Genomic DNA, 144,179 nt, shown 5'->3' with positions numbered 1-144,179 from the left:
AAGTTTCATACATAACATACAAATCTTATTTTCGATGAGGCCCTCTAACAAACACAAAACCATTTACTCATACAAATGAAAATATCATTCATTCCATAGAGCAGACTTGTAAAGAAGAAAAAACACATGTTAACAGTCACATAACATAACTCTACACTGTATTGATTAAAAGAAAGTGTCTAAGTAAATATTTAAATGAATTTACTGAGCTAGCATTTCTTATTGAGTAAGGTATATCTTTCCAAATTTCTACAGCCATAAAAGAAAACGAACGTTTAAGAAAATTTGTTTTAGGTCGAAGGTGCTGTAGATCAAATTTCGTATTAGAAAGAAGGCTATAGTATGTATTGTCGCAAATTCCAATAGTGTCACAAATATAAGATGGTGCAAGTTTATTTAATGCTTTATAAACCAAAATACCAATATTGTTTTTAAATCCTGTTTGGAAAAGTTAACATTTAAGTTCACAAAAGAGAGTACGGGATGATGTCTGGAAGGGTACTTTCAATATAAGTCGAGCTGCCCTCTTTTGAATTTTAAAGATTTTTTCTATATTTCCCTTAGAGCAGTTTCCCCATATAGTGGATGCATAATCAAAAATCGGTAAAATGTACGAGTTATAAAACATATTCTTCATGCCCAGCATTTAGATATTTAGATATTCTGTAAAAAAGATACAGTTTAGAGTGCAATTTTTCACACACCTTTTTTACATGTTGATCCCAATTAAATTTTTATCAATATAACACCTAACAATTTTTGACATGATACATTTTGATACAGTTATCATTTAGAGTTAGATTTATGTTTCTTACTTTATTTAATTTCTTGTTGGTACCAATTAACATACTGGTTGTCTTATTTGGATGGAAAACCATATTGTTAGACGTGCCCCAATTATTAACTTTGATAATATCAATTTGCAATTTTCTTTCGATATCAGATACGTTATGGTCGCTCACATGCATTGTAGAATCATCGGCATACATGTCAATGTTGGAATTTTCAACAACCAATGGAAGATCGTTTATATATATCAAAAAGAGCAAGGGGCCATGTATAGATCCTTGAGGAACGCCAGTTTTTATATACGATAAAGAAGATTTAATATCATTCATTTGGACATATTGTGTTCGATTTTTCAGGTACGACTCAAACCAGCACAATGAAAGTTCACTAAAATGATACAGTTTCATTTTGTACAGGAGAATGTTATGATCCACTAGGTCAAAAGCCTTACGGAGGTCTAGGAACACACTACCGACTATTTTTCCTGAGTCAATGTCTTTAGCCCATTTATCAATTAATACAGTAAGGGCCGTTTGGCAAGAATGCATTTTTCTGAAGCCAGACTGGGTGGTGTGTAGTATGTCCGTTCTATTGAAGAAACTATGCAGCTGAGTAGCAATATGTCTTTCAACTACCTTGGAAATGGTTGATAATATGGATATGGGTCTATAATTGTTCATTTCCTCCTTAGAACCAGATTTAAAAATTGGAAATACTTTAGCTTCTTTAAGTTTGTCTGGGAAAACTCCATACTGAATGCTTCTATTTATGATGTTAGCTATTGCAACAGTTACAGTGTCAGAGCAAAGTTTGAGAATCCTGGGACCAATACCATCTGAGCAGGTAGCTTTGTTACTGTTCAGAGAATCGATTGTCTTTTTCACTTCAAATGGCGTAATGTAATCAATAGTAAATTGAGAATCTTTTAATTTGTTATTTAACATAGTTTCCAACGGCTTAAAAAACTGATGGTTTAGAGGTACTTTAGAAACAATATTTGCAATGTTTATGAAATGATCATTCAAAGCATTTACTATCTCTAGTTGATTATTTAATGTGATGCCAACTTTGTCTTTATCATTCATCGAAATATCTTTTATTTGCTTCCATAAAGTGTTTGAGTTTGTTCCAACTGAAATAGCGTTGTTATAGAAATTTAATTTAGCATGGTGAATAAGTGAATTTACCTTATTGCGCCAGAGCTTATAATTTGTGAAGTCGTTAGAAGATTTATATTTATCCCTTAATATCCTAGCTTCTTTTATGTCATCATTATACCACTGCGGTTGAATTTGTCTTTTTATACGTTTAGTCTTGTGAGGCGCATGGTTTGCAAGAATATGATTTAGAGTATTATAGAATATATCAAGGGTACTGATTGGGTCGAGATTGCTGGTAAAAAAAGTCCAGTCTGCAACTGATTAAGTCCATTTTAAAAGCTTCCTCATCAAAATGTTTGAAAGACCTATATCTGATTGAAGTGTGACCTGATGAAACTTTTAAAGTATCAGATTTAGAAGTTCTAGAGATACAAACCGTAAAGCGATAGCTTACACAAATGGTCGGTACACTTACTGCATTTATTTTATCTGGACAAGTTGTGTAAATATGATCAATTAGGGAATTACTTGACTTCGTGATTCTTGTTGGGGTTTTAACCATTTGTTTTAAACCTAAGAAATCAATTACAGCCGACCATTTGCATTATTAAACCTGCATCTGGAGAAAAATCAAAGTTAAAATCACCAAGAGAATGTATCGGTAACATAAGCATGTTTATTTGTATCAACAGTACTATGCTTTAGATTTAAAACATTAACAGTAGTAAATGTATCATAACTAATTCTAACATGATCCGATTCATTTACCTTTTAAACAAAGGAGGCTGAAAACAGTGAATTATTATGCAACAATTTCATTGTTTTGACGTCACAATTATTACGTCATATCGTCTAGCGGCATAGCGGTGCGCTGGAAAAGAAACCGATTGAAAACTGGCAAATATTTAATGAATGCCGTCAAGGATGTACTTTCGAGTCCTTGTTAACGTGTTAGAATCGAAATGATATATCTCATGATTACTGATTTGCTCTTGAATAAAATCATTGTTTATCATTCAGATGCGTAATTATTATATCACTCGGACTGCGCCCTCGTGATATTTAATTCCTTCGCGTCTGAACTCCAAACAATGATTTATTCAGCGACAAATCACTAAATGAGATATATCATTTCTTAAACATACAAATGTTTACAACCATAAAAAAAGACCGGAAGCATTTCAGCAATCATGTTAACATCCATAATCATTTTAAAATTATTAATGTATAGCTTTACTAGCACAATTAATCTATTAATATATTAGCAAAGTTAAATACATTCCATGAGGAGTTTCTTAATTTGAAGTATATATCTAAAAACAGAATCTTTTGTAAAAATTTTACATTATCTTTCTTTAAAGACATAGCAGTAAATGGTGGTATCATATCATGACGATTGCAAAAGAATTACACTGTTAAATTGTTTTGCATCATATTGACTGGTTATTAGCCTTTCTGATACATTGTTTTTCGTTAAGAAAAAGTGTATTAAAATAGAAATGCAAAATATACACTTAAAGTTTTAAGTCGCAAGGGAATAGGATCAAGGTGCGCACGAATCTAACAAAAGCGCGCCTGCGGTTGCCATCGCTCATCTCCGTGTGTCCGAGACCTCGCTTGGTGCGCAGACTTTTTCATGGGAGGAAGTCATCCAGCCGGCTTGCTGGGACGCCAGTGTATCGCACAGGTGCCGCCCATGCCTGGAATGATGTCCAGTTGTGGGTGTGATGCGATACAATACAATGTAGTACAACATGAAATAAAATACTACAAAACTATTCTTTCAGAAACGTACAAACAAAATATAGGAATGGAATGCATATTATAAGAGTAGTATAATAGCAACGATGCATGACTGAAGATTTCAGACTTAAAAACTTGAGTAAATTTGGGCTCTTCTGAGCATTATTTTATACATGTGTAGCCATCAGAGAACCACAGACCATCAGCAAACCAACGTGCTTGCTTTCTCACGCGAAAGTTAATCATATGCAGTTATGCTTTTCAATATCCAATGTTTCCAAGCAATTAAATCCTATCCTACTGTAGACGTGGCAAGGTCGAGTTTATCGAAACACTATAAGAGCATATGAACTTCTACTAACCTTCGGCCACATAACCTTGTATTTTGAGCAAATAATCTGAATATACAATGTAAATAGAACAGGAGGTTATAATTTGGTTTCTCATGTACTGGCAGCGGAGACGAAGGTTGTAATTTGGTTTCTCATGCACTGGCAGCCGAGACGATAGTTGTAATTTGGGTTTCTCATGCACTGGCAGCCGAGACGATGGTTATAATTTGGTTTCTCATGCACTGGCAGACGAGACGATGGTTGTAATTTGGTTTCTCATGCACTGGCAGCCGAGACGATGGCTATAATTTGGTTTCTCATGCACTGGCAGACAAGACGATGGTTATAATTTGGTTTCTCATGTACTGGCAGCCGAGACGATGGTTATAATTTGGTTTCTCATGCACTGGCAGACAAGACGATGCTTATAATTTGGTTTCTCATGTACTGGCAGCCGAGACGATGGTTACAATTTGTTTCTCATGCACTGGCAGACGAGACGATGGTTATAATTTGGTCTCGCATGCACTGGCAGACGAGATGATGGTTATAATTTGGTTTCTCATGCACTAGCATACAAGTCGATGGTTATAATTTGGTTTCTCGTGCACTGGCAGACGAGACGATTCTGAGTTTGATATGAAATTACTTTTAGGCGAACATTTTCTTTTTCTTCATTTCTTCAGTGATATATCACTTGGTTAGCTGCATGAGATTCACGTGTCAGTACATAGAAAGACTTATCTTTTTACAGATTTATAGGTGATAGACAACTAAGCAATACAGAGAATAAGTAATCTGTGATTGTTGTCACCGGTTCACTATATATACACTAATACCACAGTCACACATACGGCGCGGATAGCTACGTTTAGCTACGGATAGAAACGTAGTAATCCGTATCGACCCGTACCTGAGCCGTACGGATTGGTACGGATTGATACGTGTTACTACTTTAAGGTACGGCTCAAGTACGGATCGATACGGATTACTACGTTTCTAGACGTAGCTATCCGTGCCGTAGGTGTGACCGGGGTATACGATCAATTACTAGTATAGCTTTCAAACTTAATTATATGTTCTACAAATATTCTTAAACTTATCCAGGAAATACAGTATCATGTTAATGTAATGTCAACACTTGGTTCGCGCGTTTCTATTTTTTCGGCGCTAAATAAATAAAAACGTGGTCTTTTTTTTCGGTATTTTATTAACAGGGATTTTAGCAGGCTCTTAATTGTGTTTCTTCTCAAGTTATTTTGTCATTCTTAAATGTCAGCAGGCCATGAAAATGGTCTAAGTTCGGTTTTATTCGACATTAAAAACCATGCACATGATTAGAAACATTTTGAAAAAAAGCAAATTCCATTAAAAACAGTATTTACATTATAAAGGTAAATAAAGTAAGTACAAAGGAAATGTTTTGTCTGAAATATCAATACCAACACAAACTTTGACTGCCGACCATTAACAAGTCTGTACTTGCTACAGAAAACAAACGGCTCTTGAGTTTTGACAAGATTTTGAAATATTTATCTTTTTTTTCCAGAGGTCAAGAAACCCATGAGGAATTATCGAACACATACATGTACTAATATTATACACCTACAACTTCCTGTCAATGCTCATGGTTTTATGATTCTTTGTGAAAGAATATTTATCATAAATGCATTAAGATGATGTATAATAATGATGTCATTCTCCGCCGCATCCCCCCCCCCCCCCACCCCCCCCCCCCCCCCCCCCCCCCCCCCCCCCCCCCCCCCCCCCCAACACACATACACTTTATTCATGTTGCGAAGTTCCGTACTTGCGGTGAAATGTGTTTTTGCTTAAGCCATGGATACTGGCTAGGTGAATTACGGACTTTAAGTAACAAATGTTTTACAACAAACAAAATTTTAAGCTGGTACTACGGCATTGTATTTTCAGGATCATGAGTAAATTTTTTTATGGTTTGATGCAGAGTAAAATATAATGAATTTCGGTTACGTTTTAAGATAAAATCATAGTTTTCAAAAATATTTGCCTTTTCCTTCACATAATTTTTAATGTCTAGATTAAGTTAGGAAATACAGTGCATAAATATCATTTATTATTAAGGTATCTGTTTGCCAGGCTTAGATAATTGAAGGGTGCCGTTACCTAACGTAATACTATTATACCATACCTGCGTTTGCGTGTCTGCATAAGTGTGTTTAAGAAAGCGTATTTCAAAATTAAAAAGAATAACAGTAACATGCAACTAAATTCCAATTTGTTCTTTTTTGGACAATTTAAAAATTAAAAATTACCCATTACATGTTTTTCTCATATTGCTATTATAAACATTACATTTCGTAAAAAAAATCAAGTAGCAAAAACTCAGTTAAATGGTTCTCGACATTATGTACATTTATATGGAAAGAATAAGCAGAAAACAATGAAAGATTGATGAAAATATGGATAAGAAATAATTTTAAGTTGTTGGTTCTTTATAGAACTACAAGTTAGCTCTTAACGGTATATTATTCTAAAAAGTACGTGTTTCAAAACCTTGAAAATATCCTTTTTATGAAATTAATTTGGTACGTTGCTGAAGTATTCTTTGCCTGCCGTGTTTTCCCAGTTATGGAAATGGTTTAACACCCGGGTAAAGATTACTATAATATAAATAATAAAATAAGAAATAAAAAAATATTCCCGATCCATTTTTAATGCCAGGCCCAAGCAGATAGGCATCGGTAACCATTTTAACGCGGGTGGCACCCCACCGGGCCCGTCTCAGTAACAAGACCCGCCTCTGCGGTGCTCGAACCTTCGACCACCCCATTCGGGGCAGGGCCCATCCTTTGGCATCGCAGCTCTGCAAAATGACAAATAGCGCGCCGAGATGAAAATAGGCTACTTTGCATTTCAAAGCGCCAACACACCGGTATAAAGGGCAAAAATCAGCCCATGTTCCCTGATTATACAAATGTTCATATATTTAGAAAACACTATTTCAACTCACGAATGAAACCGTTTTAAATGATTCTGTATTAGTAGCATGAAAGCATTTGAGATTATAAAAGTCGTGCCTGCTAGAATTACAGGTATTCAATGTTTCTTAAACTGGTAAATTCGCTTGGGACCCTCCAAACAACAATCGTCATTAACTAAAATTTTACAGTCAAATCAGAAAGTGACTATGATCTTTTGCCTTTAACCCTTAGCCGTTGGCGGCAAGTATTTGCCTTTGCGACCTGCAACCAGATCCTGCCACGTGAGTTGATCATGGTTGCATGTTGCCTTCAGTCAGTACTTTTGGAAGCACCATTTAACAGTAATGGCACGACCAAATGAAAGATGGAAAGTTCATATAGAAATTAGCGGGTAAGGGGAAATGATGTTGAACATGCTGTTAAAAGCAGCTGTGGGATAAATTGGGGCCCAAAACTAAACAATTTAAACTTACTCGTTAGAATTGATTTAAACCTAGGTCGCTCACATGAAGAAAGAAGAAGACTGACATTTGACCCGATTAAACCTGTTCGCCCATGAAGAAAGAAAAGACCTTGCCTCTGACTTGATTAAACCAGGTCGCCCACATGAAGAAAGAAGGCCCTTTGACCATCGACCTGATTAACCTAGTCGCCCCATGAAGAAAGAAGAAGACCTTGACCATCGCCTGAAAACCTGTGCGCCCACAGAAAAAGAAGGGCCCTTTGACCACTGACCTTTTTTAACCGGCGCCCACATGAAGAAAGAAGAAGCCTTGACCATCTGACCTTGATTTATACCTAGGTCGCCCACAGAAGAAAGAAGAAGACTGACCACGACCTGATTAAACCTATGTCGCCACATGAAGAAAGAAAGACCTGCCACTGACCTTGATTAAACCTATGTCGCCCACATGAAAAAAAAAGACCTTGACCACTGACCTTGATTAAACCTGTGTCGCCACATGAAAAGAAAGAAGAGCCCTTGCCCATCTGACCTTGATTTAACCTTTCGCCCACAGAAGAAAGAAGAAGACCTGACCATCTGACCTTGTTTAAAAACCAGGTCGCCCACAGAAAAAGAAGAAGACCTTGACCATCTGACCTTGATTTAAAACCTGGGTCGCCCACATGAAAAAGAGAACCTTACCATCTGACCTTGTTTAACCTATCGCCCACATGAAGAAAGAAGAAGCCCTTTTGACCATCTGACCTTGTTTTAAACCTGGGTCGCCCACATGAAGAAAGAAGAAGACCTTGACCATCTGACCTTGATTTAAACCTATGTCGCCCACATGAAGAAAGAAGAAGACCTTGACCATCTGACCTTGATTTAAACCTGTGTCGCCCACATGAAGAAAGAAGAAGACCTTGACCATCTGACCTTGATTTAAACCTAGGTCGCCCACATGAAGAAAGAAGAAGACCTTGACCATCTGACCTTGATTTAAACCTATGTCGCCCACATGAAGAAAGAAGAAGACCTTGACCATCTGACCTTGATTTAAACCTATGTCGCCCACATGAAAAAAGAAGAAGACCTTGACCATCTGACCTTGATTTAAACCTGTGTCGCCCACATGAAGAAAGAAGAAGACCTTGACCATCTGACCTTGATTTAAACCTGTGTCGCCCACATGAAGAAAGAAGAAGACCTTGACCATCTGACCTTGATTTAAACCTAGGTCGCCCACATGAAAAAGAAAAGACCTTACCATCTGACCTTGATTAAACCTAGGCGCCCCACAGAAGAAAAAAAGACCTTGCCCAAACTGACCTTGTTTTAAAACCCTAGGTCGCCCACATGAAGAAAGAAGAAGACTTAACCAGCTCTGTTGAAAGTCCTTTAAGCAGTTGATGAGAATAAAAGTTATCTAAGCATATATTTCTACATTTTTCTGTGACGCCCTAAAATGCGTACCCGTTGGAACAAACTTCATGGTACTAACTTGTTTAGTATTTTCCCCAATTTAAGCTCCGGTGATCAATAAAAAGGACAAGCGTTCCAATTTTAACAATTTTTTGAAAGAAACTTATGAGATACCTCACACCAAATTTGATGAAGGTCGATTAAGCAGTTTATGAGAAGTAGTTGTTTAAAAGTAGTTTCGCTTTTCGCCCGAGTATCTCCTAAATGCGGCCAATTGAACACAGGTGGTAAATGACCTTATATTAACGTTACTAATCAAGTTTCATGAAGGTCGATCAAATGGTTCATTAGAAGTCATTTAAAAGCATTTCTGTTTTTAGCTCTAGCGACCCAAAGAAGTGGTCAAACGTCCATCGTTTGAGCAAGCTTGGGCGAAAACCTAATAATGAGACTAAAGACCAAGTTTGATGAAGTTGCTTCCTGCGATTAATTAGAAGAAGCCGTGTGGACGGATAGCTCAGTGGTTTGCACACTGGCCTTCCAATCCTGAGGTCGGAGGTTCGATCCCTGGCAGCTACTCGGGAATTTTCAGAAACGCTTTTCAGTGTTTCCCACCCAACTAGAGGTGTACGGTCATGAACCCGGGCAATCCTTGCGTGAAACAGTGCAATACACGGGGCACGTTAAAGAACCAGGCTGTCTATTCGCAACGAGCTAGGCAAAAGTTAGCCGGACAAGCCTGTACTGATTTCTGATCTCTCGTCAGGGGGGCTTTGCTCACTCTGCCCTCTGGTCAGATCGGTCTTTGTCTGTACTAGTAGAGGATGAATTATGCGCCCTGTGTGGCTGCATTTGAACTATGTAAACGCCTTTGAAACGTGAAATTTATCATGAAAAGGGCGCTATATAAATCTGGTATAATAATAATAATAATAATATGTTTTTCTTATGTCCCTGATGTGAATAAATGGTGGAGAGGACCTTATAGTACTGCTACAAACCAAAATTGATAGTGATCCGTTGAGCTGTTCATGAGAAGAAATTGTTAAAATCTATTTTATTTGTAGCCCTGGTGGACCCTTAAAGGGGCCTACTACACCTATCCAACAAATCTGAGAGTGCTACAGACCAAGTTTGATGAAGATCCATTGAGTGGTTCATCAGAAGAAGTTTTAAAACGTTTTTCTCTTAATAAATTTAAGTTATGGCAAATCATTTAACAATTTTGATAGCGGTCCATGCTAGGATGCTACTGACCAATTTGACGTAATTCTTATCAGTATAACAGAAAGATGTTTAAGTACATCTGTACACAAAGGCTGTGACTAAATACAGAGTTGGTGCGCCCGTGATATATTACAGACTCCGGTATATACCGGATTAACTAAATTTGAACAAAATACCTTAAATGTATATATTTTGTAACCATGGTGATTTAAAACCCCTAACCTTTAGTCAGTATATTATGCACATTATACACTAAATGGCGTGCGGACATGCAAAAAAATGAGTATTTTTGCCGTGCGTTCCATTTGATAATAATTTCACGCATGCGCAGAACGGCTGCACCAACTCTGCAATGAGAAACATTCGTACACAAATGACACAGCATGATGGACGATGAATTCCGGACCAATCCACCTAAACTAACAGTTCATCCTGGACAAAGTTCAGGTGAAGCATATAACAGGTTCAGTGAACCAATTTGAACAAGTCTGGGAAGGGACCTTGCAAAAATGCTACAGACCAAGTTTAATGAAGCTCCACCAAGCAATTCAATGAGAAAATTGTGAAAGGTTTTTCAATGACTTGATCTAGTGACATAATTCTTGACCCAGATGTACCAAAATTTCATAAAAGGAAATATTCTGACAAGGGTTCATATAAACATAGTAGACAATATGCCCCCCGTTGTGATAATGGGGTTTTACTATCATATGTTTTAGTGACCTAATTTTTAAACCCAGATGATCCGGTGTTTGAAATGTGCTCGGGTTTAGCCTCTTTTCAACAATCTTCCGTCATATAAACGACAGTGTCTACTTGTAGCAGTAAGCGCAATGCCCAACTGTATTGTTCTGCATCACTGGAATATCACGCCGTAGACGTGTGACACGATAACCCACCCCATCATATAACACTACTGGGCTGATAAGTCCTAGAACTATATATCGTTTTAATGCTAAAGGCCAAGCGAATAAACTACCTAGTAACAGTTTTCACTTCTTCGGTATGACGAGGCCCGGGAGTGAACCCACGATCTCCCGTATTAAAAACACTTTACCTCTAAGCTACCGAGGCAGTCCAGATGTTCTTAATGTATGACCAGACATACGCTGATATAAACAACACAAACTAGTATGAGATGCTGAGTAATTTTATTAAATTTATGATCTTATATCAAAGAGACAGTTGTTGTTATTATACCTCTCTTTTGAGGTAACAAGGATAAAATCCCATTATCCAGGAAAGAGATATTTTGACTATTTGACTATCAAAAACATTTTTAATCTTTTTGACACTTGACCAAGCAAAAGTGACTGTCAGGTCATGTGACCGCGCTGATATTTTTGAATGTCATATAAGGGCAATTAACTGCTTCAATCTTTTGGCCAAATGATTGCCTCCCTTGTACACATATAGTAGTGACGACACTATTCATTGTGTACACAGGCGATTACCGTGCAAAAGATGAAACTGTTAAATTAAATGAATTAAACACATTTTTAAACATTTTTTATATACTAAATTTTGTTCGGTATAATAAAATAAATATCATATGGCAGCGTGTGTGACATTGATATTGTCAACCCTCGAAACAGAATGTCACCACTCGGCTTTCCCCTCGGGTTGAAAATATCAATGCCATATACGCTGCCATATGATATTTATATAATGTCTCTTGGAGTAAGATTGAAATATATATTAGATAGTCATAGCAAGAAGTCTGTAATTCCGATCGTTTTCGTAGAAGTCTTTGACATGTTAACATTATTTAAGTGGCCATATTGGTGTGTCGGTGCAGCAATATCCTTCAGGTGTACAACGGTCACTCCCTTTCGTGCACTGGTCGTCAGAACTGCATCTAATGAATTCACCCATTGGTCCCTTCCTTGGTCGTTGAGGGACGGCGAAATCAAACCAATTTCAGCATGGCCAGATTACAAAATGCAATGACAGTATGTTTCTTAAATTAATGACTGAAAGCAATATTTTATATTTGAGCTGATTTCTCTCATATCATTAGTAATACCTGTAGATCATAACTAAATTCTGAATATATATGCGAACCTAATGTGGAAAACTGTTATTACTGCGAATAATTACGACATTTTTACGCCGCCGTTTTTCAACAATGCATATGTATTTCAGTTATGTAACGGCGGGCAGTTAACCTAACCACTGTTCCTGGATTCTGTACCAGTACAAACCTGTTCTCTGCAAGTACCTGCCAACTTCCCCACACGAAAAGAAGGTTGAGGCAGGCCCGTACCTACACTGAGGCACATAATTGCACTACATAGCATAGTTTTCGTATAAGATATTCGCCCATTAGTTTAACTTAACTGGGGAAGGACCGAAGCGTTACGATTAAAACATCACAACAACAATGGTTGACCATGCCACCGAATTTTAAATTTACAATATCGGGCTCATTCTCTCACGCCAGTCGGTTCATGCTCTTGCGAAAGAAGTTTTAGCGCATTGCGTAGACTCAAAACATGGTCCAAATCTTCCATTGAGAAATACCGTCTAAATGGCATTGGGCTTATGATTGTGCATGGCTCAGATGTTAAAGGGGACATCTTGAATTTCTAAAATTAGGGAAATTCAACTGGGCATAGAATAATTTCATTAGCGTTTGATTTAATTAAGTTTTCCTTTAATAAAAAGTCCAATAACTCTGACATTAGTTTGACATGCAAGGTACTATCTCCAAAACTAATGCAGATATTGAATTAAAACTTCACTTGTGCCCTTAGGGGTTATAAAACTAGTTGATAGCATCAAAGTCCCATAACTCTGGCCTGCAGTTTAGCCAATTACGTCCCCTTTTCAACTTAAGCATATAGATATGGAACTTACTTTTTTATTTTTCTACATCAATTACAAACCTCACATGGTAAATTTCCCCATAACACTGACGTATTTTAGGCAAAGTATGTCCCCTTTTGAACTTAGAAAATTGCGTGCTAGTCACAATTTGCAGAATTAAACTGAAACTTCACATATGCCTTAAGGGTTATAAAATAGTTGACTGCATTAAGTCCCATAACTCTGACATGGATTTTGTTCTCATTATGCCCCTTTTGAACTCAAATCTTCTGGTTAAAGTTTTGCATCAGGGTTACATCTCCAAAACTAATGCAGATACTGGATTGAAACTTTTTAGATTTTTTAACATTTGGGGTAATATTTTTCGCTTCTGGGAAAAATAATTTGAATAGTCGAGCATTGGCTGTCTTACGGACAGCTCTTTTTTTCTAAACTGATTCATTTTGGACATTACAGCAGAATGGATTCTTGGAATCATGCGGCTTTGTTCTCCGTACGACTTTGAAACATATCATTTCTTATACGTACGGAATTTCAAAACTTCATTTTAAAGTTTTCTCTCAAGAAAATATTATGGTAACTTAGTATAAACTAAATCAATAGTTAATTAAAAAACTTATAACAGACCAGACACACTTATTTCAATTTTCGTATTACCGGTATGCAATCTTACGTGTATAGATCTACTTTTCATAAAAATTTGTGACTTTTTAGATTTGATTACCTAATTAGTATAATAACTTTATGACAACATTTGAACATTATGCTGCTTTACACTTACCACGATGTCCATGATTTTAAAGAGAAGCGTGGGGAGCGTCGGGGCCCGTGGATCGAATCGTGGTGATCGTGAGAGGACTTGATGGAAACGTGTTGAAACGTAAGGATCGTGACAAAAATTTTTTACAGTCAAAAATTTTTCCCCCGATTACCCGATTATCTTAAATCTTGAGAGAGCGTGATAGAACGTGGAATCGTTCCCGAGCGTAACGCAGCTTAACAGACCTGAATGTAGCGCATCAGACCTTGATGGCCCATCGTATGGGCTCTTGGTGAACTTGGAATCACGATCCTAAGTACTAGATCTGGAGGCATCCCTACATAGTTGACGTTGGAGTCAACATTTTCACGCCTGATTTTTGTGTTGAAATTGTCCCAGCTGGTGCCTTTTGGGCTCCACTTAACCAGGTCTCACCCCGCAGGTCTTAGGCCTTCTATTTCTTCTCTCCTTCCTCTCCTTCGTCCTGCCTTGTTACGTCCATTGTTGCTGCTGCCGACGAGTAACTATTATAGGCATACACAAAATTGAAAATTCAGAATCTTTCAGCTCTTTGATGCATTATAGCTCTTCCTCTTTGGAATCTCTGGAGAGAATGAGAAATGGCCCATTCTCCTATTTATACTTTAATCGTGCTCAGAACGTGACAACTTGATCAAATCGTTGCCATATATCGTAGGGGAGCTTATCAAAACCTTGATAACGTAAAGGAAACTAAACAGAACGTGACAAAACGTGATAGCATTCGTGGTAATCGTAAGAGAACTTAAGGGAACGTGATGAAAATCGTGGCAGATCTCGACCAGAAGCGTGTTGAAATTCGTAATAAGACGCTGCAGGTAGTAACAAAACATTGAAAACGTAAGAAAGCGTCGGGAAGCGTAGTAATACAAAATTCGTGCAATAAATCGTGGAGCCCCGAGCTTTTCTTTTAAAACGTGGCTAAATGTAAACACGCAGCATAATACCTATCACACGCGCTATTTAACCAAGTATTAACCTTTTTAATGTAGATCTTATAAAAACATCTTTAAGAAGATTGACAAATATTATGTATTAAGTATATTTGTAGTACATATCTGTATTTTATTTGTATATGAATAAACCATATTGCTTTCTTTCAAATTTTTTTTTCAAAGTCAGCCATGCTAAAACGTTTATAAATGAATAAATATACTCAGTTCCAAAAGGGAAATGTGCACTTTTTAAAAAAAATTTACCACGTTTTTGTTTCATTTTTTCTTTAAATAACTCCAGGTATAACTCAAAATCAAAAAAGCACACCAATTGTTTACGAACTGATTTAAATTCTGGTAAACCCAAACATTATAACAGAAAAAATAAGTGCACACTTTTTTTTGGAACTGAGTGTAACATTTAATTTAACAGAAGATATAAGAACCAAGCAGGCATGACCACATGCATTTACATTAGCGTTTACGGATGACAATAAAACACAAAAAACGCTGGCTATTTCGAAATTCTTAATTCTAGCGCATGTAACTTAAATGTGCGCGAATCTTTTTTACGTCATTTATTTTTTTCCGAAATCGGTATCTTAGAAGTAACAAAAACATGTTTGAAATGCAGGAAAACGCACGAATGACCCCCCTACAAAGTGCCTCCCTATTTTTGTAGCTCTGGCTACGGGCCTGGTTGAGGACGAATGTCTTTTATCAAATCGCCAGAGAGAACATACGCCCCTCCCCCCCCCCCCCCCCCCCCCCCCGGGAATTGAACTCACGACACAGCTATCCAAAGATTTACGCTTTCCCTATTGAGCTAAGCGTTACTTTTTGGTAAGCACCACTTTTAACAGTTAATGGTACTGACCAAATTGAAAGATGGACAAGTTCATTATAGAAATTTAGCAGGGTAAGGGGTAAAATGAATGTTGAACATTGCTTGTTAATAGCAGCTGTGGGAGATACTTTGACGCAAAACTAAACAAAATAAAAACATACTCGTTAGACCTTTAGCACTAATTTAGGCAGTGGTTTATATTAAAGTAAAATTCAGTCTGCTCAATCTTCCCAAAAGACCACAAAATATAACAACAATGAAGTCAATGCAAATTCGCGCATACATTAGGGCGGGTCTGATCACAGTAACTGTTTCTATATAAATTTGATCAAATTTTGGGTTCGGAGAGTAAACCTGTACCAAGAGACCCTATGTCTCTCACCTGACTTTGACGTTTTATTTTGAACTTGAATATATGGGTGATTCACTGAATCATATAAGCTGCCAAAATGGGCCTAGGTCGCTCACATGAAGAAAGAAGAAGACCTTGACCATCTGACCTTGCTTTAAACCAGCTTTGTTGAAAGTCCTTTAAGCAGTTGGTGAGAATAAAAGTTATCTAAGCATTTATTCTACATTTTTCTGTGACGCCCTAAAATGTGTACCCGTTGGAACAAACGTCATGATACTAACTTGTTTAGTATTTTTCCCAATTTAAGCTCCGGTGATCAATAAAAAGGACAAGCGCTCCCATTTTAACAAATTTTGGAAAGAAACTTATGAGATACCTCAAACCAAATTTGATGAAGGTCGATTATAAGCAGTTTATGAGAAGTAGTTGTTTAAAAGTAGTTTCGCTTTTCGCCCTAGTATCTCCTAAAAGCGGCCAAGTGACTCCAACTCAACAAAGGTGGTAAATGACCTTATATTAACGCTACTAAACAAGTTTGATGAAGGTCGATCAAATGGTTCATTAGAAGTCATTTAAAAGCATTTCTGTGTTTAGCTTTAGCGGCCCAAAGAAGTGGCTAAACGTCCATCATCTGAACAAGCTTGGGCGAGAACCTAATAATGAGACTATAGACCAAGTTTGATGAAGTTGCTTCCTGCGATTAATTAGAAGAAGCCGTTTATATGTATTTCTGTTTAAAGCTCCAATAACGCATAAAAAGGCCAATGTCCCTGACGTGAATAAATGTTGGAGAGGACCTTATAGTACTGCTACAAACCAAGATTGATAGTGATCCGTTGAGCTGTTCATGAGAAGAAATTGGTAAAATCTATTTTATTTGTAGCCCTGGTGGACCCTGAAAGGGGCCTACTTCTCCTATCCAACACATCTGAGAGTGTTACAGACCAAGTTTGATGAAGATCCATCGAGTGGTTCATCAGAAGAAGTTTTTAAACTTTTTTGTCTTAATAAGTTTAAGTTATGGCAGCCCCTAAAAGGGGCTAAGGTAAATCATTTGAACAATTTTGATAGCCGTCCATGCTAGGATGCTACTAACCAAGTTTGACGTAATTCTGATCAGTATATTAATAGAAGATGTTTAAGTACATCTGTACACGAAGGACACAGCATGATGGACGTCACGATGAATTCCGGAACAATCCACCTAAGCTAATAGTTCATCCTGGACAAAGTTCAGGTGAAGCATATAACAGGTTCAGTGAACCAATTTGAACAAGTCTGGGAAGGGATCTTGCAAAAATGCTTTAGACCAAGTTTAAGTTCCACCAAGCAATTCAATGGGAAAATTGTAAATGGTTTTTCAATGACTTATCTAGTGACATAATTCTTGACCCAGATGACCGTTTCGAATTTTACCAAAATTTCATAAAAGCAAATATTCTGACAAGGGTTCATATAGACACGGTAGACAATATGCCCTCCGTTGTGTTAATGGGGTTTTATTATCATTTGTTTTAGTGACCTAATTTTTAAACCCAGATGATCCAGTGTTTGAATTGTGTTCGGGTTTAGTGTCTTTTCAACAATCTTCTGTCATATAAACGACAGTGTCTACTTGTAGCCGTAAGCGCAATGCCCAACTTTATAGTGCTGCATCACTGGAATATCACGCCGTAGACGTGTGACACAATAACCTACCCCGTCATATAACACTACTGGCTGATCAGTCCTAGAACTATATGAGCCGCGCCATGAGAAAACCAACATAGTGGGTTTGCGACCAGCATGGATCCAGACCAGCCTGCGCATTCGCGCAGTCTGTTCAGGATCCATTTGTTCGCTTTCCCGATCCATTGCAATTAGAGAAACGTTAGCGAACAGCATGGATCCTGACCAGAACTGCCGATGCGCAGGCTGGTCTGGGGTCCATGCTGGTCGCAAACCCACTATGTTGGTTTTTTTCATGGCACGGCTCATATATCTCTTAGTGCTGAAGGCCTAGCGAGTAGACTACTAGTAATATTGTTCACGTTTTCATTATGACGAGACCAGGGAGTGATCCCACGATCTCCCGTACTAAAAGCAGGTGCATTATCACTAAGCCCTAGAGGCAGTCCAGATGTTCATAATGTATGACCTGACATACGCTGATATAAACAACACAAACTAATACGAGATGCTGAGTAATTTTATTAAATCTATGATCTTAATATATCAAAGAGAATGTTTTGATGTCTCATAGAGTAAGATTGAAATATATAGGAGAGATCGCCATTACGTCACGCATAAATACCTGTTTATCTGGTGGTGGGTAAAACAAATGTTTTTACACCGTTTGTGTATGGGATCTGAATTTTTAATTTTTAATAACTTTTTCGCTCATTTATGGATTTTAAAAATTAAAAAAGTTTGGAATGCTTAGAATTTTTATATTTTCCCCTTAAATATCTTTTAAAATAATATTCCGTTTTAAAATGACAAAGATTTTAATAGCGGCGTAGCGACCTCCAAACATTTTGAAAAACACTGTAAGTTAAGCCTTCATAATTAATCCATTTAATTTTGAATTTATAATCAAAAGTAATCAATAAATTGCTTGTTTTTTACACTTTCCATTGATCAAAAAAATTATTGATATTATTGTGTTTTAAGAAAGTTTAAGCCGCTAGAAAACATCACGTTTTACAAAAACATGGACGCTCGGCGCGGCCCACCCGGTCTTTGTCTTTTCAGTTTTTTCTAAAATAGAAAATACAATGGATTTGTTTACAAACACGATCACTCCTATATAAGTCATAGCAAGAAGTTTGTAATTCCGATCGTCTCCGTTGAAAGCTTTGACAACTAACATTATTTAGGTGGGCCTAAAATTGGTGTGTCGGTGCAGCAATATCCGTCAGGTTACAACGGTACTTCCCTTATCGTACATTGGTCGTCAGAACTGCATCTAATGAATTCACCCTTTGGTCCCTTCCTTGGTCGTTGAGGGACGCCGAAATCAAAATAATTCCAGCATGGCCAGACTATAAAATGCAATGAGAGCATGTTTCTTGAATTAAAGACTTAAGCAATATTTTATATCATTATTTTGAGATGATTTCTCTCATATCATTAGTAACATCTGTAGATCATAACTATATTCTGATAATATGTGCGAACCGAATGTGGGAAACTGTTAATTACCGCTAATAATTAATCAATTAAGAGTGACCCAGAAGTGGAAAACGTGCTTGTTAACTATTGGTATTGCGCTAAAACTGAGCATTACTAAATGTTCCAATGCAATATACAGTTTAACATCTATTTATGGCACCTAAGAAGTGCAAATACCCCTAAAAAAAGCTGGAATGAAACTCCTCTTACTCCAGCATCCTTGACTCCGGTACCAGGGCTCACTCAAACAATTCATATGGGCCACAGCCGATTTCCTTACAATTTCAATGTTAAGTTTGTTTCTTTCTTTGTTTTGAGTTACATTGGGCGGACAAGAACACTCCACTGTTTATAAAATTAACGTTTTGTTATATTGTAATGAATATCATGCTAGTGCACGTAAGTTACAACTTCTTTACATGTCATGTAAATTATATTTCATGCAATACATGGAGCACATGTGTTTGCTTCCTTCCTCCTTACTACATTTTATCATACAATCACTTATCAGATAACTTCATGAACTACTTACATCTGCATACCATCTGACCTTTGTCACATGCTTTCAGTGGATTATTTGTCAAATCTACTGCTATAAGTAAGCTCGGACAAATACACCATTTATTCTCATCGCATACCTGAAAATAAATATACTTTGAGCCTTAAATCCAATTTTCAAAGGCTTATATTCAAACACAATTCGATTCACACTTTTCCGTGACAAGATTTTTTGCCCAAAGTTTCCTTAAAATATAAAACAGTACAATGCATATCGTAATAAAGAACTACATGGGTACTAATAACGTCTTTTCAAAATATCCTTTAAGTTTTGAGTTTATAGTTAGGAAGCGTTGATTATTTTTCATATAATTTCTTTTTAAAGAAAGCTCAAATTTTACTTTATTTTTGGTTAGATTTGTTTTTCATTATACTAATATAGTATGTAGCATGAAAAGTTAATTTCATAGATAAATCAAACATATACATTTTGAAGATCGATTTCATATGTCACCATAATTACTTACATCAAAATAATTTTTTCCTTCGCATCTGTTATCCTTCGCCGAAACAGCTTGAAGGATTGCCTGAAATACAGGAGTGTATGTAGAATATGAAAACTCATGAAACGCAAAAACAAGAACTATCACAGGAGACAGCGCGCTCAACTAGTTCAGTGCTGGTTAGTGAAACTGGGCACACGCGAGGAAGCTTGAGTTGTCATTTGAGTATTGGACAATAGCCAAAATCTGTGTTATTTGTATTTAGTAATAACAGAGATAGATATAAAGTTTATCAAAACATTAAATAAGTATAAAAAGGACATAATTCATCGACGATTTCTGCAAAAGTAATGCACCATGTGTCAGATGATGAGGCTAATAATGTTAAACAACTATTTTAAGTTTGAATCAAATCTATATAGTAATAAATGAGAGACAAATGTGCAACATGACTCTAACTTTTTTTCTGCACGAATTATGTATTTTGTTTGTAGACATCTCTAATAAATTAAAATTTATTAAGATGAATAATAACTTAACGTTTCATTATCTAAAATCAGTCTCAATTTACCGCGCCCGCTTCAATGATTCGCAACTAGGATATTCCACTAAATTCTGACTTTCTTTTGCGCATTACATGATAAACAATACAAATTACTTCTAAATAACTTAGTTATTCGAACCCTTAAATAAATAAGGGCTGATTGGAAATGAGGGATCACTGAGTACACATCTTTTAAATATTTACGATTAATTTAAAATCGAGCGTAAAATAATCAAGGCAACCGAAATTTATAAGGGGCACTTTCAAACGGCGAGTAAAATTCTTCTATAGTCAATCCACTTGCGCAAATGTTACTTACACAATAAAGTAATGATACTTGGACAAAATCTAGTGGGAAAATGTTAAGTGTAGCCCCAGATTCCTTTGATAAAATAGGTTTTATATTCTACACAAAGGGTGGCCAACCCACGGGACTTTTAGATATCGTGCACACGAGGAAAACATACCGATTCTGGATATTTTCATTATTAATTTACCGATTTTCCTAAGATAAAAAAGCGTCAAAGACAGCAAAATGAACGCTTTCCTCTGCACCAAGTGTCTGCTATTAGTTCTCACTATAATTCTCAAATACTTCGCCAAAAGCGAAAGTGTGCACATTTTTTTTTATTGTTTTTTTTTTTTTTTGTTTCTTTTTCTTCTTTTTTTTCTCTTTTTTTTTCCTTAACAAAATACCTGTAATGCTTATTTAATCACCCAACAAAACGGTGACATACTACGTTTATTCATTCATTCCTAATTATCTTTTAATTTAGAATACAAGTAAGGAGTACTTTATTCTTTACACATTTCAACTTTTTAATACTTAATTTGCAAGATTATAATAAAAACATATTTAAAACCCGTATACATTAAAAACATGCAACTGGAAATAAAAACGCGCCTACACATGCCTCACTTAGACGCTAAACAAAAGAAATTTGGATAAAAACTGGCCGATATTTACAAGACAGATTGACAGATTGAAAAGTTTTACCTTTATTTAAGATACATAAATATTTTGATTCCTTAATAGAGCTACCAAGGTAATAGATGTTCCCAGCAAACAGTTCTTAAAAAACGCATGTTAGCTACGTTATAAAATAAAATAAATACAAACTAGAATTTTTAGTGTGACATTCAGTATAACTGGTCAATGTGTCTTAAAAGATTAATTTCAATTTCATTACTAAATGTAAGAAATCTTTGCCAGATTCTTTAAGGAGCAGGCTTCAAAGCAAAATACGTAGATTGTATCTAGCCTGTTCGACTAGCTGTGTTAGCTCACTGGCTGGTGAAGTTGATGGCTCGGACTCGAGAGTTGTAGTCTACCAATAAGCAAACCAACTAAAACTCGAAAAAGTGATAACTCCGTGCGGCTTTATTCCAGTTCAGATAATAGTACAGTAAAATGGTGTAAAAATACTTCAGAAAATGGGAAAAGCATGAAACTTGGTACATAACTACTTTAGGGCAAAATACTAAAAATGAGCATGAGACCCACTCCGAAAAATCCAATATGGCCGAAAAATCCAAGATGGCCGCCATATATGTATATATTTTCAAAATTACATAATATTATATATAAAATTTCTATTGAAACTTACAGTCATCAGTATAATAAGCTAAAACCACCTGCCTGAATAAATCCAAACATATTATATTGACAAGAATACCGCTCTTCCAACAAAAATGAAAAAGTTGTCTCCCTTGGATAAAATGTACTATTAAGCAGAAGAAAAGTCATAATGCATTTATATGAATCAAAATTAAGTATATAATGGTAACTGGCATATCAAGAATGTTTAAAATGGCAACAGCCATGTGCAGAACTTTACAACAAATGTAAATTAATTAATTATAAATACATTCGAACTTCAGTAACTGGAACCCATCAGGACCGACTAAATTTATTCGAATTATCGGTAGTATGAGTGATCGAAAAATATATTATAAAGGAATTTGTTTGGGACCTGACGATAGATTAATTGAAGAATGGTGTTCGAATTATCAGAGTTTGAGCAAACGAAGTTTTAGTCTGTAATGTGTATTAGTGAATAAATGACATGTGTTTCACTTTGTCATTAGTTTTCGTGACTCAGAATTTGTAAGTGTTGCTGTATTCATTTCAATTTATTTACACTAAGAGAACTAATGACACTTAATAAAACTATATAATTCATTAATTATGTTAGTGTGATAGACCATGTGAACATCCCTGGCCTGTCAGATCATCATGATTTCTTTGGGGAAAAGCCATTGCTGGTTGATCAGCGTAATCAAATTTACATTTTCATATTCCTGTAATTTTCTGTTTTAGTCAAATTGTAGCAATTCCTGATGATGTTCGATACCCATTGCTGATTGAAAACGAAGTGATTGGGAATTGGATCCAGTATTCATACTCAGTTTTCAGAATCTGAACCAATCATGGTGAGAACCTGCTGCAAACGTGACATAGATGTGTTAAGAACCGAAAGAACGTTTTAATAACCTTATGCGGTATACTACAATGTGGCATGCACGTAGCATGGTCATAGCACACAAGCGTAGATAAGTTGTAGTAAGAACTCCATTGACGTAGCAAGAACTCAATGATAACCCAATGACAGCGCAGTGAGCACGCCATGTAGCCTTTCCCGTCCGCACCACGCTTGTACTATGTCCTACTAGATTTTAGTTACATCATTACTACGTCCTTCCTGCTTCCTGATTAGACCGCGTTCTCACTATATTTGTTTTGAACATGTCCAAAATTCGACCGCGTTCTCTACACTCATGGAGACCATAATTATCATGTTCTTATCGGAGTCTACTGTATTTCTTCTACATTGTACATGTTCTTACTGCGTCCTGCTAGTTTTTACGACGTAGTGGGAACGTGGCTGAGTGTAACGGGGGTATAAATTAAGAGCAGAATCTATCATTTCTACAAGAAAAATGTGCTCTATCTATTTCTGGACATTTTACTGAAATTAAAATTAAATTAAATGTGAGTACTTGAGGAGTTTTCTAATGAGCACAGGTACATTCGAAACACAATTTTAATACCAATTTAAATTACTAGTTTTAAGACGACAAATATTATCTATTTACCATTTGTACTTCCAGCTAAGCAGTCCAATGTAAGAATAACACTGTCTTGTCAAACAAAACTAACCAGTACAGCTCGTGCTTACCGGTGAATCAAGCTTTTAAATGCATTTTCTACATCTTCCTACAAACAAACTGTTTGTATTATATTTCTGGGGTATAAATGGAGGCTTTCGATACTCTTCTTTACAGCAAAACATGTCAAGTAGCTTGATCAACCATCTGTTCACATATAGATTAAGGCTATAATGTGCATTCCTGCATCGTCTGCTACACCTCTTGAACATACTAAAAAAGGTTGCCCATTAGGTCGGGCACATATAGGTGTCAGGTGTTGCATCACTTTCCTAAAATTCCTAGTCAAGATAAATAAGGCTGACCTGAGAGATCTTTGATATATTGGAACCTTTCCAATAGTTTTTGTCTCAAGTACCCGAGTCTCGTACCAATAGCTCCTCAAGTGCATTTGCAACCTCGATAAAGGCTGTGGAGGAAAACGTAATTTGTCAAACGTGCTGAAATGCTCTGCACTGCCTTGTGCAAGTTAACTAAAGTTGTCGACAATCTCGTGCTTGTGTGTACTGACAAAAGTATCTGACATGTACCTTATTTCAGATTTCAGCTCACTGTTAAGAGTAATATATTTCACAGAATAGTTATTAAGTGTTGTCCATGAAAGCAACTTTTATATTTTCAGCCTTACTCTTCTTTGTTACACAGTTAGCAATTTATTACGCAGACATTGTGACTGCGGGTGCATGATAAGGAACATTGTTTCATTTGATCCTACTAGCCCGTTGCTATAATCTATTCTTGCATTTCGAAGTCCCAAACTGAAAGGGGTATTTGTCGTACTTGGTGTCAAAGAAACTACAATTTTATATAGCAAATAAGTTAATTGACCTTCACATTCTCCATATTACTTACCATCTATAAACAAGGTTTCATAAAGAAGTCTTTAGAATTTGCAATTTTGAAGTTATTTTTAGAATCCGCCATTTGCAAATGATGGACCGACATACAGACGGACAAAATGATGTACAAGAGGAGAAAATAAGATAACAAGCATGTTCTCAATTTGTCCCTCTGTCTATGTAAAATTTCTCAAGAAACAATCTCTCCTTGTTTTGAAGAAATGCAGGATGACACTTTGTGTCATATTCGTGCACTATTTGTTGCCATAGCAACAACAATTGTTGCCATAGGAACAAATTTAAATGACATTGGCATTCTCTGCATTGCCATCTACCCATGTACCACGTATCATGAAAAATTCTGCTGTAGTTTCAAAGTTATTGCAGTATCCCACTCTGCATGGCTGACGTATTGACATGCATACAGGGGCAACCCATAAGCCCCATCTGGCTAAATACTGGTAAGGGAATAACAACAATGTTTCAATATGGTGCTGTGGAGGTAATTCAAGTGAAATGATATAAATTACATATATTAAAACAAAATATTCTTTAAAATATGAAAACTACACAATGATAATATTAAACTAAGTTTTAAAGGTTAGATTTTTGCCGTTACCATGGAAACAGAAAGAAACTAACATCATTTGAATTGTTATTTTTATATTTGATGCAAATTTAGGATTTATTTTATTATATACATTTATATTCAGTGCATTTTGGGGATGAATGTAAATATAATGACCTTTCATTAGAATCTTTTAAGGTAGATATTGAGTTTTGGCGGCCATTTTGGAAAATGGCCGCCATATCGGCCATCTTGACAGATATCAAATGGGTCCCATGAAAAAAATGTTTTTAATGCTTTAATAAATAGCTGTGCCAATTTTGGTGCTTTTCCCATTTTCTGAAGTATTTTGGCATTTTCTGTTACGAATTGATCGCACTATAATGCTGTTCGCTTTCAAAGCCTATTGCAATTAGAGAAACTGTTAGCGAACAGCTTGGATTCTGACCAGACTGCGCGGATGCGCAGGCTGGTCTGGATCCATGCTGGTCGCAAATGCACTTATATTGCCACTTTTAAGAAAATATACAGTTGGTTTTCTCATGGTGCGGCTCATATTTACTTTTCAGACAAAGTAAGCGTCTGAATGAAAAAGGGCGGCTCAGAAATTTTATAAAATTGTATGACTTAAAAAAAGTGTAAAATCAACATGCGTGCATAACAGGATGAAGGAACTTCAGTGAGCTAGATAACTTTTTTATTCGATATTTGCAACCGTATTGTTGTGTTTTATGCAAAACAAAGCGAAAGCATATCTTACTTAAACGGAGGAAAATTCATTATAACCGTACAGAAATGAAACATTTCAATATAAAGTTAACACATACCAGTGACAGAATAAGCACTCCAACTACACGTTCCATCATAAGTTGCAGGCAATAACCACTAGAAATAGACAGTGTCGATCCTGTTGAAAAAAAAAAATTAATCAGTTTTTTTTGGGTTTTGTTTTTTCTGTTCTTATCCTATTTTAGAAAATTCTACTAGTATTCAATTCACCAGTGAAAAATAAAACAAAGTATATTTCAGAAAAAAAAAATATCAAAAGACTGCCACTTTTAAGAAAATATACAAAGAGTAAATTACAATAAAAATTAGTCTAAAATGTCCGATTCCTATATGATATTAAACTAAAACGTACTGTACTCTGTAAAGATTCGCCACGTATTGAAATTCTGATCACTGAATACAGATTAAATATTTTCTTTTTCTTTTCAAAAGTGTTGTAACCCCTTAATATTGCCAGTCCCAGCAAAAGCTGAACATTTTCTCTTTTTTTTCTTTTCCAATGTTTTCTAAGATATGTACACAGTCCTATGATTTGTCGTAAATCGTACTGGAATTTAAATGTAACTTTTGAATAAATTTGTATTTAATTAATCAAGCTAAATGAATAAACTTACTGCGCATGTAGATTCTAATGTCACGTGTTAAATAGGTACCATTTTCTCAATTGTTATTACAAATTCGCACTGCATTTTTTCTTTTGCATATGTTAGGTTTAGAGTCCCACCGATACCATTTAGTAAATAAAATCTGTAAAAAGGTCATTTAGCGACTTTTCCAGCTCATGCTGGCGGAAGAAGACCGCAAGTGCTCTCCAAGCATTTATCCACGCACGCGCGGGCACATGGGCAGGACAACCAATCTTCTTTAAGCAACCTATTTATAGGTCGTTTCCTGACATCCTCAAGTAAGGCTTCGAACTCGAAGACGGACAAAATATATATAAACACTCGGAAAGATCACGATTGAAAATGCTTCTATTCTAATTTCCAGAACAAGATATTCTACCGGGCGCTGTAATTATTGTCGTCAGTGTTGAAGTAACATTAAATATGAAGACAAGACTAGTGTGGAATGTAGCATATCAAATCACATCTCAATAAATTGACACAAATGCAAAAACAAGACAAAAAAAACCCTTTTTTAACTTCTATGGCTTTTTCACATTAAACAATGTTCAAAATATACGGCGTTATGTAAATACCAGAATGTGACATTTTCGGGATACTTTCAGTTTTACTAAGCATATACTTATTAGGATATTTACCGTGCTTTTCGTCAAATACAGGTACAAATATACCAATTATATAAAAAAAAATTCCTTTCTCTTTTATAAAAAATACAGTTGTGTCTATAAAGCAGGTACTTCCTTAGCGATCGCCTTATAAAGCTGCCACTTGCCTTAAACACCCAGTCGACAACCTTCCCAAATTGAATTCTCTTTAATTTTAACCAGTCTTAAGCAGTCATTTGCCTTAAACAACCAATCTGTGTCCCTCTCTTGGTTGGATGCCTAATACAGGTTTGACTGTATATGCATTCACTTTAAGTGTCCCGAATACAATAAGGTTAAAAGCCATGATTGTGGGAATACACGATCCCCAGACTAGGAGAGTATCATTAAAGGTCGCAACAGACGGAAAATTGTCGGGAATCATCATATTGTCATCTCTAAACTTATGTAAGGAACTTGTCCATTGCTTGCATACTGTCGTCTCAAACATATGTAAGGAACTTGTCCATTACTTGTATACTATTGTCTCTAACTTATGTAAGGAACTTGCCAATTACTTGCATACTGTCATCTGTAACTTATGTAAGGAACTTGCCAATTACTTGCATATTGTCATCTGTAACTTTTGTAAGGAACTTGCCAATTACTTGCATACTGCCATCTGTAACTTATGTAAGGAACTTGCCAATTACTTGCATACTGTCATCTGTAACTTATGTAAGGAACTTGCCAATTACTTGCATACTGTCATCTGTAACTTATGTAAGGAACTTGCCAATTACTTGCATACTGTCATCTGTAACTTATGTAAGGAACTTGTCAATTACTTGCATACTGTCATCTGTAACTTGTATAAGGAACTTGTCCATTGAATGCATACTGTCGTCTCTAACTTATGTAAGGAACTTGTCCATTACTTGCATACTGTCGTCTCTTAACTTATGTAAGGAACTTGTCCATTACATGTATACTGTTGTCTCTTACTTATGTAAGAAACTTGTCCATTACTTGCATACCGTCATCTGTAACTTATGTAAGGAACTTGCCAATTACTTGCATACTGTCATCTGTAACTTATGTAAGGAACTTGCCAATTACTTGCATACTGTCATCTGTAACTTATGTAAGGAACTTGCCAATTACTTGCATACTGTCATCTGTAACTTATGTAAGGAACTTGTCAATTACTTGCATACTGTCATCTGTAACTTGTATAAGGAACTTGTCCATTGAATGCATACTGTCGTCTCTAACTTATGTAAGGAACTTGTCCATTACTTGCATACTGTCGTCTCTTAACTTATGTAAGGAACTTGTCCATTACATGTATACTGTTGTCTCTTACTTATGTAAGAAACTTGTCCATTACTTGCATACCGTCATCTGTAACTTATGTAAGGAACTTGCCAATTACTTGCATACTGTCATCTGTAACTTATGTAAGGAACTTGCCAATTACTTGCATACTGTCATCTGTAACTTATGTAAAGAACTTGTCAATTACTTGCATACTGTCATCTGTAACTTATATAAGGAACTTGTCCATTGAATGCATACTGTCGTCTCTAACTTATGTAAGGAACTTGTCCATTGAATGTATACTGTCGTCTCTAACTTATGTAAGGAACTACTTGCAGAGAAAGGCACATTTCTTGCCCTGAATCTTGGAACAATATAAATATAAGATAGCCGCCGTTACATCACTTAAACTACAAACATCCCAAATTAAATATAAAGCGACCTTTATGACAATTATCGAAAATCAAGAAACAGTACCATAACCAGAAGCGTGCCATACATTTTGCAAAATTAAGTAGCAACCTTAGTTTCGATAAATACAAAAAAAATACAAAATTTATATCTATAAAACCAATAGAAACCTTTATTAAAGTGTCAAAATCATATGTTCACTTCTGATAAAAAATAGAGATAAGATGATATTTGAATAAATCATCCATTGTTTTTCATTAATCAACATCTGCTTATCATCTGAAATCGTAATTAAACCTTAATTAACCACGGGATGTTGGAGAGGGTGATGTTGATATTGATATATCAAAAAAGTTAATCAGCCAATTTGAGATAAAGAAATAGCTTATTGATGTGTTATCATTAACCTGAATATTTAGTATTTTAGTATTTTTTATTTTTTTTTTTGACGTCTTGAAATTAATAATCAGCTCAAGAATTGCCAAGTCTAACAGGAAAAGAACACTTAAACCACTTAAACCTTATATAGATTCCGCAATTCTGTTTTTTTTTTCAAACTGCTATTAATTAATTGAAAATTGATTTCAGCAATTTTCAGCGACATATGTTGAACAAAATAAATATTTTCTTTGATAAAAGGAACAGAAAAAAACTTTGAAGAAAAAACAATATACACAATTTTCAGTTATTTAATAGCAGTTTTAAGTAGTCGGCACGATTTATTCTGCCTTTGCGACCAGTGCAGTCTCACCATGATCTGCATCCCTTTAACAGGTAATGATACTCTCCAAATTGAAATATGGATACGTTCATTACAGAAATTTAGCAGAGTAAGGTTTAACATATTTGTGGTCATCATCATCGTTGTCATCGTCGTCATTATAGTGCTAGCAGCAGCAGCAGTAGCAAAAGTAGTAGCAGATGTAGGAGTTGTAGGAGCAGTAGTAGTAGCAGTAGTAGCAGCAGTAGTAGCATGAGCAGCAGTAGTAGTAGTAGCAGCAGTAGTAGTAGTAGCAGCAGTAGTAGTTGCAGTAACAGCATTTGTAGTAGAAGTAGTAGAAGTAGTAGTAGTAGTAGTAGTAGTAGTAGTAGTAGTAGTAGCAGCAGTAGTAGCAGTAGCAGTAATAGAAGTAGTAGCAGCAGTAGTAGTTGCAGCTGCAGCAGTAGTAGCAGTAGCAGCAGCAGCTGCAGTATTAGCATTAGCCACAGTAGTAGTAGCAGCAGTAGTGGTAGTGGCAGCAGGAGCAGTGGTTGCAGTAACAGCATTAGTAGTAGAAGTAGTAGCAGTAGTAGTAGTAGTAGTAGCAGTAGTGGTAGTAGCAGTAGCAGCAGCAGCTTTAGTAGGTAGTAGTAGTAGCAGCAGCAACAACAGTAGTAGTAGTAGTAGCAGCAGCAGCAGTAGTTTCAGTAACAGCATTTGTAGTAGAAGTAGTAGCAGTAGTAGCAGTAGTTTCAGTAACAGCATTTGTAGTAGAAGTAGTAGCAGTAGTAGTAGTAGTAGTAGCAGTAGTGGTAGTAGCAGTAGCAGCAGCAGCTTTAGTAGGTAGTAGTAGTAGCAGCAGCAACAACAGTAGTAGTAGTAGTAGCAGCAGCAGCAGTAGTTTCAGTAACAGCATTTGTAGTAGCAGTAGTAGTAGTAGCAGTAGTAGTAGTAGCAGTAGCAGTAGCAGTAGCAGTAGCAGTAGCAGCAGCAGCAGCAGCAGCAGTAGTAGCAGTAGTAAGAGCAGTAGTAGTAGCTGTAGAAGCAACAGAAGTAGTAGTAGTAGAGAAGTTTAGCAGTAGTAGCAGTAGCATAAGTAACAGCAGCAGAAGAAGAAGGAGCAGTTGCAGCAGTAGTAGGAGCAGCGTCAGCATAACGATGATTATGGTGGTGGTTGTGGATGTTGTAGTGGTGCTGGTGATCATGCTGCGGCTGCTACTGTTGTTGCTCTGCTGATTGTTGTAATGTCGACGAATATAATAATGATGATTATGATAATGATGTTGTTGACGACGGTGGTGATAAAGTAGTGTTCAATAATGATATTGTTGATTCTTAATTAAAACCAATCAAAAATTGCATAAATCTCCCATGCGAATAACTCTGGGAATTTTATGTGTGTCGTAGCATTGAAGAACGCTCTCATCCGAGTAACGCTCTCTGGGAGCTATATATATATAACGTATATATACTTAATCCATATACAGCACCCAACTTGAATCACAGCTTGAATAAGACCAAGACATAACAAAAACAAGAGCTGTCTCCATAGGATGACACATGCCCCCGATGGCACTTTAAATGAATAGTTATGGCCGATGTTAGAGTTTAGGACCTTTGACCTACGGAGCTGGGTCTTGCGCGCGACACGTCGTCTTACTGTGTCACACATTCATGCGTAGTTATTTTAAAATCCATGCATGAATGGCAAAAATATGGACCGGACACGCCCATCAATGCATTATCATGAAAAATGACCTTTAACGTCTAAGTGTGACCTTGACCTTTGAGCTACGGACCTGGGTCTTGCGCGCGACACGTCGTCTTACTGTGGTACACATTCATGCCAAGTTATTTGAAAATCCATCTATCGATGACAAAGATATGGACCGGACACGCCCATTAATGCACTAGCCTTTAATGTCTAAGTGTGACCTTGACCTTTGAGCTATGGACCTGGGTCTTACGCACGACACGTCGTCTTACTGTGGTACACATTCATGCCAAGTTATTTGAAAATCCATCCATCGATGACAAAGATATGGACCGGACACGCCCATCAACGCACTATCCTTTAATGTCTAAGTGTGACCTTGACCTTTGAGCTACGGACCTGGGTCTTGCGCACGACACGTCGTCTTACTGTGGTACACATTCATGCCAAGTTATTTGAAAATCCATCCATCGATGACAAAGATATGGACCGGACACGAAAAATGCGGATAGACCGACAGACTGACAGACCGACAGACAGACAGACGGTTCAAAAACTATATGCCTCCCTTCGGGGGCATAATAATAATCATTACCATTATCAACATATTATCACCATCGTCTTCTTCTTCGTAATTTTCTACACCTACATGTCAAAGTTTAATATTGGTATATGACCGGCCGTAGGGGCTCGAACCAGGTCAAACATTTTCGAGATTTGGGTTCGACTCTTACTGTCGCGCGCCGCACATGGCAAACACTATATTTCGAAGACCCTAACAGGGTTCTGTACATATTCTAATTATTCTAATTTGCGAGACCAGTTCAACGTGCGGCGCCGAAGACGACAACGATACCGATGAAACATATTTTAATCCATTGAAAAGTGAACTACGTACAGATTTGGTACCTGTACACATATTATAAAGTAAATTACAAAATATGAAAAGTTATTTCTGGGATTAATATTAAAGTTTACAGTTAATTCAACAATGCGGTATCGTTTTCTATCGTCCCAAATCAATTTCTATAAATGAAAGGACTACTTTTGATATTTACGGAACACATCAAACCGTTGATTCAAATTGACTAAATGCAACATGACATTTTGCTAAATCGAGGGCAATATTATTCTGCTGTTTCTAGCCCGATCTAGCCCATAATAGATATTCACTGAGATCATACAGTATTCCATAATTTGTCTGAATATTGTTACGACTGGTACTACAGTAAAACCTTTAGGGTTTTACAATATCAAAATACGGAGTCCTGATTGTGCCATTTTAAACTGTCGCGCGTAGTCCTCGGTTTCTTGCTAAGAAAGTGACCGGGGTTACTAGACCAATATGTCCAAAAATCGAACTTGATCTGTTTTCACAAGTAAGCACATTCTTATTAGTACAAGTATGATTCTTCAAACTCAGTGGTCATTGATTCAGGGCCCTACCCCATACATTGATTTGTGTTGCATAACTTGAACGGTGTTCTATGTTTACCTATTAAGGAATATGCATTACGTAATATTCCAGTTGTCACTGTTCTAAACATAGTAAACGGATATATAATATTCCGTCTTTACAAATCGGGAATTCTCTTTTTTTCCTTTGATACATGTATTTGATTTTAAGTGCAGAGCAATGATAACATGAGCTGTCTCATCCCAGCGAAGGCTTGTCAGTAATATAGATTTTCTTGCTAAAATTAGATATATTATCCTGCTTCATATAAGAGTTATTTCACTTAATGCCTTGATCAATTGCACCCAACATCTGTGTGAAGTTTCAGCCAAGTACATGCATTACTTTTGGAGATAGTAATTTCCCATGCAAAACTTCAACTTGCATTATCCAAGTCCAAAAATGGACAAAACTTTGCCAAAGTACAAACGTTTTGGGACATGCACATTTTGCCATGTTTCATCCATGTATATTACATGTATAAAGTTTCAATGATTGCATTGACTTTAGAGAGAGCAACTTGTATGCAAAACTTCAAACTGGATTTCCTGAGTCCAAGAAGAAGGGTAATTTTGTTAAAATTCATGTAAGAGTTATAGGACTTGATAACACAACTTTGTGTTCTTACCTGAAAGATGAGTGTCAAAATGATAACACAACATCTGCAATGGTTTAAACACGGTATGGTGCATTTAATTTTTTTTACAAAACTTTCTAAGTTAAAAAGGGGCCTATTTTTTCTGGTTAATCAAGTCATAATTGTCACTAAGAGCATGTGCAATAAGATTCAATGGAATGTATAAGTAATAGGGAATATATTGAACTTAATAAAAACATTAACCTATGTTTACCTATTAAGGAATGTTTAAGTTAAAAAGGGACGCAACTCTAGAAAATACTGAAAGTAAAGATATGCATCTTGTGACACTTTTGTACATTGGCACTCTGAGCAAGTTCATCAAGTGTGTGTTAAAACTCGACAAACTCCTTATTTCTCAAATTGTCGTGTCTTTGTGTTGTCGTGTTGGCGGGGCGAAAATACGACACATTCTACGATGAAACTCGACGTTTAGAGGGCTCAGACACGACAATTTATCTGGCGAGTTTTCATATTGGCGGATATAAATATGTCGTGTGGGCGCCCAAATCGGGACGCCGGCGCCAATGTACGGTTGAGTCCAATAGCTCTACTATTCTTTGAATAGTCGAGCTAAAACTTAACCAAATTGGGACTTGGACGCCAACGCAGGGGTGAGTCCAAACGTTCTTTGAATAGTGTAGCTAAAATCTGCGCTTAGTACGAGTATAAAACTGCCATCAGAAATATAACTCCTTATGAATCGTCGATCAATAGTTAGTGCAATATGACTCTAATGTCATGTGACAAAGCACTTGTTGAACGGCTTGGCTATTAAAATCAAGACTATAGTCATTCCGTCATCAGACTGTAGTCCTTCAGACCTCGGACAATAGCTTCGACTGTTAAAGCGACTGGCCTCCAGATCGTTCGACAACAAAAAAAATTATTTTTTTAGATATTTTGAAATAAATGCTATATTTCTTAAGAAAGCTTTAAAACTTAATTACTGACAAACATTATGTTACGGAAACACATCAGAATTTGCTGTTTTTACTACTTTTTACGATGAAAATCGAAAAGTGTTTGTCACGCTTTTACTCCAGGTAAACTGTCTCGATTATAAATATCTTTATTATTAAATCTATATTTATAATCCTTTCCATTGGTCTAGATGTAGTCACATGATCAATGATAACAAGTCATACTGACTCGTAGGCGGAGCCAAAAACACATACTGACCGCCAGCTGTGACGTCATCACGGGTTGAAGTCAAAACAATGAAACGTCGTACACAATTTACCACGAAAAATGACCAAAGGCTGCAGATATTTGTATTTAATGTTTATACTTATGAGTAGGCTGGATTTAATAATAAAACAATTGTTGCCTTTTAAGTTCGGTCGATATGTGGATTTATCGACCTCACCAAAAGGCAATAATTGTATAATATTTTGAAGTCATTATTCACTACTTCAGCTGTAGCGCTATTGGTTACGACGACGGGAAAATGTCCTTATTGCCGCGGCGGTCCGGGGTTCGATTCCCGACGCGGTCATCTTTTTTCTTGATTTGGAATTATTAAAATATTTTAGAAACAAAAATTCATATAATTCTAATGTTCATAATATGACCAAACTTCAAATTGAAAGAAAGATTATTTTTTAGCCAAACCTGGAGGCCAGTGCCTTTAAGTGTGTATAAGAATAAAAGTTATCTGTAAGTCTGCGCGACAAATTCTAATCGGAAAAATGGCCAAAACTCATCTGAGTTTAATAATGATAAATAATACATCACTTCTTCACATGTCTATCACAAGTAGTTCAAATATAAGTAGTCCTATTTTTTCTTCCTTTCCTCGTGTATTTTCTCAAATGCATCGTGTTTTCATCAAATCTACTGTGCTTTAGCACATATTTATAGCATTGTATTAAAATCTGCATACTCCTATCTTGATTATAGGCTGAACACCACTAAATCCAGCTGTTCTTTATTTCATATAAAATCCACTTACTTCATAACGGTGTTTCGATATTTTCTAGCATATCAGATTTTCAGAGACTTATATTCGCATAAAGAACTAGATCGCTACTTTACAAAAACAAAAAGAAAAGGGGGTGTTAACTTTTATATAAGAAAACTACAGTTCGTTGAATACAACCCGCTGAATTTACTACTTTTCGCTTCTTTCAATTTCTCTTTTCGAGACATTAAATTCTTACGCCGCCATTTTTACCCAGCATGCTATAAGAACATGCCGATTTCAATAGAATGCAAAGTGATACATACTGAAACGTGGTAGGGTAAAAATAAGCACGTTGCAGTCACTAGGGAACGAAAAAAGATTAGTACTATTTATATTTGGACTACTTGTGACTAGATCTGCGGAGGCTTACATTCTATTTGGGAGTGATCAGCCTTAAACTGGGAAAAGAATTTTAAGTCTCGAAAGGTGACACCGATAAAGGTGACAATGAGTCAGTTTAGTGGGTTTCTGTTAATGCAGCGTATCTCTTTAAAATACAAATGTATAAGCTAACAACACCTTTTTCAATTTCTGTAGTAGAGTATTTTTCTTGACAGGAATATAAGTCTTTGAAAATCTGATATTCTAGAAAATGCCTAAATAATATTATCAAGTAACGCACTTCATATGAAATATACATTTAATAACTGTTACCGTTATTGCAATGTGCATTTAGTAACAGTTTGGCCGAGTCCCAGTATTTATATTTGATTTGTTTTATCGACCATTAATTTTTAGCCTAGAATGACACGAAAACCTACTGACCCTCCGAAGAAATATAGGGGGTCACCACGTGACCAACTTTTATCCCATGAAAATGCTCGAATCCTATGAGTCTAAGAGGTAAAACTAAATTATATAATTATCACACACACACACACACACACACAAACAAACAAAACAACAACAACAACAACAAAAAACAGACAATTTTTTAACAAAACAATTACAGTACATTATCTTTTTACAACAATTACATCAATAGGATTTTTTTTAATGGCTGGCTATCAGTCCAGGTAAGGGAGACAATTTAACATAGTGTTTCATCTTGAAATGGTAAGGTATAGCTTCCCCTTACATGTACCTATAATCAATTTTCATCAGTTGAACTATGTATACAGCAAATTGAGTTATTCCATATTTGCTATCTGCATTTTGTTTTTTAAAAAAAAATCACTTTTTTAAAGGACAGCATGCTTCTAGTTTTGGAAATTCAACTTCCGCCATTACACGTATAACCTTAAGTGTTGGGAAGTCTTTTTTTCAAAGTCGAATATTGGTTATTTTAATATTTCCTAATCAAAAGTTAATATTAAAGTAAACCTGTGCACTGAATCACCGTTAATGCACTTTTCTATTCAAATAAGTAATAAAGCCAATTCAAAAACTTTAAGGTGAGATCACATTTCCATGAAGGTGATATCATCTACTGAAAATTAAAACGTGATAACATAAATTCCAGTTTGTAGGTTGTGTGGACTAATTTAAATTGACTTAGTTGTTTCGTTAATCCATGAAAGTATACCCAAAACAAACAAATAAAATTCCCATTTTTTATTTATTTATTTATTTATTTATTTATCTTCAATGTTGAAATCCAAGAATTTTTATCTCCATGAAAGGAAGGCAACAGAAGCATCAGAAAACACGGTCATTTAGGGTAATGGCGGACAGGTTATATTTTTTTTTACTTTGTGTGGCCATTGTTGTGTTTGGAAGTATTTGGTTAAGGTCTTGTTTGTTTGAATATACTCGCCTCTCTAGACTGGTGATAAAGAATCTATGAATAAATTTCAGATTGTTTTAATCTTTCATTTTTTAATGTTACAGTGAAAAATGCCAGTCTATTTTAGAGATATTCTCTGAGAAATGATTATATCATATTCTAGTAGCTTGTCTAGTTTTGTTTTCTTTCTTTCAGTTCAAATTTCATTGTGGATTTATTTTTGACATTTGATAGAACAGAAATTAGAAACAAATTATTTGGTGAGGAATATCCCAGTTTTACTGTGAGTATTAATACTAGGGCACTGCAAAGTAATTCTGATGTTTTGCAGTAAGTAATTGTGACAGAAAAAATATCTTGTAGAAATTACAATACCACTACATTTCTCTTTATTTTATGCCAGCGTTAAGATAATTGTTCGAAATGAGAGGAGATTTTTATTCTAAGATGGACCTAGTTACATTTATGACAACACTGTGAACATTGTACATATATTTAAATAAAAGATACCGCATGATTTCCACAGCTGTACAAATAAAGGGGGATATTAAAAGACGAGCAAAATCATGCCTATTTTAGAAACGAAATCCAAGCTTGAAAACAAAACAATAAAAGAAACGTTTTCCCATGAGTTTGTACGGTAGCTAGGATTATCCCGACTTTAGTACGACCTATATTTTAGTCACAGTTTTATTCGTAGAAAGCATGTAAGACAGTCACCTTCACAGCTTAAGTAACTTTAGTTTACACTGGTAAATTTGATTTCGTGATTGAATTGTATATATTAGTATTTTTGACAGAATTTATGTAGGTATATAATAAAATGTTATATGTTTGTAAAGTGCTTTGTGAAAGTGTATTATAACTCATTACTGTAGCTATGAGAACAATGTTTAAAAACTGAATAAGGATTAAAGCATCTGATTGGTTGATTTTGAGAAATACCGAAAAGTTTATCAATGCTGCGTCGTTTTTTTTTTTTCTTTTTTTTTTTTTTTTTTTTTTTTTTTTTATTTATTTTTTGTTGTTGTTGTTTCAAATAGACTGGTCTCCAAAATTAGTTTTACTGCCTTAAATTAATTTCGTCATCAATAGTAGAGAACGAAAACAATCGTCAACAGTTCTTACATTACCGGCAAAGCTAAAACTTAAAAGCAAAACTTGTCATCTTTCTTGGCGTTTCGATAGTGAACATGAAAGCCTATCGGGAAGTCATTGCGCGATGAAAAAAGAATGCAGAAACATGAAACGAAACATATGGGAAAATTAGACCAATCGTGAAAGTCAACACAAAAGCCGAGAATAAGTTTGGCTAGGTAAATCTGCTGCCGGGACTGTTCAGTAGTGTTCGGCCTACTCCGTATTTTAGGCCGATGTCTAACAAGTTAAGTAATCCCTTGTTAGTACCGTTACTTAATATTGCCAAGTCTAATTGATAGTAATCACACAGAAATTGACGAGTGTTTTACTGGTCTACAATCATAAGTAAACAAATTATTAAATTTTATGATAGTCGATCCGTAATAACAATCGGCGAATTTCGTTGTTTTTCGGAACCTTTCGGTTTTAATGAAAGGCCACATTGTGTGTGGTGCTTTATTTATGTCCTAAGTATCCGAAATTGCCTAGTAACGTGAGTACGAAAGTAAACGGAAATAAACGGAAATTACCAAGTTTCATTATGTGTCCGTCACCTTAAGCTTATTTATATATATGTATATATGCTTAACTGTTTTGTTGTGTATAACTTCGCATAGACACAATTGTAGGTCATATGGTGACTTTCCAACTTTGATGGTAGAGGAAGACCCCAGGTGCACCTCTGTGCGTTATTTCATAACGGGCGGGCACCTGGGTAGAACCACCAACCTTCCGTAAGACAACGGCTGGATGGCTTTCTAACATGAAGAATTCAGCGCTCCGAGTGAGGCTCGAACCCACATCTCTGCCTTCTTTTGAACTTAGAAAACTACTGATTATATACGATAAATGTAACAGTGTCAGTACTCAAAAGCTCTTTCACTGTTAAGTTTGGCTAAAAGACATTTAAATCAATTGGAAATATGTTAATTTTTTTTTAAACTACCTTTCTAGAGCCTCCGTGGTCGGGCTACGAGTCACTTGACCTTCACCTCTGTGTCAATTGCGGACCTATTTATTATTTTATAATAATAATTAAAATAAATATATCAGTCATTTTCTTATAATGATTATAAAAAATATATCACAACTTTGGTTAAATATTCAGTTAATATAATTAAACAGGTTGAAATCATTGTCAATGGCTGTATACTGTCCAATACATAAAACTTCAAAGTTCACCCCTGCCGACATAATTCGTTTGACTTCGGAACTCTCCGTATGCGACTTCGGCATTCTCCGTAAACGACTTCGGCATTCTCCGGTTGCAAAGATATAGTGTTTTCTCTTAAGGCTGAAATATGTCTAATCAGTATACGAGTTAGGTCATATACCTTAATATTTGCTTGTAACTTCAACCTCTCTAATGCTTCATTGTGCGTCCCCTGTATGTCATACAAGTAATTTGATACGACATCAGAGCTTTCCAAGTTTGATACATTAAGTGGGGCGTCATTCTATGTTGTGCCAAGCGTTGATTCTTTGCAAATCCACAGGGACTTGGTAAACCGTCTCCCCATTTTGATGTTTTATTTAATTTGACTAATTCGGCTTTGTGTATTTTTCCCGCAACAATCCCCGTAATAAAAACATCTTCTATATGTAAGTAAGGAAAATTCTGAGCTGAATGAATTATTTTTCGCACAAGGTTTTTAGACATAGTGTATGACGTTCCTTGAGCATATGGTGGATAGTTCTCAAGAGGATATTCCTCATGGGTCACCGCCCATCGTCCATCTCTTAGAACTCCAAGGTGATTAGGTGTATCAAATATGTGTCCGTAAATACTGCCTTTCTCGGATGGAATGTAGCGTTTGAGCTGTTCTACTAGAATGCCGATATTAACAAATACATCCTCATCTGCTTTAAGAATATAAGTGACATGTTTGCAATATAAATCAATCCACTTCAATGCATGGAGCATTTTATCAGTTAGGTTGTAATAAGTATCAGCTATATCTACTTGTAAAATATCTCTATATTTCATATTTTCAAAGAAAACACTTTTCTCGGTCGTTCCGTTATCATTTGTACCAATTACATATAACGTCCTTACCACAACGTCAATTTTTTGTCCAAAGACTTCAGAAACTCTGTCACGTGATAATGACGCATAAGTTTCCCGGATGACCTCGCGCACTTTGAAACTCTCTATTCTAGAAGGTACAATAACTAAGAGATACGGAGTGTGAATTTGACAGAAATACTCGTTCGGAATAAGAAACTTTTTATCGATGGAAATCTTTATTTTATGCGATGAACTATTATAATACACCTCGCTTTCACTTTCATAGCCAGCATGTACGGATAAAGATACAAGTAACCAAAAGAGAATTGCGACTAGAATAATTGTCTTCAGAGTAAACTTGCTTTTTCTGTTTACAGTATCCGGTTTAAAGTCTAACAACACTAAAAATACATTTCCGACTGTACTAAAATCCGACCTCAGAACTTTTGAAGGAATAAGATTTGAATTGATATCCGATTCCATTTTGACAGCCATATTCGAATTATGCTGAAATTATATAAAATGAAGATGAACATGTAACTGCCTTTCCTTGATTTCAGTGCATCTACCTCACACAAAAGTATTAAGTAGTGTAAATCAAACTATTGTGTAAATAGAACTACATAGAATGTCATATTTCCTCTTGCAAATATGTACCTGTGAAAACAGTGTTTACTGAAGCCGTATTTTAATTCTTTTTCAACTAAATTAAGATAGTGGACCGAACTGACAATCGGCAAATTGTGTCTTCTCCGCGTTCGACTTCAACTCTCTCCGCTCTACGGAAAGCTATGTGCACCCTGAGATATATGACGTCCGATAATTTCCTAACGGGAATATATAATCACACGGATATTGCCGAGTGCACTACCTACAAGGTTTATCGTTGCACTTCTGGGCAATGTGGACAACCTAGTCCTAACGTCACATTTTTTTCCCAAAAAAATTCCATATTCGTACTGATCTGTTATTCTAATCGTTTATTCATTTTTCAAAGCTTCTTGTTAGAGTTGTTTTATTTCCTTTTAGTAAACAAAAGCTTGTGATAATGTTTTAGCAAAAAAGCTTATACAGACATGTTACTTATTTGCGTAAAGAAGTTTTGATTGACAAAGTAACACCTCCTTGAAATGACAAATCTCTGAAGAAACACTTATTTGTTCTTAGATCTAGACGACTCTCTTGATGAATACAATTCAAACAGTCATCGACGCTTTTCCAGTATTAGTGGCTTTTGCGACATAGTCTCGTTGTGACTGTGAACTGCGCGCATCTCCTAAACCATCAGGTCACGTGACAGCTTTACGTAGAGGTTAAAGTTTAAGACCTTAAAGAGATAAAATACTGTGTTCGTCAAGCAAAAGGTAAGTTCTATTTTAAGAGCAAATGCTATATTTTATTAATATTATTTGTTAATTTCTGATATAACACGCTATGTATAAATCTACTGTAATTTATATACTAGTTCCCTGTCTTAAGCGACTGCATAGTAAATAAGTATCAAAATAAAAATAATTGATGTTAATTAAAGCTTTTGTAAAGAAATGCTTTAGACTTAAATTTTCATAGATATACAATTTAATGTCGAAGCGCCAAGCTTAAGACATTGCCGCCAGTTTTAGTCTTCAAATGGAATATACAACGTCAAATTATTTCGAATAAAACAGCAAATTTACAAATGCCCTTTGTGGAATGATCCTCTTCAACATTTTGCAGTAAAATATAAATGAACAAATGCATTTTTTTGTAAATCATGTTTATCTAATTCAAGAAAAAAACACACAAGAACACAAGAACAAACAAACGAATGAACAAAATAGATAAATAAATGAAAACAGTGAAAAATGTTCAGAATGATGTAGTCTTGTAAAAATATAATTCTTACTTACTATTTTTACTTACTTGTTTGTGCATTGTGACTATTTTGATCGAACTAGTACAATACAATATTTAAACTCGTACGGGCCATAAACGAGAATCGCTGACAAAAAGTGTATAATCTAAATTTGGGTTCAAAATTTATGTCACTGTATTCTGTTTGTATCCCACTTTTAGAATATAAGGGAATGGCGTATTTTTTCTTTGGCGCAAAAATAACATCTAATTATCAAGTATCTACTTCAGAGCTCGTGAACTTTTCAAAAATAGGCCTTATTTTTTCAATAAGTATTTGATTATGCAATTCATTCATCTGTTAAACGGTTCACAATGATTTAAGAAGTCCTTCACTTACAGTTTTACATAATGTAATATACACCAATACACGGAGATAATCTTTCCTCGGGTTTTTAACATTTTATTTGATATCTAGTCAAATTATTTATAAAAATAATCAAATATTTACATGCTAAGAGTGTTTATAAAGTCAGCAGAATCTAACACGTGTTATAAGCTTAAAAGATTGTAAAGTTTATATTGGAAACAGTGTGACCGTAATGCCACTATCAAACACTTAGTGAATGACTTGACGGTCAATGGTAAAAAATATTGATAGTTGTAACCACTGACCGTCAAATCATGCAATAAGCGTTTTCTAAAAAGACATCAGAAATAAGTTTATTTACCTTTTTAAGTTTGCATCTTAGCCAATTAAAATAAATATACAATCTAAAAACGCATGTAAGTCGCAGATTTGGCATTTTTTCTTCGGTAGATATTTCTAAAGCTGTCAACATTGGGTCGCCAAAATCAGATCCGACCTTATATTAACAGGGTTACATAATTACAATTTTATGTTCAATAATGGTCATTTAAATGCAGATTTTAATTCATTTTTCAGCGGAAGAATATTGCACGCGCGTAACTGTTTTGGCGATAACGAGGCTTATACATATAGCTATCATTTAAAAGTATATTATTTTTTTCTTTTTCTAGGTCAGTTACCAACCTAACAGGGTTGGCTAAATTATATCTCCTTTTGGACTTTGAAAATCCTGGTTAGTTTTATGTGCATGTTACTATCTCTAAAACTAATGCAAATATTGATGTGTCTTTGGGGTTATAAAAGTAGGTGAAAGCATCACGCCCCATAACTCTGACATGCATTTTGGTTAAACTGTAAATCCTGATTAAAGTTTTGCTTACAAGTACATGTATCTTTTAATTAAAGGTATATAGCTTTTAATTTTTTTCTTCTTGTTCTACTAGGCAAATTTCCAATCTCACTTGGTCAAGTCAAATAACTCTGACTTGCATTTTAGCAAATTTTGCCCCCTTTTACTGCCCTTGTTTGAAAACAAAGTTAAGTTTTGCATACAAATAGTTACTATTAACGTAATAAAACTTCACTTTGTAATAAATTGTAGTAAAATAACTTATGTAACCATCTTATGGCACTTGTTTGGTTTAGGAGATACCATATAGTTGAGCAGCTTTGATGTCCACCGACAAGCCCTTGTTTAAAGTCTTGAATGCTAGATTATTTGTAGTTACTTAAAAATTTAATTTTGTAAAGTGCGTTTTTTTTTTTGTTTTTTTTTTTAAGCCGTGAAAAAAAAACTAAATATGTTAGGGATAGTTAAATTTTAAAGTAAATATTTAAAAATTTGATGAGGCTTTACTTTAGTTATATTTATTTTGACACCGTGCTGCCTGAAGAGATTTATTCAGAATGATAAATGAACACTTGATGTTACGGTCAACCAAAGTGACATTCCGTGACTTTTGCCTTTACAATATTTATATTTGATGCTTCCCAGTCACCAGTCCTATTGAAACAACCAATCATGCTTGAATTTAATTCAAATTATGGCATTTTTTACTACTGAGAATTTCGGTCTAAATTTTGCTTCCAATTTGCAATAAAGCTTTATCTAGCAACTTAAACGTTACAAAATGGTTCCAAGGCATTTGACGTACTTAAATCATCAAGCCGGATAACCCTTTGTTTGATTTTATGTAAATGATGCCACCTTTTACTTTTTGAACATTTGGGTATGGTATTCAGTTCATTAACCACGCTGTGTCTCAATAACAGCTACATTTGAGCCGCGCCATGAGAAAACCAACATAGTGGGTTTGCGACCAGCATGGATCCAGACCAGCCAGCTGGTCAGGATCCATGCTGTTCGCTTTCAAAGCCTATTTCAAAGCCTATTGTTAGCGAACAGTATGGATCCTGACCAGACTGCGCGGATGCGCAGGCTGGTCTGGATCCATGCTGGTCGCAAACCCACTATGTTGGTTTTCTCATGGCGCGGCTCATATATTGGATTGACACATTGCATAAAAACATCCTTCTCATCAAACGTTCTTGCACACATCAAGTATATATAGTTATTTAATCTTTATTCTCATCGTAATACATACAACAAATAAACAGTTACATATATTTACAATTATAAATGTACTACGCAGTTCCATGTTGGAACTGTTTACGAGATTATTGCACAATTAGATCTACCTCAATGCTTTTACAAAACTATAAAACAATACAACCGAACTATAGTTTTGCTAATCCATAAGTATCTTTAATAATTAAAATAATGGTTGTAGTATGAGAACTCTTGAACTCTTGTTAGAAATTAATTTAAATCTTTGCCCTTGTTTGACTTAAAATAGTTGTTTAAAGTGTTACCATTACCTTAATATATCTTCAATTTTTAATAAATTGTAATAAAATAACTTAGTTTTGACATGACATCTTATGCCCCTTGATCGGCTAAGAAAATACCGAATAGTTGAAAGGAGTTGCTGTCCACCGACAGCTCTTGTTTAACGTTATGAATGCTAGATTATTTGTGATAACATAAAAGTTTAATTTTGTTAAGTGTTTCTTTAACAACTTTTTGATTTGTGATTTTCGTTTAACAACATGTTTAATATACTCTTTACAAGTGTAAGTATTAGAATAAACAAATAAAACCAAATAAGTCGTGTAAAAATATTTACTAATATATGTTAGGGATAGTTAATTTCTAACTTAAATATTTAAAAGTTTTATGAGGCTTTACTTTAGATCAATTTATTTTGACACCTTACCGCCTGGACAGATTTATTCATTATGAAACATGCAGCCAATCAAAGTGACCTTCCGTGTCTTTTGCCCATACAATATTCTATCAAAGGGTGGCATAATTCTGCATACGATAATCATAAAATTTTCATGAAAACTTTATGAACTTTCGCGAAAAAAAAAAACAACACTTTTTGCGAAAATTGAATAAACTTTCGTGAAATAAGGAGAACGTTTTCGTAAAAATATTATCTGGTTATCAAAATTATATGTCAAAATAGTGCCCAAGTGTGTTATATTCACCTCAATCCCAGACCATCACCCCTAAGAATGTCTTAACTTATATATGTAACAATATATTTAATTATAACATTCAGATGGGTTGATAAATCAACGTATTTTTAACTCCCTTTATTATTTCTGTTCATTCCGTATCTGTTATCGAATGCATTAGTTGTCACTATCGAGCTTTTTCGGCGACGCCGTCTAAATTCCTTTTCGTTACCTATCCTACGAGACTTCAGTTTGCAAATCAAACTACTTGATAACGCATTATAGATAATTTATCAAAACGGAAGATTTATGCAACACTCTGCCTGATTGGACGAGAGTGTCAATTTCTTTCACTCTGTTGATTGTGCTACGCTGAGTGAATTGTAGACAAAGCGTTTATCCTAAACGACGCTGTTCACAGTTTTAAAGCTAACTTTGGCTCAGTATATTTAGCAAGAATATTGATATATCTCAAAATGATAAGTAAGTTTAATAAATATGATAAAAACCTGTTCAAATACCAACATGTATTAAATTAAAGAAAGAGCTGAATACGGTCTGCGTATCACATGAATAAGGGTTTGATAAGAGTCTTTTATGTAGAGAAGTACTTTTTAAAAGATTTTTCTTGTTATAATTGTCGTCCGTATATGAAAAGGTTTCTTGCTTTTGTGACTTATTCAGATTGCATATTAAAATGAGTACTTGTTTGCTTTGACATATTTGTTATAAATTGTTTAACTGATTTATTATATATGAATATTTTTCTTTAGTATGGTATGCAAATATTGAACTCAGTTGAAATCTGTTTCATTATATATATATATATATATGTGCTATATAATGACTGAATCTCATTACACTGAAATGAAGGTACACTGCATACAGTTTATCTATGTGATATGACTACGGTCAAACTTTGCTTATGAAACAGAAATATTGAAATAATTACAATTGTATGTTTTGCTTGACCTTCACTTTTTTATAGGTGTGACGTCATTGTCCAAAGATTCATGAATAGCGAATATGCATTTGTTAAAGCGGGATCAGTTGGCCTATTTTAGAAATAAATAAAAATAATAAATAAAAAATCCTTTAATTGATTTTTTTCTCATGTATTCTAACCAAACTTGATTTTTAGCATCTTTATTAGCATCTTTATTAGGCCCGCAGCCAACTTTGTTCATCTGGGACATTTGACCCCTTTTAGGGGCTGCTAGAGCTAAAACTAGAAATGCCTTTATACAGCGTCTCATGAACAGCTTGGTGGATCTTTGTCATACTTGGTCTGGAGCATCATTATAAGCTCCTCTTCCAAATTTATTTATATAGGAACTTGGGCCCTATTAGGGACCACTATAGCTAAAAGTAGATCTGCCTTTCTTCGCATTAACCACTAAAATGTAATGGATTTTTATCAAACTCGATGTGTAACAATATCGTAAGGTCTCCTGCTATTTTGTTACAAATGGGGAAAGGGACCAATTTAGCTAAAAATATAAACACGTTTAATGACATCTTCTCATGAACCGCTTCATGAATCTTCATCAAACTACTGCTGTAATTATTCGAAAGGATAAACGAAACAAAATTGCAACCCTACGAAACCTTTGCGAAAAATTAAAAGAGAACCATTTAAATTGTTAAAGTGCGGTGTTTAGTTTTGCAATTTGAAAAATGTTAGATGAAACATGAATGTTAGATGAAAAATTCATAAACTTCTTTCCTTATTACAATTCGCCGACCATCATTTTTAAAGATATTTCTTGTTTTCACTTAGAACTTTCATGAAAAGTTTTTAAACTTTCACGAAAACTGTACGAATTTTCGAGAAATGTATATCTGCTTAAATGGATGCAGAAATACGCCTCCATAGGAAACAACTGGTAATTACGTAGTAGATAATATTTAAAAATATTTTTCACTCAATAATTTCAGGTATTATTTCCTCTTGTTTTTGGTACATTACAAGAGGCTGTATACGTTATGTAAAGGAGTAAAGCCGAAAACTGTCCATTATGTGAAAGAATTGACAAATCGAGGCGCAACGCGCCGAGATTATAAGATTCTTTCACTGGTTATAGGTGCAGATGGGAATTTCCGGCATCGAGGGTAACTGTTTAGGCAGTAACGAGGTTCCTACCGAGTTACCACAGGTGTCCGTCCAGTCTTGGTGCCCATATGGGTGCCGCCCCCTCAAAAAAAAAAAAAATTAAAAACACTGTTTTAAGCCTAAAACGAAAAAAATAATTTTTTTTGAAAAATTTTTTTCCCCTATATATACTCATATGGACAAGGTGCATGTGTTGCCGTAACGCTATGGAGGTTTACTAGGACACGCTGTGGAACAACCAAAATGTCCAGTTCAGTACCAATGCAAGCTACCCTGCTGCAATTTACACATCATGCATTTATAAAATAGTAAACAATCCTATTCTACCTAGTAAACAGCCTTAAATAACTTACATTTAAATTCAAACAAGCCAGATTGTCTAGACACTTGCAAAGTAACAATGACGATCGGCCATTTTGTTTCAAAACGAAAGTAGAAAACCTTTTCCGTTGTTTGCGTCTTAGAATTTAAATGTAAGTTATTTAAGGCTGTTTACTAGGTAGAATAGGATTGTTTACTATTTTATAAATGCATGATGTGTAAATTGCAGCAGGGTAGCTTGCATTGGTACTGAACTGGACATTTTGGTTGTTCCACAGCGTGTCCTAGTAAACCTCCATAGCGTTACGGCAACACATGCACCTTTTCCATATAAGAGTATTTATTCTATGCTAACTAATGAAATACTGTATTCTATCAGTTAAATATTTTCATATCTCATCTCTCACACTGTGAAAATATGAAATCTATATTTTCACACTGTGAGACATATGAGCTCCGCCCCTCATACATTGTGTATGAATTTTGAATTATTTGCTTAAAACAGGATGAAAATTATAGTCGCGTTTTGTTCTTTATAGTATATTTCTCGATTCAAATTATTTTACTTAAAGAGAATTTCATACCGTTATGCAGCAAAATATTAAACAAAATGGAACTTTGTTGCATGCGTCTTTATAACGTCACATCACGTCTGACGTCATGTCTGTTTACGCGCGTCTGTTTCCCGCGCTAAGATTAAAACAGTTGCAAAATGCATTTCTCAACGTAATTGAGCATAAAATAAAAAGAAACTTTGTTTGCTTTTCGTGAATATGGAATATATCTCACCTACAATAAATAACATCGTCATTGCAAGACAATTGTATTCAAGTTCAATTAAGATCATTACGGCCAATCTGGTAATACCGAAACGTGCAGTAAAACATTAGGGAACTCAAGACGTTGTTTTTTTTTGTTTTTTTTTTTTTTTTTTTTTTTTTTTTTTTTTTTTTGTTTTTTTTGTTGTTTTTTTTGGCTTTGTAGTAGAAAGTGAAATTGCACATTTCTTGGTAGGACTGCAACAAATATCAGTAAAGGCAAAAATTAAACCAATTTGACACGAACACTGCAAGATAGGTCTGCAGCATTTGAAAAAAAAAAGGAAAATTATGCGTTTTAGCTCGACTATTCAAAGAATAAATGGAGCTATTGGACTCCAGTTAGATTAATTCTGTCCATTGTTTTCTCGTTTTATCTGGGAAACGTACGTCCGCCGCCTTTTATGGAATTGCATTCTGTGCATCAGTGAAGGTTCCGCGTGCAACGTCGTATGAATACATCTGTGGATGTCTCTAAATTACATTCTGGTACTTATAACATGTGTAAATGATGAGTTCTGCTCAACCCGGGGCTAGAGGGCGTGGACGGTAGCTTGCACTTCCACTACCGTCTATGAACAGCCTCAGTCAAACCGAACCTGCAACATTTTCGTTTATGTTGTGTTGGGCGATCTGTGGTTTTCCACTTTTTTATTCCATCAATGCGTCGGTGTCCGCGTCGGTGTCACGATTTGGTTAAGTTTTTTATGTAAGGTTGTATCACAGTAACCACTTGTGGGAATGGATTGAAACTTCACACACTTATTCACTGTGATAAATTGAATTACACTGCACAGGTTCCATAACTCTATTTTGTATAATTTTTATTAAGGTTTTATATGTAAGCTGGCATTTCAGTACCTACTAATGGAAATGGATTGAAACGTCACACACTTGTTCATAGATGATCTGACATGCAGTGCTCAGATTCCATAACTCTACTTTGTATTTTTACAAAATTATGCCATTTTTTCGACTAAGCAGTTGTTGGTTAAATTTTTTAATGTAAGCTGGTATCTCAGTACCCACTGATGGGAATGGATTGAAACTTGCACAATTGTCCATTGTCATGAGCTGATATGCATTGTACAGGTTCCATAACCCTTTTTGAAATTTTACAAAATTATGCCCCCTTTTCGACTGCAATATTCATTCATTTGACAAGGCTGTTGAATAGTCGAGCGTTGCTGTCCTCCGACAGCTCTTGTTTTTACAGTACGTTGCCTATTTTCATTTATTTTTGACTGAAAATGCCATAACTGCGATACTTTTCTTTCGCGTTTTAAGAGTACACAAAGAGAACTCTACTACTTTCTAACCGTTGAAGATTTAAACTAACATTCTGTAATTACTTTTGGCACATAGTCTGATTTTCATTTGACTGATAATTTGTGGGGCGATTTGGGTTAAAGTCATACGTTCCTCTTCAGGGTTTTTTTTTTATTGCAGCTACAAGTTCTGTAAAACGTTGCAGTTTATATTTCGAAACTTTCGAATTTCATAGGTTGATGTACTCACGCCTCTCAACGTACAAGGTTGTTACTATACCTGTTCATTATTAACCTGTACCTGTCTATTCTTAAAGTATCCATTATTTGAAGAATGGCAGTTACAGGTTAATAATTATAATGGGCAGGTATAGTAAAATAATCGTGTGTATAGAACGGTATCGGTACAATAACCTATATTATTTACAAAACTAACAAAGGATTACATCACAACCGTGACACAATACTTTAGTGACACAATACTACAAAAACGTGCAAAAATAAACATTTCCACATTTTACAATATATTATTATCTCAGCTATTACCTTATAATGTATTGAACAATGAATTGCCTCAATTATAAAAAAAATATAAATAAATATGGTATTCCTGCCCGCTTAGCTCAGTAGGGAGAGCGTTGGTCTACGGATCGCGGGGTCGCGAGTTCGATCCTCGGGCGGGGCGTATGTTCTCCGTGACGATTTAATAAAAGACATTGTGTCTGAAATCATTCGTCCTCCACCTCTGATAATTCATGTGGGGAAGTTGGTAGTTACTTGCGGAGAACATGTTTGTACTGGTACAAAATCCAGGAACACTGGTTAGGTTAAGGTTTAGCAGTATATCACAAAATAACAATTTTTTAGTAAATGAACAGCATCTTGACACACAACTTATCTGTCCAATACATGATTTACTGTTCTGCCCCACAGAGTTGGATACTTAAAATATTCTTAATGAGTTGTCCCCCTTTGAATAAGAATGTCATTTGTAAAGAAATAAATGTAAACAATTGTCAAAAACGATGTTTTACCTAGTTATGTAAAGTTTAAACACTCGCACGATGTTGCAAATGCATCAATACGAAGACATGTAACAGCTTTTTCAAAATGGTGAGTTTTTAAAGGCGCTGAATTGTCCAGAAGTGTGGCCTCTTCATGCAGTCCCTTTCCGGAATTCAATACATACATGAATAAATTGACAATGGTTTTGTAGAATAATATAAATGTTTTATATGCTGTTAAATTTTCATGTAAAACAATGCTTTCTTTGTATAATTTGATGATGTTCTAACTTTTTTCTCCGAAACTTGGACCTATACCTTAACTGTCCGCCGTTACATAACTGAAATACTGTTGAAAAACGGCGTTAAACCCAAAACAAACAAATCCTGAGATAAAAAAATAAACATCATGTTTTCTAATGTTATAAAGTTCTCATTACTTGTTTTAGATTAAGTGTCTGTGATGTAAATGGCTTACAATATTGTCATTACATAATATAAAACATGCGGCTCTCCGTGGCCGAATGGGTAAGGTTGCTGGCTTCAAATCACTTGCCTCTCACCGATATGGGCTCAAAACGCACTTGGTGCGTTGAATTTTTCATGAAAAGAAACCATCCACCTTGCTTACGGAAAGAAGGTGGCTCTACCCAGGTGCAAGATGTGGGTTCGAACCACACTAGGGGCGTTGAACTCTTCATATGAAGAAGCCATCCAGCTGGCTAACGGAAGGTAGGTGGTTCTACCCAGGTGCCCGTTCGTGATGGTGCTACAAATGTACAACGCAACTTGGGTTGAAATTGCAAACTATTTTTAACAAATACTTCTACAGAAGTCTGTATGTACGAAGTTTATTTATACCATTACTTCTGGCAGAAAGATCCATATTTAACAACATTTTCAGTTTTGTCAAGTTCTAATGATAACTTATTGATGGCATCAATATATACTTTACATTTCGCACTACTCATGTCAAAGTCATTACTGCTTTGAAAACTTCATGTATACCGTTATGGTTTTTTGTTTTTTTGGGCAATTTCTGTAATTCTGCTAGTTTTTCAATTTTGCTTATAATTTAAAACCAGAAATTAGACAAAGATTCATCTACTTCAGCCATAAATACATTCATTTAAGGGTTGTCTTAGACCTTATGTCGCTTTCACAGTATGCCAAACAAACATTATACGATTAACCTTGTATATGAACGCTCTCTCTCTCTCTCTCTTTGAAACTATTATCAGCAAATGATTTTTTTTTAAGATTGTTTCAATACTATTAACTTTTTGTCTGTTTTCCTATGTTTTAAAGCAATTAAATGCTTGCTGTAAATGTTTATTCCAAATGTTTATTTTGACGACTTCTACCAGAATATAGAGAATAATAGGTTAGTGCCGTAGATGAGAAAGTTTATCTGGCGAGGTGGAGGAGGTTATCGGGTGAGCCGAAGGCGAACCTGATAACGTCCGGAGCCGAGCCAGATAAACTTTCTCCATCTTAGGCACTAACCTATTATTCTATTTATCTTGTCATTACTTCATTTTCCATTATTTGGCAATTTATTTTACAAAAATAAGTGTGCGACAACCGCTTTAATGACGTCATATTAGTAATGACGTCACTTATATAATGACGTGATTACCGGCAAAATCGCAATAACTTCTTCGTTTTTTAATAAAAACTCATTATTTGACCACTCATTTTCTTAGTTCGAACATTTCCAACACAATGATGATGGTTTCGTTGCAAAATTTCTTATGACAACAATATCGATCATAAGGTCACATGATCAACTGACCGTATATCACTGGTCACATGATCAACTGACGGTATATCAAGAAAGATATACGGCACCCTGATTTCGGGTCGAAAATACTGCAAGTGACAGGATAAATATAGTTACAATACCCACCCTCTCGATCACATTTTAGGCACTTTTAATAACTTACAAACATTTATTTTTTCAAAATATATGGATTTTTTGATACGATATTATCAATCAAATGCGTTAAAATTGATAATTCTATATATTTTCATGAGAAACTGCAATATTTCGCAACCAGTTAGATTATACACAAGGTAGTACATTTTTTTTTTTTTTTTTTTTTTTTTGGTAAATGCATATCATATACACGCTGTTTCTCAATAATCGAGACAATTCGGGTTTCAGTCAGGAAGGGTTAGTGTACCAATAGCTTTCATAAATTGTAGAAGCCAAAGTAAGATAACTTGCTTTATTTAATATTTAATAGGTTAAGGTACTCGTGACTATGTTCAAATAAAGGTTAAAGACGGCGAAGAGGTTACACGTCATTTGGATAATATTTAGGGGTGCGCAAACACCTAGCACGCCTAATAATCCATTCGGAATGTATAAATAACGCGTGACACAATTCTTTAATATCAATTCAATTTTAAAATATTTTCATTAGAACGGATTTTATATGTTAGCGTTCCTTTTAGGTCTGTATGGGGCAAAATGTATGCTAACGTGACGTCTAAGTGTTACATCGTCCTGTTAATTCTAAAATATCCTTTAAATAAACTGATAGATCACATAACTATGGTAACACTTTTTCCCGCTGCCTATATGGCTGCAAAAAAAATACCATGTCTAAGGAAACTAAACATGATTTTTCATATTAAAATGCAAAACATTCCACATCAGCCGAATTAGTGAATGTTCTACTATGTGTTTGAAAAACAGACACTGGGTAGAAAATAGATTCTTGCATACCAGACGGGGATTTCTGGTATTTTACCGGTGCTGGAAAAATCCATCTTACACCCCGGGGTGTAAGATGACTCTCGTGCTTTAAATGACGCATTACGAACTACATATATGTAGAGGATTTATGTAGTAATTTATATTTTATTTAAAAAACGGAATAAAAATTCAATACCTTGACAGTTCCTATTGGTTCCTGATAGTATAATTCTCGATTCAAATCACGTTATTTTATCAAAAATCCATAACGTTACGGTGCAGCAAAACAAAACCAGAACTAAACATTGTTATTTGTTTTGAAACGTTATGACGCCTTTCCTGTTTACGGACGTTGGTTTCCCGCGCTTTGTTTAAATACACTGCTATAAGAAATAGCCGTTTGATTGATTTTATTTTTATTATTATTTCTTGAACTCGGTATGCAAGAAAAAGATTCTGTCACTGGTTATAGGTGCAGATGGGAATATCCGGCTCTCGGGTAACTGTTTAGGCGGTAACTCGGCAGGGAGCCTCGTTATCGCCTAAACAGTTACCCTCGAGGCCGGATATTCCCATCTGCACCTACAACCAGTGAAAAAATCTTATATTATTAAAATATTGATACAATTTCTTACATTTAAGTCAGGTATTCAGAATATATGTTTCAAATAAATATTACATATACGCCGCGGTAGTTAAGCATGTTTTTTTTATCATAATTCCTAAATAAACGATCTAATCTTACAGCTGGATTTAATCATGTGAAAATGAAATGTTATGAAAAAAGATTTGGAAAGTAAATATTTAGTATACCATTAGACTCCGGTATATGTACATCGTTCAAATAATGTGCTCTTTCTGGAGAATTAATACGCAAAACAAAAAGCGTTTGTTATGTCATGGTCAAACGTACTGTAAATAAATATGCGAATTCGAAACAAAAGGACGGCGGGATAACTTTGTTTACAAAATGTAGCGGTTTTTTTTAGTGTTATGAAAATGAAAATTATACGTTTTAATAATTCAGCATGCGAAGATTTATCATTTTTCCATGCAGGTTAATCAAAATCTTATATTATACATACGGATTTTTAACACTGTGGTTCTCCGTGTACCATATGTCATACAGTACACAAATACCGATTGAAAAAGAAGTCCAAGGTAGGAATTATTACTCATTGTCAAACGAGGTAATTAATCCTATCAGTGGAAAATTCCTGATCATGAACAATTATATTTGCGAAAAAGACAATCCATATTTAATCGTCATAGTTCCTTCGAAGCCGGACCATATTAGGATGCGAAAAGCCATCCGGGAAACTTATGGATCAATATCACGTGACAGAATTGCAACCGTACACGGTCTAAAAATAGAACATATTGTTAGACTGGTTTTCGTGGTTGGAAGATGTTGTAACGATACTTTCGAAGCAATGATTGACATAGAAAATATGAAGTATAAGGATATGTTGAAAGTAGATGTGGTTGATTCATATCAAAATCTCACAAGGAAGTTGCTACATGCTTTCAAATGGATAAATTTGTATTGTAAAGATGTGACGTATGTACTTAAAGCTGATGAAGATGTGTTTGTAAATATCGGAATGTTATTGAAACAATTAAATTTTGAAAAACCTTATCATAAGGGAAACATTTTTGGACACATTTTCGATACTGACGAACATCTAGAAGTGAAAAGGACTAAAACAAAGTGGGGAGTAAACTTAATGGAGTATCCGCTTGACAGGTATCCTCCGTATGCCCAAGGAACGTCGTACACCCTGACAAAAAATCTTATTCCAAAAATAGTTGCGACTTCACAACTTCTGCCATATTTACATATAGAAGACGTGTTTATAACTGGAATTGTTGCTAGTAAAATACATGGTGCGAGGCTGGTGCATTTAAAAGGAACATCTAACTGGGGCGACCGGAAGCCTGTTCCGTGCCAATTTGTAGATACAGGACGTATAGCTCAGACAACAATGACATCTAGGTTAATGTACGCCACATGGGAAGCTTTGCAGTCATATAATGATACATGTAGGGCAACGGTTCAGCCAAATGTCACTTTAAACTTATGAATTATCATGTCGGCACATGGTCATTGTGTAAGAATTACTATGCGTGCATGTACGAGGCTAGACTTACAAAGTCTGTTGAGATCAAGTTCTCTGTAATAAAGTTTATTCTTTCTTCATACTGACACTGATATTTTCTAAGAAAACCATTTTCTCTCTTGGCTCATCTCAACGTTAGAGTCAGAGGTTAGAGATATTGTAATTTTTTTCAGAAAGTGCTATCAAAGAGGATTGATTTTGCGGCCAAGTGCTTTACATTTATGACTCTAAGGACTGGTACCAGTCTAGTGCGAGGCACTCTTTGTGTCGAGTTCAGTCGATATGTACCACCTTTTACGGTCTTGATTGATCATCTACTATAGAATTTAGAAGTGTTTCTGCGCATGCGCGTGGTCTAATGTACTTCAGTTGCTACGAAAGTAGAGCATACTGCATACCCTTTTTTGTTGGAGATGAAATATATACATTAATATGGCGGCGCCTGTAAGAGCACTCTTTTTTAATATCTTTGACGATTTTCCAAGTCACGAGCGGACACATATTTCAACGGTCCGTGTGTTCCAGCTACCCTTTAATTACAACAATTAACAATAACTTCAAATAAAAAACAACAACTTAAAATGTGGTAATTCCGCTGCCCCGGTCATATTTGCTAACCTTTCTGAGCTGAGTTTGAAGCTAGAGGAACCACGCTCACTTGCTGGTTGAACTAGAGTTAAAAAGTACGACATATCAGTGTACTAGAGGCAGTTCGATGCAACAATAGTTAAACTATATTAATTACAATAATTGTAGGTGATTTAACTAGACATACAAGCATCATGCATTATGTGCACCATAAATATAATATATGAGGAACTCACCAGTTTAAGATTTAGAACTGCGCGAACAGCAGTTAATTTTAATGATAGCGAATATGCATTTACATTCAAATTGATAGTTTGTGTGACTGCCTTTGCGCTACGTAAAGCGCCATTGATTGTGTTTATAATGAAAAGGGCTCTATATTAATATCGTAACTATGCTGTAAAGCCATAGATTCTTTAAGACATTGGCATAATGTACACACAAATAGATTCAAAGTGATTCCTCTGTTATGACAAAGGATCACTGGGGTTTACATAAGGCCTAAACAAATTTGTTTCCGGTAACATGCTCAAAATAATTAGGGTACTAGGTAAGTCGGAATTTCTTTTTTTCGATTTTTTTTTATTAAGTGAGACTTTTCGGAAATTATTTTTATGTCAAAAAAAAAAAAAAAAAAAGAATACAAATAAGGGGACTATGCCTTTAGAGCATCGGTAAGTTGATTTCTAACATCACTGAGCATGTTTAAAGCATAAAAAGTGAAGTGTTGCAACTTTTTGTTAAAAAGTTGAAACAAAAATATTCTCCAAGGCCATAAAAACATTTAGGGTCGGCCAAAAATTTAGGGTAGGTCGGGATACCGGAAACAAACAAATTTTTACCCCTAATGGAAAAGAAATAATGATCCGTACGGACAATGCAAATGATAACATACCAGGAGAAAAACAATGGATAAAAATAACATATATTTTTACAAGAGTAACATTACCTGTATTTAATTCTTTTGAAATATAAAACCGATAGACTTTTCTACATCTTGCCTTTTTTGTAAACATGTACAACCCCATCATGAATAATAACATTATAAGAGTTTAAAAGCTTATATTAAAGAAGAAAAAAAAAAAAAAAAAAAAGAAGAAAAAAAGAAAGAAAAAAAAACATTATAAAAGAGTTAAATATAGCGGAGCGTGTAATATTATAAGGTATGTGCTCTGTAGGGCTACATTCGTAACAGATCGCATTTGTAACAGGTGTTACAAATACGATCACATAATTATGTAACAGGTGTTACAAATGAGATAGCATATGTAACAGAAATCAAGCACAAATGTATCAATTTTTGAAACGAATGTGATCGATAGCGATTTTTGATGTGGCATCTGATCACATTTGTCACATGTCATTTTCAATCGGAAAAATGAACAAAAAAGTGCATTTTTACATTTGAAACACATTTGTAACATGTTTTAGCTCACTTGTACGAAGTGATAAAGTAAGCTTTAATGATCATCCTTTGTACGTCGTCCGTAATCCGACCGTCCGTCCGTTCATGATTTACTTGTGAATACCGTAGAGATAACATTTATTATTTGATTTTGACAAATCTTGCACAGAACTTATATATATCTGTCATATTTCGGTTCCTTTCGAAAACCAGCGATATTACCTTACTCGTCTCGGAGTGTTGGTCCTAGAGATGGCAATAATTACTGATTTTAGCCTTGTAAACGCGATAAAGACCACATTTTTGGGTGGTTATTTTGACTCAACTTGCATACAACTTCTTTTTCTATAAGATCTCTGTTCCTTTCAAAAACAACCGTATTGGCTATATATCAATAAAAGAAATTGTTCTTTGTTTCATATAAAATTCAGCTAATTCAGAACAATTTTGTTACAGTTTCTAGATTTTCTCTCCGTCGTAGACCTATTTTCCACAAGATATCCATACATCTGCTTCAAGAAACCGAAAAGAAAAATGGGTGTTGAATAGTGCCAGTGAAATGCAAGTCAACTGAAGTCAGGTACCCTCATATTGCCGCAATTCAGAAAGCGGTCCACAGAATAAACACTCTACTTTCGTTTTCAAGTAAACAACTCGAAAACATGCGAATATTAGCATGAAAGTGTCCTATTTTATGTAGAATTCATTCCACGAGTGAAATAATGCCCATTTGCCCCCACCCCTACCACCCCATCCCTCGATTTACGCGCAAATGCGCGAAAAATGGAAAAATTAGAATCTATGTATTAGGGACTTCTTTCTTAGGGACTGATCTATTTATTAGGGACTTCTTTCACCACGGAAGCACATTTTTGACCGAATTACTGCATTATAACCTATTGCACTATCTATCTGACTTAAAGTTACAGCCCCTGTACTATCAGAAGTTGATGATTTTATCCTTGTCAACATAATGGAGACTACATTTATTGTTTGATTTTTTCTAAACTTATATAGGATCTCACTTCATTTTAAAACAGCCATATCGCGCCATTTGTCTCGGAGTTACGGCTGAAATGGCAAAATTTATTTTATTATTTTATTTATTATTTACTTATTTTAGTCTTGTGAACATAACAGATCCCATATTTATTATTTCATTTTGACCAAACTTGTATAGAAGTTATAGATCTATAACATCTCGTTCCTTACGAAAACCAGCTGTATAGCAACATTTGTGCTGGAGTTATGGCCCCTGAAATAACAAAATTTGCTGATTTTAGCATTGTGAACATGACAAAGATCACATTTTTATTTGATTTTGACCAAACTTGCATTGAAGTTATATATCATTAAGATCTTGCTTTTTTTTCCTCGAAGAGTAGCCATATCACGCTATCTGTCTTAGAGTTATGGCATCTAAAGTGGCAAAAATTGCATATTTAATAACATGTATGCTGTAGTATTACTCATGTTAGCGATAGTGGGCCATGACGGCTCTCTTGCTGATAAGAGGGATGTTTTCGGTTAGGTTGATATCAGAGATACTGTCTCTCTCATCAACCCAGTTAAGACCTTTCGTTTATCGGTGCGTTTTACTAGACCCGTAAACGAACGTATGAGTGTAAACTCGTATATAAGCCAGGGTATATTTTCAAAATTTCAGTTGAAATTAATGGGAAGAACTAACCATCGACTAGAGTGTCGAGTGACACACGTTCGAGACCGGGTGAAAACTATTCGCATCAGTTGCGATTTTCGCCACTCGGTGCTGTTTCAAGCTGGGAAGTTGTCGGTTACTAACATAAAGATAGTACTGTTTTACTGATTTTAATGTTATTGACATCTGTATCATCATTATCATCATCATCATCATAATAATTATAATCATCATTATTATCATCATCTTGGTCTGGTCCGTACTAGGATCAATGGTAAGATTAACTATCCTAAACTGTATTATCTAAATACAGTACAACCTCTCTAGAGCGGCCCTCTCTTAAGCAAAAACCTCTCTATAACAACATCATCAAAATTTTCCTAAGCTGAAATATACTATCAAATTTACCTCTCCAGAACAACAACCTCTAATAAACAGTCAATATTTGTATCTTCCAAAGGGTGTTGCTCTACAGAGGTTGCACTGTACTCTTGAAAACAGGCGCTCTGAATCCAACAAGCATACATAATATTCATTAAAAGCATTCTACAGGGTGCCACAATTTGAGACCTTTGCAGTAATAAGTGTAATATGATCACTACAGATTGTCAATAAACGGTGGTTATTTGTACCAAAGTATTTGGAAATATGACGAAAGCGAGTTATGATCCAGGCACAAACATATGTATTACAACAAAATAACAAAACAAATCTAAGTTCTAAGCTGTGACCTTGATCTTGGATATAGCAACAAGGATAATGATGGCAACACACCTTCTATCCATGCTGATCATTTGTATCCAAAAAATTTGAAAATCTGACTATGCATGGGCAAATTATACCAAGGACAAGAACCTATATATATAACTGCACGAACGCACAGACTCCTCTATTTCATTGCGGGATTATAATAAAAGGCCTATTACGTCACAGGCAGGCTCTTTGGGGTGAGGATGATTAGAAAATAAGGTGTATTTTCTATAAATCTCATAGACATTAGTTCGCAGCACAAGGTCGGGCCCTCCTAGACTTAAGGCTAACGACTCCGTCCATGAAAAGTTGTATATAATTTGTCCCATGACATAGCAACTTCCTGATTATCAATCAACTTGAAACAGCTCTGGATGACAAAAGATAGCTACAAATGTATGTCGCCACCGGGTTCGGACCAGTGACCTGAGCATGTGGGTCTACAATTCAGAAAGTCGAAGTTACAGTAGAAGTAGCTGAAGTTGTAATCATATTATAGTGGTAGTGGCAGTGGATGCAGAAATTATTATAAAAATTGAGCCACGTCACGGGAAAATTGGCTTTCGAACAGTTTCGTGAATTTCCGAAAAGTCTATCTTTAGGCTGACTTGCGCATTTATGCATCTGAATTAGGGTCAGGAAATTTCATATTCAGGTAGAATAAGCTTCCTTTGAAATAACAGCGAACGTTCTGGGCCATGATCAGACTGTGTGGATGCGCATGCTGATCTGGGCCCACACTGGTTGCAAATACACGAAGTTTCCCGAAGGCCCATTTTCTCATGATGCGGCTCAAATAATTTTATGACGACGTCGATGACGACGACGCTAACTTGTGGTGGTGCTTATGGCAGACATTTAATGATGTTGCGATGACAACCAACTCATTGAGCATTTGCAGTATAAAACTCAACATGATACATATGTGCTTGTCCTGTCATCCCCCATGTTGGACAAACACATTCGTAACATATTTTACCTGTTACGAATGCGATCGCATACGTACGAAATCTGTTACGAATGTGGTCCTACAGTGCTCATCTAAAGTGCCCAAACGTGATCCACTCATTAGATTAAGTTTGTCACGAAACTCATTAATCATTTTAACAAAACAAACTCAAGTTTCGTTTTATTGTACTGTTGTAAAATCATTTAATTTCGTGGGCATATAATTTCGTGGTTTTGGTCAAAACAGAAATTTTGTGGGGATAAGAATTCGTGGATTTCAACTTTTGAACATAGAATTAATAGGAATTTTACTTGTTCGTTGGGATTAAATTTCGTGGATTGACTGACCACGAAATCTACGAAAATTAATCCGCCCACGAATATTAATGATTTCACAGTATCTGAGGAAACCGTGTTTCAAAAGATCAAATTTTATGTTCATCGTTTTCTTACTCGGTTTCATGTTTCACTTATCTGTTCTCAGAAATTACTACAATTGGAGTCCGCTGACTTTCCTTTTTTCACATTCTTTTGATCCGTTTCATACGTATAGCCTTTTAGCTCGCAGCACGCAAAAGTACAGAAAAGTTGAAGTAAACTTAAAAACATTACTGATGCGTATGCAATTTTTGTCAAATGCACTGTACACTTTTAAAATTCAAGTATTTATGCATGTAAGTGTTCTACAACTATTGTCAGTTGTCAATAAAGCCAGTAAATTATTCATGTTCTTATTAACGTAGCTACCAGTCAGCCAATGATCAACTTAATCATCCATCCATCCATCCAAGCTGCGGTCAGAAAGTAAGGAGATACGCACACCAAGGGCGGTACTTGGAAGTTTTCAAGAATGTGTACAGTACGATGACCGTCGTAAGATAAACTACATTTGAGCCGCACCATGAGAAAACCAACATAGTGCATTTGAGACCAGCATGAATCCACTATACAAAACCAGTCATCACACGGTTTACGTTGCATGATTTCTACTTGTAAACAAAAGAAAATACACGCACCTTTTTCATTATTTATAAGGCTGTAAATATGTTATCAATTTTTAATTGCTATGTGGATTAAAAAAAAATGTATATCGCACGCAATTTACCGTCAGAGTATCTTTAACTCCGCGCCTGAAAAACAAACATGGGAACACTCGAAATTCGTTTCAAAATAAATACATCATTACGGCTTAAACGCCAAAATTTTAGATTTTTATGAATGTTGATATGAATTTTGTATAGCTTGGGTAGCACTGCAGACTCATCATGATTAGTTGATACAGATATGAACATCCGGTTCGAGGGTTACTGTTACCAGTGAGCCATATACATCTACATCCAGTGGAAGATTAATTTCTTGCGCTCTGAATTTTACAAATGTTAGAATGAACAAAGCTTAGCAAATTCTTCCATCGCAGTATTCTTTCTTGTAGTAGCGTTCTAAAAAAATTTGGTTTTATCACTTTTTAATGTAACGTTATGTTTTATTTTTTTCATAAAACAACTGTTTATACCATAAAGAAGAAGGAATAATCAAGGTATTTAATTACTATCGAACTTAACATAAGCAATATACGATCAACATACGAATTGTCAGTCATGAGATCCATCAGGCATTTTCGATGCCTGGTGGCTTGTGCCAACATTGATAAAGTCACCGGAAACGCCAGGCCTGGTGTGCAGAAAAGGATCAGTTTCATATTTATGCAGCAAAAAGAAAATGTGTTTGCTCTATATTTTACCGATGTAAAATCGAAAAATTGGAAACTCCATAGGTCGTTCAACACGACAAAAACGAAAATGTTGCAGACACGGTTTAATTGAGCCTGGTCATGGACGGTAGTGGAAATGCATCTACCGTTTACGCCCTCTAGCCACGGGTTGAACAGCACTAAACATTTACACATGCTACAAGTAAAAAAAATAAAGACATCCGCAGAACGCTTGCGATAAAATTTTGTTTTGGTTTTGGTAGTAGACACAAACTTGTCGTTTTCGAGTTTAAGAGACAAACGTCAAAATCTAGGTGATTTATAAAAAAGAAAAAACGGCACTCAAGAGCTCGCCAATTCCTGTTTCTAAATTCTGAGCATTGTAGATGAATCATATTATTTTTTAGGTGACGAAGACAAAAGTCAAGGCGAGAATAATTATTTGGAAATGAAGAACATCTTGAGAATTCCTGTGTTTGTGATATTCAAACCTCCTGTCTTTGTGATATTCAAACCTCTTCATGACCGTCTTCATTTTACTAATTTCACAAATATCTTAAGACTGTTTGCACTTACAATCCTAAATGTTTGAATGGACATTTGAGCCGCGCCATGAGAAAACCAACATAGTGGCTTTGCGACCGGCATGGATCCAGACCAGCCTGCGCATCCGCGCAGCCTGGTAAGGATCCAAGCTGTTCGCTTTCAAAGGCTTTGAAAGCCTATTGCGAACAGCATGAATCCTGACCAGACTGCGCGGGTGCGCAGGCTGGTCTGGATCCATGCTGGTCGCAAACGCACTATGTTGGTTTTCTCATGGCGCTGCTCATTTTTACATGTCAGTAGCTGAAATCTATGTTTTTGTCACTGAGAGACATATCCAGGTCAGATGTGTGTTTATTGAAAGTGAGATTTTTTTCCCACTCTGTTCAATTTGATGGTGATTTGAGGAAAATCACCCAGGTGCGCTTTGGTACATTATCTAAACGACGGGTGAGTAACTGGGTAGAACTAGCAACCGTCAATAAGCCAAATGAACATGACACCATTTAAATTAATAACAGTATGCATTACTTTACCGTATTACTGTACTGTTCTTGAAAATTAATCAAATTACATTCTTTCCATTCTCTAAAGAAAAAACACGTTATGTACATCGTAACGTCAGACAGAATCGAAACATGTAAAACATTCGCAAAAATGTTAATGTTTTCATTGCAATCCCAATCGAATCTTTGTAGAACGACTTTAAAATCAGTGAATCAGTGAGATGAGTAAATTATTTGTACGAGACAGCTAACCATTGGAATGTCGGATGCTTAGAAATGTATCAGTACTTTAGTCTATCTGTTTGTAGGAGTACGGACTCGGGCAGATCATGACTGATTACGGTAACCAAATGAGCCGCGCCATGAAAAAACCAACATAGTGCGTTTGCGACCAGCATTGATCATGACCAGCATGCGCATCCGCACAGCCTGGTCAGGATTCATACTGTTAACTTTAAAACCTTATTGCAATTAGAGAAACCATTAGCGAACAGCATGGATCCTGTGTAGACTGCGCGGATGCGCAGGTTGGTCTAGATCCATGCTGGTCGCAAACGCACTATGTTTGTTTTTTCATGGTGCGGCTCAATTGTATAAGTATGTTAATGTAATAAAACGTATCCAATATAATATTTATAGGTTATTAGCTTTGTATCGGGAAATATGCACGAGTTCTTCAGCGGGAATATTGCGCGACTTTAGGAGCGCAATATTCTTCCGCTGAAGAACGAGTGCATATTTCCCGATGCACAGGTAATAACCTTTTTATTACATACGCATCTACACGTATAAATATTATGTAAATATCATAAATATGTTCAATAGCCTGAATAGGATTGACAATACTTAACTAAATAGAAAAAAAATAGTGCAACAACACACTGATTTACGTCACGCACCCGATATGAAATTCAGGTGTCAGTGTATGGAAAAATATTGACGTTTCCGGTACCAGTGTAACTTAACGGGGAATAGAAACGAGTATGTAATATTATTGTTATATATAATCATGTTCGTTCCATCTCCATTTTGCATCAAAGTATTTGCTAGTACATGCTATTTGTAAGTATCATCAAAAACGGGTATAAACCTTTTCATGTTTAAACACATCAACTTCCTGTTCATCTTCAGCAGTACAACTTAGCCTCTTTTGATTTTTGTGCACTGGCATTTCTATGTCAGTGTGGTACGGGTTGAAAAGAATTTTATTCTGGTTATCATATAATCTTGCGTCCTGTGGATCTGCCGTCTGTTTGTTATATAGAAAAAGTTCGGGCTCACTATTCCGCCTTTGCTTACTGTAAAACACAGGTGTATCTCGGTTATCTACATCTAACGAAATAGCATGTTTCTTATAAGCATGACTCAATAAGTTTCGCTTCTTTTTCGTTGTTTTGATTGGTTCCAGTGCTGTCTCCTTTTTCAGTTTTCCCTCTGTAGGGCTTGTTATGTCTATCAATGGTCTAACTAGCGGTAGCTTATGAGCAATTATTTGACGCCTGGGCTGATCAAAATCTTCATTGTCTTCAAATTGCATTTGTGATATAAACTTTTTTTCGCTTTCTGGGGTAGACGTTTTTGTGTTTCCATGGCCAGCTTTAGCTTTAACATTTCTTTCAGCAAATCTTTCACCCCGTTCATCAGCAATATAATCCTTAAATATACTTTTATCTGGCATGACATCAGCTACATTTAATTCACCAGAGTCACGAAACATTTTCTCTGATTGCACATCTGCAAGAAAAACTTTTCTCCTCGCTTGCACGGAACGAAGATATATGTCACGATCTTCCATTTGTTTTTCTACTGCCACATCTTCTCTTTTCTCTACCCATTCGGCATACGATATTTTCGTTTCATTTCCAGTGTCTTCAGTGTAATTAATGAGTTCCTCTTCGTCTTCAAAAGCTTCGTTGTAATATTCAGCTTTTGTGTTTACTGAAGATGAACCTACGTTATGTGTGTTGGTAAGAATAGATCTGAAAGAGATATATTATTCAATAACACTTAAGTTATCACATCGAAAAAAAGGTTCAGCAGAGGTTGTTTTCGAATTATCGAGAATCGGCTCGTTTACTCGTCCATAATGTCGCTTCATAGATCAGTCATCATTTTCTAAAGCCATACGCCTCCAAACAAAACAAAAAAACATCTACGGCTGAGTCAAAAAGTCACACTGACCAACAATTTTGACGTCATAAGTTCGTGACATCGTAATATGAAATATTATGATTAAATGATAAAGCAATTCTATTTCCTTTAAGGTTCTGTCTATATGAAAGTAATCGGTCTTGAAAAAAAAGTTATGTAGACAATATTACATTTTCCAGGTCAGTAACTCCTCTTATTGCATACCTATATAAATTCTATTTAAAAATAAGCTTGTATTCACAAGTAAGTATGAACAGGCAGAAACAAATTGCGTATTGTACCTTTTGTATTGTATGTTGCCGGACTACTTTCATAAATATGCTTGACCTGACACTGATCTATACATAGCGTACATAAAAACTTCACTTAGTTCCACTTTAATATCGGTAACATTGAAGATTTCGTTCAATAACATAACAACAAAACAAGAAGGTGGGTATATATTATTAATTATTGGGTTTGTTACTGAACCTCTACGGAAATATGTAGGGTCAGTATACTTTATAGAGTGCGATGCGAAGCATACTGACCCTACATATTTCCGTAGAGGGTCAGTAACAAACCAAATAATTGATTTGTTTTATCGACCACTTAATTACTTCTCCCGGGCAAGTAGGATAGCTCCCTCATTCATTGAATAGTCAACCTAAAAAATGAAACGTTTATTCATAATTAAAGAAGAAATATTTTGCAAGGCCGGATTACACTCTGCGCTTGGTATTTGCTCTGTCTGAAATAACATCAAATTTGTACAGCGTGTGAAAGTAGACAATTTGTTTCTTTCCCTTTTGTTAACAGACTACCCTATGTTTATAAATTATGTGTATAAGTAGTACTGCCATGTAATCACCTAAGCACGTGTCACAACTTTCCTTTTACAATTATTTATACATAAGAACATGCCAAATATTCGAAACTTACTTTTGGCATTAATCTAGGACGGGTGCCTTATTTGCTTGAATTTTGAAATCCATTCAGTTAAAAAATATCAAAGAAAATTCGGGTTATATAACGCTTTCTTTCTATATATATTTACCTTGCACGTGTTCTCTTTGTGTCAGATTTTTGCAAATCAGGTCGAAGAAACCTGAAAAAGCTGTTGTATTCTTTTTCTTTCCTTCTTCTTATCATAAGACGACGATGATAAAGTGCAAACGATATTGCAAGAAACAGAAGCAATCCGAATGCAGTGACTGTTGAAAATATCCAACCATAAGACGGCTTGTCCGTGACGTCATCAGTGTTTCCAGTCACCTGAAGAAAAGTTGTTTTTTTATTTAAGGTCTTACATCTACAAATAAAATAAATATTATAGTTTATAATTAACAGCTACATATAGTTCAGGTTTCCGTGGCCGAGTGAAAAATGATAGCAGACTTAAATTAAATCACTCGGCCGTTACCGCTGTGGGTTCAAATCTCGAGTGGAGCGTGGAATTCTTCATGCAAGGAAGTCAACCAGCTGACTTACGGAAGGTTATGATTCTTCATAGGTGCCCGCCTGTGAAGAAATATTGCTCGGAGGGGCACTTCGGGACTGCCTTCACTGTCAAAGGCTGAAAAATCGCCGTATGACCTAGATTTGTGACCCCCAAAAAAAGCTATATTCAAAGCACTCTAGACATATCTCATTAGGAAATTCAAGCTGGAACAAAAATATTTATCTATGCCTTTTTATGTTTAATGTGGGGCGACATGGGTAGAGACAATACAGGTCATCTTGTCATTTTGTTCAGCTATAGTTGCCTTTTCCAACTTTGTGTCAAACACGGATGACCACCCGTGTAATCCACCCGCTGGATGGCCGAGTTACGCACATAAAGAGTTCAATACCCTTAGCAAGTTTTCAAACCCACATCGCCGAGGAGCAAGTGATCAATATAAAATACATTTTTGCTCAGTGTAACATATGAAATATACTTTTTGATGTATATTTTTTTAAAAAGTATTTGTATGATATCGCCTGAATGACTGCGGTCGATAGTTTGAATATAAATTATTTAAAGCGTTCTTAAAATGATCAACTAGTCTGCTCTAAATGTGAGGTTTGAATTGCTGAGTAAGTAAATTATTCATCAGCTACATGTAGGTATGTCAATAGGTAATGTTTTTTTGTTGTTTTTTTTTTCTCCCGGGTATTTCACAACTAAATCGATGTTTCAGGATGATAATCTGCTTGTATTTCAAATTCCATGTACATGTATATCATTTGAATTTAGAAATGTACATTGTAAGTAATATGTCATTAGGTGTAAGAGGGTGCTAATATAGACCCCTGGTAATAATTACCAGTGACGACATTATATATATATGAGAAACACGTCTTAAGTACATTACTGGAGAAGTTGTAAGTTATTTGTTGAGAACAGAAAAGTGTGGACAACGTTTAAGCCAAATCAACCAACCGTTATTACGTTGCCAATCAAATGCAGCTTTATCCATATATAGACAGGGTACAATATGTTGTACCGATTTAGTTTTGTCTGATAACACCAGTATTAATAAATCATTTAGCATACTGATAGATATTTAACCCTTATCATGCTGGACACGACTGATTCTGCGTCTGCGACTAGTGCAGGTCATGATCAACCTGAACATCCGTGCAGGCCGATCATAAACTGCAGTTCGCCAGTCCGTCGGTATGTTTTTGGTATGCACCCCTTTTAACAGGTACTGTCCAAATTGAAAGACGGATGTCCAAGTTCTTTATAGAAATTAAGCAGGGTAAGGATTAGATGTGTTGCTATAATGTTCACATGTTTGTTTTCATTACGAATCGTTTGTCTGTCTTTGGTCTTGAAAAAAACATGATCTCTCGTTGTGAACATGAAAGCCTACTATACAAAGACATTACAAGCTCATGTTTCAATGCTATCCTCAAATCATACAGGACTGTATTGCCAGTAATTCATCGCTTAAATTTTGTTATTTTAAAAATCAAAAAGACAGGGTATGATCACAACTTTCAAATGAAAGGCAACATTTGTCAACTTGAGTTTTCTTTTAATCTACATGCCATTAAATGGTATTTTCAAAGATATATTTTTTTTTTAAACATATTCGGCTTAACAGTAAGTAAGTTAGTAGGACATTGTTTTATTCAAGGCCATGCCAAAAGCTATGAGTTTAACAAAATATTATTTAAAAATATCTAACTGGTACTCAGTCCATTCAGCATCAAAACATGCTTTAAATTCAACATCTGAGCTAGGAAATAATGTATCTATTTTCAAATAATTGTATACCCATCTCTTTGGGTTAAATTCAGACGCCTATTTCATATTTAAGTGTTTAATGTATAAATTTTAACAAGGGACCAAAGAAAAAAAAAAGAACAAAGCTGAGTTGCCCATTGTTATCAAAGTAGAAATAAATAGAACAAATTGAAAGCTTACCACTGTGCCATTTGATACTTCTGAAATATGCAACATAGTTTCTCATATTTTTAACAAATGAAAATCACTGTTAACTCATTTTACAATTTCCGTGGTTCATTTTAAGCGTTAATGAATAATTCACATCAATTCACTGTAAAGTTGTCAATATCAAATAAATAAATAAAATGTGGAAACATATCCGCGCTAAAACGTATCCAATTGAAATCGAAGCCCGAATGTCTTGTTTTGCATTGTAGAATATAGGACGAACTTAGGTATAGATCAAATATGATAATTTGACGATTCCATAGCGGTATTGTTATACTAGATTATTCAAACGAGGTTAGATCAACTGATCTTCCGTGAGTGAACATTTTATTTTGTCAACGCCCCTTAAGTAAGGTTTCGGTCAGACGCAGGAAAGCGCAAATGATTCAAGTTTCAAGTTGACTCTCTTTTGAATAACCGTGGTAATAAATCATGGTGGTCAGTCATTAAATCATTTATGTCACCAAGCTATACTAATTCCATACCACCCTTACAAGTTAATTCAGATGCATTGTATGATGATGTTGAAAAGGCCAATGCATTCAATGACTTTTTTGTTGCTCAAACAAAACTTAACGCTGACCCTCAAGTTGATCCCCAACCACCTCACTATAATGTTAGAACACAACTATCTAATATACATTTTGAACCTGATGAAATTATTCCAATTCTACAGTCGTTACCACTTGGAAAAGCCAATGGCCCTGACCTTATAAATAACCGTATTTTAAGGGAAGGAGCTGTTCAATTAAGTGTTCCTTTAAGCTGCATTTTCAATAAGTCTCTCGATCGCGAGGAAGGTATTTTTCCCACTCAGTGGAAATTAGCTAATGTATGTCCTGTTTATAAAACGGATGACCCATCGCTTGTTTCAAATTATAGACCTATTTCCCTTCTTTGTACTTTGAGTAAAGTTTTTGAACGAGTTATGTATAAACACGTTTTTAACCATCTAGTTGATAATGATATTCTTACAGAGTACCAGTCTGGATTCTTACCTCGCGATTCGACAACAAACCAGTTGACATATTTATATCATAAATTTTGCGAAGCTATTGACTCTGGTAAAGAACTACGCGTTGTATTCTGTGATATCAGCAAAGCCTTGGATAAAGTATGGCACAAAGGACTACTTCTGAAACTCAAAGCTATTGGACTGACAAATAAAGTTCTTTCCTGGTTTGAAAATTATTTGTCGAATAGACATCAGCAAGTGCAACTTAATAGTAAATCATCAAGGTCGGTGAAAATAGAAGCGGGAGTTCCTCAGGGTTCTATTTTAGGTCCAATTCTATTCTTAATTTATATAAATGACATTGTTCGCGATATTCAAGCAAATATAAGACTTTTTGCTGATGATACCAGCCTTTCGATACTAGTCAACAATCCTACTCAAGCAGGAAATATTCTTAATAGCGATTTACAGAAAATTGAATTGTTTGTTTGTTTGTTTTTGTTTTGGGTTTAACGCCGTTTTTCAACAGTATTTCAGTCATGTAACGGCGGGCAGTTAACCTAACCAGTGTTCCTGGATTCTGTACCAGTACAAACCTGTTCTCCGCAAGTAACTGCCAACTTCCCCACATGAATTATCAGAGGTGGAGGACTAATGATTTCAGACACAATGTCGTTTATCAAATAGTCACGGAGAACATGCGCCCCGCCCGAGGATCGAACTCGCGACCCCGCGATCCGTAGACCAACGCTCTTACCTACTGAGCTAAGCGGGCGGGCTGAAAATTGAATTGTGGGCCAAAACGTGGTTGGTTACTTTTAATGCCAAAAAGACAAATTCTATGATTATATCTCGGAAAAATAACAAACCAGTTCATCCGCCGATAGTCATGAAAGATCAACAAATTGCTGAAGTATCTGAACATAAACATTTAGGACTGTTTCTTGCTAATGATTGTACATGGCACTCACATTTTAGTTATATCTTGGACAAGGCATGGGGTAGAGTTAACATCATGAGGTCACTCAAATTTAAACTGGATAGAAAATCATTAGAAACAATTTACTTTTCCTTCATAAGACCTCTTATTGAATACAGCGATGTTGTATTTGACAACTGCTATTTATATGAAAAACAAGAATTAGATAAAATTCAGACTGAAGCCGCAAGAATAGTGACAGGTACAACCAGATTAGTTTCACTTGAAAAACTTTATTTTGAAACAGGCTGGCAAACTCTCGAAAATAGACGTTACATTCATAAATTAATATTGTTCTACAAGATTCAGCATTCCCTGGTCCCTGACTACTTAAACTCGCTTATCCCTACAAGAATGAGTGAACCCAGATATAACTTACGCCATCCAGACTGCATTCCCACCATAGCAAGTAAAACTACATTGTATTATAACTCTTTCTTTCCGTCTACCATTAGAGCCTGGAACTTATTACCTGACGAATTAAGAAATGCCCCGTCCCTGTATATATTCAAGAACCTTTTAAGTAATATATATCAGCCACCAAAAATCCCCTCATACTTTTTACTCGGACCAAGAAATATTCAAATTCTACATACCCGTTTGCGTACCGAATGTAGCGCATTGAACGCGCATCTGTTTGCTAGGAATATTGTGAATTCACCACAATGCCAATGCGGAAGTGAGGAAACAAATTTTCATTATCTGTTCTCATGTCCGTTCTACATTGATGTGAGAAATATTCTACTGGAGGGCTTAAATTCAGTTGATTCGCATATTGATATCACTACTGATTTATTACTCTTTGGCAATCCCTACCTAACAGATGATATGAACACTACAATATTTAAATTAGTCTATAAGTCCATCGAGTCTTCCAAACGCTTTGAATAATACTTTATATCAACCACCTGCCCATTCTCGTCAATTCTTTGTATATCACTCTCTTATTATTTTCACTTTTCTTCATCCTTAACTAATAATTGTACTTCATGTCATTTATGCAAAATTGATATTGATAATTTTATATACTACCCTGAATGTGTAACTGTTTACTACAGGAAAAGGTCTATATAAGCCATTGGCTTTCGATCCTATCCTTAGCGTATTTTTGTATTTGTTTAATTGTATACAATTGTAAACAATGTATTTCGCTAATAAATATGTTTAAACCAAATGATTCAAGTTAAACTGCTCTGTCATAACACCCTTTTGGGAAGAATTAGAACTGTATAACTCACAGGCGATACTATCATCCTTGTTTTATGGTATTGGTTTAGTTCCGATTGTACCCTTGTTAATTTACTGGCCTGGAACTATAGCTTATCACATTCCTAGGCGTTGTCGGCAATGATAACATCTTAATTGATTACTCGTCACTACAGAAAACAGAATCTCTTTAAAAACGTATCTGTCGCCGAGGTATAGGATACCATTTACTTTCATATTAAACAATAAAATTCTGTTAGCGTCGTTAAAGATATGATTAATATTTTGTAAAATTACCAAGCACTAAGAACTGTTCAAAAATAACATAAATATTTACTGTCAAAGGCTGCATGTTGTGTATAGTGCAATGTAAAACATGTCGTCTTTGTGCAGTTTGATTAATATGTAGTTACACAACATTTTCGCCGACAGAACGTTTTACTGCTACTGATAGTCCACTAATTTAACAGTGACTGTCGCTATGACAAGGTGTAACAACACGTCCTGGAGATATGCTTCGAAAGTAGAGCGTCATTCGGACGTTAGTGAAGGAAGTTAACACATTTTAAGCTTCTAAGCGAGTATTGTTGTTCACAACGTACGTAGTGTCTTCATCGGGTCGCAAAAAAATGGATTTAGTCGTGGTGAGGTTTTGGGAAACAAATGAACATGCGCACTTTTCAAACTGAAATTCAAAACGTAATCCATGAGGCACCACAGCAATGCTCGATCGTTGGTATAATTTTTAACCTTCAAATTTGAATGTGTTTTCCCCACCTGGCCTGCAAAATCATGAAAATTGCGCACTTATCTACTGTCAACCTACTTTTGGCGTGGTAACACTACACGTAGTTAATCGTAGTAAGGAATGATCGTAGTTGATCGTAGTTGATCGTACTAAGCGTAGTTACACGTAAATAATCGTGGTCAAACGTAGTAATGATCGTAGTACGAACTTATGATTTGTGCGTAGTAAGCAAATAATTTTTCGACATGTTCAAAATCTGACTACGATTAACTGCGATGTTTTGACCCTACTGTGACCGTAGTTTGAACGTAGTTGATCTTAGTTAAACGTACTTGATCGTACTTAACAGTAGTGTGTATCGTTTTTGATCGTAGTACAAGAAAAACACATCGACAGTACGGTTCAACTACGATCAACTAGGGCTCCACTACGGCTAAACGCTTTTCCATAGCTCAACGTAGTTGATCGTAATTTGTCGTAGTTGTTCGTACTTCGATCGTAGTATATACGTAGTGTAACGTAGTAACTCGTGGTAAGACGTTGCGATACCCTAGTTAACCCTACCCGATTTACTCGTAGTTGAACGTAGTTGTTCGTACTTACACGTACTTCAACGTACGACAAACTACGTTTAAAATGAACTACGACCAACTACGTGCGTGAACGTAAATGTGACCATTGCTTTAAGCATTGTCAATAGCAGTTTCATTTCATAATGATTAAGCGGATTTTAATTTTCATCCTCCATTTCGCCTGTGATTCCCTTTAACCCAGGGACATTTTTTCACACTGCAAGATTTGCACATGTCATTCAGGATTCATACTAATGGGGATACAGTCTTCCTTATAAAAGTATTCTGTGCTATATTTAAGGTAGCAATAACACGTCGGTTTTCATGTAACTTTTGTTGAAAAAGACTCAGTCAAACCGAATATGTTTTTCACTGTTATAAATAGTGGTAGTTCCGTTTGTCTTACCCTGTGACATTGTGACACATTGTGCCAACGGTAACAACCTGACAACCGCACATTTATCAGCCCGTAGCCTATTTATTACAAAACAATAACGTTTATATGTGCACTCAGTCTGTAAGTTCGTGAAATCAATATCGGTGACATTTTAGTCATAAAATAAATATTAATTACCTTTTCATTCATTTCTGCCTTTTCATGTAACATAATCTGAGATTTCCTGTGAAAACCGGAACCTAGCTATAGAGATTAATAGGAATATAAATTATCGTCTGCTGTTTCAGACGACAACTTGGAAGTCAATATAAATTTTTATGATGGAACTGGTTTCATTGTTACATTAACGGTTAGCAACTATGTTTATATAAAATACATGTAATTTTTTTTTTTTTTTTTTGCTCTAAAACATCTATAACTTAAATTGCATAATTGCAATTGTCAATATTATACAGTTAATAAATGACTTTCGGTTAATAGTCAAAACTATCGCCCGGGTTCCGAAGGACAGAGAGTCAGTAGTTTTGACTATTGATCCGCAAGTCATTCAATAGGTGTTTACAACGATATCCGTAGAAGACCCCTTCAAACAACCTCCAGCTTCTGCACTGTCACTCTGCACACTCTTCTGTACGGTGACCAGAATCTTAGCGATGACATCAATAACAGTATATTCCTAGCAGTTCAAAACTACATTAGGGAAAGTAAACGTTTTCCATGAGCTTAACTACATTAAGAAACTTTCCATTTTGCTCCAAACCTTCATCAATCCAAACCAAACCTCATACATTTATTTCTGTTTCCTCTCATTTCTATTGGACGCCTTTTACTTCACTATTTATATTATTATTTGTTTATGCAGAGCATATTATCGGAAGGAATCTTCTTAATATGCATAAAATTTCTTTCATTTTTTAATGTTATAATTACTAATTACAATAAACTTCTATTTTCTAATCTCGATTTTTTTCAAAACATTGTCCTAACTTGATACTAATGTTTCATGTCATTTTTTCGATTCAATGCATATCAAATAAATTTTTGTTCCATAACACATTTCAAACAAACTGCCAAATTTACTGTAAGTTATCCCATATAGGAGAAGACCTTTATAAGCTTAGCTTTCGGATCTAATCCTTTTTCAGCATGTATGATAACAATATTGTAAATTGTAAATTGTAATATGCACATATACTGACGAGATAAAGAAACGCCTCATTGAAATTTGGCGTTATTTTTTTCCTAACGCTTTTAATTGTTGTGAAATGTAGTAAATCTACATGTACTCTGACCGACAAACACAGTGAACAAAAACTCGCGCGATTTCATTCAGCCATTTGTTCACTTCATGTACCTGGTCATGATTTCCTCGTGCAGTCCGTGCATGTAAACCATGTGGTTTGATTGAACGATTTTTGCACATGTACATGTGTAATACGACACACAACCATATTTTCAGCTATTCTCTGAAAAAAACATTAGTTTTCGTAATGCCGAGGCTGAATTCTGAAGAGAGCGCTCAGGTTTTGGCTATGCTTGAATGTGGGCGAACGCAGGAACAAGTTGCTAGACGTTTTAACGTCTCTCGTTCGACAATTGTGCGTCTTATTCGACGTGTTAGAGACACGGGAACGTCTATCGATAGACCACGTTCAGGTAGACCGCGTGTAACGTCAATACGACAGGATAATTATATACGTCAACGTCATTTACGTGACAGATTTGTGACGGCACAATCTACGTCACGTATAGTTGTAGGTAACCGTGGACGTCCAATTAGTCGACATACAGTGAGAAATCGACTCAGAGAACGCGGAATTACCTGTCGTAGGCCCTACCGCGGTCTAATTCTAACGTTACGCCACCGTCAACAACGTCTTATTTGGGCCCGCAACCATCGCGGCCAGCGTTGGCAGAACGTAGTGTTCAGTGACGAGTCGCGTTTCAACTTGTGGAACGCCGACGGACGTATCCATGTCTATAGACGACGCCATGAACGCTACGCAAACAATTGCGTTTTGGAGCACAATCGTTACGGTGGAGGTGGAGTAATGGTGTGGGCAGCAATCAACCATAGGTTTAAGTCCCAACTCGTCGTTTGCCAAGGTAATCTCACAGCCAGGCGTTACATCGACCAGATATTACGTCATGTAGTTGTCCCTTTATTCCGTCAACGTCAAGGATTAGTCTATCAGCACGACAACGCGCGACCTCACGTTGCACGCGTCACCAGGGACTTTTTACAGGCTAGAAACATTAATGTTTTACCTTGGCCGGCGTGTTCACCGGACTGCAATCCGATTGAACACGCGTGGGATTATCTCGGACGGCGGTTACGCCAACGTCAACCCCAGCCAGCAAACGTCCGGGAACTGGTAGCAGCGCTGCACCAGGAGTGGGCCAGAATCCCACGGTATCTGTTACGCAACTGGTGCGGCTCTATGAGGCGTCGCCTTGCTGCTGTGGTTGCTAGCAGAGGTGGCCACACGCGCTACTGATTTTTCTAATGCAATTTCTCCGACCGGGCTATTAAAATTCAAGATTTAAGCATAATGCGACAATGAAATGATTTCTTATTGACCATAAATTCTTGTAAAGCATCTAATTTGCGAATGGAATTGTTCTTTAAATTTCTAATTTTGAATCACGGTTAACGAAAAATTGTATACCGAGTTTGAATGAGGCGTTTCTTTATCTCGTCAGTGTATGTTTGAAATAAAATATGTTTAAACTAATAGGTGTTTTATAAAATGACATCAGAAAAGAGATTTTCAAAATTTTACTTTTAAATATTTAACTTACTACCCTAAGGAAACTCATGAATTGACCAGTTGTATTGCATAAAAACTATTGACCGGCGGTATACGGACAATAAAAGTTTCATATTTTAGAATAACAGTATATATATATAAAGTCTGTGAGTAGATTGAGCTATTTTAATGCGTAACGTTATCAGCCAAACTAAAGTACTAGCTTTTGCAACACAGCTATACATTTATAAAGCACAATAATTGCTCAGTCGATATCTAGACATGTCATAGAATTAAACATCTGAACTTTTTAAAAAAAGTTCTTTTTTCTATCTCTGAGTTTTACATCTCATTAAGTGACTATGCGATTACCGTTGTATCGTTGATTACGCCTGGAATATCCAACATAATTTATCGCATTTTATTTGAGGACTTATACAATTTCCTAGTTCATTTTCTAATAAAAGTTTAATTATTCTGATCAAGTCCAAACCGTTTGAAATATTAACGGAATAAATAAAAAATAATGCAATACATTAATCAGAAACGCTTTCGTGCAAAACGCTATATAATTGCTAACTGAAAATCGAAGCTCGACTCTTAGATTGTTTTTACCTTAAAGCAGACGTGTACATAAATTTTAGCTGAATGTATAAGGAAACTAAAAGAGTGTATCGGGTTTACACTGATTTGCATTCCATAGCATTCATCATTGAAATCTTAATCGATTGATCGTCAACGCGTTTTCAAATAGGAGCTTGTTGTTGTTAGGAGCCAAAGTGACGCGTTGTGTGGCAGTGTAGTTTTCTGAAATAAAAACGTGGCAAATGAACAGTTATTATCAGCTTGGTCCTAAAATTACTTTTCTAAAGCGATATGTCTTTTGTCAACATCATTTCTACGTCTATACTTTCCGCGGATTTTAAACGTCCGTTTACTAAAAATGACGGTATATATTTTCACATCTTGTTAAAAGTTTGCATTGATCACCTAATAAACTTGTAAAGAATAGTTACTTTTTCCTTCTTACCTAGAAGTGAACGTAAACCATTCACCGCAGGGAAAAGATACGCACGGCGATGCATAAAGTGACACGTGGGGCGGAAATGGGGGCAGAGTGGGAATTCCACGCCCCACCCCCCACACTGGTGGGAATATGGGGAACTCCCCCGAAAAATCTTAGGGTCTTAGCATTTAGTCGTTTATATTCATAGAGATTTTGTCTTGTTAAAATGATAATGTTTTTAATTAAAGCCCTGCTCCGCGGCTATTCAAATTCTATTGTGTGTATACAACCCATGATTACAATAGGTAACAGTTAACGGCCACGCGCCACACTTCAGCACGCAAAACCACAGGTATTTTCTATAGAAACTTTATATAAAATAGACTCTATTTTGACAGGCATCACTGTATATAGTCAGAATTTTCATGCATTTTCAGTGACAATTTAAGGTTAAAATGTAGGACTGGAGCAGGTCTTTAATTGATGCTGGTGATGATCATTATGCGTTTGAGAAGGATTAGAAATATTTATTGTTTATTATAGTCTCATCTACATACAAACACATTACATCAATAATATAAATTCATATAGCCATTCTATAACAGAATTATAAGAGACTTATATCAATACTGAACAGATTAAAACAACATTATTTTACAGGATATACATAGAGAGTTTGAAATGAAAAAATTATATAAGCTTAGACGTAAACTGTGTCGACCCCCAGACAAAACAAATCTCCTAGTTATCCCCACGAAAAATTATTTCTTTACCTTTACTTGTTCTGTTTTTCATCTCTAATTTTATAGTAATACTTTTTGTTGTTTTTATTTTCTGCCAACGTCTGTGTGCTAACATGGTACTGTGGCATTTATGATTCAGAATGAACCATTAATTATTGATGCAGTGTCTTTAACCGCTGTTAAAACGAAAATAATAAAAATAAACAAGAACATAAGTAAAGAAAAAAATCATTCAGTGTTTATAAGAATATGCGAAATTTCAAAGGTCGGTTAATTTGTATGCTCATTTTTCAATACTATTACATATGGAAAACTAAGGATTCTTTCGGAAAATACCTATACATGTACTTTGATTTTTTTTTTGTATTCCGTACGTGCGTATTTTGCATAACTTTCGTTACGCCGTTGATCTAAATACGTCCTAAGGTAAGTCTATCCCCAGGAAAAACTGTGTGCACTAAAGTATGGTGGCTGCTTTCTACCATGTGGTGTTGCCGTATTGACGGGACGAAAACTCGAACATTTTACACGAAAACACGATGCTTAGAGGGCGAAAACACGACATATTTATTTGTCGAGTTTTCGTGTTGGCGGGTATGAATATTTGTTAGTGCCTGTTTATTTCGTGCTGTCGTTTTTTTCGCCCCGCCAACACGAAATGGCAGAAATCAGCCATTATACCTTTTAAAGCGCTGTCGATGTATACAAATAGCTTATCATGACGTCACATGCTACATACACAGACCTTATCATCAAATTAGGGCTGGGACGGTTTCAAAATTTGAAACCGGTTTATCATTTGTATGAAATGGATCGAACCGGTTAATCGGCCGCCATATTTAAAATGAAATGCTGTTTTCTTTCCTGACGACTGTATCAAGGTACTTCCTGCAGCTGACTTCATCATGCACTTACGGACTTTATCGTTTGCAAGCAGTGTGGTAATTAGATAATAAGTCATATTTTGGTGTATTTTATTTTAGATATATCACAACAGGCTAATCCGAGACTATTGATAATGTTCAAGTTGATGTGTTTTAGCGGACATATACTGCGGGTCTGTAGTATAGTAGGTTTATTAGTTTATTCGAGTCCCTTCCATTTACATTTACATAAATATACATATAAAAACCAGTAAAACTACATGTAAATGGCCGTTCATATAAATGAATTATAAGAGACTATACAAATATCATATCACATTTTAACTATACAACAATAGCACTGGCAGAGTATCTTAATACGTTGCAACGTCAAGCAACCCCCAATGACACCCGACCACACAGTCCAGCGACTATCGATGAAAGCGCACAGCAACTGTTTTTGCTATGTCCTTCCATCAACAGAAGCATAACCCCATGGCAACACACCTCAAAACCCCGTCCCACGTTGCAACACTATAAGATCAGTGATCTTACATTATTAAAAGTCAGGCAAGCTGTGTTAATCCTACCATTGGTTTCATGGTTAAAAACTGCCATAAAAAGGTACAGTATGTACCGGTCAAAGAAATATCGAGCTATAAAGATAAAGTACCTTCGTGATGCTTACTGTTTGAGAGCGATTAGCGGTTTTGCAAAATTGGGAACCGGTTTTACCTAGTAATCGAATCGGATCCGATTAACCGAGTAATCGTCACAGTACTACATCAAACTAACGTAACTTGAAGTTTGTATTATAAGAAAGTACCCTATTTCATAAAGTGACGTGTAAAGGGTGTTTACGTTTTGGAAAAATGGTAAATAACATAATTTAATTTATGTCATGCAATAATAGGAAAATCGTTGTTAATGATGCTTATGCCTTTACATGGGTATCTTTTATGAATCACTTTTGTTTATAATGATTTTTTATGTCTAGCTGTAATCATGAAACTCTTGGTAATTTCATTCCTTCAAAAACAATCCGCGGAAGTGTCATGTGTCCTATGAAAAATAAAACCACTTTGAAAATAGATCTAACGCCATAGTTTGGTTTAAGATATCACAAAGTTGCATTAATCGTTTATTATGATTTGATAAGCAATAAATGTCAAATATTAATTAACTGTCAAACAGGCTAATATGTTTTATGTTTCTAGAAAAATATCAACCAAATTTAGGTCGAACTTAATGAATGGAACGCCTTCGGAAATTATATAATATAATATAGAAAGTTTAAATTACCTTCAAACGACCGTTTTCTTCTGAATAAAAATCTCGGGCCGTATTTTATAACGTATTTGTATCAAAATCTTTATTAATTTTGAAGGTTTTTCTTTGACCTGTCAACTTCGCAAGACACATAAGGCCTATAAGATGTACGTTCCATTGACGTACTGCAAATCACTAGGTTGACGTATTATTTTGATTACGCTACGTGTATACGTGTAGATAAGCAATTTGCATTAATGTATTGCAGCTATAATTTGTAATAAATATAATCCACCAACAGTAAAGTCATTATGAAAATCAATCGCCTAACATGTAACAGCACCGTAACAAGTCAATAGTTTAACTCATTTTAGCATTGATCAGGTCCCGCTTTTGTTTTAACTCATTTTAGCATTGATCAGTACACGTGTCGTGCCGAATTTGGTTGAAATGAATAAGTTAAAAAAATCACCCCAAGTTTGGGCAAGTAGCTTGAATTCATCAGCTCCAAACCAATTTTCTTAGTAACTCCACAATAATTCGATAATGCTTTAGACGTGTTAGCTGAAGTTGTCTCCCCTTTAATTAAGACAAAATATCGTTCCCTACCTATACCATACTGTTCCGTGCTAGATTATTGATTTAAGCCAATTATTTCATTAAAATGATTTTATCTGTTACGTAAAGTAGCTTTGATGTATTAATGCAGGTAAACAAATGAAGGAATTGCTTATCACCCGCTTATCTCTAAACCAGACACTCGGGCTTCGATTCCAATAAGAAATTACATTAATTTAGCACGAACGTGTTTTCTCATTAACTGTATTTTATTTTAATTTGAAGCGGCATACTGTTCCGTGCTAGATTATTGATTTAAGCCAATTATTTCATTAAAATGATTTTATCTGTTACGTAAAGTAGCTTTGATGTATTAATGCAGGTAAACAAATGAAGGAATTGCTTATCACCCGCTTATCTCTAAACCAGACACTCGGGCTTCGATTCCAATAAGAAATTACATGCATTTAGCACAAACGTGTTTTCTCATTAACTGTATTTTATTTTAATTTGAAGCGGACTTTTGCCTGTTTTGATCTAAGTAATTATATCTGAAAATGAAAGTCAAAATTTATAGTGAATTATTGAAGGCGTTTCAATAAAATGAGAATGAGAAAGTATGTTGGATATTTCTGGAGTAGTCAATGACACGCAGGTATGCTTTGAATTTGTTTTGTTTACTTTTATTTGATAACAAAGCGCAATGTTACTATGCTTCTTTATCCCAAACTTTAAGTCATAGCACTTAAATGAGAAATCGCAGCTTGGTTGTAAAACAAGTGAGCCGTGCCATGACAAAACCAACATAGTGGGTTTGCGACCAGCATGCATCCAGACCAGACTGCACAGTCTGGTCAGGATCCATGTTGTTCACTTTCAGAGCCTATAGCAATTAGAGAAACTGTTAGCGAACTGCACAGATCCTGACCAGACTGCGTGGATGCGCAGGCTGGTATGGATCCATGCTGGTCGCAAACCCACTATGTTGGTTTTCTCATGGCACGGCTCAAATATATTAAGAATGTTTTAAGGGGACTGACCTCCAACCCGAACAACAAAGATAATAGAAAACTTTCAGGTATCAGGAAAATATTAAAGCTTTGAAACTTAGTTACTGAGTAACTGACAAATTATATAATATTGAAGCACATTCTACTCATTTCTCCATTCAAAGTTGAAAAGCGATTGTCATGGATTGGGGTGGGGGTAAACAAGATTAAAAAAAAAAACTTTATATAAACGGTTGTTAAGTGCGAGTTCATGCGTGGTGTATTGGTTAGGATGGTAGGGAAATTTCTATTGCAGAGACAAGGGTTCGATTCCCGACACAGACATGTTTTTTGTTTATTGATTTAGCATTTTTAAATAGTTTAATAACAAAATCTGTTATTCTAATGTTTATATTTTGATCAAACTTCAGTTTTAAATAAAGATCATTTTAGCCAAAACACTCGAGTCAATGATTTATTAAACACTCTTTCATAGTATATATATTATATATTGATTGATGTACAATGTATACTGTTGCTTTGCAAATGTATGTACAGTTGTTGAATATAATTTGTAAACATGAAATACTTTCAGATACGGTAAATCTCACGCGAAAAAAAAAAAAAAATTTTTTTTTTGCTTCGAAACATGACAACTGTTTGGAGGAACGCTGTGCTAAAACATGACAACACGATCTTTTTCAGAGGAACGCTTTGCATATTCTGATCATAGCATTATCAAAAAAAAAAAAAAAAAAAAAAAATAAAAAATAAATAAAAAAACAGAATATAAAGAAAATCATAAGGTCATAAATTGCGAGTTTGTAATATACAGACAAAACTTCGCTTAAGCATGGGCAGTTGAAGCTGAATGCTGAGTATTTACATATCCAAATAAATGATGAATAATTTTCGGCTGTACAATATTCTTAATGGAACTACTCCACCTAGCTGCTACATTATGACATAACGATGAACAATTAACACATCAGTTTCGTTCTCTAGTTTGCTTAAGCACAATATTCTTAATGGAACTATATATACTTAACTTAACAAATAAACGCATCAGTTTCGTACCGACTTCCGTATTATCATGAAGCAATGAATCTCTAACAAGGTTCCGGTTCACAGGAAATACAAAAGAGTGCACAGATCAATGGAACCACATTTTGTATTTATTTTATGGCTAGAAAAAAAGAATGCTATCGGTATTGATTAATACTGTATAGAAATGTTTATTGTTACCGACTGGCAAATGTGCAGTAACTGTTGTCAAGCTGCTACAGCTAGGACAATCTGATCTGTCGCATTCGTCTACAGGTCAGACAAACGGAACTGCAATTTTTTAACAAAGATCCCGCCATGATGATGATTATAAGATTCTTTCGCTGGTTGTAGGTGCAGATGGGAATATCAGGCCTCGAGGGTAATTGTTTAGGCGGTAACGAGGCTCCCTTCCGAGTTACCGCCCAAACAGTTACCCGAGAGCCGGATATTTCCACCTGCACCTATAACTAGTGACAGAATCTTTTTCTTGCATACCGATTTCAAGAATAAAAATAAAATCAATCGAACGGCTTTCTTTTTAGAACTATTTCTTATAGCAGTGTATTTAAACAAAGCGCGGGAAACCAACGTCCGTAAACAGGAAAGACGTCATGACGTTTTAAAACAAATAACAATGTTTAGTTCCGGTTTTGTTTTATCAGTTGCAGCGTAACGTTATGAATTTTTTTTATAAAATAACGTGATTTGAAACGAGAAATATACTATCATGCAGGAACCAATAGGAACTGTCAAGGTATTGAATTTTTATTCCGTTTTTTAAATAAAATGTAAATTACTACATAAATCTTCTACGTATATGTAGTTCGTAATACGTCATTTACAGCACGAGTCATCTTACACCGGGTGTAATATGGATTTTTCCAGCACCGGTAAAAATACCGGAAATACCCGTCTGGTATGCAAGAAATCATATTCTTGCATACCAGACGGGGATTTCTAGTGCTTTCACCGGTGCTGAAAAACTCCATCTTACACCCCGGGGTGCACGAAAGATGACTCTCGTGCTGTAAATGACGTATAACGAACTACATATGTACAGAAGATATGTGTAGTAATAATAATGCTTTTCGTAAAACAGGATAAAAATCAAATACCTTGATAGTTCCTCTTTGTTGCTTATAACATATTTCTCGATTCAAAAAACGTTATTTTAAGGCAATAACATAACGTTTCATTGCAGATGATAAAACAAAACCGGAACTCTTGCGTTGTTTTCGTCTCTGTAACGTCATAACGTACTTCCTGTTTACGGACGTAAAGTTCCCGCGCTTTGTTAATACGCTACTATAAGAAAAAAGTGCTATAAGAAAATCATTTGTTTGAAATTATTTTACTCTTTTTTGTTTAATATGGTATGCAAGAAAAAGATTCTATCACTGGCTGTAGGTGCAGATGGGAATATCCGGCTCTCGGGTAACTGTTTACGCGGTTACTCGGCTGGAGCCTCGTAACCGCCTAAACAGTTACCCTCGAGACCGGAAATTTCCATCTGCACCTACAACCAGTGAAAGAATCTTATATTCTTGCATACCAGTCGGGGATTTCTGGTGATTTCACCGGTGCTGGAAAACACCCTGGGGTGCAAGATGACTCTCGTGCTGTAAATGACGTATAACGAACTACATATGTACAGAAGATGTGTGTAGTAATAATAATGTTTTTCGTAAAACGGGATAAAAAAATAAATACCTTGATAGTTCCTCTTTGTTCCTAATAACATATTTCTCGATTCAAAAAACGTTATTTTAAGGAAGTAACATAAGGTTTCATTGTAGATGATAAAACAAAACCGGAACTCTTACGTTGTTTTCGTCTCTGTAACGTCATAACTTACTTCCAGTTTACGGACGTAAAGTTCCCGCGCTTTGTTAATACGCTACTATAAGAAAAAAGTGCTATAAGAAAATCATTTGTTTGAATTTATTTTTGCTCTTCTTTGTTGAATATGGTATGCAAGAAACAGATTCTTCCACTGGTTGTAAGTGCAGATGGGAATTTCCGGTCTCGAGGGTAACTAGTTAGGCGGTTACGAGGCTCCAGCTGACGTTACAATTGAAGTATATAAGTGTTGTACCTACTATACTTCTGAACAAATCTGCGAAATATTAGTTGCCAAATGTGATCCGAACACACGTGTTGTAACGTAAGTCACACATTTACGAATGCATGATTGATACAAATCTAGCCGCCATTCTGTAAGTGCAAGTCATGCAGACAAAACAACTACGGTGCAACTACCAAAAACAAAACAAGAGAGAAAAGAAAAACATAACTGACACTTTGTATCTACATACCACATTTCAGGACTTTGTTACATTGTTGATTTATGGTAGCGGACCTGCAGTGACAGTCGGTCGGCAAATTACGTATTCCTCGCGTTCGGTTTCGGCATTTTCCGCCTGTTACGGAAAGTCCTGCGCGCGTTGACGTACAGACTGACGAACTGCTTAAAGAGACTACGTAATCACACTAGTAATACCGAGCCACTACCTTAAATCAATTGTCTTCTTCATAACATTACAGTTAACTGATCCTTATTTGCAAAAGCTTTGGAACAGTACAGTAGGGAAAATAATTTGCGAAATTTGCCGGAAAGATACCTTGAATTTTGTTTTTAACTAATTCTTGTTTATATTTATGCACATACTTAGAAGCCAAACAATAAAAGTATGTTTTTTTTTTTCTAACAAAAAAGGACTGGTAAAAGAAACAACTTCATAAAATTTGAAACAACCTATACAAGTACATCAGTTGTAGTTGAAATATCAAATGACAAGCCTTGTATTTGACCTACATGTATATGTGGTTGATAATTTTACAAAAGGTAAAAAATCTTTCGGCCTATATGATTCATGTGGCGATTATTGTATAGTAAGAAACTTATTGATATTCTATACATCGGCGATAGATTTAGATTTCAAAGAGAAGACCAATCAATTAAGATGTCATCTTTAAAGACATCACTGTATGTTGCTCGTCGTTGTACGTAATTAGCTATAGTTCCAGGCCGATAACATGACAAGTCTGCACATGAAGTAACACCAAGGTAGCAGGGTACACTTCGAATTTTGGCCCCTGTCAATATTTGTTATAAATAGAACTTTGTGATTTTGGATGTCTGTAAATTAAGGCGAGAGAAAATGATTATTAATTCTTTAGAAAATTTATACAGCCGATACATGTAAAATTCTGATGTCAGTTGGAAAACTAACTGCTGGTAGCTTTGTATGATCAATGAGACACCTTTTCGCGGAAAAATTCAAATCACGGAAGGGTTCTGTGCTTTTTGATTGATACTCGGGAACATTTTCGCTATTTTGTGAAAAAACGAGCTGGATGGGCCCCCATTCCGTTTATATCCTGACGTTCAGTAAGGACTACTAAATTGAGAAATGCAATAAAATTGGACATGGTTCTTGCAGCGGGATCATTGCAGGCTGTTCAGAAAGTGCAAAATTGATGATTTTGGCATGCTATTTCTCATGGATGGTGTAAACCTTTCGTTTTGATAACTTCCTTTATTCTTGTATGAGAATCCTGATCTTGCCATTAATTAAAAGCACAAAACATGCACGCAATTTATAAAATGGCCACCCTGATTCTGCTCATAAGGGAAGTGCAATATTGCGACTCGCTACATGTAAGACCATCCGTGCCCAAAATTTTCGCATCTAAGTGTACCCTGCTACCCAATATCATAATAATTACCGTCACTTTATCGCGTTTTATCTGTAGCTGAACATTTTCTAAAAAGCAAACCAAACCGCATTCATGCTTTGATTTCAGTTGGAATTTACATTCGTTTTTGCAAGGACGTGTTTCTCTGTTATTATATTCGTTCTATTATTTTGTTCAAAAAATGTACATTTATCTCTTTAAAGTGAATCGAATTATTCATAATGTGTCTAAATGAACAATACAAAATGGTAAAATAAACTACAGTAAATTGAGAATGACAGACGATGTTAGCCAATGACACAGTGGTAAGCATTGAATTGTTTACTTGTATTTTGATTAACAATGCGCAGCATAGCTACAACCGTATCGCTGTTTCTAGCCATTGTTAAAAAGTTATAGACTCTTAATTGCTGCTGTGAATAAACAAGTATATGCTGCAGGCTTATTTTCATAGTTTACATTATGCTATGAGTTTATTTCCAAAAGTGCCCTTTGTTTGGAAATTTACACTATTCAATTCTGTTCTATTGTGAATTTTGTAGAATGTTTGGATATTGACTAAGGTATACACTTTCAAATGATATTCTTAAAATCCTTTTACGTGTGGTTTTAAATATAATTTATCAAGATAAGAATGATTTTGCCCACGTTAACAATTGTTTTAGGATATAGTACTTAATGCCAAGAATGTTAAACTTTCATACAGAATTGGAAATTTCTTTAATATCCATTATCATGTTGCACACGATTGATTCTGCCTTTGTGACCAGTGTAGATCTTGATCACGGATGTGCAGTCTAATCGTGATCTGCACTGTTCGCCTTTCAGTCAGTATATTTTTGGTCACCATCACTTCTAACAGTTAACGGCACTGTCCAAATTGAAAGATGGACAAATTCATTATAGAAATTAAGCAGGGTTAGCGTAAAGATATGACACATACTTGTAATTGTAATGGAACATTGTACTTATTTGTCTACTTTTACCTTGCAATTCTCAAGGTGATAAATTTTGACCACGCCTGGTTTAGTTTTCCGAGAGGGCCTGAAAAAAAGTTCTCTTGTAGGCTTGGGACATTTTGTTTCCAACAGTTATCGCTTATTCTATTAATCCTAAATTCACACATCTCTAGTGTAATACCGCAGTTTTCATTGAAATAATAAAAACAATCAATCAATATAGTGGGAAAAAAAGAGAATATTTCACATTGCAAGCGTTCATTACACGAGCATTTTGAAATGTAGAAATTCTTAACTACACCCATTAGTCTGTAACCATGGTAACTAGTAACAAACTACTTCTCCATATCATTTCCGCGGCCGTAACATAGTAAAACGTACTAGCGTCTGGTGGTTCTTTCACGCTTCCGTAGAATCAACATTTATTACACGAAATTTATTTTGAAAATATTTCTGAAATGTCTAGGACTGCAGCTCTCAAATACGGAAATATCTTACACCCGAGACATACAATGACACATTGAGACAACATCAAAAAGGACCTTTTAAATATAATTACTTCTAATCTGATGTACTTTGTCGGCAATAAGATCGCAAAAGAAAACAATATCAGCGAAATAACAGAAGATCTCTAGATTATCCCTCTGCTAAACCTAATTGCATATCACTCAGAATGTACGTCATTTCAGAACTTGCTTTAGCGGCCATCTTTATTTAGCAGCCACATGTCAAAAGCAGCTAGTCAGATAAATTTCCTAACTGACTTTTTTGTTCTAACTTTTTTAACTTGTCTTACACAACCACTTGTCAACTGCAGCCAGATTGTGCATTTCTTATAGCTGGGTGCTTAATACAGGTTCTCTGTAACATGCATAAAATGTGGCATACAAGCAAATTTCAATGCAAACTTTTATTCTGAAACCTTATGCTTTGCGTTCCCGCAGCTAGTTTTGAATTACGTACTAGGTAATCCAGGAGACACCAACAACAGACAATATGTTACTGATAAATTATTTACCTGTAAAACAATTTACTTACAAAAGACTTTTGTTGATCATTTTAAACAGCCGTTTAAATAACTTATAAGAACCAGCTTCCGGAGTCATTCATGTGAAACCCGGTTTATATTTCTAAACAAAATCAATATCTTAGAGATATTTATTACACTAGGAAAAGGTACGATACTATTATGTTATAGAAATATTCATATGCAGGTTTGATTTTATTTTGACGATTCGTGTATAAGAAAGAAGTTGAACTTAAGCTAATATTTGTGTTTTGATACCAAAAATTAAAATATACTACATATAAGAAATTTCAACCCTTCAGATGGCTGGAAACATCGATGACGTCACTGGCAAGCCGTCTTATGGATGGATATTTTCATTAGTCACTGCATTTGGATTGCTTCTGTTCCTTGCAATGTCATTTACTTTTTATCACCGTCGTCTGATGGTAAGAAGGAAGAAAGAAGAAGAGTACAACAGATTTTTCAGGTTTCTTCGACCTGATTTGGATGAGTTCGAGAAAAAGATAACACGAGCAAGGTAAATTGATATGCATTTGTGATTGACTAATAGACGTTATTAGATTTGTACCGAGAAATGAAAACGGCACGGTAGCGGAAATATTGCGTAGCTTTAGGCGTGTTTCGAGCGTAATTTGTTATTTCGCAAAAGAACGATTGCATAGTGCTCGATGCAAGTCTCGTTATCGTTTTATTACATACACGTGTATATTAATACCTATTACAGAAATCATTAAAAATTGTGTTAAACCTGAATGAATTGAAAATATTGTCGTTAATGAACCTTTTAACGCGATTGACGTCACAAATGACGTCACATATCGGATATGAACGTCACTATCATACTATGAATTTATAATGTGCTGGTGTAGGCCGTCTGTTTGTACACCGGTCTGTATGTCTGTACGTACGTCTTCAACTTAGCAATTCTGATACCGCTAAATAACATATAAACGATTTGACATATGACTGTCAAGCTCAATGTGTGCATTGCTAATGGACAAAGCATCATCCCTATCAGTTTTGAGGTCAGAGTGTTACAGGTCAAGGTCATAGATACTTAGTACATAAACCTTGACATACGTTCTGTAAATATGACAAGATCGTTGCCCATGAGCAGTGCATGTCTGTTGACTTTAAGGCCGAAAAGTCAAAGGTCAAGGTCAGAATGACGGACAGTTTATACAAAACCGTTTCTATTTACTAGCTTAAGCATTTATAATTGTTTTCCAGAAGTACGCCCCTGCACGTTACTTGTACATAGCGTCACTTCTTGGTAAAAAGTGTTTTTATGTTTTTCTTGATATCAGTGCAATCAACATTTCTTTTTCGCTAGGGTGATGATATATCTTTTAAGGTAGTGACGATATATCTTTTTACGGTAGTGACGATATATCTTTTAAGGTAGTGATGATATATCTTTTAAGGTAGTGATGATATATCTTTTAAGGTAGTGATGATATATCCTTTAAGGTAGTGATGTTGTATATCTTTTTAAGGTAGTGATGATATATCTCTTAGGTAGTGATGATATATCTTTTAAGGTAGTGATGATATATCTTTTAAGGTAGTGATGTTATATATCTTTTTAAGGTAGTGATGATACATCAAAAAACCAAACATATCTGACGTCGTTGTTCTTAAACGTAATCAGTATACATGCGCTTTAAAAACCGAATCATTTATTGCCATCACATAGACGTTAAGTACGCATGCATGATTTTATCAAATTCTAGAAAAATGAAGATGCATTACAGGTGGTTTATCACAATTTTTTTTTCAAGTGATGGATTTGTTTGAAAGACTAACAGCTGATCATATACACTCATTTGTGATCACTGTATGTAAATGTATGTTATATTTTCATACGTATAAATGCGGAAAGAATATTAGAATATAAGAAAGTTAAAAAAAAAGTTTCTTGTTTAATATGCGTGGGTAGTCGACGAATGTCCCGACCTGGAATAAATGGAACAACTTATTTGCAGCCGAGCCCATGGCAGACGTCATATTTACCTCCCCAGCATCCAGTCTAAGCCGATACTGTTGGAAACAGTACCAATTTAAGTAAATCGCCTAGCATCGAACACTATTCGGGATATCAGCCGCGGCCAGGAATCGAACCCAGACCGCTGGCATTGTAGTCCAACCTGCTAACCAATGCGCCACTGTCTCCCTAAGAACAAGCGAATTATTTGTCAAAGATTTGTACTGAATATTGGACATTTTGCCAAAATTCGTTATCGTTATATAATATATGCAAGTTTGTAAAATAGGTATTGCCTCCCTTTACCTGTTTTTGTTGTACAGAGTAGAAATCAGGGTTTTTGGAACCTACATACAGTTTTAAAACTTCAGGCTGTTGAAATGTTCTAATATCTATCAAATGCAAATGTTAAACTAAAAATTACATCGAAATCAAAAGAAATAGCCCGATCTTTTAAATACATGTATTTTAATATTAAAGGGAGGTAATTGTAAAATTTCAAGACAAGTAATAAAACATAAATTCCCTATAGGGATCTACTTCAATTCAATAAAGTCTCTTACAGAATAGACGAAAACTGAAAAATGTCGTACAATCTTGCTTAAATGTGATTAACTTTAGTAGCAAACATCTACGAAGTTATCTCCCTTGCCGCTACAGTTTGAGCGTATCGTCAAGGGAGATCACTGCGTATGAGTGTTATTTTTCATGCCCCAAAGGTAATATTCTTCTGTAAAGCGTTCACTAATACTGACGATATAACATGAACGCACACACAAAGAATATTGAACAAATATATGTTTATGGGATTTTCAGTTTGTATCTTGATTTTTATCAAATGCATATGATATTCATTTTCCTTCAGATCTATTCTTACCAACACTCACAATGTAGATTCATTTTCTATTAACAACGAGGTTGAATATTACAACGAAGCTTTCGAAGACGGAAGGGACTCGGTGGCTGATTCTGAAGACAGTGAAGGCGGTACGAATCTACCATATGCCAAATTGGCTGAGTTGCAAAGCGAAGAAGCAATAAAGAACGAAATGGAAGATCATGACGTATATATGCGCTCTGTAAAAGCAAGGAAGCAAGTTTTATTTGCAGATGTGCACTCAGAAACAACGTTTGGAGATTCTGACCATGACGTAAGGAATGTAGTTGATAATGAAAATGCGACAGAAGGTATTCGGAATGATGAATGTGATGAACAACTTGAAGGAGAAGTAGATAATAATGAAAGAGATGGTTATAAAGACACAAACACAACGTCGAGAGAAATCAGAAAAAATAATAGTTCACAGATGCAAGATAGAGATTATGAAACAGTTCGACAGTCTAATTATAAAATAGTTGCTCAGAAACCACCGATACTAAAACCAGTGATAGAAATAAATACGACAGACGAATTATTGAAAAAGAATACAATATTGAAACCAATTAAACCAAAGAAGAAGAAGCGAAGCTTATTGAGTCATGCATATAAGAAAAGTGCGACTTCGTTAGATATAGGGAACAGAGATATATCTGTGTTTTACAGTGAACCAAGGCGGAGCAGTGAGCCTGGACTTTTTCTGTATAATGAAGAGGCGGCAGATCCCCAAGACGCAAAATTGTATGACAACCAGAATAAAGTTCTGTTCAATCCGTACTACACTGACATTGGAATGCCAATGAACAAAACTCAAAAGAGACGAAGTTGTACTGCTGAAGATGAAAACGAAATAGATGTGTTCAAAGAATCTCATTTGAAACGTGAAAGGACGTTACCCGTTTTAGATGAGATATACGACAAGCATGTACCAGCAAGCACGTGGATGTAAAAAAATGATTAAAATATATACAATGATCATGTTAAGTGGCATTCTTATATTAAGTACCATGAGCTCTCATATTTGACCAATATTTGAGACTATGTGGTGTGTTATTGAGGTTACTTTCTCTGTTTGAATGGTGCCACATTATTACCCTTACATAAAAATTTCATAGTTTAAATGGTGCCATATTATTACCCTTACATAAAAAATTCATAGTTTGAATGGTGCCATATTTTTACCCTTACATAAAAATTTCATAGTTTGAATGGTGCCATATTATTTCTCTTATATAAAAATTTCACAGTTTGAATGGTGACATATTATTTTTCTTACAAAACTGTTTTCCGTGTATATTCATATTTTGAATTTAATGGTTCCATATCGTTATACTTCCCGTGCATATTAAAATTGGAACGGTGCATATTATTACTCCTACATAAACATTTTCAATGCATATTCATAGTTTAAATGGTTCCATATTATTACTCTAAAATAAACATTTCCAATGCATATAAATAGTTTAAATGGTTCCATATTACACATGTATTACTCTTACATAAACATTTCCAATGCATATTCATAGTTGAATGGTTCCGTATTATTACTCTTACATAAACATTTCCAATGCATATTTATAGTTTGAATGGTTCCGTATTATTACTCTTACATAAACATTTCCAATGCATATTTATAGTTTGAATGGTTCCATGTTATTACTCTTACATAAACATTTTCAATGCATAAATATTGTTCAGGGCTCTCGTTTGCTTTTTGGGACTGGGGCCAGGATCCATGCAAGGGGGGAATTTCGCATGATTTTTCAAAAAAATTCTTTTGAGGGGGAATTTCAAACGCGAAAAGAAATTCAAACAAATATAAACATTCTTTTCAACTTTACTGACCCAAACCTGAATTCTGTTAATTATAAACTCTGTATGAATTCTGCCAAATATAAACGACCTTATTTAGACATCACACTTTGCATTTTTTCTCTGAGCCACTGAATTTTTGGAAACAATAAAACTTTAAGGCCAACAAATCAACTGCAAAGTGCTTAGCACTGATGTTCTTGGACTTGAGGGGGGAATTTTTTTGAAATAGGGGGGAAAAAACATACCATTTTGAGGGGGGAATGGGGCCGATATTCGGCCCCAAATTTTGCCAAACGAGAGCCCTGTTGTTTGAATGGTTCCATATTATTACTCTTACATAAACATTTCCAATGCATATTTATAGTTTGAATGGTTCCATATTATTACTCTTACATAAACATTTCCAATGCATAAATATTGTTTGAATGGTTCCATATTATTACTCTTACATAAACATTTCAAATGCATATTCATAGTTTAAATGAAGGAAACGACTGATATGTTGGGAAAAAATGCAACACGATTAAGGGCTATCTCACACGCATTTCCTTTCTCGTTATACTGTGACCTTGACCTTTGTCTCATTTACTCAATATGAAAATATGTTAACTCAATGTTTAGCTTCATGTATGCGTAAAATTTGAGGACACAGAGTTCACACACAATTTACGAATCAAAAATGCAAGCATTCTCAAGATATTGAGCGGACAAGATTCTAAATTTCAAGGCCATTTTGACATTAACTTATCAGTGACTTTGGTTCATACAGACTTTGAGTGACAATATTTAAGAAGTTTTTAAGCACTTTAGTTTGATTTTTAAATACTTTTCACCCGTGGCAAAAGAACACTTACAGTGCCTTTCATATGCATACATGTAAATCAAAACAATAAGAATGCAAAATAGTGTCTAGAACTTTAAGGCGTAGTTTTGCAACACAGTATTTTATGTACAAATTAAGGTGCACTGATATTGTTCATGTCACTGCAGGAAGCTGCAGGTGGTAGAGGAAGCACTGTAAGATCTGGAGTTGTTTGTATATTTTCAGCGGTCGCAGTCCCAGTGCTACTGTTACTAGAAAAATAGTGCAACGACATCGGTCCGGATGAAGTCGCTGCATTTTTCAGATGTTTGTCGCTCTTTGCATGAGATTTCAGCGCTGTCGATGTTTACGTCTTTCGCATATAAACGGCCTCGAGCCTTTCTTTTATCACCCATGTCCATCACCCAGGGAAAAGAAATTAGCCATTTCTTGTTGAAAACACACTTTCTGGAAGCCATGCATCGATTGGTACTAAGGCACAGAGCAGAGAACTAGTCGTAATTATAGTGGATTTGTCCCCAGTACAGTTCAACCCATATGATTTGAACGTGATTGAAACGAATGCGATTAATAGCGATTTTTTATCTGCATAATATAAAAGTTTCATCTTTTTGTCAGAGATTTTTTGACGATTTCTAAGCAGTTTTAAGCACATTTGAAACAATTCAAGGACTTTTTTAAGCACATTTTAAGAGGGGTGTTAAATTTAAGCACTTTTAAGCACTAATTTTCATTTTAAGCTCTTTTTAAGAACAGTAGTCAAATTTAAGCACTTTTTAAGCCTGTGTGAACCTGAAAGAAAAATCAATCACTGTCAAATACCAATGCCTAATCGCAGCTGCATAATTTTTCAAAATATAGATCAGTTAAAACTTCGCAGACAGCGAATTCGAACAAAGTTATTCTTTAGCGACATTATTGATCAAACTATAAAATAGCTCAGCCTTTGAAGTTTATGCCACACTTGTGTCATGTTTTTCTATATACATTGTTACAGCACTGCAGTGTTAATTTGCGCGCGAAACGTTATTCTTTCATGTTGTAAATCAATAATGATTACATTTAGTTTCAGCCTTATTAATAATATAAAAGACAAGTGTATTTTCTTTTGTTTACATGTTAAAGTCTTGAAACTGTAAATGTAAGATCAAGTGTTTTCTATGATCAGAAAAGATGGAATAAATATGTAAACATCAATTTACCGGAAAAGGCATTAAACTTATGTTTTTATAGCTGCATTACAATCGATACCTTTACACTTAATTAGAAGAGGCATGTTATGTTTTGTTTTTTTTAAATAAAATGTAGAATCTGTATTCAGATTATAAACTTTGATAATCTATCATATAAACAAAAAATCCTTCAGCTCACCACTACCCATGTCTTTTAGGTGGAGAAACCGGGCAACGTACAAAACATACCAGAACTTCGCTTTTGTAATAAGTATTTTCCTTGGTGTGTGCAACAAAGGTAAATATTAACTGAGAATGAAGTAATTGACGTTCTTTTTCTTTGTATTTGTAGCAGACGGAAAAACCATTTAATCATAGACGACTAAGTAAAATATCATTGTCATCACACTTGTATTAAAATTATCGCTGAAGATACGGCCAAGACGTCAGAGTCGTATCTCTAAAATATGGGTCTGGAGATAACGAGTCATATCCCTAGCCTTTGCAAAACATATAAATATGCTTGATTTTGAAACACAGTAAAGATCTTCCGTTGGCATTGCGTTTTCAATGCCACTGAATGTCAATTTTATTATAATAGTTTTAGGCTTGCTTTTTTAGATTAGACAAAATATACAACAAAATATGCAATATGCACATTACAAACTCTCTGCCAAATCAGGCTGCAATAAAAACAAACATTAAACCGATAGTAATCGTTGAAGAGACAAAGAAGTTTTTTACTTGACTGCCGTTCACATTATCCAATCCGCTGATCGAACTGCATTCATCTGTACCAATATTTCAAATGAATATTAACGGCAGTTGTATTTACCTAAATCAAGGCGTACCAACTTCAAAAGTAAGTATAAAGCGAATTGGAAGCTGTGGTTTCGAATAATTACAGAAAAATAATTGAACTTTATCATGGAATATTTCAGGTTTGTGAATAAAAAAAGAATATTTGAGGCCCATTCATCAAATGACTCATTTTGTAGAAAATTTGCACACTTTTTTTCTGCAATATCTCGCTGAGATAATATTCTGTTTTCGCCAGGATTTCGTCGGTAGAGTCCTTTTCAAATAGGGAATCAATCTGTATAATTCTTTCTGCTAACATATTGCGGGGAAATGTAAAATCAGACCAATACTCACTTTTACCAAAATAGGTACATGTATATACTGTACTGTCGTCGGCAGATCAACGGCATTCACTACATCCGGTTGAACGGTGCGACTTATGTGGAAGTCTGGTTAAAATCAGTTGCAAAATGTTGTCTCTTGTATTCACAAGAAATTGTGGATGGCTGACGCCGACGGACGATCAAAAAAGCTCACCTTGTCACTACGGGACAGGTAAGCTAACAAGAGGGCCAAAATGGCCCTATATCGCTCACCTGTTACCACTGCACTTACGGACAAGAAGATCAAAGAATCATAATCCAGATCAATCAAAAGAATTATGAGAAAATATAGTTGAAATTTTCTTAAAGTTACTTCAAATAAAATTATTTTCAAATCAGGCCAGTAGTTTTATGCCCAAAGGATTACATCGAGCAAAATTTTGACTGATGAAGCCCAAAGGACAGGAACAACAAAGCTGCTATTAAGCCGAAAAGGTCAAAATAGCTAATTTTGGCCCTTTCAGGGGCCGTAACTCTGGAACCCATTAGGGGATCTGGCCGATTCAAGAAAGGAACCAAGACCTTATGGTGGCACAAGTTCTGTGCAAGTTTGATTAAATTTAAATCAAAAATGAAGCTGCTATTGTGCAGACAAGGTCAAAATAGCTAATTTTGGCCCTTTCAGGGGCCATAACTCCGGAACCTGTTGCGGGATCTGGTCAGTTCAAGAAAGGAACCGAGATCTTATGGTGACACAGGTTTTGTGCAAGTTTGATTAAAATCAAATCATAAATGAAGCTGCTATGGTGCAGACAAGGTCAAAAAAGCTAATTTTGGCCCTTTAGGGGCCATAACTCTGGAATACATAATGGGATCTGATCGGTTCAAGAAAGGAACTGAGATCTTATGGTGACACAAGTTTTCTGCAAGTTTAATTAAATTCAAATCATAAATGACGCTGCTATTGTGCAGACAAGGTCAAAATAGCTAATTTTGGCCCTTTCAGGGGCCATAACTCTGGAACAAATAATGGAATCTGGCCAGTTCAAGAAGGGAACCAAGATCTTATAGTGACACAAGTTGTGTGCAAGTTTGGTTAAATTCAAATCATAAATGAAGCTGCTATTGTGCAGACAAGGTCAAAATAGCTAATTCTGGCCCTTTCAGGGGCCATAACTCTGGAACCCATGAAGGAATCTGGCCAGTTCAAAAAAGGATCCAAGATCTCACGGTGATACAAGTGGTGAGCAAATTTGGTAAAAATCAAATCATAAATGAAGCTGCTATTGTGCAGACAAGGTCAAAATAGCTAATTTTGGCCCTTCAGGGGCCATAACTCTGGAACCCATAATGGTTTCTGGCCGGTTGAAGAAAGGAACCAAGATCTTATGGTGATACAAGTTGTGTTCAAGTTTGGTTAAAATAAAATCATAAATGAAACCACTATCGTGCAGACAAGAAATTGTTGACGCACAAAAATAGCAAATTCTGGCCCTTTAAGGGGCAATAACTCTAGAACCCATGAAGGGAACTGGCCAGTTTTTGAAAGGGACTGAGATATCATGCCAATACAAGTTTTGTACATGTTTGATCAAAATTGCTTGCAAAATGTGGTCTATCTTGTTCACAAGAAATTGTGGACGGACGACGGACGAAGGGCGATCACAAAAGCTCACCCTGTCACTATGTGACAGGTGAGCTAATAAAACAAGACACATGTTTAGTTTACATGTTCAGCTTTAATAACAAACGTTGCATCAATATAGCCAAAAACTTGATAAAATATACATTCAAACATCATCATATGCCGTAACATAATTATGAAAGGTTTGTTTATTTACACAATCAACAAACGTCTTACTAATATAAATATACATGTATCGCAATTTACTGAATTTAATGATGTTTTAATGCATTAATTTCTTATTCACTCTCAGTGACTATGAATAGTGACACTGTGACAGTATAAATTGTAAATTCAATTTTATCCACTGGACAACCAAATGAAAACATTCAGGAACATACATGGATAATGAATAATATTGTCATACTACACTATTAATTTTAAGTGAATGTTTCATTGTCATGTCCTCTTTAAATTTTAATAACACGTCCATCTACCTACCACATATCAATATCGTATAATACTGTATGATACAAAAATGACAAACAAATTACAACAAAGTTCTCTTAACGTTTTCCTGCTTGACTTATGCAGAAAACAGTTTTTTTCCATATATCATATAAATCAAATTAGTATCTCTATAAATAAATAAATATTGCCTAGAAGTTTTGACTTGCTTCAATTTTATATACAATTACCGACAACTGAAAAAACTTCATCAATTAGCGTTTTACATAAATCACGATGACTGCCTCTGAGTAAGTTCAATGACAATGATTAAGCTTCAATTTACTATACAGAATAACTTCTTAAGCATTTCTGTCTATTTGGTCAAGTCAAAATTTGTTCTTTTTCTTCAACAAAACACTAGAAGCGCAGTCTGAGTCATATCAATGAATCATTTCCTTATCTCACATCAATTACCATAAAATGTCCGTATTATTAAAGTTTTTCGAGGGTTCTGATGCAGCTTTAACCTCCTATGCAGCGAGACAACTAAATGTAGCTCAAGGGGAGGCAATCGCTGCGGGGAGTTTGCAGTTGATTTCTACCGTTAGTTTTGTGGCAAAAATTATTCTGGCACTGAGATCTTCTAGACCTCTTACAATGCAAAATCTATTAAAGCACAATTTTGCTAAAAAATCTCTTTAATAATAATTAAGCTTTGAACATACGTCAACTTTAATTTTTTAGAAGTCAAATGTTTGTACAAATGAAAATGAATTCTTTTTCTTTCAAGTTTCAAACATTGTATTATTTCTAAAATGCATGCAAAATATGCAGGAACAGAACATAAACACAAAAACAATCTATGAATGATTGCATGATATCAACATGGACATAATCTATGCATTTAACACGTTGAACACACCATTACCTTCAAAACGTAATGTAATAAGGAAAAAATGTTATTCCAAACCATACGCATCTTTCGTACCAATTTCAGATTTGATGTAAATAACTAAAAAAATACACTGCGTCTCCTTTTATACAAGGAACCCTAACACTCTGCAGTACATTTAATGTGCTAGAGCTGTTTTTTAAAGAACCCAATATTATTTACTATTAATGAAAGGCATATTAGACCATTAATTTTGGGCAACCTTTGTCCCACTTCATCTCCAAGTGCCTTCAGAATCGAACTCCTTTCAGTTGAAACAGAATTAAAATAAGGATCAAACAAATAAGGATTGGCTTTAGCTACTAGTAAGCATTTTCATGTTGCTATCACAGCGAAGTTGATGTATACACTGACAAATTGCCACAGTGTCAGTTTATGTAAAATAACGTAAGCATAGTCTGGATTATATCTACACACGTGGAGGTTGGCTTAATTTCCCGAAGAACAGCTGTTTTCTCAATGTAACGAGTGGCGCAGGAATCTGTTTATACAATCCACCATCCATACTAGCATTGGCATTGGCAACCTCTCTGTTTACTTCTACGAGAATACTCATCAGGTCATAGCTGTAAAATAGTTCTTCTTTTTAAATCAAGCCCGAAAGAGCCTAAATGACTTAACTATAATAAGGAATTGTATTTTAATTCCTAAAAAATATATTGATACTCAAAGTAGGAAAACTATGAGGTCAAAGAGCATATATTATAATATTTAGGCTATTGCATTTCAATTCCTGGCTTGAAGAAATTTGGTAAAGGGTCACCCAAAGAACACTGTTTTGATTTTTTTTGGGATGGGGGCGGTGGGGAGGGAGCTTAATGCCGCTTTTCAAAAGTATTTCAGTTATGTAACGGCAGGCAGTTAACTTGACCTGTGTTCCTGGATTCTGTACCAGTACAAACCTGTAGTCAACTTCTCAACATGAATCAGAGGTTGAAATTATTTTGAAATCGAACCATTAGTTTCAGAGAGAAAGTTCTTCATATAGCCATATACTGAAAATTAGCCCCACCCTACAGCAGCCATTCTTTTACAAAAGTTTTAACCCTTATCATGCTGGACACGACTGTATCTGCCTTTGCGACCAGTGTAGATCTTGACCAGTCTGCACATCCGGGCAGTGTGATCAAGATCTGCACAGTTCCCTATTCAGTCAATATCTTTTTTTAAGCACCCCTTTTAACACTTAATGGTACTGTCCAAATAGAAAGATGGAAAAGTTCATTATGGTAATTTAGCAGTGTAATGGTTTGGTTAAGTAACAGTATGGAGGGTGACTTATTGCTGTGGAGTTATTCTTAATTAAGACAAGCAGTTTCTGAGAAGATTAAGACTTTTCCTGTTGGTTACCATGGCATGGATGATCTGGATGTAAAAAAATCTGAAAGCAGTCCACCAAGAGAACAGTCCAGTAAAGTGTGGTAGAACGTAACTCAGTGAATTTGTGAATGAGAGATGGACAATGAACAGATGGACAACATACATCAAATGACACAAGAGCTCATTAACCTTTAGCCTGCTGTTGGCAAGTGGTTTTGCCTTTGCGACCAGTGCAGACCAAGATCAGCCTGCAGATCCATATGGACTGCTTTCCCTAAAGATGAAGAAGAGCTCGAATGCACAAAGGTGGTGGGCAGGAGATTCAAACTTGGACAGCCTTAACCATTCAGCCAAGGAGACAGGCCCCTGTTTTGCAAGACTGAAATTCATACTAAGTCTTATGTCTCGAACTTTAGACCACATGTAAACAATATAATGACCATACCTGTTGGAATATTTTTCTAACAGTTCACAAAGCTTTCGAATGTACCAGGATCCATGGTTCCTACTTCTGAATGACACGTAACCAGGAACGGTTGCATAGCCAAGCAGAAAATCTGCTTCATTTGGGATCATTTCTTTTGAATCTCCTTGGTCTGTAGAAATATCATTATTCTTGTCAGGAATTGGAGTTGGTCCATCCTGCTGAATTGCCCCACCTGTGGATATTCAAAATATATAAGAAGAGTTGTCAGCAGACATGAAAGCTCTCCACAAAGAATGAGCACATTCTGTAAGGGGGTTATTTTTAGTGTGGAATGTTTGGTGAGAGTAGGGGGTTGGTTGATTGAGAAACAATACTGAGAAACACAAGAAAGTGAGAAAACATATCAACATGATCAAAGGATGGGAAATGAGTGGGAGTGGTGTTATTTGGGTGGGATGGGATAATAAGAGACAATACCAAGAAACACAAGAAATTAAGAAAAATATGTTTGTGTGTGTTGGGGTGGGGGGGACTATGTGTGTGGGGGGACAGTATGTGAATACACAAAATCAAGAAGCATTAGGAACCAAAAGGGAAAAAGTTCTTTTTTGATACTTGATGGGAGAGGGTAATGTGGGGATGTGTTGTGTAATGTAGGTTTGAATCAGGGTTGGCAAGTATTTCCCGGGGGCGGGAATTACCACAGGTATTTCCCGGTAATTCCCGTCCCGGAAAATGATCCAAATTTCACAAAAGTGGGAAATACTCAATATTTGAAAATTTTTGGCATGAAAATTTACTTTTTAATATAAATTAATTCAATAAATTTGCAAACATTTTAGTCACATCGATAAATTAGAAGTAAACAAATGTATGCTAGTTCAATACATGCATGGTCTGACTGGCTAGGAGTGGAACACTCAATTGGTCCATTACATTTTGCTGTATGTGCTCTTAAACGGTCACTCTTGCCACTTACAACTGTCTTACAGTCTTTACAAGTCACAGTCTTTTTAGAACCATCTTCAAAAACATCGTAAAAATCCCAAACTGGATCCTTTGGCTTGAACCTCTTCATGTTTACCCTTTCACTTACAAAATCTAACTGGTTATGTGATATGAGTGAGATACCGTCAGACCACGATTAGTGACCATGATTAGAAATCAGCAGAGCTGAAGCTAGATTAAGCATTGTATTACCAGTCAGACAAATACAGCTTCAGGCTAATAGATTACCTATACATTGTACAGGTAACTGATTATGACAACTGAGGGGCCAACATAGTGTGAAAAGAGTATTAGTCCCAGTTATTGTGAAAAGGTGTTAATACTGTATAATTAGGCATCACAATGTGATGCTCTGATTCTCAATAGTAATAGGCATTTTTGGTAAACAAAAAAGAAAAAAAAACAATTGAAATAAAAATTTAGGACTTGATTTTAGTACATTTAGTGCTTAAAAAGAATATTTATATTATTTGTTTTTAATTGGGAGAAATATTTCATGTTAACTGAATTACATTTGTTTAAGTTTCTGCTCATACAACGAGATGTTGACTTTTCCCAACTATTTCCCACTTTTTTTCCTGGGAAATACCTGTATTTCCCACTATTTTCCTGTATTTCCCGCTGTCCTTGTAAAAACTAGTATTTCCCACTTTTATGCCAACCCTGGTTTGAATGCAGATGACCAGACATAAAGAGACAATATCAAGAAACATGAATAACTAAACAAGAGCTGTCAGAGGACAGCAATGTTCGACTTTTCAACAGCCTTGTCAATTGAATGAATATGAAAGTTGAAAAAGTGGCATGACTTTGCAAAAATGCAAAACAGAGTTATGAACCCTATTCAATGCATGTCAGATCATCACAGATAACAAGTGTGTGAAGTTTCAATCTATTCCCAGTCGAAAAAAGGGGCATAATTGTGTGAACATTCAAAGTAGAGTTACAAAATGTTTGGTGGAATTCCAAACAGTGTTATAGGAGAAGTAGCACAGATCAGTTTGACAAATTAAGGCGCATGACTTCCCTGAAAACCATTAAATCAGAACATGCTATACTACACACTAATCACTCCTGAGCCTAACTGTATATAAAAGATGATACTAGTGTAAACATTGTAACATATGACAAATCAAGGGCCATAACTCTGTTGAAAATCACTGAAGCAGAACATGCCCATAATATGCATAATGATACTTGGCAATGACCATTCATGTAATGTTTGGTGGAAGTTCGTCCCATTACATAAAAGAAGTGGCTTAAACATCATAAAATTTGATAAATCAAGGGCAACACATGTAACTCTGTTAAGAAACACTGAACTAAAACATGCCGATAACATGCACAACTAGGTATCTATGGCAATGATCACTTTTCTGAAGTTTGGTGTAACTCCTGGTGGTATCAGAGCAGTTGCCCGGAATAGGTAAAATAAGACAAATGAAGGGCCATAACTCTGCTGAAAATCATTAAACCCAAAAATGCCATAACATGCAAAATGAGGCTTGGCACTGATTATTCCTGTGAGGTCAGGTGTAATCCGTCCAATAATATAAGTGAAGTGGCCAAAACATCATAAAATTTGATGAACCAAGTAACATAACTCTGCTGAAAATCATTGAACTGGAAAATGCTGACGACATGCACAACTAGGCTTGATCACTCATATAAAGTTTGGTGTAAATCTGCCCAGTGGCATCAGAGGAGTTATGTGGACAAACTTTATAAAAGACAGACGGAGAGACGACACTAAATCAATGTCTCAACCACTACATGTGGGACATATCGCGGGCTTAGCGCAAAACGGTTGTAACTCCTTCTTTATTTCATGAAAGTTACAACCGCTTTGCGCTAAGCCTGCGATATAATGATCTAACTTGGTATAATATTATATTTAACATGTTTGAGGATGGGTGACAAGGAAGCACTAAGTGAAGTTTCAATGCTGTAACTTAGATATGACTTGAAACTAAGTTGCATGCAAAACTTTAACTGAATATTCCAATTTGAAAATTATCCTTTATTTAAATTAAAATCAAGAATGATCTAACTTGGATATTTCAGTAGGTTTGATGACTAGGGAGTCTTGTATAAAATTTCAATCTAATACATAATGCAATGGTTACTGAGATTTGACTTTGCACAAAAAACATCAACCAATATGTGATGCCGAAGGTGAAATAGATACTCTGGTGTGCTATTCTCTGAATGGTCGAGCTAAATACTGCCCTTTAAGTGAACTGTAACCGTATGAATCTAATTTAATGCAAAGAGAAACTAGAAAAGTGTCCATGGGACACAGATGCCCCCACTACATGACAAAGGACACAGATCAAACGCAAAACCCCAGGTGCACAACTGTACATGCTGACCAACATTCCTGTAAACTTTGGTGACTCTAGGTCAAATACTTTTGGAGCTACGCGCGACACAACATTAAAATGACCAATTTTTTACTAAGTCAGGGGCCATAACTCCTACATGACTGAATGAATCTGGACGCGAAACCCCAGGTGCACAACTACACATGCTGACCAACATTCCTGTAAAGTTTTGTGACTCTACGTCAAATACTTTTGGAGCTAGGCGCGACACAACACTAAAATGACCAATTTTTACAAAGTCAGGGGCCATAACTCCTACACGACTGAATGAATCCGGACGCGAAACCCCAGGTGCACAACTACACATGCTAACCAACATTCCTGTAAAGTTTTGTGATTCTACGTCAAATACTTTTGGAGCTAGGCGCGACACAACATTCTCTGAAGGATGGACGGACGGACAAGGGCAAATCTATATGCCCCTCACCCCCACCCCAAAGTGGGGGCATAAAAAGCACTCAATATTTACGAAAGATAGTTAATCATACAATGTGATCCTATCAACCATGTGATACTTTCAGCTTGCAGTGGAATGTAGTCATTATTTCGTTTCTTCCCTTATTTCATGATTTCTTAAAGGATTTTCTTAACCTTCATTTATTATCATATCCTCGGAAACAACAGCTGATAACACAAAGATACTTGCACAGACTGACAATTAATACTGCAATGTAAGGTCAACTTCAGCGGGTGATAATTAAGTACACTCTATCTGTTACTTACCTTCCATTTTATCTCTACCCTGACAGGCTTGTAAGAAAAAGAGTTTTGGTTTTCCAGCCAGCGTAGGACAACGATTAGCCTGGAACGTTGATGTCAGGTCCTGGATGGAAATAAGGACGCCATTGGATCCATACAAATGACCCAACACACCATGTGTCAGAATACAACAAACAAAACAATCAAAACAAGTATGATCAACATTATGGGCAGCATCTATCAAAACGTTCATCATCTGTGTATTGGATAAGTTGTTGTGTCTTTGCACAATAAATCCAAGTTTGTTAAACATATGCTCCAAACTCGCTGAAAGAAGAAAGGAAGATCACCAATAAAAATTACAAAAATTAATATTTTTCATTTTCAGTTTTTTTATCAACTATGCCGGACATCTGATTGCACTGAACATTTTTGTAGTAATCTGATCTCTACGTGTTACATGTAGTTGAACTTACCTTAAAAGAAATGGGAGAAAAACATTTAAGATACATCTGTAGTGTGTAGCAAAACCACTTTTTATGGTAGTTTTTGATGTTCAAATAAAATATTTTGTACAACATAGAATTTGATTAAACCACAAAATTAATTTAAAAACATCAAGATATACTCAGAAAATTGCATCAATTAAAACAAGAGATCACACAGTGATCTTGGCGCCCACCATTGAGCCATATTTGAATGTTCCAAATTTCAAGACTAGTTCAAAATCAAGGTCACAGTTCATTTCAGTACACAAAAGCTTCAAATTTGAAGGCTCTAGCTTGAGAAATCATCAAATGTGAAAGTTTGTTTGATTTGGGTTTAACGCCGTTTTTCAACAGTATTTCAGTCATATAACGGCGGGCAGTTAACCTAACCAGTGTTCCTGTATTCGGTACCAGTACAAACCTGTTCTCAGCAAGTAACTGCCAACTTCTCCACATGTTCAGAGGTGGAGGACTAATGATTTAAGACACAATGTCGTTTATCAAATAGTCATGGAGAACATACGCCCCGCCCGAGGATCGAACTCGTGGCCCCGCAATCCGTAGACCAACACTCTACCTACTGAGCTAAGCGGGCGGGCTGTGAAAGTAGGTACTAGGTAAAAATCAAGGTCAAATTCCAATACCGAACACAAAACTATGCCATCTCTTTAGCGCAAAAAGTGAGTAAGTCCATCTTTAAGTCATTGCAGTTATCCACTTTTTGCACTAAGGTGACAATACGTGAGGTCCAAATTTGAAGCCTGTAGTTTGAGAAATGTAAAAGTAGGTCACTAGGCCAATTTCAAGGTCAAAGTTCATTTCTGTACACAAAACTATGCATGTGGTCCAAACTTGAAGGCTGTAGCTTAAGAAATGTGAAAGTAGGTCACTGGGTCAGAATCAAGGCCAAATTTCATTTCAGAACACGAAACTATGCATGTGGTCCAATTCTGGAGCCTGTACCTTCAAAAATGTGGAAGTAGGTCACTAGGTCAATGTCAAGGTCAAAGTTTATTTTGGTACACAAACCTAGGCATGTGGTCCAAATCTGAAGGCTGTAGCTACAGAAATGTGAAAGTAGGTCACTAGGTCAAGATCAAGGTGAACTCATGTCAATGTTCATCTAGCCACTCAAACTATACATGTGGTCCAAATATGAATGTTGTAGGTTATGGACAAGAAGATTTTTAAAGTTTTTCCCTAGATATAAGTCTATATAAACAATGTGACCCCCGGGGCGGGGCCATATTTGACCCTAGGGGAATAATTTGAACAAACTCGGTAGAGAACTACTAGATGATGCTACATTACAAATATCAAAGCCCTAGGCTTTGTGGTTTTGGACAAGAAGATTTTTTCCCTATATAAGTCTATAAAGACCATGTGACCCCCGGGGCAGGACCATATTTTACCCTAGGGAAATAATTTGGACAAACTTGGTAGAGGATCGCTACATAATGCTACCTACCTACCCAACCACCCACCTACCTACCTAATACCCACCCACCTATCCACCCACCCACCCATCCATCCATCCATCCATCCATCCATCCATCTAAGCCTTAGGCCCTGTGGTTTTGGACAAGAAGATTTTCAAAGTTTTTCCCTATATAAATCTATGTAACTTATAAAAATAAACAAAGGGCCATAACTCATTCAAATATTGTTGAACCAGTCTGATTTTCAGAGGGACACAACTAGGGTATGAATACATCATTCTGACACAGTTTGGTCAAAATCCTCCCAGTAGTTTCTGAGGAGATGCGATAACGAGAAATTGTTAACGGACGGACTGACGACGGACCACAGACGCAAAGTGATTTGAATAGCCCACCATCTGATGATTGTGGGCTAATAACAAGGTCATGTGCTTGACTTTTTGCTAGACCGATTTGAAAAATATAATACAAATGTATCTCTGTCAAGTATTATTAATAAGAGTCAATGGGAATCACAGTCTGATGACATTTTTGTGTACAGAAAAAATACTACACTGCAGATTTAAATGTAACTACTCTAAGTTGTAAACTCACTTACCATCTTTCATTTAGTTAAAATAAAATGTATAGGTCCATGTGCTAATTTTTGAGATTCTTGCTCATGACTGAAGAGATCTGCTAATTTCAATCTGATTTTTTCAAGTGTCAAAATTTTTGTTCATATATTTAATATTCAGAAAGGCAGAAATGTTGCCGCCTTTATAAATTAATACAAGGGATGCCATTAATTCATGGCTTGGCTTATATTTCCATATGCCGAATCTGGGCATTATTCGATCACACTTATGGAAAAATGGTATCACACCATTACTTGTGATTTTTCAAAAATGCGGAATTACCTTCAAAAGGCTTGAGGTTTCAGAAACCTTGTAAATATTAATCTCTGAATAAAAAGAAGCACTATATTAAGTACACAACAAATCTAAATAGTGTTAACTTTGTAATACCTGCATCCCTTTCTGTGCCATTCCTTGGGGGCATTTCTTTGCTTTCCCTATCTCCGCGATCTACATGGAATTTTTCATTATTGATGATCACACACCAACCTGAAAACAATTTTGAAATTATAACTAGCAACTGGGTTAAAGTGTTTTGTTTTTCCCTTCTGTCACAAAAAAACTGTAGAGTGGGTCATTTTTGTGAAGGCTTTACTCAGTGGTTTCATAGTTAGCAGTCTTTATTTGCAGTGTTAAGAAGTCGTGAAACTCGAGTGTGTTTTATGACACGAGGCAGATTAATACCCACAATTCTAATATGCTTGTGCTAGCGGGAAATTTGCTGCAGCTTAAAAACATGGTGATTAATCAGTAATCACCAAAGGAAATAATAATTGAGCCGCGCCATGACAAAACCAACATAGTGGGTTTGCGACCAGCATGGAAACAGATTCAGAAACAATTTAGTAAAAGTTCAGAAAAAATCATCTTCTGAAACTATCTGAATTCATTTCTGAATCTTTCCGTTACATTTCAGTACAAGTTCACAAAAAATCATAAATGTTTATAACATAAAGTCCCTGTTCAGAAAGTTTCAGACTGCTTTAAAATGTTCAGACAGGGTTCAGTCTTATGTTCAGAAATGTTTCAGAAATATTCAGAAAAAATAATTTCATGAGGGAGGTCTTTTCACTGGTGTAAATAAAATTTTATCCATTTTACAAGCACAATGGTACAAGAAAGATCAGGCTCGACATCACAATGTTTATGTTGGTAAAACTCGAATAGTTCTATGAGATTTATAGATCTATTATTAACATTTAAAAACATGGTGGGAAATTTATCTTTATATTGTTTAAGATATTAAAAGTACCTCTGCGTCTTTTTTTTTTTTAATTCTGGTTATTTCTATTTTACATATTTTGTGATGAAGTGTAGATCAACAAATATAATGAAATTATAATTTGATATTTTCACAGTTTGATAATATGAGTTTATCAGATGATAATCTTTTATAATTATATTTTATTTCAGTAATCAACTGAAAGGCACAAAAAACTGTCCAAAATGAAAAGCTCTATATATACATGTAGGTACCTCTAGGATCTCTGTTCATTCTGTACTGCTTCAGAGGTGGTGGTGCAGTTAACCCTTCACTTTGCCGACCTTGACCTTGAAGAACCGGTCCAGACACCCTAGCTGGATTACCCACTGCAGTACCTTGCCCTTGTTGTCCAGGTAATATTTGACCTTCACCCTGACCTGGTATTACCATTGGCTGAAGTTGTCGGCTTACTCCTGGGTTAATAACAATCTGCTCTCCTACCCTATAAACAGCTTCACCATTCACATACAAACATCTGTTTTCTGCCAGCTGGTTTGGACTAATGTGTAGCTGCTGAAGATTTTCTACCACCTGTACATTTTCCAAATGTTGTTGTGGTGGTATCTGCTCTGCAACGTTTTGAGCATGTCTCACTAAAATAAAGAAACATGTTATTCACTTAATCCAAACTTTAAACAGGAGGGCTATGATGTTTCTAGATCACTCACCCGAGTTTCACAGCTTGGTTGAACAGTCCTGGTAAGGGATCACACAAGGAAACTAGAAATTGCTTTTGTAAAAAAGCGCATGTCTCCCCAACTGCAAAGTGCTACAGGCAAGAAGTCAATAGGGGTCAGGAACAAAAGTCAAAAAGAGACACTGATGGTTGGCTGCAATAGGGATCATCTTCTTGGCATGTCCAGTCATCCCGCTAAGTTTCAACACTCTTGGCCTAGTGGTTCTCAAGTCACTGTTCAGGCTCCTGTGACCTTGACCTTTGATCAAGTGACCCCAAAATAAATAGGGGTCATCTACTCTGCATGTAAAATCATCCTATTAAGTTTCAACATTCTAGGTCAAGTGGTTCTCAAGTTATTTTCCGGAAATGATTTTACATGACCAGGCCCCTTTGACCTTGACCTTTAATAGACTGACCCCAAATCAATAGGGGTCATCTACTCTGCATTTTCAATCATCCTATTAAGTTTCAACATTCTGGGTCAAGTGGTTCTCATGTTATTTTCCGGAAATGACCTTGACCTTTGACGGAGTGACCCCAAAAAATATAGGGGTCATCTACTCTACATGACCAATCAACCTATTAAGTTTCAACATTCTGGGTCAAGTGGTTCTTAAGTTACTGATCTGAAATGGTTTTCAATGTTCAGGCCCCTGTGACCTTGACCTTTGACGGAGTGACCCCAAAAACAATATGGGTCATCTACTCTACATAACCAATCATCCTATGAAGTTTCAACATTCTTGGTCATGTGATTCTCTAGTTATTGATCGGAAATGGTTTTCAATGTTCAGGCCCCTGTGACCTTGACCTTTGACAGAGTGACCAAAAAACAATAGGGGTCGTCTACTCCAGCAGCCCTACAACCCTATGAAGTTTGAAGGTTCTAGATCAAATGGTTCTCCAGTTATTGATCAGAAATGAAGTGTGTCGTATGGACAGACAGGGCAAAAACAATATGTCTCCCCCGGGGGGAAGAGAGACATTTATCTGTGAAATTATCTGGAGATGGGGCCTGTGTTTTACAGAAGGAAGTTTTATAAAGTTTCCAAAAACAAATATGGAAGGTTAACAACATTTTGTGTTTGTGTGTGTTTGTTGCAGGGGGAAGGGGCAGAGGAGGGAGTGGAACAATGACACAGAATACTTAGACACATATCAAGACAAGAGGGTGATGATGGCCCTGGATCGCTCACCTGAGTAATATGAGCTATATGTTTCAAATGTCAAACTGATGATTTTTAGAAATTTTTTGGAAAATTTTCCGATGTACAATCAAGTAACCCCTGGGGCAGGGCTTATTTTACTCCGGATGTCATGATTTGAACAAAGTTTGTAGAAGTCTACTAGGCAATGTTACATATCAAATATCTAAGATCTAAGCCTTCTGGTTTATTTTTAGCAAATTTATGAAGATTTCCCTATGTACAATCAAGTAACCCCTGGGGCGGGGTCAAAATTTGAACAAATTTTGTAGAGGTCCACTAAGCAATGCTACATGTCAAATATATAAGCTCTAGGCCTTCTGGTTTATTTTTAGAAAATTTTGAAGATTTTTCTATGTACATCAAGTAACCCCATGGGCAGGGTCAATTTGACCCCAGGGGTCATGATTTGAACAAATTTTGTAGAAGTCTACTAAGCAATGCTACATGTCAAATATCTAAGATCTAGGCCTTCTGGTTTATTTTTAGAAATTTTTTGAAGATTTTCCTATGTAAAATCAAGTGACCCCTGGGGCGGGGTCAATTTTGACCCCGGGGGTCATAATTTGAACAAATTTTGTAGAGGTCCACTAGGCAATGCTACAAGTGAAATATCTAAGCTCTAGGCCTTCTGGTTTATTTTTAGAAATTTTTTGAAGATTTTCCTATGTAAAATAAAGTGACCCCTGGGGCGGGGTCAATTTGACCCCAGGGGTCATGGTTTGAATAAATTTTGTAGACGTCCACTAGGCAATGCTACATGTGAAATATCTAAGCCCTAGGCCTTCTGGTTTATTTTTAGAAAATTTTTGAAGATTTTCCTATGTAAAATCAAGTGACCCCTGGGGCTGGGTCAATTTTGACCCCGGGGTCATGATTTGAACAATTTTAGTAGAGATCCACTAGGCAATGCTACAAGTCAAATATCTAAGCTCTAGGGCTTCTGGTTTTTGAGAATAAGATTTTTTAAAATTTTCCTATGTAAAATCAAGTGACCCCTGGGGCGGGGTCAATTTTGACCCCGGGGTCATAATTTGAACAAATTTGCTAGAGGTCCACTAGGCAATACTTCATACCAAATATCTAAGCTCTAGGGCTTCTGGTTTTTGAGAAGAAGATTTTTAAAGTTTTTCCTTTTGGTGGCCATGGCAACCAGAGTTCTGCATGGAATTCAATTCTTTGAATAATTTTGAAAGGGGACCACCCAAGGATCATTCCTGTGAAGTTTGGTGTAATTCTGCCCAGTGGTTGTCAAGAAGAAGATTATTTTAGAAAATGCTGACGGATACACGACGCACAACGGACATTGAGCGGTCACAATAGCTCACCATGAGCCTTTGGCTCAGGTGAGCTAAAAAGTAAACAAAGAAAGTGGGGAGGGAGGGTGTAATGGGCAGGGGGATGATGACATGATACTTATAGCCAATATCAAGAAACACAAGAAATTAGATGTACCAGTAAAAACTAGAATTGTGTCCATAGGACATAGATGCCCCTACATACTGTGCCATCCTCTATATAGCAAAAATTATCAAAGGGCCATAACTGCAGTGAAAATAGTCACAGAAAACATTCCATCCCCTTTAAAGTCATCAGACTAATATAAATAGTGCAGAAGGAGTTACACACACTAGATTTCGGGACATATGGACATGTGCTCCACACAAAAACTAGCCCTGGCCCCTGGTGGCCTTTCTTTTAAGAAAACATAATAATTTGAACATATTTGATCAAAAGTTACTTCAGAAACATTTCTATGAAACTATTTTAAACTTGTGTCAGTAGTTTCTGAAAAGAAGACTAAAAGATTTTCATTTTGGTCGCCATGCCAACAAGAATTCTGCACAGACAAAGAAGAACTGAAGGAATCTAAAAGGGGACTACCAAAGAAACATTCCTGTTAAGATTGGTTGAAAATGGCTCAGTGGTTTTGGAGGTGATATTTCTTAAAGAAATTGTGTATGATGAACAACAGAGGGAGGGACATCGGACAGATTGAAGACAGACATCTAATGATCCTAGAAGCTAGCATGCCATGCTCAAGTGTTATGACTGTCCAGGTGGACTTCACTTTTTAGTCAATTTATCCATTATTTCTATATAAATATACAACAATTTTATTCTTTGCAAAGATATCCTTTTCTACAATGACTATGAGATTGACTCCTTTTGTGTTTGTTCTATCATTGATGATTAATTTTATCACAGACTCAGTTTAAACTTTGAAGCAAATTTATCACTGCAATTATTACACTGGAAGTCGTAAGAATTGGTGCAAAATCAATGCAAATTTTTATAAGGATTATCATCCAATATCTACATTTTAAGAAATTATTTATAGTACAAGAGTGTTTTAACACTTATTTATGCACAATGTGCAGTTATATGTCGGACGTAATAATTTCGATTCTAATATTCCCTTAATCTAAAACAGAAACCAAAATATAGTAGCGCTCTTCCTTCATTGCAACAAAAACATTGACGTCACTGCATGTTAACGCGACATCATTCTAGTGTAAGAGTCAGTAAACAGAGAAATCCATTTTAGAATATGACAAAAATAATACAAATTTAATACCGGTAATTGTTTCAAGATTTCTTGACAAATGCGCACATTTAAAGTGGCACACCTAAAGATTTTTGTAAAGTTTTCCAAAAATCAGAAAGTTATTACAATAAAAAGAATTTTAAATTAATTTTGTAAGGTTTTAGAAGTTTTCAAATATAAAGACTAGGGGTGTAACGATACATCGAACTATCGATGCATTGCGATACTAAGTGTCCCGATAGCATGCATCGATAGAAAAGTCATGATCCAATAACAATCGCCGATAGTTCCTTCAACAATCGATAGTTTCGACAGTTTTGAAATTTTAGTAAATACAGAAATGATTTATAATTTATAAACCAAGAAACACAGCCAGCTTTCATTTGCGCCTCGGAAAATGTTTACGTCTCCATTACAATAATTACCCTCACAGAATTAAACTACCATAAAGGACTGAGAAGTCTGGGAGATAATCAATAAATTTAGTTTCTTAGAAACTTTGATTAAATATGTTTAAATAACCTGTTAATTTTAGATGAGAAAATGTACTATGGACATGGAGAAAGAAGGCCACTTGTATTATACAACAAACTGTTCGGTAGGGCCCTTCATTTAGTGCTGGTACACCTTAATCCGATCCGTTAATTTTCGTCTTTTTCGATGCTTTGGGTTATTACATGTAAACATGTTGACATTCGCAACAAAATGGCCGATTCGTTTGAGTATACCTTGCATAGGTTTACTGTTTTACTTATTGTTCCAAAGCCAAGGAAGGCAAGAAATATTTAATATTAGAATTATTTCTGTCCGTTTCAGTTATACAAACATCTCAATGTGTGTTAACAGCAATTATAAACAGTGCCGTCTCTTACACTGTGTAACAATGCCAGTTGGTAGCTTTACTGTATAAAATATGATGGCCGATTACTATTGCAATAGTATCGCAATAGTAACCTGCAATAGAATAGTATCGCAATAGTTTTTAAGCAATATCAATAGTATTGCAATAGTCAAAATTGGCCTCAATAGTCACCCCTAATAAAGACACTTTTAAATCTTCTGCCTGCTGGCAGCAACTGATTCCTCCTTTGCAACCAGTGCAGACCAGGATGAGCCAGTACAGCTCCATTTATAGACCAGAAACATTTTTCAGTTTCAACATCACTGTGACTTTTGACCTTTTAAACAATAAGAATCATCTATTGGCTATATAAGTTTAAAAATTGTAGGCTTTAGGGTTGTTAAGTTATGAGCAGAAACAGTATCATTCTCAACATTATTTTGACCTTTGACCAAATGACCCCATAAGAGTCATCTTCTGACCGCAGACAATCATTCTATAAAGTTTGATGGCAACAGAGCTAAGGGATCTTCAGTTATTAAGCAGAAACATTTTCAAGTCTCTGCGACCTTGATATCTACATATGGCTCCAAAAACAACACGTCAGGGTCTTCTTCTGAACACAGATAATCATATTGTGAAGTCTGACAACTTCAGACCTAAGCATTCTTCAATGGATGAGTGCAAATCACATGGTCTTTTGACCAAAGGACTGGCAGTGTGCAAAAACAACACATCTTCTTAGATGTGTGGCATTACATAAAACTTTTACAGTTTAACACTTACTGCTAACACAGACATTTTCTGAATCCCCAGGTGGACCCGATGGCTCAAAGCCTGCCATATTTTGCTGTGGAATAGCTAAAATGTAAAAGATAGTAAAAATAAGGAATAACATTTTTACTACCGGTATGCATATCACATCTTCAAAATTTAATAAACAGTAATTAGCAATGAAGATAACAACAATTAAGTGTTTTTTTAAAGGAATTAGTAATGAAAACAAGAGCACCGCCTTGCGGGTGCTGACGCTCATCTGATTTTTTTTTTATAATACCCTGAAATACTGTCCTATCCATGATTTTCTAAGTCTAAAAAGGGCCATCATTCTTGCAAAAAGCAGGAAAGAGTTACGTTTCTTGACGTACAGTGTACGCTTATGATGGTGAAAAACTGTTGCAAGTTTTAAAGCAATAGCTTTGATAGTTTATGAGAAAAGCTGACTTAAACATAATACTCAACCAAGAAAACTGATTTTCTAAGTCCAAAAGGGGCAATAATTATTGCAAAAAGCAGGATGGAGTTATGTTTCTTGATGTACTGGGTCAGCTTATGATGGTGAACAAGTTTTGCAAGTTTCAAAGCAATACCTTTGATAGTTTAAGAGAAAAAGTTGACCTAAACATAAAACTTAACCAAGAAATCTGATATTTTCTAAGTCAATAAGGGGCAATAAATACAGCAAAAAGCAGGAGGGAGTTATGTTTCTTGCTGTACAGGGTCAGCTTATGATGGTGAACAAGTGTTGCAAGTTTTAAAGCAATAGCTTTGATAGTTTAGGAGAAAAGCTGACCTAAACATAAAACTTAACCAAGAAATCTGATTTTCTAAGTCCAAAAGGGGGCAGTTATTCTTGCAAAAAGCAGGATGGAGTTATGTTTCTTGATGTACAGGGTCAGCTTATGATGGTAAAAAACAGTTGCAAGTTTTAAAGCAATAGCTTTGATAGTTTAGTAGAAAATTTGACCTAAACATAAAACTTAACCAAGAAATCTGATATTTTCTAAGTACAAAAGGGGCCATAAATCTTGCAAAAAGCAGGATGGAGTTATGTTTCTTGCTGTACAGGGTCAGCTTATGATGGTGAACAAGTGTTGCAAGTTTCAAAGCAATAGCTTTGATAGTTTAGTAGAAAAGCTGACCTAAACATAAAACTTAACTAGGCAACGCCGACACCGACGCCGACCAAGTGATGACAATAACTCATCATTTTTTTTCTCAAAAAATCAGATGAGCTAATAAAAACTTCAAAGTTTAACAACAGACTGCTTCCACTGGAAAATTATCATATAATATATAAAACTAAAGTCACATTCTATCTAACCTTTACAGTTCATTTAACCCTTACCCTGCTAAATTTCTATAATGAACTTGTCCATCTTTCAATTTGGACAGTACCATTAACTGTTAAAAGGGGTGCTTACCAAAAAGATACTGACTGAATGGCAAACAGTGCAGACCATGATCAGACTGCACGGATATGCAGGCTGATCTTGGTCTGCACTGGTCACAAAGGCAATATCACTTGTGCCACCAGCAGGCTAAGGGTTAAACAATATTGTATTTATCAAGGTAATTTTGAAAATAATAAAGCCATTCAAAAAGGCTAAGTAAACTTTTGTTTCTGTATATCACTGTGCTTGAAGCGTGTGCAGCATCATCTACAGAAACCAAGTCTAATCCAGTGAACAACAAACCATAATGCTTATAAAATAATAGTCAATTTCTCTCAACATTTTGGAATTTTTCAGACATTTTCGTAAAATAATCGCCATTTGGCGATAATGCCGATTGGCAGCACAAGCACTGAGTGTTGTCAAGGGAAAAAGCATGCTGGGCTATTCCGAGGCTGAGGTGCCTATCTTAAGGTAAAATTCTAAGTTAAAAATGATGTCAAAAAGTTTAAAGCTAGTCCATTGAGTAATAAGAGGTGAAACGAAGGACAATGCAAAGGCTGACACCAATGGAGTCAGTAGGACAACTGTCCATAACGTTTTCTTTATTTGAGCCAGAAATGGAATAAAACTGAACACATACCTTGATCAGTATTAATGCTATCTATCCATCTTTTCACTGCTTGTGAAGCATTTTTTAAACCAAGTTTGTTAAGTACATACAATAGTGTGGGTGTAATCTGAAATTATATAAAAAATAAATAATAAAAATCTGTGAAAAGATCTTTTGGAAGCAAATTGCAACCAAGCAAAAATAACAGCAGACTCAGTTTTGATTGACTCTGTTCATGAGAGATAATGAAGTGTGAAGTATTAGTAAATATTCTTATCCTACACAGATTTCAAACTCACTATTACTGTAGGCTTAACAAAACTGTCTTTTGCTGTTGAACCTGTCTTAGTGGCCAAATATAATATATACAGTCAATTGCCTTAAACAGCCAGTAAGCTAACTTCTCAAACTTACATTCTGATTTCTACCTGTCTTAAGCACCCACCTGTCTAAAGCGCCCATCTGTCTTAAGCACCCACCTGTCTAAAGCACCCACCTGTCTTAAGCACCCACCTGTCTTAAGCACCCACCTGTCTTAAGCACCCACCTGTCTAAAGCACCCACCTGTCTTAAGCACCCACCTGTCTTAAGCACCCACCTGTCTAAAGCACCCACCTGTCTTAAGCAGCCACCTGTCTTAAGCACCAACCTGTCTTTAGCACCCACCTGCCTTAAGCACCCACCTGTCTAAAGCACCCACCTGTCTTAAGCACCCACCTGTCTAAAGCACCCACCTGTCTAAAGCACCCACCTGTCTTTAGCACCCACCTGTCTTAAGCACCCACCTGTCTAAAGCACCCACCTGTCTAAAGCACCCACCTGTCTTAAGCACCCACCTGTCTAAAGCACCCACTTGTCTTAAGCACCCACCTGTCTTAAGCACCCACCTGTCTTAAGCACCCACCAGCCTTAAGCACCCACCTGTCTTAAGCAGCCATATTCTTTTGTACCTTTTGGTGGGTGTTATTACAGGTTTGGCTGTATATCAATATAAGAACAAACAATGGTAGCCTTACCATAAAACTAAAAGGAAAATACCTCTAAATACTGAATATGCCTACTAAAGAGTACTTCTAGGCCATGAGGATATTAAAATGAGTTTGGAAACCAGTCTCTGAATGTAGCCTTTTTATTAGGGGTGTCACGATAAACCGGTATACCGGTATATTGCAATATGTTGTAAAAACTGTATTGCACCATAATAAGCACCCAACGTACCGGTTTTCTACAGTATTTCCTCACATTTTTTCTTTTTCAAATGTGTTTCGCGAATTGCCTTTTTTTTTTCATGGTCTGCTCGATTGAAATATAAGTTCCAAAAATTTAATCGAATAGATAAGCATTCCGGGTCATGCAGGTGCTTACAGCAGTTGATTACCGCATGAATCTTTCTATGACAATTATCAAATATAAACAACATGGCAGACAGAGGTGCTGACTTTAGAATTATAGCAAACTAAAAGGCAAAGAGAAAAATCTTAGGTCTTATTTTGGGTTGGAATTCGACCTGCAGACAAAGAAAATAGTCAATGATATTGTAATCTGTCCATTATGCAGTGGTACTGTAAAACACAGCGACGGGACATTTAACTTTTAAATGCATATCGACTGTCAGTATCTGAGAGCGAAACCCAAAGTTGGGCACATGGTCATACCCTAAAAATAAGTTGTAGAAACAATCATGAACTAAACATGCTGAGCAGTGCAGTATAGTACATGCAATAACTTTCATGTAACTGACTTGTACACATATAAATGCCTTATGTTAATTATTTTCTAGTTTCTAGTTCTAGTCATGAAACCCTTATAAGTTATAAAACCTTGAGAGTGATATTTGTTTAAGCTTATGTTAACTTTCAACAACTTATTTCAAGAGAATGGCAGTGTATAAAGGTTTTACAGTAGTAAAAAAATCTCAGGTCATAGCTTTAGTTCAAGAAGGAATATATTGTGGTACATATTGCAATACATAATAATGTATTGCAATATATCGTAGTACGCTTCAGGCATATCGTGACACCCCTACTTTTCATTTATCAATTTCAAAAAGGATTTCAAAATAACCAATCAGCTGCTTGAGTTTTGAGACTAGTTTCCAATTTTGTTTGTTTGTTTTGGGTTTAACGCCTTTTTACAACAGTATTTCAGTCATGTAATGGCAGTAGTTAACCTAACCACTGTTCCTGGATTCTGTACCAGTACAAACACGTTCTCCGCAAGTAACTGCCAACTTCCCCACATGAATCAGAGGTGGAGGACTAATGATTTCAGACACAATGTCGTTTATCAAATAGCCACGGAGAACATCAATTATCCCCCACCTAAGGATCGAACTCACAACCCCGCAATCCATAGACAAATGCTCTACCTACTGATCTAAGCGGGCGGACTGGTCTCCAATGTTAAGTTTATAACCTTTGACCAAAGTAAAATGAAAAGCTTAAGAAATAATAAACCTCTCACAACAAAATTAACAAGAGCTGTTACAGGAGACAGCATGCTCAACTAAATCAATTCTGGGTAGTGATATGGGCAGATCTACAGAAACTAGAGCTATCACTGGAGTCACTGAAGTGCATCAAGCTGTGGACCCGAACACTGACACCAAGATGAGTAGGAGAGATCTCCATATACTTTGTATAGTTATGCTAAAAATCAAATAAAACGTACTGTGAAATCATTAATTTTCATGTGGGACTAATTTTCGTGGATTTTGTTGTTAAGTCAATCCACGAAATTTAATCCCAACGAACAAATAAAATTCCCATTCATTTTATGTTCAAAAGTTGAAATCCACGAATTTATATCCCCACGAAATTGCCGTTTTGACCAAAACCACGAAATTTCATGACCACGAAATTAAATGATTTTACAGTATTCAGGAAATACATGTCAAACATACCCTTCCTTTATCATCAAGATTTGTCTGCCAGTCTTGTAATATTCTTACAGTCCTCTGTTTAGTATCAGGGATCTCACGTTCATACTGCGCCAATTGAGCATTGGAAAATAAGAGCTCAATTCCCATATCATTAACCTGCTCTTTAAGATCTTCTGCTATTTGCAGTATCAGATGTTCTGGAAGTGTTGCTGTAAAGTAACAACAACAAAAGTAAAATGTACATGTACAAAGAATTCAGCATTAAAAACTTATATGGTACCTTACATATACTAATGAACTTAAACAAGAAGGTCATGATGATCCTGATTCGCTTGCCTGAGTACTGTACATGTCATCCAAATTTCAAGGCTGTATCTTAAACAAGAGGGCCAAGATGACCCTTGGTCGCTCACCTGAGAAACATACCATAACAATGTAAACATGTTCGACCTAGTGATTTCACGGAAACAAATATTCTGGCCAATTTTCATTAAGATTGGACCAAAAATGTAGTCTCCTGAGTTGAAACAAGTATTTCCTTCAATATGACCTAGTGACCTACTTTTTTTACTCCAGATGACCCATATTAAAAACTGACCTAGATTTTATAAAGGCAATCATTCTGACAAAATTTCATGAAGATCAATTGAAGAATACAGTCACTATCGCATACAAATGGATTTTTTTTTATTTTACCTATTGACCTACTTTTTGACTCCAGATGACCCATATTCTAACTCGATCAAGATTTCATCAAGGCAATCACTCTGATCAAATTTCACGAGGACCAATTGAAAAATATAGGCTCCAACGCATACACAAGGTTTTTCTTTGATTTGAAATAGTGACCTAGTTTTTGATCCATGGTGACCCTTATTCAAACTTGACCTAGATTTCCTCAAGGCAATCATTCTGACCAAATTTCATGAAAGTCAATTGAAAAAAAAACAGTATCACATACACAAGATTAGCGACCTAGTTTTTGACCTCAGATAACCCATATTCATTCATGATTTAGATTTCAGCAAGTCAATCATTCCGACCAAATTTCATGAAGATCAATTGAAAAATACAGCCTCTATTGCATACACAAGGTTTCTCTTTGATTTAACCTAGTGACCTAGTTTTTGACCAAAATTCATGAAGATTAATTGAAAAATACAACCTCTATCGCATATACAAGGTTTGTCTTTGATTGACTTAGTGACCTAGTTTTTGAACCAAGATGACCCATTTTCGAACTTGGCCTAGATTTTATCAAGGAAATTATTCAATCGCAAGATGGATGATGAATAATATTTAACACAATGCCTTTTATCAAATTGCCATGGAGCACATACCCCTTACCACACCGCAATACATAGTTCTTCACTGGGGTTTGAGACACACTGGTACTGTATGTCGACTTTCCAGATTGCTGTTAGAAAGCAATCTTTTGTGTTGGGTTTTGAGTCACACTGACAGATTTGAATGTTAGAGGAAGAACTCTGAGCATTATTACAGGTTGTGAGGGCAGAAAGGTAGAATCACTGACCTTCATCGAACGAAAACGGAGATTTCCACTATCAATACTTGAGCAGGGTTCAAACTGACAGAGGTGATATGCAAGACTTTTGGTGTTTCCAAGATCTTACCTCTGCTAGATACTTCCAATTCTCCACTTGGCACACTCAATGTACCAGCACTGATAGACCGCTCAATCTGTGAGGACTGATCCTGTCCTGGTAGGTTTCCAGCAGATCCACTCTGTACAAGCCCCTCCCTTTGTTGGTGTGGTTCTGGAATAACACTCAAAGCTTAAAATGCAGCTTTATGTAACCATAATGGGAAAGACAACTAGAATATTTGGCTATTGCATGATTATAGGATTATTACATTTCATATTAAATGAGCTGAATAAAATACAAAACTCTGCTGAGTATTTTATCATTTTTATTCAGCAAGTTTAATCATTTCTACGTAAAGAGGCACAATCTAATGTAATATTTTTCTTATCATATCAAGGCATTTTTTTTGCTGTAACATTGAAATTTCTTCTTTCTTTACTTATCATATATACATATAAGCAATTCAACCAATATCTTCTATACTTGAATCTACTTGAACGTGAAAAGGTTATTACCCGTCTGTAACCCCAAAATCATGTAATGACTTTATTTTACTCCCATGACGACAAATATGCAAAAAAATTCCTTTTTTCCAGCATCATTCTTTTGGAGATATTATCTCCTCCTGTTAGGCTGATATGTTTATAACCAATAAATTAAAGGCATTGACCTCAAGATCATACAACAACAAAACAATTAGATATCAGGAAATTATTGCTATATTTCTTAAGAAGGCTTAGAAAATTAGTTGGTGACAGATTATGTTTGGGAAACCTATGAGAATTACTTAATTTTACAATTAGGCATAAAAAACAAAATTGTTTGTTTCCGGTCTCCCGACCTACCCTAAATTTTTGGCCCGACCCTAAATGTTTTTATGGCCTTGGAGAATATTTTTTTTCAATTTTTTAACAAAAAGTTGCAAAACTGCACTTTTTATGCTTTAAACATATCCAGTGATGTTAGAAATCAACTTACTGATGCTCTGAAGGCATTACCCCTTTATTTACATTCATTTTTTGACACAAAAATAATTTCCGAAAAGTCTCCCTTAATAAAAAAAAATTCCAAAAAACAAAAAAAAAGTTTCCGACCTACCTACCCTAAAAATTTTTAGCATGTTACCGGAAACAAAGAATTTTTTTTAGGCCTTATTTCCATTCAAATTCACTTCAAAAAGCATTTGTAACCGGGTATTGGAGGTAAATAAGCACAGTGTCCTATGTTTTCATAGTAAACAAGAGGGTCATGATGACACTGAATCGCTCACCTGAGTAATATGAGCCACATGTTTCAAATGGCAAACTGATGATAAAATATTAGAAAGTAGGTCAGTAGGTAACATTCATGGTCACTGAAAGTCAGTTTTAAGATTGGTGTGCAAAACTGTATACATGTCATCCAAATTTCAAGGCTGTATCTTAAAAAACCAATAAAGTAGGTCAGCAGGTCAAGGTCACAGTCAAAAGACTCCTAATCGCTTGGGGTCATCAGGTTATTATAATTAAACTTTCAGAAAAGAAGATTTTTATTTTTTCCCTAATATGTAAGTCTATGTTAAATTTGGGACCCCGTCGGCAGGGCCTCTTTTCACCCCAGAGGCATGATTTGAACAATTTTGGTAGAGGACCACAAGGCAATGAAGCATACCAAATATCAAAGCCTAGGCCTTGCAGTTTCAGGCAAGAAGATTTTTAAAGTTGTTTCCTATATACATGTAAGTCTATGTAAAACTTGAGAAACCCCAAGGCAGGGCCTCTTTTCACCCAAGGAGCATAATTTGAACAATCTTGGTAGAGGACCACAAGGCAATGCTTCGTACTAAATATCAAAGGCCTAGGTCTTATGGTTTCATACAAGAAGATTTTCAAAGTTTTTTACAATACAAGTCTATGTAAAACTTGTGACCCCCGGGGCGGGCCTCTTTTCACCCTAGGGGCACAATTCGAACAACCTTCATAGAGGACCAATAGATAATGTCACATGTCAAATATCACGGCTCTATGCCTTGCAGTTTTGGACAAGAAGATTTTTAAAGTTTTTCCTTTTGTTGCCATGGCAACCAGAGTTCTGCATGGAATTCAATTCTTTGAAAAATTTTGAAAGGGGGCCATCCAAGGATCATTCCTGTGAATTTTGGTGTAATTTTGCCCAGTGGTTTTCAAGAAGATTTTTTTTAGAAAATGTTGATGGACACACGACGGACGACACACGACGGACATTGAGCGGTCACGAAAGCTCACTATGAGCCTTTGGCTCAGGTGAGCTGAAAAAAATTCTTATATGCACAGAACATGATTATGGAAATTTTGCTGAATTTCATTCATCAGTGTTGTAACACAGCAGACGTCATTTGGCTATTTGAGGTCATAACTGATGCCGTAACATTCTCTCAACAGAGTCCAAATGTCAACCATTGTTTACAGCAGAATATACAATGCTTGACTTTCTTCTCTGTTCAACTGACAAAAAATTGAGCCACGTTAGAATGTCCTACAATTAGAAAATGTATGTGTTGCAACAAAATAAAGAACAATACATTTTAAGCTCTATTATTACTTGTATACAACTAACCTTGTGAAAAAGCTCTGTTAACATGCTCATTTGGTCCTACATTGACTTGGTGCTGTGACGGTACAGTGGGATTAAGATTTCTCGGTAATCCAGGTTCATGTCTCTTTAATGGGGGCAGACCTGAAAAGTATAAAAAAAAGCATACATGTAGTTATTCTATACCTACTTTTTCTTCCAATTAGGGAGTCACATTTGTACCATGTGACCATCTATTATATTTCTTTATTGGACACATATTCCATATTTGATGAGATGCAACAAGTTTGATTTGAATCTTCATGTTAACAAATTAAACAACAAGAGAACCATAGTGACCCTAAGTCGCTCACATGATCTTGACAGTTTGATCTTGAATACAGGTATGACCCACTTAATCATGAACAGTAACAACTAAGTTTAATATAAACTAGCGACCCTTAAAAGGAGCCAAGTCCCACCATTCAGTATGTTCAGGGGATCTTACTACACCCTAAAAGGAGATAAGTGCCTAAATTTGAACAAAACTGATGTAACTATGGACCAAACTTGATAAGGATCTGTTAATTTAAAGGTATAATAAAATTAACTTTAAATAAACACTGTTATATTGTATTCTTATTTATTAAAAACAACTTCAAATACATGTGCCAATATTCCCCTTTCTTTATTCTACACAAAATAAAATTGTAACAGTGAAAATGGTTATTGTTAAGCAAATTATCCGATATCAGGAACAGAATTCTTGTCCAAATTCTAAGAAAACACATGCAGTTATTACAAACACCAAAACTTCGTAAACAAAAATATTTCTGACTACTTTAAGTAATTAATGAGTAACCATCTTGTTTCTTATTTATGCTTTACAAAAGTTGGTATTCTTCGGAACAAACAGCATCTGGTGACCAAAAATATTTTATAAATTATATCAAGGCCTGGTGAAAATGGTAGAGTTATAACAGGCAAATGATACCTGCAAACTGTCCAGTTTCAAGAGCCTTAAATCATATGGAAATTGATTTTTAAAAGCCTTCAGTATTAATGGCATATGAATTGAAATCAATATCCGTGTTGCTCTATGAAAAACACTTCCAGGCTTTTTATAAGGAGTATTGTATATCATCTATGTCCTTTAAAGGGGAGAAAAATTTGACCAGTAGTAGGGTAGAAGCTTAAAGACAGAAAATTCAAAAAATTAAAAATTTAGTATATCTCCCACTTCCCATTAAGGAGGAAAAATAAAATAAGGTCTAATTTTCAGACAGCCATCAATGTTTTTTTTTACCTTGATATTCTCGTATCTTATCCACCAGGTCTCCTCTTCTGACTGACTCCATGGTTTTTGTCAAGAGCTGAAGGTTGCTGGGAGCCAGAAGTCCCTCCTGCTCCATAAACACAAATAACTGTAACAAGGATCTTTTCTCATTTAAGAGTTTCTTGCGTATTTTGCCTCTCAGGAAGAAACGAATTTTCTCTGTTTCTTGGTCGTCCAGGTCTTCTGTTATATCCATTAGTAAAGTTCTAAAAATAGATTTCAAGATTTTAACATGTAAGTTGTTATTAACAAAGCAGTAATTTACAGTTGGATAGCCATTCTTGCAAAAAGCCGCTGATACTGTTATTTACAAGGGGTATTTTGACAACAGAGCTAACAAGGCGATCAAAAAAAAGTTGTTAAGGCATCTTTTCATATGCGAGTGTTTTAGAGTGAAACGTAAATGTATAATGGCCCCTTAATGCATAATTAAAACAATTATAACTTAAAATGAAAGCTTAACAATATCTTTCATACATGTTTATACTGAAATAGCATTAATGCATGTTTGTTTCCTGTTAGAGCATCTACAGAACCTCTCGGGACACATTGGTGCCCTTGACATATTGGGCTCAAGCAACGACTGTCCCTGTGGATTCTAAAAAATGCATTATCTCTAACATCAGATTATGTATAGGACTTTTTCCAATATAAAATAATCTGTCTTATATTAGTTACAAGAATAACTAAACATTTCTAAAATAACCCCCCAACCAAGTCTCCAGAGCAAACTCTACTTGAGAAAACTGCACGAAAGATGTTTGTTGTAAATGGACTGTTTCCAGGCAAACTAAAGTTAATTTACTAAACATTTTAATCGCTAGGAAAGAAAATATCTGACTTGATCATTTGTAGAGAGGTATTTGTTGTTAAAAGGGAGTCAGAGTGGCGCAGTGGTTAGCATGTTGGACTACAATGCCATCGGTCTGGGTTCGATTCTCAGTCGCGGCTGATATCCTGATTAGTATTCAGTGCTGGGTGATTTACTAAAATTGGTATTGTTTCCAGCAGTATCGGCCTAGACTGGATGCCGGGGAGGTAAATATGACACCTGCCGTGGGCTCGGCTGGAAATAAGATGTTGGGAGCTTTCGTCCACTACCCATGTTAAACAAGAAACTTTACCTTTAACTTTCAAAGGTGTCTGACAATAAGATATCTTTTCACTCTGGTTTAACCAGACACTAACACAACTATAGGTCATAATTATGGCAACTTTCCTGCTTTTGATGGTGGAGGAAGACCCCCAGACGCTCATACTGGCATTATTTCGTAACAGGCAGGCTCCTGGGTAAAACCACTGACTTTCTATAAGCCAAATGGATGACTTCCTTGCATGAAAGAATTTCAAGTAACTTCTACAACCATAATTAAGTGAGGTTTTGAACCCACAAAGAGGCAAGTGATGTCATCAACCATAACCACACAGGCCCCTATTAACAGAGTTTAAACTGTACGTGTACTGCTTATGAATAAACATTCAAACTGTACATGTACTGCTTATGAATAAACATTCAAGTGACCATTTTAACAAATCTACTGTTGTACCTGAATGGGTAGAGCTTCTTAAAGTTGGGTAAATGGTCTCTCACAGCATCTGGTTGAAAACCAAGTTTCCTAACGAGGTCAAATCTGTGAACACGTCCAAGACATTCCAGCAGAAAGTCTACATTGTTGACATCTATAAGGACCATTTTCTGCATGATATCAAAAATCTCCAGACATGTTTGTGCTCTGTCAAGTTTTGAGACTGAAAAATAAATTTTGATTTTTTTAACATGATTATTTAAACTATTTGATTTCTTGTTGTAAAGTTATGAGTAATTAAATTTATCACATGTTTGACATTGCGGGAGTGTAATAAAGCCATTACATAAAAATGATAATACACTAGTGTAATTATTATAAACCTTTGACGTCGACGTCGTTTAAAATATAGGAAACGTTGGTCAAATTAACTTGTTTTTAATAGCTTAAGAAAGAAGAATTTTTGATGTTTTGGTAGGAAAAACTAACATGTGATAAAAAGAATATTACATTTGTGACTTTCCAAATTGAATTTATTAAACTCGTTGAATAACAAGAGCTGTCTGATGACAGCGCGCTCGACTATTCGAAGAATTGATTGAAGAATGGGGTCAAAATATTTCCACGGATATTCAGACAAAAGAAATAAATAGATTAGACAATTTTAACCATATTATTACAACAATTCATAATTTTCACTACATTTATACATATAAATATATATGTTCGGCATTAAACATATACCTAATAACAACATAAAAGCTTATTTCTCTCATAATGTAACTTGTACATATCAATTTACTAATCATTAGTTCATCTGCCCTTACTTCACACTGCCAATAATGTCAAAACATTACTTAAATATAAAATTTAACGTGTGAACAGTTACGCCTCGCAAAGTTGAATGACCACTTTTCATAAATTATTACCGTTAATCAATGCGCTATGTATTATAGCGCATAATCAACTGTCCGTGACTATCTTACACATAAGGGAAAATAGTTTTCTTTTAATTCGTAAACTCAAACTCAGAAAACTATATTTATTACTATCTCTGCCGAAAGAAAATGAGTTTAATATAATCAGACTAGATTCTACGGCAACTAGAAATCATTCTGGTTTAAAAATAACCTAGCTACAGTTCTACATTGCTTTTCTTGGGCATTTCTATCCATGAAGCAATCACACTGCATTCTTAATTTATAATATCTGTTTTCTACATGTACAACTACGAAAAAATAAATAAGATTTAAATATCTACATTCCAATCATTCTGGAGGATAAACAGAATATAATTATCTGACTAAGACTAAACAAGGGAATATTTGTGCGTACACATACCTGAAATATGATCTCGACACAAGAATTTAAAACCTTCTAACTCTTCTTCCCCTACTTCTTCATCTATGTCAATTAGACACTGGTGTAGATCTGATAAGCCTGTTCGATTGTTATCTACCCGTAGCGAGTCACATTGTACATCCTCTGTGTCATCGTTCACACATGCGACCTCTTGTTGTAGAGATGCTTGGCTTGGTAAAACTGTTGTACTCATTCTTGCTGTTAAAAGTAATGCTGAAAATAAAAAATCATCAGCTGTTGCAAAAATATTAAAAAAACATTCATTTATCAAAAACTTATACACTTATATATTTTGAATAAATCCATTTACTCAGCATGCTCAGAGCAATTGTTTTTTACCTGGATATTTCGGCTATATCGCATAGCCTTCATCAGCTGACTGCACTGAGTTCTGGTCAGTGGGTGTCATGTGACTTTATACATTTATAGTCCTCTCAACTAGTCGAGACAAAGTCACATGATCAGCAATAATTTTCATATTAACTCGGGGGATAATTGAGCAAAAATCATGTATTGACCTGTGCAAAATGCCTCTTGAGCAAGCTTCCAATGGTATGATTGATCATTTAGCAGTGACATTATGGCAATGCAACGTCATTATGATAACATACACCAGCTAATGCTTCAAATCACAAGGAATAAGGTCTACAAACATCTACTTTGTTAAATGTTTCTCTTCACAAATATTAAAACTGTGAGCTGCTGGATTTATTGATGGCAGTGGCTAGGGATCCAGTGTTACCGGACTTCTAGACCCAAAGTCATACAGGGCTGTCTTGAGGTCCCGTAATCAATAAAATGAATACTGAAAATAGTATTTGAAGCGAGGAGATAATATTTATCTTTCAAAAACAGGAGATGGTTTCAAATACATGTATTTGCTGTAGTTTTAAAGGCTTTAAATTTTATGTTAAAAACAGCTGAACGAAGTGTCTACTCAGATGTTATGCATAATTACATGGTTAGAAAGGCGCTACTTTTATTACTGCATATGAACAAATGGCGTAAGAGCCATAAAGGGAGATAATCAAAAACAATGGGTTCAATAAAACTTTCTACCATCATGTTAATCAATATTCAAATCTTCGACATATATTGGAGAAAACAATCATCGAAAATAAGATTTAACAAGTAATTAATAAATTACAATGTCATGTTCATAACAAAAATTGTGGCAGCCACATAAATAATGTCAATATAGTCAATTGTATTGATGTGTTAGGGCAGGACTCTTGTATTTTGAAAAAGGACCCTTCAAAATTTGGACCCAAAGGGTCCTGGGACTCTTGGGTTTTCAGGTCTAGTGGAACCCCTGCATTATCAACAAAGGCATTATGAGCCTTTAAAAATATTGCAAGTGACAGGAAACAGAAGTATTTATAATCCTTAAATTCCGAGAAAAGCAAGATATATTGTGAATGCGATAAATCATTCATAGTCATTAACATTTTTTTTGCTGTGTCCAACTCATCTTTTTCTCGGGATTCAAGGATGAAAATAATAATTAAACTGATTGCTTTTATTTACTAATTTTGACTATGTCTTGGATATTGTGAATAAATCATTAAATTCGTTTTACTGATTGAGTAAATTACTAAATAACGGTGACTGACGGAAATCGCTATTACATTACCATATTCGATAAGTCTCTAAAGACGAGTGAGAGTTATAGTTGAACTTCAATGGCTCGAACTCAGATCTTTCGAACACACGGGATCGCTCGAACTCTTTGCCCGGTCCCGAATTTATTCCTTCTTTATTCTAAATTACTCTTGTAAAGTGTATCAGATTTGAATGCTGTCGAGTGTGGTAGGTGTATTTTAGTGTTATTTCTTCACTACGCTTGCTAAACTGCGATCACCCTGTGTTCCGTGCGTATTTTCAGGGGACCCTGGGTTTTTGACGTTTCATTCCTGGTGTTTATTTTACATAATTATATAGGGGGTATTTTTTGTAAAGACAGACTTCTATGGTTTTAGACTCCTGTGGAGTATGTTTACAAAAAGAGTGAAATCATTTTCTACAGAATGTTCACATAAACAATAATCTACCTTACTTTACTGTCTAACCCTTTACAGGTAGACAATACGAAGACAATAACTCGATGACGGCATAATATGGGTAAAACTTACGAGAGAGTTTTACCTTTTTTCTTAATCTGGATCACGTAGACGCTTATGTATTCATACGCCTGGAACTACTTTCTTCCGTTCATATATTTCACTTCATTCATATGCCGATGAGATATTACTATTAAACTTGCAATAAAATGTTAAAAGAAATAAAAATATCTATATATATATATCAGTTATGACTGTTAATATTGTGAAATGAATAAAACAGATTAATAAACTTTTCTGAAATACAGTATTTTTATATTGATATGTATTAAATAAGGTAGCACATCATAAACCTACGTGTACAATACATGTTTATTAGTGTTATAATGCCTGATAGAAAATATAGGGAATTAATAAGCAGTATTTCAGAAAAGTGGATAACAATGTTTTGAACAATATTATAAAATATCCAAATATATCAGTTATGACTGCTAATGTTGTGAAATGTCTAAAATAGATTAATCAACTTTTCTGAAGTACAGTATGTGTATAATGATCTATAATATATAGGAAGCACAGCATAAACCTAGTTGTGCATTTAATGTTTATTAGTGTTGTAATGCCTGATTAAACAAATGGTAAATTAATAAACGCTGTATTTCAGAAAAGTGGATTGTATTATTCCTTACAATATTGTATTACTGTTAAGTTATTATTAAATTGTGCCATACAATGCTTTATACAGACAAAATATTCATTTGTGGTTAGCCCAGTGTCTTAAAATGCGTGTTTTATGGACAAAATAGAGGCAAAGGGACACAACTCTTCCAGTTTGTAAATTTGACATGAGTTATCTCTTTACGATTTTGCAAAAAAATAATAAAGAGATAACTCTTCCTTTGTTAGGTATGCAAGAGTTATCTCTTTATGTTTTACATATTACCAACACATACTTTGTTTTCCCTTTGTACAGATTAAAAAAGTTTCAGTGCATATATATACGTAAAGTGTGTAAGTTTTACCCATAGTATTATATACAGCGACAATAATTCTTTTTCAACTGTGATTATGTATATTGCCTTGCGAGGGAAGTTCCTCCCGGGAGAAGGGTTTCTCTTGGGGATCTTTGCATCAGAAAAAGGGGCTACGGAATGCTTTTTGGGGTAGTCAAGTGTCTTAAATTGCGTGTTTTATGGAAATTTTCCATGGCAAGGGAGACAACTCTTACATTTTGTAAATTTTACATGAGTTATCTCTTTACGATTTTGCTCTTTACGATTTTGCATTTTTAAAAAGAGATAACTCTGTAATTGTTAGGTATGCAAGAGTTATCTCTTTAAGTTTTACATCTTACCAACACATACTTTGCTACCACTTTGTACATATTTTAAAAGTTTCAGTGCATATATATACGTAAAGTATGTAAGTTTTACCCATACTATTATATAGAGCGACGATATTTATTTTTCAACTATGAATATTTATATTGCCTTGCGAGGGAAGTTCCTCCCGGGAGAAGGGTTTCTCTTGGGGATCTTTGCATCAGAAAAAGGGGCTACGGAATGCAATTGGGGTAGTCAAGTGTCTTAAAATGCGTGTTTTATGGACAAAATCCATGACAAGGGCGACAACTCTTACATTTTGTAAATTTAACATAAGTTATCTCTTTACGATTTTGCATATTTTCTTAAATATATAAGTCTTTCATTTTTACATTAATGACTTGCAAAATCGTAAAGAGATAACCCATGTCAAATTAACAAATTGTAAGAGTTGTCTCCCTTTGCATCGAATTTGTCCATAAAACAAGCATTTTAAGACACTTGACTACCCCAAAAAGTATTCCGTAGCCCCTTTTTCTGATGCAAAGATCCCCAAGAGAAACCCTTCTCCCGGGATTAACTTCCCTCGCAAGGCAATATAAATAATCATACAAGAAAAAAAAATCGTCTCTCTATATAATACTATGGGTAAAACTTACAGACTTTACGTATATATATGCACTGAAATTTTTTTATTCTGTACAAAGTGAAAGCAAAGTATGTGTTGGTTAGATGAAAAACATAAAGAGATAACTCTTGCATACCTAACAATGGAAGATAGGGCTGTCATTGATTGGGTCTTAGGCATATCGACGATACCGATATATCAGAGGACAAATATCGACGATACATTGATATATCGATTATTAAGTTAGATTAACAACCTATTTGTTCATATGCTTACTATATACCTTTCTGTAAATGCTATTTTTAGTTTTATTGCCTACTTTTCATATTACTGTTTGATTGTGTTGAGTTTATATTTACCGTATGAAATAAAAGAAATAAATAAAAATTAATAACATCTTCCATTTTTATTTTGCCTTCACTCCTCTTTTGCATTTTTCCAAACTTACAACTTGTGAACTTCGGTTGTTTTTGAGGGTTTGAGTGTTTTTCTTGATAGTTTTTTCTCTCTGTAAAATTATTTTTTAAATATCGATTTTTGAAAATAGGAATCGATAATCGATCGACAAAAAAATATCGTTGATACATCGATATCGTTTCTATCGATGACAGCCCTAATGGAAGAGTTATCTCTTTTTAAAAATGCAAAATCGTAAAGAGATAACTCATGTAAAATTTACAAAATGTAAGAGTTGTCGCCCTTGTCATGGAAATTGTCCATAAAACACGCATTTTAAGACACTTGACTACCCCAAAAAGTATTCCGTAGCCCCTTTTTCTGATGCAAAGATCCCCAAGAGAAACCCTTCTCCCGGGAGGAACTTCCCTCGCAAGGCAATATATATAATCATAGTTGAAAAAAAAATATCGTCGCTCTATATAATACTATGGGTAAAACTTACAGACTTTACGTATATATATGCACTGAAACTTTTTAAATCTGTACAAAGTGAAAGCAAAGTATGTGTTGGTAAGATGTAAAACATAAAGAGATAACTCTTGCATACATAACAATTACAGAGTTATCTCTTTTTAAAAATGCAAAATCGTAAAGAGATAACTCATGTCAAATTTACAAAGTGTAAGAGTTGTCTCCCTTTGTACTGAAGTTGTCCATAATACACGCATTCTAAGGTACTTGACTACCCCAAAAAGTATTCCGTAGCCCCTTTTTCTGATGCAAAGATCCCCAAGAGAAACCCTTCTCCCGGGAGGAACTTCCCTCGCAAGGCATTATAAATAATCATACATGAAAACAAAATATCGTCGCTCTATATAATACTATGGGTAAAACTTACAGACTTTACGTATATATGTGCACTGAATCATTTTAAATCTGTACAAAATGAAAGCAAAGTATGTGATGGTAAGATGTAAAACATAAAGAGATAACTCATGCATACATAACAATGGAAGAGTTATCTCTTTACAAAATATGCAAAATCGTAAAGAGATAACTCATGTCAAATTTACAAAGTGTAAGAGTTGTCTACCTTTGCATTGAAGTTGTCCATAAAACACGCATTTTAAGACACTTGACTACCCCAAAAAGTATTCCGTAGCCCCTTTTTCTGGTGCAAAGATCCCCAAGAGAAACCCTTCTCCCGGGAGGAACTTCCCTCGCAAGGCAATATAAATATTCATACATGAAAAGAAAAAATTTCGTCTCTCTATATAATACTATGGGTGAAACTTAGACCTTACGTATATCTAAGCACTGATTCATTATATTTCTGTACAAAGTGAAAGCAAAATATGTGTTGCGCAGATGTAAAACATAAAGAGATAACTCATGCATATATAACAATGGAAGAGTTATCTCTTTATAAATGTTTTGCAAAATCGTAAAGACATAACTCATGTCAAATTTACAAAGTGTAAGAGTTGTCTCCCTTTGCATCGAAGTTGTCCATAAAACACGCATTTTAAGACACTTGATTACCTCCAAAAGTATTCCGCCCCTTTTTCTGATGCAAACATCCAAAAAAGAAACCCTTCTCCGGGGAGGAACGTCCCTCGCAAGGCAATATATATATTCATAGTTGAAAAAAAAATATCGTCGCTCTATATATTACTCTGGGTAATATAACTTTTCAATGGAATGCTTTGTCAGCCATAAGTTTATAATAATTTAACAGTTATATAATATTGTATGAAATTCTATAATCCACTTTTCTGAAATACAGCGTTTTCTGTCAATCAGACATTATAACAGTAATAAACATGTATTGTACACATTGGATTATACTGCACTACGTGTATAATATCGATCATTATACAAATACTGTATTTCAGAAAAGTTGATTCATCTATTTAAGTTACAGTTACAAAGTTCATACAGATAATTATGTAGTAAGGTTATAAAAACATTAAAAATATTTTACACTATTCACATAATCGTAACAAAGTAATCAGCGATGTTTATTGTAAGGTATAAAATGTAATAACTCTATATACAAAGATTGTAAGCTATTGGAAAAAAAGCTTTCTACCTTCTAATACGACAATAATCCGTTATAATTGATTGATGGTGTTATCGAACATTTCAGAAAAGTGATATATATGTCATGAATTGCCAGTAATTTAATAACAAGAGCTGTCCATAAGACAGCCAAGCTCGACTATTCGAAATATTGTCCCAGAAACAGGAAAATATTACCCAAAATGTTAAATATCAAAAGAGTTTTAAGTTCAAAAGGGGAAAAAATTTGACCAAAATGCATATCAGAGTTATGGGACTTGATGCTATCAACTAGTTTTGTAACCCCGAAGACACATGTGAAGTTTCAATTCGATATCTCCATTAGTTTTGGAGATAGTAACTTGCATGTAAAACCTTAACCAGAATTTTCTAAGTCCAAAAGGGGGCATAATTTGCCCAAAATACAAGCCAGAGTTATGGGACTTGACACAGTGAGGTTGGTTATTGACCTAGAAAAAGAAAAAATAAGTTTCAAATCTATATGCCTTTTAGTAATAGCTGTATGTACTTGCACGCAAAACTTTAACCAGAATTTTCTAAGTCCAAAAAAGGGGGATTATTTGGCCAAAATGAAGGTCAGAGTTATGGGACTTGCTGCTATCAACTTGTTTTATAACCCCGAAGACACATGTGAAGTTTCAATTCAAAATCTGCATTAGTTTTGGAGATAGTAACATGCATGTAAAATCCTAACCAGAATTTTCTAAGTCCAAAAGGGGGCATAATTTGCCCAAAATACATGTCAGAGTTATGGGACTTGACCCACTGAGGTTGGTTATTGACCTAGAAAAAGAAAAAATAAGTTTCAAATCTATATGCCTTTTAGTAATAGCTGTATGTACTTGCACGCAAAACTTTAACCAGAATTTTCTAAGTCGAAAAGGGGGCATAATTTGGCCAAAATGAAGGTCAGAGTTATGGGACTTGCTGCTTTCAACTAGTTTTATAACCCCAAAGACACATGTGAAGTTTCAATTCAAAATCTGCATTAGTTTTGGAGATAGTAACTTGCATGGAAAACCTTAACCAGAATTTTCTAAGTCTAAAAGGGGGCATAATTTGCTCAAAATACATGTCAGAGTTATGGGACTTGACCCAGTGAGGTTGGTTATTGACCTAGAAAAAAAAGAAATAAGTTTCTAATCTATATGCCTTTTAGTAACAGCTGTATGTACTTGCACGCAAAACTTCAACCAGAATTTTCTAAGTCCAAAAGGGGGCATAATTTGGCCAAAATGAAGGTCAGAGTTATGGGACTTGCTGCTATCAACTAGTTTTATAACCCCAGAATCACATATGAAGTTTCAATTCAATATCTGCATTAGTTTTGGAGATAGTAACTTGCATGTAAAACTTTAACCAGAATTTTCTAAGTCAAAAAGGGGGCATAATTTGTTCAAAATACATGTCAGAGTTATGGAACTTGACCCAGTGAGGTTGGTAATTGACCTAGAAAAAGAATAAATAAGTTTCAAAGCTATATGCCTTTAAATGATAGCTGTATGTACTTGCATGCAAAAACTTAACCAAGGTGTGACGCCGACGCCGACGCCGACACCGACGCCGACGCCGACGCCGACGCCAGGGTGAGTAGAATAGCTAGACTATTCTTCGAATAGTCGAGCTAAAAATATTGAACATTTTAAATAACTCAGTGTATAATTCAATTTCTGTATATAATATGCCGAGGATAAGTTACATGCATAAAGAGACAACTCTTAAACGCTTGTGGTTGAAGGAGTTATCTCTTTATAAAATATGAAAAATCATAAAAAGATAACTCATGTAAAATTTACGTTTATGTAAGAGTTATCTCTTTTGGTATGCAAAATTTCCGTCAATATGCATTTTAATACACTTCACAACCCCCAAAAGTATTCCGTAGCCCCTTTTTCTGGTATAAAGAGCCCCAAGAGAAACCCTTCTCCCGGGAGAAACTTCCCTCGCTGGGCATTGCATTACTAGTAGTGTTGAAAAATTTTTCGTCGCTCTATATAATACTATGGGTAAAACTTACAGACCCTGTGTAATTGTAAGCATTTATATTCAAAGTACAGTTAAATATGTAAAAGCGATAATCCTTCGCGGAGGTATTAACACCTTTATACTGTATACACTTTATACATTTCTATAACACTACTATAAAGTAATCAAGTTATTATGAAATAAGTTTCTTTATTGTGTCCACATATTACATTTTCGGTGATTGAGTGAAAATTTTTCTTAAATGACTGCGACAATATTCGGTGGTAGGCTAAAAGTTTTATAATATGAAAGAATATTTCAGGAAGGTATTATAGATCTATATATTAAAATGCGAAACATTTGTTTATGCATTATAAAAGAATAACAGACGTAAGGTATATTATAAAAGAATGAATAAGCTGAAATATAAGAATATACAGGTGAATGATAACAATATAAATAAAAAAGCAAAATATATAAATTGTTTTTGTTGCATGTAATACTTTAGAATAAGTTAACATTTATAACACCAATTTTCTAAAATAATACTTTTGAATAAAAAACTAAAGAACGGAGTAAATATCAGTAATAGTTAAAATAAATCGACTTTTACATTGTTCATTGTAAACAGTACACAGTCTTGCAAAGTTATTAATTGGTTTTATCGCTTGTGCAATATGGCGTGTAGATACGGTAAACGTTAAATTAATTGGTTTTATCGCTTGTGCAATATGGCGTGTAGATACGGTAAACGTTAATTGTGTACAGTACAGTACATACATGTATAGGTTAGAAACACAATAAAATTCGTAATTAACAAATACCATGAAGATATGGATTAGAAACATATATAGAAGAAAATATATGAAGTAGATATCGGTATATAATAAAACCTAATAACACATTATTAATGCGCATAAAAAAATAGTTCCAAGCGTCTAGAAGATCAAGATTTATTCCCTCAGGCAAAACTTACTCGTAAGTTTTACCCATATATGGCCCTCGATGACGATGCTAGATCTACAAATTCAAACTTTACACGAAAAAAAAAGTCCTTTCCCCGAGTCGTACACCACAGTTTCGACTCGTAGTACGTGAATATTCAAGCAAAAACGATTTTTATAACCTACCAAGAAATACACGAACTTATTCTTGTTTATTTCGCTCGAACGAAAATGGAAATATAAGTAAATGTATAAAAACAAAATTTCCTTTCGACTTTTCTTTGGGAATTCCGAATTCTAAAAATAGATTTGAGTTTTAGTACACTGGTGCTCGTGTTTACTCTCTGTAGAGCGTTAGTGTCACAACCAGTCGGGAACCAAGCTAGTGTTTTAATAGCAAACCATGAAAATAGAAAATAGGCTAAATACCACTAAATTTTTAGTTAGGTTACATTATACCAATTTCATATAAACACTTAAAAAAATATTCGCATGATGCAGCAACATTTATTAAGTATTTCTGCTGAGTAATTCCTCGAGATTTAAAGTAAAACATTGTTATTTTGATGTTTTTTAACACAGTGCACTTGACGTACATGTATGTCATATTGATTTTCACGGTGAGCAATCGTTACGCAACAGTGAAGCTTATGGAACGGACTTCGAATTGTTTTAAACTACTTTATTCATGACGTTTTGCTATGATATTTCGAGGGAAGTTTGTAATACGTCTCTTTATGATTATGCAGTTGTTGTTTTATGTATTTTTGTATTTTTAAGGTGCTTCACTACATATAAGACTGTTTAAGGTGATTCACCACATAATTTTTGCCGGTTGGTCTAAAGTTAAAATTTTACTATTTATGGCAACAGGAGTTTTGCGTTGAAAACCCGGGGGTAATGAAGTGTTCTAGAAAATTTACCTTTCACACATTCTTTCTTCTTTCACTCGGGCTGTTTACTTTCATTTTTGCAGCCTTTACTGGCGACAATTAACGCATGAAGTTGGTTGCTGTCTTAGGTTATACTCACAAGACATCAACCCGACATTACATATTGTGCCAGCTTTTCGATCCGTCCTTCACTTTTGATAGTCGTTTGTGGTATTTTTAATATTTTAAGTCTTAAAAGTAGATATTTCTTTTTTGTTAAGTCTTAAGTAGATATTTTCCCAAAACTTAAATGTTGGAGTTCAACCAAAGAACATCTGTGAAGACTGACCAGAAGCGATCTTAAGACCAGTCACGCCGAGCAGTCGACAGAGATCCAGTAACTTAGCAGTCTACAAATAGTCAGTCACGTGGATTAGCCTACAGAGCCAGACGCAGTTTACAGAGATCCGGTCACGTAAATATTTTCAACCTACATAACCAGACACGTCGAGCAGTCTACAGAGATCCGGTCACGTAATACAACCTACGGAGCGAGTCACATCCAGCAGTCTTCAGGGAACTAGTCAAGCAGAGCAGTCTACAGGGAACCAGTCAGACAGAGCAGTCTACCGAGAACCACTTGAGCTCCCAACAGAGCCAGTCACGTTGAGCAGTCAACAGAAATCCTGTCACACCTAGCAGCCTACAGACACGTCGAGCAATCAACAGGAGTAACGCGTCCGGTCACGTCAAGCAGCCTACTGCGGTCTACAGGGGAAGTAGCATACAGTGGTCAAGTCCAGCAAAACGGTTGAACGGTCACAATCACGTTTACCAGTCATATACATATATGCTCAATACCTGACTCTAAGGTTCAATCCGACCCAGTCCAGTGTAGTCCAGAACCACACCCAAGATCACGCCATTTAGCAATTACGCGTATGTAGACATTTTCTCAATGAATAAAACTAAAACCTAGAAATTCACAATGAAAATGGTCTAGATCATTTCTCAATACAATAAGCAATAAAACTAAGCCAAAAATATAACTGCAACATCCTCATATTAATAAACGTTATATCAGATATATACTGAGAGAAGTTTTGAACTTTAATGTTTCTGACCAGGTGCAAAAATACCCAATAAATATAAGAAGTATCTATACTAAAGAAAAGTTTAAGCACACCAGTTATCAACTGTATAAATAGAGAATCGACACAGACCGGAACCGTCGACGCGAAAAAAAAAAACAGAAATCAAATGGGGAATATACGACATACCAGGGCGTCGAAAATTCCCCTGTCAACAAAAGGTAACAAAAGGTAATACGACACATTATACCAGATTTCATCAACAGCATGGAACTACATTTTGGACTACTTCACTGTAACACTGAGTAGTCACTTCCTGTTTGGTGTAATCAGTAATTCATTGGCCTGGAAGGAAGCGTGACAGTTTTTATTTACTCTGAGTAACTTTTTTATGGAACAATGGACTAGAAACACCAAACAGAGGTAACGTTGATCTTGTGGGATTAATACACAATTGATATTGAAGTATTTAAGTCATAAAATTAGATGGATTAGAAAATTAGCAATTGTAAATAATAACAAAAGTTCTGTGATACTAAGAACTCTCTTTTAACATTTTGATAAGATCATTTCTTTGGAAGTGTCTATGGGTACGGATGCCTGCCTATAGAACCTAATTCTAGAGATTTGGATCCGTACCTCTGGACAAGCATGTTAGCGATTGGCTAGGAGTACCGGGACCACCGTTTTTCAGATATTTTAGGTTATTTTAATGTTTAATTCTGTTGCAAATGAAATATCAAATAGGATTTAATCATTATTCACATCGATTTATATTTTCTATTTCTTTAGACTCGTAATATACAAAAATACTTTCCAGTGAAAGTCAAAATCCATTTTGTCGAAATGTATGTAGTTATAGGCTGAACCTTGTGAAATCAACAACATAACTCACCTTTATCCTTTATATGGTTCAACCATTACACTAGAATAAAACGATATACTTTTTATACTTACGGCGTTTGTTTAAAATATACCTATTAAATGGAAAGACATATTAAGGCAAAATGCAAAATATAAGATAAACATATAATAATATAAATCCTTAGTTATGTGGTAAACCTGGGATTTGGCACAGAAATATTTTGCTTTTTGTAAATACGTAAATAAATAGTTTACGTTTCCATGTTCTTTTACCATACATTAAAGAATACATTATGAAGGAGCTTTGCTGAAAATTTGACGCTTATTGAGTAAATATTGTTCGAGTTATTCCCAAAAATATACCTAAAAAACTCACTGACTTCGAGAAAGTTTATCAGCAGAAACCATTAAATGCTCCTAAATACAAATTTTATATTTTGCCATGGTATTTCCACTTTCAATACATTATAAATATATGTCTTAATATTTATGTAAAGTTTGAGGACATGACATTATGTAGCTTTAAAGTAATCTTGAAAAATCTACTTTGTTTACATTTTTGCTAGTCAATTTCTTATGTGACTAGAGCTGACCAATGAAAATATCTATTAAAAATATTTAGAGATATTGTTCAGATCTGAAACTTTACTGTCATGTCAGGGATATTAATTTTCAGTTATGTGAAATTTTGTAGATTTTTTAGAAGCCTTGTTCTGTTGTAATCCTTTAAAAATGGCCCTTAGATGTGAAGACTGATTTTGGCAGCCATATTGGATATTTTAGGGAGAATTTGTGTGTCATTTCTTTGACACTTGATTTAAGTGCTTTTAAATCATTATTTGTAATTTGAAATATACTGATAAGGTGTAGTTGTTCTTCTAGTTTGTGTTGATGTAACTGGTTTTTGATGACCTTTATTCTATTGCCTGCGATTGGTGAGAAAAGTTTTACATATTTGGGAAAATGTCATTGACCAATCAGATTGCAGCATCTTTGGTGCTTCTCTATAAATATGGGCTTAACAGTTATTTCATTGCTCTTCTAGTTTGCACTTTTGGATTAAACACTTCTCTTAGGAAATTATTGGAAATTTGGAGCCAATTTTAGGAACTTTGGACTTTATTTTTATTGGGGAATAATTTAGATATTTGGAGTTTAATTTATTTGCTTAAGAAAATTACTGAATTTATTTGGAATACATGTAGTTGTGGAATTTTCTGATAATGTTGACGTATATTTTAATTGGTGTACATATTAATTGTAGAAGTTGTATAGTTGACATATATCTTTGTAGTTGTGAATGTATGGTTATGAGAGCTAAAGGACTTTAGATTTAATAGATTTATAAAACTGGACTTACTCTTGTGTTTTCATTTAATTTTACACAGTCATGTGTTGATTTTCTCCAATTTATAATCTAAGTGGTGTTATAATAATTAAACTTATTATTACAGCACTTGGCGTTATAATTACTTTGAAATAGCCCAGAAAGTGGCTTTATAAGGAATCTGGCTATTCCTTAAATTAATTAAGCCAGTGGTGTCGGCCATCCTGAACAATTTACCCCAAAAAACCCGAGCAATAAGACCATTGCGAAAAACCACAATGTAGGTCCTCGTTGAACATTTTTACCCCGGGACTGGGGTTTACGACAGTTAAAATGGTAAATGGAAGATATAATGTAATACGTCTATCGGTACGAAAAGTATTATGGTATCAAATAGATGGGTACAGCCTATGGGAATTTAGAGTTAGAGATTTGAGGAAATAAAAGAAGGAAAGCTGAAAGACTTTCAGTTTAAGATAAAGATAAAAACAACATAAGGAAAAATTTATAAATCACGTTATTACTAAAATAGACAAGTTAAAGCATAGCAAAAGTTCCTTCTAGGGTTTATCTATATAAATATATAATGATCATCTTGTAAAATTTTGGTTGCAATGTCTGTTTTAAATATTGATCATCAGTGTATGGAACCCCAGGATTGGACGCAAGGACAAGACCATTCTGCCATACTGGTATTCCGTATCCACCCCCCCCCCCCCCCTCCCCGTTTAAGCGGGGGCGTTACATTTTGCACCAAGGGGGCGTTTATTTCTGCACCAAATTACAAAAAAAAAATGAAAAAAAAAAATGAAAAAGAACTATGTTGTTTTCTATTGCCTAATAGACTATGACAATAGCGGACATTAAAAGTGAATAGTAGATATTTTACGGAACTTTGTGTTTTTTTTTTCTAACATGTAAAATGGATATTTTACGGAAGTGTTTAATTTTAATCAGTTACTTTTTGCTTGACTTCTTGGAAGTAAAATGTTCACCCCTTCAAAGCTGGTAAGTCATTTTGTGCTAGATATATGGTGCGAGCGTTTATTAGGGGGATACGGTATATTCGCTTTATTTTTTCTGTGAAGTGATTTGATGCGCTAACAGTCTACGTCCTCGCACACAACAAACTTAGTGGTCATTGATCAAGTAGTATCTGTCCTAAATCTTACACTGTAATTACTGGATTTTTGTTGAAGTATCACCGAAAACTATAAAGTAAAAAAATAATATTTCTATAACTATTTCTGTCATGCAATTTATATTTTCTTTCTCAGTAGACTATACACTTTCAAATAATACCAAAATTATACGAGCTTATCACATATTTGAAGTCGTAATTTTTTAATAAAGCTTTGACGTTGACGTCGTTTTTTTTTATAGAAGACGTTGGTCGAATTTACTTGGTCTATAGTAAAGAAAGAACAAATTGTGATGTTTCAACAGGAAAAGCTTTCATGTGATAAAAAGAATATTACATTTGTGTCTTTCCACATTGAATTTATTAAACGAGTTGAATAAAATAATAAAATGCGAGGCTCTGTAAAAATTATATTATCATTATATATGTGCATTTTTATGTATGCATATGAACACGTATTTTGCTGAAATTCAATAGATATATTTACAAACATGTTATTGTAAGGTCAGACCACTTTGATAGTAGTTACGTAGATGATAAACGGGGTTA

At 35.3% G+C, this 144,179-nt stretch overlaps 6 protein-coding genes across 11 annotated transcripts; 2 read left to right on the top strand and 4 right to left on the bottom strand.

The window, feature by feature from the left end:
* Positions 1-14,064: 14,064 nt before the first annotated feature.
* On the bottom strand, positions 14,065-26,244 carry LOC128550571 (uncharacterized). Its single transcript, XM_053529827.1, has 6 exons — positions 26,198-26,244; positions 25,884-25,963; positions 19,962-20,021; positions 19,469-19,574; positions 18,689-18,806; positions 14,065-14,134 (listed from the first exon to the last, which is right to left on the bottom strand). Exons 2-6 carry the CDS (start codon positions 25,920-25,922, stop codon positions 14,065-14,067), a joined length of 393 nt encoding a protein of 130 aa, XP_053385802.1. The 5' UTR covers positions 25,923-25,963; positions 26,198-26,244.
* Positions 26,245-39,273: 13,029 nt separating this feature from the next.
* Positions 39,274-40,628, bottom strand: LOC128550570 (beta-1,3-galactosyltransferase 5-like). The gene has a single exon (XM_053529826.1). The coding sequence runs from the start codon at positions 40,626-40,628 to the stop codon at positions 39,489-39,491; it is 1,140 nt and encodes a 379-aa protein (XP_053385801.1). The 3' UTR covers positions 39,274-39,488.
* A 14,258-nt stretch (positions 40,629-54,886) lies between these two features.
* Positions 54,887-55,672, top strand: LOC128550569 (beta-1,3-galactosyltransferase 5-like). The gene has a single exon (XM_053529825.1). The coding sequence runs from the start codon at positions 54,887-54,889 to the stop codon at positions 55,670-55,672; it is 786 nt and encodes a 261-aa protein (XP_053385800.1).
* Positions 55,673-63,563: 7,891 nt separating this feature from the next.
* On the bottom strand, positions 63,564-69,690 carry LOC123539224 (uncharacterized). Its single transcript, XM_045323763.2, has 3 exons — positions 69,368-69,690; positions 67,007-67,224; positions 63,564-65,798 (listed from the first exon to the last, which is right to left on the bottom strand). Exons 1-3 carry the CDS (start codon positions 69,401-69,403, stop codon positions 64,892-64,894), a joined length of 1,161 nt encoding a protein of 386 aa, XP_045179698.2. The 5' UTR covers positions 69,404-69,690; the 3' UTR covers positions 63,564-64,891.
* Positions 69,691-81,842: 12,152 nt separating this feature from the next.
* LOC123539189 (uncharacterized) lies at positions 81,843-93,004 on the top strand. 3 transcript variants are annotated; one of them, XM_045323703.2, is made up of 3 exons: positions 81,843-82,098; positions 89,467-89,684; positions 92,017-93,004. In XM_045323703.2, exons 1-3 carry the CDS (start codon positions 82,063-82,065, stop codon positions 92,975-92,977), a joined length of 1,215 nt encoding a protein of 404 aa, XP_045179638.2. In that variant the 5' UTR covers positions 81,843-82,062; the 3' UTR covers positions 92,978-93,004. The 3 variants fall into 3 exon arrangements, with proteins under 3 accessions (XP_045179638.2, XP_045179639.2, XP_045179640.2); XM_045323704.2 differs by lacking the exon at positions 81,843-82,098 and adding an exon at positions 87,304-87,483; XM_045323705.2 differs by lacking the exon at positions 81,843-82,098 and adding an exon at positions 87,575-87,741.
* Positions 93,005-98,681: 5,677 nt separating this feature from the next.
* On the bottom strand, positions 98,682-138,657 carry LOC123538317 (caspase-8-like). Of its 4 annotated transcripts, none has more exons than XM_053529515.1 (14): positions 138,522-138,657; positions 128,915-129,148; positions 127,595-127,796; positions 126,018-126,253; positions 124,757-124,876; positions 122,210-122,353; positions 120,597-120,784; positions 117,725-117,821; positions 115,694-115,768; positions 109,847-110,227; positions 108,761-108,859; positions 105,851-106,153; positions 101,754-101,967; positions 98,682-100,554 (listed from the first exon to the last, which is right to left on the bottom strand). In XM_053529515.1, exons 2-14 carry the CDS (start codon positions 129,126-129,128, stop codon positions 100,398-100,400), a joined length of 2,430 nt encoding a protein of 809 aa, XP_053385490.1. In that variant the 5' UTR covers positions 129,129-129,148; positions 138,522-138,657; the 3' UTR covers positions 98,682-100,397. The 4 variants fall into 4 exon arrangements, with proteins under 4 accessions (XP_053385490.1, XP_053385491.1, XP_053385493.1 ...); XM_053529516.1 differs by having other exon boundaries at positions 138,542-138,643; XM_053529518.1 differs by lacking the exon at positions 138,522-138,657 and adding an exon at positions 130,987-131,006.
* Positions 138,658-144,179: the final 5,522 nt, after the last annotated feature.

This window comes from Mercenaria mercenaria, chromosome 18 (assembly GCF_021730395.1).
Source record: "Mercenaria mercenaria strain notata chromosome 18, MADL_Memer_1, whole genome shotgun sequence".
NCBI lineage: Eukaryota > Metazoa > Mollusca > Bivalvia > Venerida > Veneridae > Mercenaria > Mercenaria mercenaria.
This window is presented reverse-complemented; position numbering and strand designations above follow the sequence as displayed.

What these genes read in the sequence shown, in the direction of transcription:
- LOC128550571 (XM_053529827.1), bottom strand. Translation starts at nt 25,922, where the DNA reads ATGATGGAACGTGTAGTTGGAGTGCTTATTCTGTCACTG. An exon ending in AAGGAAAAAATTATTTTGAT is followed by an intron (nt 19,575 to 19,961) that starts GTAAGTAATTAT and finishes ATTTATTTTCAG; the next exon opens with GTATGCGATGAGAATAAATG. An exon ending in ACGATAAGGGAAGTACCGTT is followed by an intron (nt 14,135 to 18,688) that starts GTAACCTGACGG and finishes TGCCTATAATAG; the next exon opens with TTACTCGTCGGCAGCAGCAA.
- LOC128550570 (XM_053529826.1), bottom strand. Translation starts at nt 40,628, where the DNA reads ATGGCTGTCAAAATGGAATCGGATATCAATTCAAATCTTATTCCTTCA.
- LOC128550569 (XM_053529825.1), top strand. Translation starts at nt 54,887, where the DNA reads ATGCGAAAAGCCATCCGGGAAACTTATGGATCAATATCACGTGACAGA.
- LOC123539224 (XM_045323763.2), bottom strand. Translation starts at nt 69,403, where the DNA reads ATGTTGCATATTTCAGAAGTATCAAATGGCACAGTG. An exon ending in AAGTATCAAATGGCACAGTG is followed by an intron (nt 67,225 to 69,367) that starts GTAAGCTTTCAA and finishes ACTTTTCTTCAG; the next exon opens with GTGACTGGAAACACTGATGA. An exon ending in ACAAAGAGAACACGTGCAAG is followed by an intron (nt 65,799 to 67,006) that starts GTAAATATATAT and finishes TATCTCTTTCAG; the next exon opens with ATCTATTCTTACCAACACAC.
- LOC123539189 (XM_045323703.2), top strand. Translation starts at nt 82,063, where the DNA reads ATGTTGGATATTTCTGGAGTAGTCAATGACACGCAG. An exon ending in GAGTAGTCAATGACACGCAG is followed by an intron (nt 82,099 to 89,466) that starts GTATGCTTTGAA and finishes TCAACCCTTCAG; the next exon opens with ATGGCTGGAAACATCGATGA. An exon ending in AAAAAGATAACACGAGCAAG is followed by an intron (nt 89,685 to 92,016) that starts GTAAATTGATAT and finishes ATTTTCCTTCAG; the next exon opens with ATCTATTCTTACCAACACTC.
- LOC123538317 (XM_053529515.1), bottom strand. Translation starts at nt 129,128, where the DNA reads ATGAGTACAACAGTTTTACCAAGCCAAGCATCTCTACAACAAGAGGTC. An exon ending in AGAAAATGTCTGTGTTAGCA is followed by an intron (nt 110,228 to 115,693) that starts GTAAGTGTTAAA and finishes TCTTTATTTTAG; the next exon opens with TGAGACATGCTCAAAACGTT. An exon ending in AATGAACAGAGATCCTAGAG is followed by an intron (nt 108,860 to 109,846) that starts GTACCTACATGT and finishes AATTGTTTTCAG; the next exon opens with GTTGGTGTGTGATCATCAAT.